Source organism: Pinus tabuliformis, chromosome 7 (genome assembly GCF_031772625.1).
Source record: "Pinus tabuliformis cultivar Carrire ecotype Pingquan chromosome 7, CPIR1, whole genome shotgun sequence".
Classification (NCBI taxonomy): domain Eukaryota; kingdom Viridiplantae; phylum Streptophyta; class Pinopsida; order Pinales; family Pinaceae; genus Pinus; species Pinus tabuliformis.
The window spans coordinates 381148983-381293161 of NC_142293.1; the positions used below are offsets into that span (position 1 = coordinate 381148983).

At 38.7% G+C, this 144179-nt stretch overlaps 2 protein-coding genes across 2 annotated transcripts; both read right to left on the minus strand.

The window, feature by feature from the left end:
- Positions 1-31326: 31326 nt before the first annotated feature.
- On the minus strand, positions 31327-90826 carry LOC149247579 (uncharacterized). Its single transcript, XM_089444647.1, has 4 exons — positions 90327-90826; positions 70607-70837; positions 49189-49326; positions 31327-32139 (listed from the first exon to the last, which is right to left on the minus strand). The coding sequence occupies exons 1-4, from the start codon at positions 90714-90716 to the stop codon at positions 31732-31734; spliced, it is 1167 nt and encodes a 388-aa protein (XP_089300773.1). The 5' UTR covers positions 90717-90826; the 3' UTR covers positions 31327-31731.
- Positions 90827-134035: 43209 nt separating this feature from the next.
- On the minus strand, positions 134036-134956 carry LOC149247580 (uncharacterized). Its single transcript, XM_089458249.1, has one exon. The coding sequence runs from the start codon at positions 134849-134851 to the stop codon at positions 134459-134461; it is 393 nt and encodes a 130-aa protein (XP_089314375.1). The 5' UTR covers positions 134852-134956; the 3' UTR covers positions 134036-134458.
- Positions 134957-144179: the final 9223 nt, after the last annotated feature.

Below are 144179 nucleotides of genomic sequence, written 5' to 3' on the forward strand. Positions count from 1 at the left end.
AAGAATACACAGTGCTTGATGGGATCATCGAAAACTAATGGTGCATGAAAATTATAATGATCAACGACCACAACAACAACAAGAACCATAATGACAAGAGACACCTCAAACACCTAAGAGTGGTGTTAGAAGATCTATCAAGATAAGTAGACCCCCTGAATGATACTCTCCTTCATTATATTATGTATTATTGATTGATTCTAGTGAACCGGAAATATATGAAGAAGTAATGTAGGTAGAAACTAGGAAGAAGTGGGAGCAAGCTGTTAGGGTCCAACTCTAACCCCCTTATTTATGTAATAGGGTCGAGTCATAGTTATAGTTAGTTAAAGAGTCAATAAAACCCATATTAATAATTGTAAGTGGTTGACCCGCATTTAAAGAAGGGACCACAGTTAGTTGCAAATGGGCCATGGTATTAGATAGATGGTATTAACAAGAACCATGGTACTGGCCCATGGTATTGCATGTATGAATCCTATATAAAGGATAGAGATTCCCCTTGAGGAGCGTCATGTCTTATTTTGTAATTGAGCCCTGCTCTATTGGAGGTTGCCCCCTTGAAGAGGCAAGTGAACATTGCTTTCCTTTATGAATAATAAAATACATGCTGTTATTTCTTATTGTTCTGTGTTTTGGGTATATTTCTTCACATATTTGGTATTCTGGAATCTTCTCACAGGTCAAGAGCATAACAAGTGGTATTAGAGCACTTTCGAGGGCCGGTGGGATCTCCATTTTTAGCAGTTTTTTTTTTGGCTAGAGACACATTCCGGCGTCTTTAAACCATGGGATCTGTCATTGAGTGCATAAACCTGCGGATTTAGGGAGGCATGCACGCAGGAAATACAAGAGGTGGTCACGCTTGTTGGACTCCCTTGTAACCGCTATGGGTACCCCTTCGAGTAGTAGCGCATTAGATAGAACTGCGCACAGACTGTCTTCCAAGTACCCTCTGGGTATATCGGAAGCCCCATAGGCTCTCTTGAAACCTTGCCATATATAAACTGTCGGCCGTCTTGCTACTATAATACACCGAGAACAACACGCGGGGAGATTACTCGCGCGTATGATAGTGTAGTCGGGTTGTACGGCTAAGGGTACGGTTGATCCTCCTTGGTTAGTGCGCTGAAAGATTGGGCTGAGTACTACTGTCGGACCCTTATGTATATTGCGATCTATAGCACCTAGCACTCCTTGAGACCATAGTTCCCTTTACTCTCTCTAGATCATGCATCATCTTTGCCAGATCAGATCTAGCAGGTTGGGTTCTGTCGTAGCCACAACAATCAATTTCGTCATTCAGATCTCTCAGATCCGCCATTCAGATCTATTAGATCCGCCATTCAGATCGAGCAGTTTGGGCTCTGTAGCAGTTGCAACAATCAGATTCGCCATTCAAATCTAGCAGCAAGGTCCTTTCGAATTAAAAAAAAAGAAGTCTGAGACCCTCCTGGGACGCTTATAGGAGACTTAGCCCATAAGAATCAGGTCGATGGGTTGAGCAAGGTGGTGCCATTCACTTGTCAATGTCAAAATTTTGGGTGGTCTCAATTTTTTTTCACAGTAACAACAAGTGCACTGAATCAGTGCATGGTACAAACCAAAGCTCAAGCTATGGCCAATGAGAAGATCGACACCCTTGAACAAAATTTGGATGCATTAACGAAGCAGATCCAGACCTTAGCTGACTCACTCACAAAGGGCAAGTCGGGGGAACAATCGGAGGCATATGCTTTTAATGAAAACCTTGAGGGTGAATCTAACCATTCTCTTCACTTCTATGGAAACCACCAATAGTCATGGCTTCGACCACCCAAGCTGGATATGTATAAAATTGATGGCTCTCATTCAGCCATATGGCTAGCACAAATGGAGCAATATTTCACATTGAATCACATCAGAGATGATGTGACGAAGTTAAATGTGGGAAGCCTGTACTTGGACCAAGAAAGATGGCAATGGTGGCAGTGGCATCAACGCTGTTATGCAATTCCATTGACTTGGCAGATACTCTTAAAATCCCTTTCTGATCGCTTTGACCATGAATCTAACTTTTTGGCTCGTCTTACTAAGCTCCAATAGACAGGCACAGTGCAAGAATATATTAAAGCCTTTGAAGCATTAACCTTCCGCACAGGAGGTCTAGCAGATGAATTCTACTTGGAATGTTTTATCAGTGGTCTCAAAGACGCCATACAAGCCCACGTCTGACTACAACACCCAGTCTCATGGCTGGCATCTTGCAAGATAGCTCATGAAGTAGAACGCGCGTTAGCGGCCCAATCGACTCATCCAAAGTTCATAGCCAAGGGACGCCCCACCCAGGCTCTGAGCACTACCCAAACACTTATGGTTTAGAAGGTGTCAGCAGTGCAAATGGTGGAAAGAAGAAAGTAAGGATTGTGTTACTACTGTGATGAGAAATACTCCCCGGGGCATAAATGCAAGGAACCCAAATTCTTTCAAATTGATGCTACTGATCACAGTTCATCTGAGGAAGCCCCACCATTTGAGGGACCAGAGGAGGAAGATGAGGACAACCAGCCAGACAATGAGCTCCCAGCTACACTGGAAGAACCAATTATCTCGCTTCATGCTTTGGCAGGAATTTCTTCTCCCCAAACTCTCAAAATCAGAGGTTTTATTAAGCATCGCCCTATAGTAGTCTTGATTGATAGTGGCAGTATGCATAACTTTATACATCAAAGCGTCACGGAAGTAGTACATTGTTTTGTCAGAGCAGTCTCTAATTTCCAGGTCCAGATTGTTGATGGGGGGACAATGAAATGTGAAGGCCGCTGTGAAAATGTCAAACTTCAAATGGGGGAGTATCACCTAAAGACCCACATGTTTGCCATCAACATGGGTGGGTGTGACATTGTCTTGGGTGTTGAATGGCTCCGCACACTCGGCCCAATCACAATGGATTTCCAAGAGTTATATATGAGCTTCAAGTAGAATAACCACACACATACCCTCCGTGGACTCCAGGCAGGTGCTCCTTCTATCATCAGCTCGCATAGGATGGAAAAATTGTTAAAAAAGGGCCACCATGGAGTTATAGCCCAATTTAATGCCATCCAAGCCTTTGAACCCACTTCTCTTCATATTCATCCTGAGATGCAACAGGTATTAAACAACCATTTGCAGGTCTTTGACAAGCTTCATGATCTTCCACCCTCGAGAGGGGAACATGATCATAACATTACTTTGGTCCCAGAGGCACAAACACCAAATGTTCTCCCATATAGATATCCTTTTGCCCAAAAGAATGAAATTGAAAAAATCATCAAGGAACTCCTGGAAGTCAGTGTCATTCGTCCTAGTATTAGTCCTTATTCATCGCCTGTGGTCATGGTGCTCAAGAAAGATGGGGAATGGCGTATGTGTCCAAAATTCAGGGCCCTCAACAAGTTGATGGTCAAAGATAAATTTCCCATCCCAGTTGTTGATGATTTGCTGGATGAACTAAATGGGGCTCAATTCTTTACTAAGCTCAACCTTCGCTCGGGCTATCACCAAATTCACATGAAAGAAGTAGACATTCCAAAGACTGCTTTCTGAACTCATGAAGGCCATTATGAATTCCTGGTCATGCCATTTGGTCTCTGTAATGCCCCATCCACTTTTCAAAGCCTTATGAATCACCTGCTCAAACCATATCTTAGAAAATTTGTCCTTATTTTCTTTTATGACATCCTCATCTATAGCCTCACCTGGGAAAAACATCTTCAGCATGTAGATCTGCTCTTGCAACTGCTCTGGAAGCATAAATTATTTGTCAAATTGTCCAAGTTCTCTTTTGGCATGGAAGAAGTTGAGTATTTGGGCCACATTGTGGGGTGTGAAGGTGTTAGGGTGGATCCCAAAAAGATCTAGGCAATGCAAGATTGGCCTCAACCAAAGACCTTGAAGAGCTTGAGAGGATTTTTGGGTCTCACCAGCTACTATTGCAAATTTTTCTGCAATTATGGTCGCATTGCTAGACCCCTCACTGACCTTCTCAAGAAAAATTCGTTCCTTTGGAATGATGAAGCACAACAAGCATTTATAGCTCTCAGACATGCCATGTGTTCCACTCCTATATTGGCACCACCCGACTTCACCAAATCTTTTGTGATTGAATGTGATGCTTCAGGTACAGGTATTGGGGCTGTCTTAATGTAGGAAGGTCGACCCTTGGCCTTCACTAGCCAACAACTAAGTGGGAAAAATCTGGGACAAAATACCTATGAGAAGGAGATGATGGCCATATTACATGCAGTCGATACTTGGTGACCATACTTATTGGGGCGGCATTTCCAAATCCACACAAACCAGCAAATCATTAAATATTTTTTGGAGCAACACTTATCCTCGCCACAACAAAATAAATGGCTAGCCAAAATGTTGGGATATGATTATGAGATAATTTACAAGAAAGGGAGATAAAATGTCGTAGCAGATGCTTTATCAGGCCAATTTGAGGAGGAAATCACCCTGCTAGCAATATCTCTTCCCATTCCAAAGTGGATTGAAGAGGTTCGCAAGGAATGGTTTTCACATCCTTTGCTCTCCCAACTCATTAATAAATTGCAGTCAGATCCAAATTCCACAACGGGCTACTCTTGGCAGGATGAGATTCTTTGCTACAAGGACAAAGTAGTGATATCACCAACATCCACCCTTAAAAGTCGCATTTTGGTAGATTGGCACTCATCTCCCATTGCAGGCCATTCAGGCTTTTAGAAGACTAATGCTTGCACTCGACGTTCATTCTTTTGGATAGGCATGAAAAAGGACATTCTTACTTTTGTAGCTGAGTGTGATGTGTGTCAGCACCACAAAGGAGAAATAGTCAAATCCTCGGGCACATTACAACCATTGCCCATCCCTGCCTCAATCTGGACGGAAGTTTCTATGGATTTCATTACGGGTCTTCCGAAGTTAGGCAACAAGTCAGTCATCATGGTGGTTGTGGACACACTTTCTAAGTATGCTCATTTTTGCGCCCTACCCCACCCTTTTACACCATCTTTGGTGGCTCAATCTTTCATGGACCAGATCTTCAAATTGCATGGCATGCCCACTTCCATTGTGTCTGATTGTGACTTGATCTTCACCAGTAACTTTTGGCAAGAACTCTTTAGGCTACAAGGTACCCAACTACAACTCGGTACTTCCTATCATCCCCAAACTGATGGTCAAACTGCAGTAGTCAAAAAATGTATGGAGACCTACCTCAGGTGTTTCACTTCAGAAAAGCAACATCTATGGGTACAGTGGTTACCTCTAGCCGAATGGTGGTATAATACTAACTATCATGCCACCACCAAAATGACTCCATATGAAGCAGTTTATGGTCAACTCGCTCCTTCACCTACTTCCTATATCCAGGGATGCTCAAGGGTACAAGCAGTGGATCAACTCCTACAAAACCATGCAACCATGTTGGCCCACCTCAAAGAGAATCTCCATCAAGCTCAAAATCGCACGAAGCAACAGGAAGATCAACATCGTTTAGAGCGCAAATTTCAAGAAGGGGATCAGGTATTCTTGAGGCTGCAACCATATAAGATAAGATCACTCAAAGACAAGGGTTGTTAGAAATTATCTCAAAAATTCTACGGACCGTATCAAATACTTCAGTGCATCGGAGAAAGTAGCCTACAAGCTAGCCTTGCCACCCACTGCAAAAATCCATCCCGTCTTCCATGTCTCATGCCTCAAGAAAGTGGTTGGGAACCATTACAGAATTCAAACCAATCTACCAGAATTCGATGAAGAAGGTTCAATCTGGCTCCAACCTGAACAGGTTCTTAACACGTGAGAATGACACCTGCGCGACCGCATGATCAAGGAAGTCCTCGTCAAGTGGAAAGACACCTCTCCAAAAGATACGACCTGGGAAGCAACCACCGTTCTTCAGCAGTTTCTGCAACTTCATCCTTGAGGACAAGGCTATTTTTATGGGGGATGGCATGTTAGGGTCCAACCCTAACCCCCTTATTTATGTAATAGGGTCGAGTCATAGTTATAGTTAGTTAAAGAGTCAATAAATCCAATATTAATAATTGTAAGTGGTTGACCCGCATTTAAAGAAGGGACCACAATTAGTTGAAAATGGGCCATGGTCTTAGATAGATGGTATTAATAAGAACCATGGTACTGAACCATGGTATTACATGTATGAATCCTATAGAAAGGATAGAGACTCCCCTTGAGGAGCATCATGTCTTATTTTGTAATTGAGCCCAGCGCTATTGGAGGTGGCCCCCTCGAAGAGGCAAGTGAACATTGCTTTCCTTTCTGAATAATAAAATACATGCTGTTATTTCTTATTGTTCTACGTTATGGGTATATTTCTTCGCATATTTGGTATTCTGGTATCTTCTCGCAGGTCAAGAGCATAACACAAGCCATGGAAGAAGTGATGGACTCCTTGATGGATAACCAGACTTGGGACTTAGATAAGTTGCCTGCAGGTAAAACAACATTGTAGAATAAAAGAGTTTACAGGTTGAAGGAAGAAGATGGAGGTAAACAGAGGTATAATGCTAGATTTGTGGTGAATGCGTTTACACAAAAAGAAAGGTATAGACTTTGATGATTTTTTTTCTCCTGATGATAAAATGACTTCAATCAGAACTATTTTAAGTCTAGTGACAGTAGAAGATTTTCATCTTGAACTTTTAGATGTAAAGACATCCTTTCTCCATGGGGATTTGGATGAAGAAATATATATGAAATAATCACAAGGGTACGAGATCAAAGGGAAGGAGAAGTTAGTGTGGAAATTGAAGAAGAGCTTGTATGGCTTAAAACAAGCTCCAAGGCGTGGTATCTAAAATTTGACAGGTTTATGTTTGAACAAGGTTATACTAGATGTCACTCTGACCATTGTGTTTATCTTAAAAATAAAAATGATGGAAACTATATTATATTGTTATTATATGTAGATGACTTGCAGGAAATAAATATGCTCAAAGGAAAATTGGAAAATTCATTTGCAATGAAGGATTTGGGTGCTACAAAACAAATCCTTGGTATGAGAATAACTAGAGGCATGAACAATCACAAATTAACATTGTCTCAAAGTGAGTACATAGAAAAGTTGTTGGAAAGATTGAATATGCAGAATGCAAAACCAGTTAGTACACCTTTGACTAGCCATTTCAAACTAAGTAAGGAGATGTGTCCCTAGACTAAGGAAGAGATGGATTATATGTGTAAAGTTCCATACATCAACATTTGGAAGTTTCATGTATGCAATGGTATGCATAAGCCCCGATATTGCACATGCAATGGGATTTGTAAGCAGGTATATGAAAAATCTAGGAAAAGAGCATTTGATGGTAGTAAAGTGGATTCTTGGGTATTTGAGAGGTACCAAAAATCAATCAGTATTCTTTGGTGGTTCAAACATTTCTCTACAAGGATATTTTGATGTATATATGGCAGGTGACAGAGATAATTGAAGGAGCATCATAGGGTATGTGTTTACTATAGCTAGAACAATTGTCAGTTCGGTTTTAAAATTGCAAAACATTGTTGCACTTTCAACAATGAAAGCAGAGTATGTTGTTGCTATAGAGGCTAGTAAAGAAATGATTTGGTTACAAAGGTTTATGGATGAATTGGGAAAAAAGAAAGAGGGGGTCAGGTTATACAATGAAAACCAGAGTGTCATTCATCTTGCAAAGAACCCAACATTTCATTCCAAGACTAAACATATACATCTTAGGTACCATTTCATACGGTCAATATTGGAAGATGGACAATTGAAGCTGGAAGAGTAATACACTAGCCGGAATCCTCTAGATATGTTAACAAAAGTTGTAACCAGGGAGAAACTGAGATTTTTCTCAATTTCAATTGGTCTTCAATTATGATGATGTAGGTGAGAAACAACCAGGTCCAAAGTGGAAGAGTTATCCAGCAAATGAAGTAGTGGTGGAGTTTTTATAATTAGTCTCCAAGTGGGAGATTGTTAGGTGTGGAGCCTAATTATCTTCCTGATTCAGATGTCTTGTTTCAGTCAGGTGTATACCCTAGGAGGACTGTACACCACTACATGCGAGGGGGGGGGGGACATTCCGCCCCCCCCCACGGGGGTCCGGGGGGGACCTTCCCCCCCGGCTAGGGGGTCTAAGGGATAGTAGGCACCCAACGGGGGTTCAGGGGTAGCACCCTCAAAGCTAAAAATGGATGTAAAATTGTCTTGTAAAATAGTGAAATTTTGTAGTCAATCTAGGCCATTCATTATGTGAATTATATGACGGTAGAAGTTGTGTTAATTTATGTTTTTTCCCTAGAAGGAAACCCTCGGTTTATATGAAGGAATTGTATTGCAACTGTGTATCATTATTCTTAGTGAGAGAGAGAGGGCAGGATGTGTAAGAGTGAAGAGGAAATTACAGTGGATCTATTTTAGGTTTTATCTCTTCATTTTGATGGATAATATAAAAGGAAGGATTGGATGTTTCTCCATGAATGTGGCCCAAATTGGTTGAACCACGTATATCTGTGTCTCTCTTGTTTTATGCATTTCTGTGTTTGTGTTTCTGAAATATTTCATGTATTTCATGGCTCCGTTAATTAATTTCTAACACTAAAGAGGGATATGACCTTTGTGGATTTTAGAAGAATACATTTCTTTTCATTGTTGAAAATAACCTTGTTTCTTAGTATCCATATACCCCATGCTACAAAAATAGGCAGGGATCTAATGTGTTTGAATATATTTACCTACAAAAATAACAAATCTTAAAAGGAGGTCTTTTTCAAGTCTACTTTGATACTCAAGATCTATAAGACTGACTTCTAGACATTCTAGGCATCAAGGCAATGTATTAGTAAATGGTCTACTAATTCTTCTTGAAGTCTGCAGAAAACACATCCATTTGGAACCACAAAGCCCCTTTTTAGAAGGTTATCCCATGTAAAAATCTTGTTGTGAAGCATTTTGATTTAATGGGTATATGCCATTTCCATATAAGCATATTCCATTATCTATCATTTGTTGTTATCTCAATATGGGATATTTCTTCATAGGCAGAACAAGATTTGATCATCCCTGCAGAGAATTCAAATCTCCAGACCAGAGAATATTCGGAATTGATAAGCCTCACCCCATTGATTTTACACTCTTTAGTGAAAGAAATCCATTCAGTAACAAGTGCGCTAGACAACCTAATTTCAACTGAGGATAACCAATAGTTGTTGGAGGGCTGGGATGATGTTGCTTTCCTAATGTTGTAGAGGTAGTATAGTCCTTTGGAATATAAATATTGTGTTAGTTCAATGGACAACTTGTAGATTCTTCCACCACCTATAAATGGGTCCTTGCTAAAGATGAATTTCTTTCCATCTCCCACTTTCTATACTAGCCATTTGCAGAGTGTGGGAACAACAACCATGAGCACTTTGCAGACTATGGGGCCTATTTTGATAGGTTCAAAAGCCTAACCTCTAATCCATACCACCACTGACAAACTTCTTAAATACTTTTTCTTGATGATCTGACTCCAAAGTCCCTCTCCAAATAGACTTCTCCATAGGTGTTTTAAGGCAAGAGCTTTGGCAAACCATGTCAGAGTTTTAATACGTCAATGTCCCAAAATTTTAGGAATAGATAGAGAGTACCAGTTTTCCAAATGTATACCTTATTTATTTTCCAATCCACATGAAGTTGAAGATCAATTGTCTAATGGTTTTGAGGACATTAGAGGGGATTTTAGCTAAAGACAACCAATATACTGGAATGCTTTCCAATACAAACTTATCTAGGATCAAACTTCCCCCAAGAGACAAGAAGTTGTTGAACCACAAATTAATATACTACACTCTTCTTGTCATCCACTTCTAGTCATCTTTATGGTACTTGTTTGGTTTAAAAAAGAAGCCAAGATACTTGATACCATTTTCTAGTGGGATAGTCTGCAATGGTAAGAAGGATTGAATATCCATGAGAGTATCTACACTGAATGCATAATGATGAAAGAATGATTTATTAAGGTTGATCTCCATTCCAGTGGCACTGCAAAAGAGGTTTATGATTCTATGTATTTCCCTCCATTCAGCAACAGTGCCCAAACCCAGAAGGAGTACATCATCCACAAAGAGCAGATGGGTAATGAATTTATTTTTGGAGACTCTTATGCCCTTTATATTTCCATCATGTTTTTCTTTTAGTAGAAGGTGGATTGTACCTTCCATCACAATTAAAAACAACAATGCAGACAAATGGAATCCTTGCCTGAGTCCCTGGGAGCTAGTGAATTTGATGGAAGGAGAGTCATTAATAAGGACAGAGAAGGTGGCTAAGGAAACACAACTCAAGATCCAATTTGTAACCTGTAGACTCAAACCAATTTGAAGGAGAAAAAGTCTAAGGAAAGTCCAATTGAATTTATCATAAGCTTTATTAAGGTCCATTTTAAAAACAAGAGATTTATGTTTTTTGGTCTTAATAGAATGGATGGCTTCTTGAGCAATGCTTATGGCATCATGAATATACCTATCAGCTAGGATGCCGAATTGGTTTAGAGACAATTTTTCTGCTAGCATCCTCTTAATCCTATTTTAGATTACCTTGGAGATAATTTTATATACCAGGTTGCACAGGGAAATGGGGCTAAAGTCAGAAAAGGGCTTAGGATTTGAGCATTTTGGAATCAAGGTTATATATGTAGCTTTGGTGTCTCGTGACACTTTCCTTGATCTTCTAGATTCCTCTACTATCATGCAGAGATCTGATCCCATAATATCAAAAAAGGAGATGAGTAACATTGTTCAACCATCTAGTCCTGGGATTTTTTATTTAGAAAACGTTTTTATAGCTCCTTCAATTTCCTATAGAGTGACGGGGCTACCGATCAAAGTTGATTCCTCTTGTGTGAAGAAGAACATGTAATGTTGGATTAGTTGCAACTATGAGCTGATGTTTGAGGACCCAAAATCTTTGAAGAGAGAGGAGAAATAGGAGGAGGTTGCAGTTTTTAATTCTTTAGTGGAAGACACCATTTTTCCATCTTCTTCATCCAGCTCCCATGTAGTATTTATGTTTCTTCTATGGTTTGCATAGCTATGGAAAAATTTAGTATTGACATCTCCATTTTTTATCCATGTAGCCCTACTTTTAGTCTCCATGCCCCTTCCTCCATCTTTAGGATTTGATATTTCCTAGCTTCTAGAGAGGTCATTTTCTGGGTTATTTCTACCAAGAAGGGTGAGGAGAAAGTCTGAGAAAAGTGATCATATTTAGATTCTATTTATGTGAGCTCTTTTTGTAGTTTTGTTGATCCAAGGGATCTTGAAAATGATAAAAAATCAAAATTCTCAAAATTTCCTGAAACCAACGCCAAATGGTAGAGCCTTTTGTTTTGATTCTAGCGACGCTTCAATCACCTCAATCTGACACCACATGAGCAAGTTATCATGTTTTGAAGTTTTGGACAAATAGGCCAAAAGTCAACTTATAGGGTATGGATGCTGATGTGGTAGTTTGTACGCTCATGTAGCAAGTTTTACTAGGTTGTACGAATGGTAGGTGGACAAATCAAGTAAGGGCAAGTGGTGTTGACATCATTTGTCAACTAGGAATATGGTTTTTTTGGTGGACCAACTTAGGTCGCCATGTGTGCCAATCAGAGGGTGCCACATGGCCCTATGAGAGGCCACCAAATGGCCCTAGATTCGGTGCCAAAAATTTGTTAAGTCGACCGACATCTTCTACAAGAATTGAACTGTCGACCTCTAACTAGCGAAACCAACAACCTACCAGTGCGCCATGCATATCTCTTGTTTAACATAGGTGGCCCGTTTATATTTAATGTGAATGGGTTCTATAGTTGGGGAGGCCATTGGTTTTATTAGTTACATATGACCTTCACATCAACAAAGGTGGGGGAATCGGGTGAGGTCGAGATCTCGAGCCCATTATACCACATGACCGCCGCATAAGTGGAGGGTGGGTGTGTGGCTTTTCGCCTATGACCCACATTTTATTATTTACATATGACCGACAACGGGGAGTAGCAATGGGTGCATGGAATATGACCCATGGCCCATGGCCCTATGTGGTCATATGACTAGTGGGAGTAGTGGATTTAGAGGGCCAACGACCTGCTAAATTTTTTTAATGCAAAACAAAATTAACGCAAATAATGCCTATTTCGTTGTATTGAACCTGGGACCTCTGGGGTTCTAGTACAACACACCACCATTGGGCCAAAGGCCATGTTGTTGAAAATTTTCCAGGGCCGAGAGCTAATGAGGATAATAGTTTGTTGACGGTTTAGAATGACGAGCATATTTTTCTTAATTATGAGCCTTTTTTAGCTCAAGAAGAGCCCAAATGGGGGTTTTTGAGCATTCTAAGTAGCGTGGAAGTGTCATATTTTCAGTTTGAAGCTTGTAAACTGATGTAATGAAAATTTGATAATTTTAATAAAGCGGTAACCATTGGAAGCTGGACCTAGAGATGTAGCCCAAGATGGGTGAACTTCATTATCATTTGGCTCTTGTCTTATGCTGCGTTTTTGTCCTCTTATTACTGTAAAATTTATGCAATTTAACTTATGTTTGTGTACTTTTACAATTTTGATCTGTTGCCTAAAAGGAAATAAACAAACTTGCAAATTAATCAATGAAACCTTCACTTTCATTTTTGGGTCATTTGTTTTCCTTTTTCTCTCCTAGACTAAAACTTCCTTCTTTAGCTCCATGAGTTTTCTTAACAAATTAGTCATTGCTAATGAGCAGTTTGAGACTGGGTTTCTCTACCACATTTAATTTACCAACAATCTAAAAGACTCTTCTTCCAACCATGAGTGGTTGAATTTAAAGGATATTTATTGTATGATAGGATCAAAGTCTAACTCCAGGAAAATGGGCTTGTGATCCGACAACTTATCTTGTGTTGTCTAGGATCTGAGTCTCCTTACTCTTCTTGCAAATTGGTCGACCATTAAGAACCTATCCATTCTTTTGGCTATCCCTTCCTCACCAATCCTCCCATTTCTCTAGGTAGGGGTTAAGGGGAAGGGAGGTATGTCACAGAGCTTATGATTCTGGAACGTTGTCAAAAAGTAGGATCATAAAGGATTTGGTTGAGCTCGAAGACCATAGGTCTCTCCTACAAAAATAGCGAAGTTTAAGTCTCATTTCATGATGAGGGCTTGATCCAAGAGAATCCCACTGTTTTGTATCTAGTACTAGAAATCCAGTCCATCACTGTATGGTCCATAGCAATTGATCAACTTTATGGTACAAGAACATCCTCTTAGGGATCCTTCTAGAATGATACCTAATGAGGAAGAGTAAGCATGAAGTGATGCGATTTTGGGTCCTATATAGTGATTAGACCGCCTGACAAGCCATTTGAATCCAAAGCACATGAAAACTAACCTGGACAAATATTTCAGTAGTACTCTTTAGATTTTTCTCCTGAGGCCATAGTTTCTTGAAGACAGATGATGGATGGGTGATAGGCATTGATAAGCCTTTTGAGGGAGGTGAATTTGGAGGGACTGCTAACTCCTTGAATGTTGAGAGACAAAATTATGATTATTTAGGAGCTGCAGAGGGTGTTTGTGCTCTAAGGACCCTTGAATTTAAAGCTAATTCATCTGGTGGGGAGAGACTGATTCCACCCTGGATAGGCTCAGGATGATTGCCTTCTCTTGCTAGAGATTTTTTGTTTTTCTTTTTCTTTCTGATAGTGACATTTTGAAAGGAGTAACTAGGCTCTGTTTGAGATTTTTCAACATGAGTAACCCCTTTGAATGTGGAGATGGGGGGAATATTCAGGGCTTCTTTATATGAGGGCACAATTGTAGAGGTAACATGAGTGTTCAAGCTAGAAAGGGAGGTAGGCACACTAGAGTGCTCTGTTGTTGAATCGAAACCCTAGATTTGAATAAGGTATTCGAAGGACGTCCATTAAATTTTAGGGTCAGATTATTATGCGTCAATTATTGATGTGGCTTATCATGGTTTTAGAGAACATGGAGGAGGCTATATGTTTCAAGGAATCTACTATTGTGCTTTGAGGAAAATATTGACTATTAATAGACATAAGGGCATTCAGTTCAATCTGATCTCTAAGAAGGGAATCTTCAACAGACAGATCTTGAATAAGAGAGCTTGGGTCAAGGAGAGATTCACCAACTTGATCAGTATCACAAGAGTAGTCGTACCCTGGAGAAATCTTAGGTGACCAAGTATATGAGATGTCTTCCACCACCTCATTACCGTTCTTTTTAGAGGAAATGACTGCATTGACCTCATGTACCATTCCTTTTATATAGCCTTGTGTAGGATAATATTTCGGAAGGTTCATTCCCCTTGAGTAATCATGGCCCAACTGCTAGTATGGCACCTTATTGAAACTAAAATCCTTTACCTCCTCTGAGGAAAACTTTAACCTTTCTTTTAAGACATGTAGAGTTGTATGTGGAGTCAGATTTTGAGGAACCAACTGTAGAACTGACCTCGTCAGGGTTTTATGATGGATATGGGTACCAAAGCCCTGATGCATAGGAGCCACACAAGAGCTTGTTAGGTGGCCAACATCTCTACAGTTAATACATCTAAAGGGGGTCTTCGAGTAGTCTAGCGACTGGATGATCACCTTCTCACCCCAAATGATTTCTAGAAACCATGGTCATCCTTCTATAGTCTCCATCTCGATCAGGGAAAATGGCATACATTTATCCGTTGCCAGGAGAGAAGCTTCATCCAAGTAAATGAACCTTTCCAGTGAATTTTCCACCTTGATGAGTAACTCCTCTAACCATATCTCGAGAGGGAAGCCTGATAAGAGAACCCAAAAGGTTCTTTTGCAAGTTGTTTTTGGTTCTTGGATAGAACGCAAGATGCCACCATTGCAGCCACAGTGAGCCTCTTCCTATAACCCACGGCTTACAGAGGATTAGTTCAAGATCATCCTCTAACAAAATGTGAAAGTGAATCCATTTGTTAACCAATATACTCACAATCGGAGTATAACCTACTAGTGGTTTCCATGTCACTTTGATCTAGGATAGAAGTTGCTCATGCGTCATTTTGATATAACTAAGTTTGTCGACCAAAGCTCTCCTAGACAGGGATTCCACTCTATCCAAGTTGAAGTCTACCCCTAGGGTTAGTTCTTTCATTTTCGCCAATTCCTTTACATGTTTTTAGATGTGTTTCTGCTTTGCCTTCCCCTTACCATATATTTGGAAAACAACCCTTCTCATTGCGCTCCTAGAACTTGCCAGAAGCCCAGACCGATTTGTTCTTCATTAACAAAGTTAGAGTGATGTTGCTTTTATATTGATCGCTGGGAATCTATCTGAGATAATGAGCAACCCCTTTGACCATTGGGGAAAATCATTCACTGCTTTCTATCATTGTGTGAGGTAGGTATGAAGGATTTTATGTGATTTTTACAATATCTATTCAGATGAAATGTCTACAGATCAGGACTGGTCCAAACCAAAGGTAGATGGTAAGAAGAGAAGGAATCAGGGTTTAGGACGTTGAAATCAAAGCCTTAGCGAAAACCCTAGCCTCCATTAGTTTTTTTTCTGCAACTCCGATGCACAAACCCTAGCCTCCATTGGGACGCACAAACACTCCACCATTGAATGTCTATCTGATCTTTTTCGTCAGATTCTACATGAAATAATAACTTGCATGATCTTGTTAAAAATGAGTTTGTTTGATAAAATTATAGAGATATAAATTAAAAATTTAAATTGATATAAATTGAAATGATTATGTAGTCGAAAAATTGATCGTTGTCGAAGAAATTCAATATATAAATGACTAGCTTGCATGCTATTGTAAACATAGACTTTTACCACACTAGTTGGTTCGAAACACGTTGACCAAAAGTATTTTAAGTGATTTTTACCAAAAGTGTCAGGCCAGGAGGTAACTCCTCAAATGTAATTGTGTTATTTATTTAGGTTGTTCATTATTATATATAGGAGGGAGTGATTGTTCAGTTCATCTCTCGATGACTCTCCATTTCCTCTATTATTTATTTACACTAATTACAATTGTTCACACAATCCATATGATTAGGTGTCAACATTCCCCCCCTTAATCTGAAGGGATGTTGGTGAGTCCAAGAATTGTTCTAAATTTTTCAAGCTTTTCTCTTCCAAGCGCTTTGGTGAATATGTCTGTAATCTGCTCATTAGTGGAACAATGTCAAAGATGGATTGTTTTGGCCTCAATGTGATGTTGAATCAGATGATATTTTGTATTGATGTACTTTGTTCGATCATGGAAATTCGGGTTTTTTTCCAACTTTATCACTGAGGTATTGTCAATCATGAGTGGAGTCGATTATACTTGTTTTACCTACAAATCTTCCAGAATTTTCCTGAGCCGCACAATTTCTTTTGTTGCCTCAGCTACTGCCACATATTCTGCCTCTATTGTGGAATTTGCTGGAATTGATTGTTTGCATGATCTCCAGGAGACAGCTCCCGATCCAAGACTCATAGCATAACCCGAAGTAGATACCCCAGTTTCTTTGTCTCCATCGAAGTCTAAATTAGAGTAGCCAATCAAGCTGAAGTCGCCCACCTGTGTATACTTGATTCCAAAGTCTTGAGTTCCCTTCAAGTACTTTAGAACTCTTTTTGCAGCATACCAATGTCCCTCACAAGGCTTTTGCATAAACTTGGCAAGAATTCCAACAACAAGTGAAATATTTGGTCTAGTAGTAGTTAGGTAGTTGAGACTTCCTACAAGCTGTCTATACTTTGTTGCATCCTCAAATTCTTTTCCTTCAATGGATGTGAGCTTTAAGTTTTGTTCCATTGGAGTAGTTAGAGGATTGCATTCAGTCATGCCAAATCTATTCAACAGATCTCCATTGTACTTCTTTTGAGAAAGGAATATGGACTTTGGATGTTGAGTTACTTCAATACCAAGATAGTAATAAACATAGCCCAAATCAGTCATTTCAAAACCTTTCCTAAATTCCTTTTTTATGGATGAAATGTAGCTCTCATTGTTCCCTGTCATCAAAAGATCATCTACATATACCACAAGATATACAACTGTTTTGCCAACCTTCTTGACAAACAAAGTTGCATCATCAAGATCATAATGTTTGAAATTGAGTTTCAGAAGATGGTCAGTTAGTTTTTCATACCAGTCTCGCGGTGCTTGTTTGAGGCCATACAAGGATTTCACAAGTTTGCATACTTTATGTTCATGTCCTTTTACAGTAAATCCTTTAGGCTGGGACATAAAAACATTCTCTTTTAGATCTCCATTCGATAAATCAATTTTTACATCCATTTGATGGATTTTCCAACCGTTCTGAGCTGCTATGGAAAAGAGTGTCCGAATGGTAGCCCATTTTGCTATGGGTGAAAAAGTCTCCTCATAATTGACCCCTTCCTTCTATGCAAAACCTTTTGCGACAAGCTTGGCTTTGTGCTTGGCAAATGAGCCATCAACTTTATACTTGTTCTTGTAGACCCACTTGCAGCCAATTGGTTTGATTCCCAATGGAGGATCAACCAGCTTCCAAGTGCCATTCTTTATCAAGGCATCATACTCCTTTTGCATTGTTTCTTTCCATTCATCATGAGAAGCAGATTCTTTGAAGGAAGTTGGTTCAAAATCTCTAGACAAATTCAATTCACAATCATAAGAAACATCTATATCAACAGGTGAATTAGAGTCATCTACATCACCTCCATTTTTCCGGGTTGAATTTCTAATTCCTGTCTTTCCAACCTCATCGAGATGAACACTTTCAAGTGTCTTTGTGAGCCACTTTGGGGGACCTTTCTGAGATGGTCCAGGCTACTCTGTTGATTGAGTTGGGACTAAATGAAGATTGAATCTCCTAATTCTGTCAATCACATCACTCAAAGTATCATCCGTTGTTGGAGTTTCATGTGGGGGAGAGAGTGCTTCAAGAGAAGATTCCACAGGTTGATCTAGTATAGGAATCCCCCTTCAAGATGTGGAATATGATTGCTATCACCCCAAGAAACTCTCCTAGGTTGTATATCAGAGATGCTCAGGAACATTACAAACTCAACAAAATCTTGGATAAATGGTGGATGAATGAAAGAAATGTTGCATATTCAAACCATACAACCACTTTTACTGTACTTGACCCTAGACATGGGTGAACACCCCCAGACTACAAGGCTTTAGACCACCAATTACTTACAGTTTTAAGGAAAATGTGATGATGGAGTACACTGATCACACCAGTAGATGCACAGGACCCTGTGATGGCCAGCTGCAACCAGTTAAAAGGTCTGTAATTCTATTTCCTAATGCACAGACAGGATGATAGCTCTCTGGCATTAAAACAACAAAAACCTGCATACATATTTGATAATGCTAACTAGATTCTAGCAGAGAGGTGGGATGACAGCCCCTCTACTGCTAAGCATCAAAAGCAAATGAAAAATGCATACAAACACAGCCTGGAACAAAGAAGAAGTGGAAAGTGAGCAATCAACAACAAAAGAAGATTGTATTAGTTGAAAATGAAGACCAGAAGCTGCAGGTTACACAGTAGTTACAGTCTCCAGAAGTTGAAGTTTACACCAAAATAACATTCATCAACCTCATTACATCTTGTTTTTCAGTATATATGGAGTTTTTCACAAAATTGCTCTGCTGCCCTAAGCATGGAGGCATCATAACTGGCCACCAACCACATTCACAATCAGATATGGGTCTCTGATATAGTTTGATTGTTTTTAATGAACAAAATGGCTCTTTCTGTACTTTGATGTCCTTCCTGAACAGGTGAAATATTAATTGAATAAATTTCCATAACTGTTGCAGTCATTTATCTGCTCAAGGTTGTCCTTCTTGTCCTCGGAGGTACACTGTGTTGAATGCGGTAGCTGAGGGTTTTATGTATAGAGTACCGCATTATCTCTTCCTTCTTCACGCACACAAATAGGCCGAAAACATGGAAAATGCATGAAAATGGGCGATAGCCTACGAATGAGAGCTGATAGTTGGATGGAACAGATCAACAACAGAGACTAGATTATGGAGTCTATCACGTGGGTATGCGAAAAGGAGGATCATGGGCCGTCCGATCATGATCAGGGAGATCCGATGGCTAACGGGCGGCGGAGATGATCAATGGTTAATGAGCGAGGAACAAGCGGTTTCACGAGCGGGTGGTATTCCCTGCACCACTTTCGGGCTGTGGTGATTTACGTATAGGGCGGTGTGATGCAGTAATATGACGATGTGTGGCAGGTAGGTCGGCGGGGGAAACCATTTTCCTGTGGGCTAACGAATGAGCGGTTTACGGGGTGAGGGCTTGCGAACACCATCGGATGATAAGGCGGGATGATCGGACGACCGAGATTTAAAAGCATGCTTTGGCTTCATGTGATAGGTGAGAAGACAGGTAAGGGGCTTGCGAATGGGTTTGAATGTGTGTTATCGAGGTTTTATAAAGGGTAACAGGGTTAAATAGTGTTAAAACACAATATGACCCGGGAGTTAGTAAAAAAGGGTTTAGGTAGGCCTTTATAGTGTTAAAGGACTTAAGCGAGGAAACACCATTTTTACACTGACTTCAGGTGTAAAACAAAGGTGATGAAGTTTAAATGAGTTTTGTGAAGAGATTAAGCAGGAAACGGAGCTATTGGGGGAAAGACAGGGATAGAGGGGGCTTGAAAGAAAATAAAGAGGATTTAAGGAGAAGGAGAAAATGGAGGTGTGGGGAGAATAGGGAGAGACAATGATAACCATTATAAACCATCTCTGAGCCTGCAACCAAGGATCAAACTTATTCCTTCTCCTGGAAAATCAGCAGCATGTAGCAGCGCTAACACTGACTCCTTCTGGGGATGAGATCCTCCCTGCAAGGTCTCAAGAACCTGCATACCAATGCCTTTCCAGCTGAAAAAAAATTAGCCAAAATTCCTAGTGATCCATTGAGCATGGAGTCTACTTTGCCTATACAAAACTGATAAAAACCAAAATATTTACAACTTTTAAGGCCAAAGGCCTTAAACAACATAAACTTTCAAAAACCACCCATTAACTGGGCCATCAAAAACTATCTCTCCTCCCATACTTTTCAGTATGAAGGTTTTGTTCCCTTGAACCTGTGAAATGATGAAAGGCCCTGTCCAGAAAGCATCAAATTTCCCATGATTGCATTTCTTCTCCTTTAGTGCATCCCACTTCAAAACCAAGTCACCAACCTGAAAATTATTTGTTTTTGCCTGTTTGTCAAAGTTTTCCTTGATCTTTTTCTGATGTGCTGCAGCCTTTTCAACCAACTGTTCTCTAATCTAATATATTTCTACTAAATCAGCAATCCTTTTTGCCATTTCCTCTTCTTCATTCTGCTCTCCTTGAAGGAATTTAGCCACAGGGAGAGTTAATTGAATTGGGAATATAGCCTCAGTGCCATATACTAGCTTGAAAGGAGAATTTCCTGTGGATTTTTTAATGGTCACTCTGTCAGCCCACAGTGCATACTTGAGCTTTGAATCCCAATTCTTTTTATTGTCCTCTAACAGTTTTTTAATTATCCTGATTAGACTTTTATTAGAGGATTCTGCCAGACCATTTCCTTGAGGATAATAAGAGGTGGAATGAACAAGTTTAATACCCATTGAATCAAACATTTCCACCAATTATTTTGCCCTGAAGGCCGTTGCATTATCTGTTATTAATTTATGTGGACAACCAAATCTGCTGAAGATATTCTCTGTCAAAAATTTCATGACCACATTATGATCAGCCTTCCTTGTAGGAATTTCTTTAATCCACTTAGTGAAATAATCAATGGCTACTAATATTCATCTATGCTGGCCACTGGAATGTGGATTGTTTTCTATAATAAAATCCAAGCCCCACTGCTAAAAAGGTCCTTTTTCCTGAATTGGTTTTAGGGGTAGGGATTTCAACTGCTGTTTTCCTTCAAATCTTTGGCACCTATCACAAGATTTATTAAAAACAAATACATCAGAAAATAAAGTGGGCCAATAGTACCCAGCTCTGAGAATTTTATTGGCTGTAGTTTTCCAATAATGGTGCCCTCCACACATGCTGTTATGAAACTGCTGCATAACTTCTTTTGACTGTTCTTTGTCCAGACACCTAAAAAATATTCTAGTTGGATCCCTCTAGTAGAGCAAATTTTCCATAATGCAAAATTTTGCTGCTCTAAGTTTTAAAGTTCTGGCTTGACTTTGAGTAAATTCTGAAGGGATTTCTAGCTTCAACAAGAAATTAATTATTGCAGAATACCAACCACATGAAGCTAGATTCTCGACCACTGACTGTTTTTTCTCTGTTTCAACTGTTTTTTCCTCTTCTTCCTGACTATTTTCTGTGATTGTGCATAAGAAATCAATATCTAAAGACCTGTAATTTTCTTCAGCCAATAACTTGGCAAGCCCCTGACCTCAGACTAGCTTGGTGGGCTTCAGCTCAATATTAAATTCTATCATTTTTGCAATCCATTTCACCCTTCTTCCATCAGCATCAGGTTGTGTCAAGAAATGTTTTATTGCAGCAGAGGGTACATATGCAATTATTTTTGAATGCAAGATATAAACTCTGAAAGCTTTTAAGGATTTCATAAGAGCATATGCATGTTTCTCAATGATATCATATCTCAGTTCAACATCCCTCAAATTCTTGCTGAAAAATGTCACCGGATGTTCTGAACCTTCTTCATCTTGCTGCAATAAAACTGCTGCAATGGTTTCTTCAAAGGCAAATGAGAATACATGAAACTCCTTACTATAATCTGGACTTATTAATGTGGGAGCCTCCATTATAGCTTTTTTAATAGACTCAAATGATTTTCTTGTTGTATCAATCCACTTAACCTCTGCTCCTTTCTTCAACATGGAGGTAATATGCTTCACATATTTAGCAAAATTTAGTATAAACCTCCTTACAAAATTTATTTTGCCCAAAAAAGACTGAATATCCTTCTTTGATCTGGGGACAGATAAAGTCTGTATGGCTTTTACTCTTTCTGGGTCAATTCAGACACCTGCAGCAGACACAACATGTCCTAACAACTTGCCTTCCTCTAAAGCAAATTGAGACTTTTTGGGATTGACTGAAATTCCAAACCTTCTGCACTATAGAAACACCTTTTTGAAATGTTGTAAATGATTTTGATGGCTGCTGGAGTAAACTATTATATCATCAAGGTAGATAAGCACAAATTTTTCCTTCTCTCCCATAAATGTTATATCCATAGCTCTCTGAAAGGTGGCTCCAGCATTCATCAATCCAAAAGACATTTTGGCATACATAAAAGTGCCCCAAGGAGTGGTGAATGCAGTCTTTTCTTGATCATCTGAGTGCACAACAATCTGATTAAAGCCTGAAAAACCATCCAAGAAAGACATCACTTTAGCTCCTGAGACCTTTTGCAGCAAATGTTCCATCTTTGGCAGAGAATAGTTGTCTTTCTTGGAGCATTTGTTTAAATGTCTGAAATCAACACACAATCTGATTTCTCCACTCTTCTTCCTTACCACCACCAAATTGCCTACACATTTTGAATACCTAAGAGGGACAATGATCTTGGTAGCCAGCAACTTTTTAATTTCTTTTTCAATTAGAGGAAGAAGCATAGGATTTATTGGTCTCAGCTTCTGTTTGAATGGTATTGTATCCTTCTCCACAGGGATTTTATGCTAAATTATGTTCTTGTCATATGTTTTCAGATCACTATACTCCTAGGCAAACACATCAGCAAATTGCCTCAATAAATTGCAGTATTTAGCACTTTGATCAGCAGATAAATGAGTGGACAGATTTACATATCTAGGTTGACCTGGACTTCCTATATCATGCTTACAGACTGCAGATGGTCTTCTTGATGGGAAACTTTGTAAGGCACATCATTCTAGTCAAACAGACCTTCAAGAGGAATTAGGCCCTTAGGAATATGATTACTAGGAAGCTGGACAATGTTGTTTTTACCAATTTTATTTCTAAACTGGGATTTGGGGTTTTCTTGCAAGGCTTCATTCTCTTGGTCAATTTGCATCTCAAAAAACTCATCAATGACTTGAAGGAACCTATTTATCTCATCATCATCATCAAAAACTTTCCAATGGTGGACATTATCAAGCAAGGAAGGTCTCTACTTCATTTGGACTTCATAAACTAATCTGGGAGGTATGGGAGGTATAAATAAACTAGCAGAAACAACAAGGGAATCAACAAGCTGATTTTGGGCTCTAGGAATGTATGAAATACAGAAATAATCAAAGGAATCTCTGATTCTCCATACCTCATCTATGTATGCCTTCAACCTTGGGTGCTTTGCCTGAAATGTTTTATTTACTTGCTGGATAATTAGATCAACATCTCCAAATACCTTTATACTCTTGATTCATCTGTCCTTTGCTGCATTAAGGCCCAACAACAGTGCTTCATATTCTGCTATATTGTTTGTCACTTGAAAAACAAGCTTAAAAGACAGCTGAATGCTTTCTTTCTTTGGAGATACTTGCACCACCCATGCTCCTGCAGTTTCCTTGGAACATGCTCCATCGAAGAACATCTCCCAAAACTGACTTCCTTGCTCTTCTTTAGCCTGAACTATTGGTTTCCTAATCTGAAATGAGGCCTTTTGAGATTCTTCAATTTGGAGAATACATGCTCCAAAATCAGTGTCCACTGCATAAATGGGATGATTTGTAGGATTCTTCTCATCACTAATGATATATGCCAACTGTGCTTCTCTATATAACCTTTTGATTTCTCCTCCAAAAACTGGGACAGTTGCATAAGAAAGATCATTCTAAAGTGTCCCACCTAGTCTCTTAATCGACCCTCTAGACAGCATCATGCCAAACTTAGGAGGGACATTTGCTACCACAATATCCATCATCATGCTCTTCATGGGCAACTGAGTTAAGGTAATGGCCAGATCCTTAATTAATCCTAGAAATTTCACTTTCCTTGAATCAAAAGAGAATAAATCATGATAGGGTCTGGTGATATCAAGGCCTAACTCTTCCATGATAGCTTTAGGCATTAAATTGTGGCTGGCCCCTGTGTCTAGCAGGCAATTGTGGATGACTTTATCATGAATGGTCAAGGAGACATAAAAAGATGGAGAATTATTATCAGCAGGTTCAATCATAGGACTGAGCACAATGGTAGGCTTGTCATCTTGCAAATTGACAGAGTCAATGGAGATTTGTTTGGTTTCTAGCTCAAGGGCTTCAAGGATAGGCTTCCTAAATACTTCACTTTTCACCAACTCAGCCAGAGGCACAGATATTTTCAATTTTTGAACTTCTGACTCAAAACTGAAAGAAGAAGATGATTTATCATAACTTTTTACCTCTTGAACTGGAGCTTTGAGGATGACTGGATCAACCGCTGGTCTTTTCTGCTTGATATTCTGTGGTTCTGTTTGGACAACAGCTCTTTGGGTAGAATTTTCTTTGACATTATTTGCATTCGACCTCATGTTATATCTTTGTTGCTGCTCAGTTTGTAGAACAACTCCTCTATCCCACTCCTGACTGTTCTGATCTTGCAACAATGATTCTTCATAAGCGGCCAAAGTAAAAAAATGCAACGCTGCCTTTATCCTCAATGCAGTGAATTTCATCCTCATCTTCTTCAAATTTTTCCTCTTCGATGACTACATTTTGAAAAGGAGCCTTAACTTTTTGATCTTCTTTTGAATTTTCACCTCTCTGCATTATTTGTAACTGCTCATTTTCTCTTATGAATGGATTGGGGTTTCTTGGAGCAAATGTGTTATGCTGCCTTGTTTTCCCTGAACTCTGTTCAACTTCCAGCTTAGAAATTTTAGCAGCTAATGACTCTATCATCTTAGTCATTTTGTCCAATTTAAGCTCTGAAGATGAAGCAGAAGAAGTAGAAGCCTGACCTCTCTGCCTCCTTCTGTCAGCTTGACTTTTGAGCTTCTCTGCAGCCATGATATTAGATTCTACTTCTAAGGTTGCATCCTGCATGTCTGATAGAGTAGCACATCTCCTTTCTCTCAACAAAAAGTAGAAATCAGAGTCAAAAGCATTGACATAAGTTAGTTTGGTAGAGGTAGGAGTAGGCTTTTCCTCAGCTGGTATCTTACTATACATTTGATTGAATCTTTTATTAAAATCAGGCAAAGATTCACCATTTTCCCTCTTCAGATTACCAAACTCAATATGATAATACAACAAGTATTTTTTATCTCCCCATTGCTTCAAAAATGTATCATCTAATGCTTCAATATCTATTATTGATCTCTGGGGCAATTCTCTGAACCACTTCCTAGCCTCTCCATCAAGGCTCTGGACAAAAACTCTCATCCACACATCATGTTCACTTATATCTAAATTATCACCATCACTGTAAAAAGCTTCAAGATGTTCTTCTATTGTTACTCCCACTATGCCAGTGAATTTAGGCATATATTTTTTATATTCTCCCACAAGCATAGGATTTAAAGGCACATGAAATACCAATGGTCCATATCTGGCAGCTACAATTCTTTCTATCCTCGTAGGTGCTTGCTGTCCTGCCAAGATTGGAATATTTGGAAGAATACTAGTAGCTTGAATGGTAGGGAGTAATGTGATGGATGGCGGAAATAAAGGCATGTTTTGGACTGAATGGGAAGCTTTCTTTGGACTGAGATTCAAAGGGGAACTAACTGCACAAGGGACTGAACTAATCTCTGAAGATTTTTCCTTACTAACAGTGCTGATTTCTAAATCCTCAATCTATACATCTTCAGCAATAACTTTATCTTTCAGAGATGCATGAGAATTTTTTAAGCTTACCGAATCCTGATTCCCCTTTCTATGAAGCTTTCTTCAATTTAACAGTCCTCTCAGGGTCAGGCACTGGTTCTGCTACTGATTTCTGAGGATTTCTTTGAGTGTGCCTCACAAACTGAGCCAGAACTTCAATGTGGAGTCACCAAAGGATGGTCTTCCTCCAATCGAGTCGCCAATTAATGTTATCACCCCAAGAAAACATTAATTAACGCACACAAATAGGTCGAAAACATGGAAAATGCATGAAAATGGACGATGGCCTACGAATGAGCGCTGACCGTCGGATGGAACAGATCAACAGTGGACACTAGATTATGGAGTCTGTTGGGTAGGTAGGCGAAAAGGAGGATCATGGGCCATCCGATCATGATCAGGGAGATCTGACGGCTGACATGCGGTGGAGATGATCGATGGTTAATGAGAGGGGAACAAGCGGTTTCGCTGGCGGGTGGTATTCCCCGCACCGCTTTCGGGCTGTGGTGGTTTACGCACAGGGTAGTGCGATGAAATAATATGACGATGCATGGCAGGTAGGTCGGCGGGGGAAACCATTTTCCCGCGGGCTAATGAACGAGCGATTTACAAGGTGAGGGCTTGCAAACACCATCGGATGATAAGGCGGGATGATCGGACGACCGAGATTTAAAAGCGTGCTTTGGCTTGATGTGACAGGTGAGAAGACAGGTAAGGGGCTTGCGAATGGGTTTGAACATGTGTTATCGGGGTTTTATAAAGGGTAACGGGGTTAAATAGTGTTAAAACACAATATGACCCGGGAGTTAGTAAAAAAGGGTTTAGGTGGGCCTTTATAGTGTTAAAGGACTTAAGCGGGGAAACACCACTTTTACACTGACTTCAGGTGTAAAACAAAGGTGATGAAGTTTAAATGAGTTTTGTGAAGAGATTAAGCGGGAAACAGAGCTATTGGGAGAAAAACAGGGATAGAGGGGGCTTAAAAGAAAATAAAGAGGATTTAAGGGGAAGGAGAAAATGGAGGTGTGGGGAGAATAGGGAGAGACAATGATAACCATTATAAACCATCTCTGAGCCTACAACCAAGGACCAAACTTATTCCTTCTCCTGGAAAATCAGCAGCATGTAGCAGAGCTAACAATGATTATCAAATTCTTGAAATTATTTTTCATTTGCGAATCTATCCAAGCGATCAAGTTGTCGCTCAACAACATTGTCAGTTTTGGATGATTCAAGAAAGTTCACATCTCTAGATACAACAAACTTTTTATTAACTTCATGATAGAGACGGTATGATTTGGAGGTGTTTGAATATCCTAGGAAGATACACTTGCAACTTCTTGCACCAAGTTTGTTTCTATGTACCTTTGGTATCAATGCATAACATGTGGAACCAAAGACCCTGATATGCTTCATCGAAGGAATGTGCCCATAACACATTTCATAAGGAGTCTTGTTACTAATAGCATTAGATGGACTTCTATTCTTTACATATACATCACATAGAACTGCATCAACCCAAAACATCAATTTTACATTTTTGAAAAACATCATGGAGCGCACCATATTTAAGATTGTCCTATTCATTCTTTCAACAACTCCGTTCTATTGGGGATTATAAGGCATAATTGTTTGATGTTTGATCCCATGTTGGCGAAGATAGTTTTCAAATTCATTTGAAGTGTATTCTTTTCCATTATTAGTGTGAATAGAGCCAATATGAGATTGTGCATCATTTTCAATCCATGTTTGAAAGTTCTTTAATGTTTGAAAAACATCATATGTGTTCTTTAATAAATAAACCTAACACATTCTGGTGTAGTCATCAATAAATGTCATCATATATTTATTTCCATTTGCAGAAGGAACAAGCATTGGACCACATAAATCTGAATGAATGAGTTCAAGTTTTATATGTGCTCTGGAATGTGAATCATCAAAAGACTGTTTGCTATGGTTTCCTAGAATGCAAGCATCACATTGCTTAAGTTTCCTAGGAATTGTAGGTAAACCAGTAACACCATTTTTCTTCAACAAGCAGAGGTTGTCATAGTTTAAGTGTCCAAATCTAGCATGCCATAATAAATTTGATGGAAATGTACCTTATTCATAATGAGAATTGTATGAGAAATTTTTTTTCACGAGCAGAGGTACCCTGCAGCTTGAGAAGCCTTTCTTCTTCTATCCTTGTCATGACAAGTGAGTGGTCTGATGCTTTTCTCACCTCAATCTTGCCATCAAACATATGAATGGAGTGTCCTTGCTGGCGGATGTGGACCAAGGACAACAAGTTTCTCCTCAGTTATGGGAGATAAAACATGATGCAGAAGAAAGTCTGGAAGACCAGGCAATTTAAGCCTAATTCTGCCAAGCCCTGATGGCTTGAGTTTTGATTTGCTACAAAGTATACTGCTCCATCAACATTGTCAATAAATTCTTCAAAAAAACCTTTTCGAAAAGTCATGTGGCAAGTTGCTCCTGAATCAAGCAACCATTCATTTTTCCAGGAAGCAAGTGAAGCATTAAATAAGTCTTCATTTACTCCAATATTACAGTGTGCCACAACATAGTGAGAAGATTCAAGTGCTTTACCTTTCTCTTTGTCATTAGTTTTACCTTTGGGTTGGTATCTTTCCTACTCAATTCTGTCCCAAGGCAACTTGCATGTGGATGCATCATGTGATCCATCTCTTTTGCAGTGTATGCAATGCAAATCTAACTTTTCTCCTTGAGAGTGTCTGTCCCTCCCCCACCTATGAAATTTCTTCCTCTTCCTCTTCGACCACCTCTTCCTCTGCAAGAATCTTGAGCAATATTCTTCTCTCTATGTGCAAGGCACACAACGTCTTTTAGAAGACTGAGGAGCTATCTTCTACACAAAAGCTTTCTCTCTTTCCGCAATTTTTTTCACAAGGGAGTCAAAGGTAATATCTTTGAGGTTTCCATTTTCTTGCAATGACTCAAGATAATTTTAATAAGTGGGATAAAGTGCCTTGAGAAAAGCTATCAGAGGAATGTCCAATTCAACATTAGTGACTTTGATATCATGCATAATAGATTTTATTTCTGACGCAAAAGCAAGAGGATCATCATTTTGTAATTAAAGGGTGAGCAATTTAATCATGAGTTGAACAACTTTAAGTGCAGAGTGTGAGTCATAGAGTTCCTTCAGTTTTTGTAAGCCTTCGAAAGCATTTGAAAATGATGAAATATGGCGACTCACCTCTTCATTTACTGATGCTACAATCAGTGCATAAGCCTTGCTATTCTTATTTTCCCAAACGGTGAATTCCTTCTGTAAGGTAGGTTGTTTTGGCTCTTTGTCTCCGTTTCCAACACACTCATTTCCACAGCACATTAAAAATGAGATTGTGTTTGATTTTCCGTGACCATTCTGGATAGTTCTCCTTCTCGGTAAGAACCACTCCCACAACAAATATTAGTGAATGCATTTAAAAAAAAAAATTACCCTGCTGCCAAAAAAATGCACTTTAGGTGGTTAAAAATTGCACTCTGATATATTAAAAACATAGGTATTATTTTGGGGAGGTAATATATGGGGGAGGGAATATTTAGGGAAGGTGGTATATGGGGAGCCAAACTAGTCAAATGCAAGGGCGTTAACTATGTTAGCGACTTTGAAAACAACGTTTTGAAAACAACATTATGGGAGCCCAACAATGTGGTATATTAGGATAGCGTATATATGAAAACAACGTTAGCGTGGAGACAACATTATATATACCAGCGTATATATGAAAAAACATTAGCGTGGAGACAACATTATATATGTGGAACAACACTTATATATACCATATATATATATATATATATATATATATATATATATATGGAACAACGTATAGAGGTCAGCGTAATATGGAGCAATGTTTATGAATACAGGAAGCAATATTCCATGTAGAAGATTTAAAAGTCCACCTCTATGTTTGCAAAAAACGACCTTCAATATAAGGTCACGGGCTCGTGGGTCTCAACATGTAACCACAGTCGTGTCACGCCAAATCTCAAGCGATAACCTTCCAGAAAGTAATCTCTCCACCAACGCCATAAGGCTCCATCAAGCTTTCGCTGTGCTAGAGGGCTCCATCGAGGCATTTCAATGTCAATCAAAGAGTGAACCAGAAGAAGTTCAGCTTGCAAAACTGTATTTTTTTTCATCAGCGTAATATTCAGCTGGGAGAGGTATGGGAGAGCAGCGCTTATAGACCACACCAATGCAATATTCAGAGAAAAAACGCGGCATAGCATGAAAGTGGAGGAGCGTAGGAGACAATACCATGTCAGGAATAGAAAAGCATATGACAGTGCACCATTCAGGCTTCTGGAGCATGACAAAGGTGTCAGTTCTGCAGAATAGGTAGAATATAGGCCAGGAGGGAGTTACAAAGGCACACTGTAATGCCAAAGATAGAGCTGGCTCTGATACCATCTTAGGCCAGGAGGTAACTCCTCAAATATAATTGTGTTATTCATTTAAGTTGTTCATTATTATATACAAGAGGGAGTGACGATTCAGTTCATCTCCCGATGACTCTCCATTTCCTCTATTATTTATTTACACTAATTACAATTGTTCACCCACAATCCCTATGATTAAGTGTCAACAGAAAGATTTCTCATTGTTCATGGATCATAGAAGTCTAAATTCTAATATAACATGGACACGAAATTATAGAGATATAAATTAATAATTTGCATACTTTGAAATATAGTACGAATTTAATATATTGCGCAATTTAAATATAGCAATGATTTTTTAAGATGTTGAATTTATGTTACAAGATGAAACTTATTTTGAAAGTGACTAAAATATGACATTTAGGAAAGACAAAATATTGCTCGTTCCTATGGTAATTTTACACTCATTTATTTTATAAATGTTATGGTTATGAAACACATACACACACACATGATTAAATATTTAAAATTTAAAATTTATATTTTGTGGTGTTAAAATTAAATTTTAAAATATATTATAAATAGTGTAGTTATATAAATTAAATGGTTGATAAAGGTAAATAAACATTAATTATCATAAACATTAAAATACTTTAAAATTTAAAAAAAAATAAAAAAATTATAGTTTAAATTATTATTATTAATTATAAAAAGAGTAAATATATGAGCTTAACATAAATACATTTAAAAAAAATTCCAATTAGAGTTGTCTCGATTGGTTGATTGGGTAGAATGATTGAACTATCTTTCCAATCTAGATTCAAATTCATGGTAGTGATCTCATGAGTTAATAATGTTTTGGTAAATATTATTGGTGACATGGTGAATCAATAATGCTTTGATAAATATTATTCTTGTGATGTCATTGTAATTGTAAATATTGTTATATTAACTTAGAACCTTATAAAAAATCTATTTAATTATAAAATATATACTTCAGAATACAAAAGAACATACAATCCCACATCTTCTTTATGGTACTCTTGTCTTAAAAATTTGATAAACAAAAATAAAATCAAACATAAGTTACTTTGAACATACAATCCCACATCTTCTTTATGGTACTCTCTCTCAAAAATTTGATAAACAAAAATAAAATCAAACATAAGTTACTTTGCTATTATCAAATTACCAAAACATTTTGAAATCTATAAATTACAGATGGACATGTATAACTTTTAGCTATTCTAACATGATAACCAACCCATATTTATTGTGCTATTGCCCATTAATGTGCTGCAGCCTGCCCATTATGAAATGGGATTTAAGCAAGTACATTATCCAGCAATAGACATTATCCCACAATAAACATATACATCCAACCCCACTAATAGATCAATAACACCAAGCAAACTAGCAAACTATTCATGTCAAAGATACTGATTGTATGTCAATTCGCAACAGAAAAGCTTCAGGGAGGGATAGCCGGAGGCCTTATTTTTTAGGTTAACATCAATGCACATGCTTCTGCTATTCCTCTCGCGCTTCACCTTCCCCATTACTTGCTCTGCCCTCCGGGAATCTTCGCTTTGATTTTATCCACCAGCCCCGGCTTCTGATTTGGATTGTAATTACCAGTTTGAGTCTGTTTTCCGGGCAGCATGTCTTTGAACTTATCCACGAGACCCGGCTTCTGAGATGAACTAGAATGAGCAGTCTGAGTCTGGCCTCCGGGAATCTTCGCTTGGATTTGATCCACCAGCCCCGGCTTCTGATTCGGATTCGAATGAGCAGTTTGAGTCTGGCCTCCGGGAAGAGATGCTTTGATTTTATGCAGCAGCCCTGCTTTCTGATTGGGATTAGGCTGACCTGCCTGAGTGTAACTATGGGTGTGGCTACGGTCCTGGTGCTCAGGAGCACCAGCCCGAACAGATGGTAGATTTTGAGCCATGATAGAGCACTTATTCTAAAACTAGATAGATCTCAATTGAAGGAATTGAGAGATGAGAATGTAGTAAAAACTCCAGATGAAATGAGATGAGATAGTGAAAGTAAATAACAGGGAGTGTATATTTATAGGTTTGGTGGTGCCGCTCACTTATCTGCGGTGCAAGCGGTGCGGTGCGGTGCCGTGTGGAGAATAGCTTTAATTATCTTCTTTAACCGACAACGTTAAATATGCTACTTTGCATCTTCGACTGTAGCTTTAGCCGCACGCTATTGGGATGGGATGGGATTTCATGAGCAAATTGTTAGTGATTAGAGTAGCAGAAATTGAGGGTGTTTTATTGTAAATTTTCATTTTATTCTGGTAATTTAGTTAGTTCTTAATTTAGCGATATAATTCAGAAATTTTTTGAAATAAAAAATTTTAATTATATAATTTTTAGAATATATATATGGAGTTGTTTTTAGTGAGATTTTTGGAAGTTTTTTCTGTGGGTTTTTCAACGGTTTAATTTTTCTAAAATCTGGTTAGAATTTATTGAAATCACAAGTTTGATGGTAACCCTTGCATAATCGAAATGGCCTAGAAATTTTTCATGACGCTGAATCTATATATACAGTGAAAAAACTAGTTTAAATAACACAAATCAATATTTAACCTCAACCAAATTCCGACGCTAAACACATCTCTTACCAAATTCAGTAGAATTGGCCAAATTAATAAGGAAATTCGAAACTTCGATTCGATGGCGAATTATCTGGTTTTTGTTTGATTCGATATGTTTCAAGCGGCGCGTTTGGTTGATAGAGGTAGGGAAGAAAGATTGACTATTGCTTGATGTTTTTTTTTTCTAAATGAGAAAAACATGGGTTTATAAATGTATTGGTATATCTTTAAAAATATTTAAAATAGATTCCAAATCAGTAAGAGAGTATGTTTCTTTCTATTAAAAAAAAACACAAGTTTTTGAGAAATATGTATTGTTCTTAAATAAATTGTTTATTTATTACTAATATAAATCAATATTAGCAATATCAAAATGTTTCTACAAATTACATCATTATATAAACAATGAACTAAAAAACTAACGGAGTTGGATTGTGTCTTTTTTTTAGAGTATTTTCTTCTAGATACCTGTAATGCATATCCTTTTTGATAGTGAATCAACAACAAAATTCGACTCCCGGTAGATGTGTTTGAAGGAAATGTGTTAAAAGGACATCTTGAGAATGATGATGTGTTTGATCCAACCTCCAAGATTAGGAGGAGTGAGATAAGTGTGCCCCAATACACCCTCAATGAGGGTCTTAGAATCTCCATATACATGACTAGAATCCAAGCCCTGTTTCTTGGCAAACCAAAGAAGCCCCCATAGGGCCAAAATCTCCGCTCTCATGTTTGTACCATATCCACTGTGCCATGATAATTTGTAGTGAGTCCTATTACATATCCTAAACCAAACTCCACAACCACATACACCTCCATGTGCAACTCCATCAAAATAACCAGCTGGAAATTCAATACAAGGAGGAATGAAAAGAAACATTAAATCTTTATCCACTTGTATGTTGTATGTCTATGTATCCATCCAAAACCCAATGTTTATACATATCTTGTGTATGTTTATGGGGATACCTTCAAATAGGCATCCATTCCTAGCACGCTAGATCTCCCAAAAAATGAAGAGAGGAATGGTCTAATATCCCCCCCCCCCTTTCGATCCACCAATGAAGACACTGATCTAATGAGAGAAAATTTCTAAAAGGAATATGAAAAAAATGAAGGATCCTTTGCCATACCTATGTAGAAGTCAAGCATTCCAAGAAAAGATGTTGATTTGTCTTGATTGAATCCCAGCAAAGTGTGCACCATCCTGGACCTTGGACAACCCGCTTATGGAGGTTTTCCCAAGTCAATGTTTTGTTGTTCTATACCAACCAGGTGAAGAGAATAATCTTCACGGGGACATCCCATTTCCAAATCTTTTGGAACTAGCATGTATCATTTAAAGTAAATTTAGTGCACATAATGTACCTGTAGATGTCTTCCACCTCCATAGAATCCTTACGGAGCGTCCCTTCCGAGGTGATGAAGTCCCCCCTCTCTGTTCTGCAAAGTCCCGCCTATTTAAGATCTTGAATGTATCCATTCCATACATTAGCTCGACGCCTTACCAGACCAATATCTGCAACTTTTCTCCAAACTGGAAACAGTCTGCACCAACACCGAATGACCTGATCCAAATATATATATCCCCTGGCATGTAGTCTTTAAATTATTTCCTCCGTGAGGGGTGTGGCTATTTTAACTCCCTATATTTGATCTATCCCAATTAAAATGCAGTTTCCTTCATCGAAAGACCACCTGAGCCTCTCAATAAACCAACTTTTTACCTTGTGGAAACTAGACCAAATGTAACATCCAATTTTTTTGCTGATGTTGCCTTCCCTTATCCAATTACTAGCACTCATTATTGTAAGGTACTTTGTAAATATGATGTCCCTCCAAATTCCTTCTTGAAATAGAGCCCACCATAGAAATTTGATTAACATAGCCCATCTGAAAACTCTCAAATCTAGTATTCACCAACCACCATATTTCTTCGAGAGGGCAATATTTTCCCATTTGATTAGGTGGTATAATTTAGTCCCCCATGTGCCTGCCTAAATGAAATGTGTTAATATACTTTGAATTCTAGAGATAATTGTCAAGGGGAGAATGAAAAAATGTGCCCATTATACTGAGATCTGTTGGAGAACCTCCTGTGTAAGGGTGTATCTTCCTCCTAGTGTAAGCCAACTATTTGTCCATCCTTGGTGTTTGTGACAAAATTTATCCAGAAGCCAATTCCAATCCACTAGCCTATAATTGTTTGGCTTTAGATGATATCCAGGGTAAGTGAAGCCTTCGCTCAGTGGCTTGGTATTAACACCAAAAATTCCTACGATAAATTCGATCACCTCCTGAACACCATTTGAAAACAAGAGTAATTACTTACTACCTGTTGATGGTGCTGGACCTGCCAACATGTCAAGGGGATCTCCCCGGTAAGAAGTCCCAATTAGACCTCAGACTATTTGGTGTAGGAGTCCCAGCAGTGGGTAGTAAGGTAATGCCTTGACCGCGATTTGACACAGAGGCAAGTAAGATAACTATGTCGTTAGCAAGGCTGTGACCAATGCAGTGAGTCAAGGAAGGTGTATGAGAGGTTATAACACTTCAAAGGGAGATGAAGGTGAAGGTGAGTTCCAGGTTGAAAGGGATCAATCCCAACTTGGCTAGGAACACACAACACAAAAGGACATGCACATTTTCCGGTGAAGTAGTCCATTCAGATGCAGCAATCACATCATACAAGGTAAGATAACACGTACAACACTCATGGATCAGTCTGAGACGAGTGCGACGGTTGTTACAAAAAGGTTCATGTGAAAGGTCTGTCTGATGTCCAGCAGAGAAGTCGACACGGACGGTGACATCATTAACAGCATATGTAACACATTAACAACATGATTCATATAATTGCATACAAATCAGTTCATACACAAGTACGTAAGTTAAACAACATATATCATTAAGGCAACCGAAGTAGTCCAACTACAATAACAACATATCCATGAAAAAGTGTTGGCTCTTATTATATAAAGAAGTTAGATTTTAAGTTTTTGTGGCTGTCATTGAGGGATTTTTTATTCGGATTATCCACATTATTGTGTGCCTCTTGTTGTCAATGTTTCGAATCCCAACATGGATCCATCTTCAGGACATAAGTGATATATTGAAAGAGAAGCTTACCAACCAGAACAAATAAATTTCAAGTCAGCCACTCTTCTTTCAATCTTAATCTTTGAATTTTCGAGAAAACAGATCTCATTCCATATATTGCCTCTGTACAGGGAAATTATTAGATTTTAAGCTTCTGTGGCTGTCATTTTTATCCACAGTATTGTGTGCTTCTTGTTGTCGATGTTTTGAATCCCAATGTGGATCCATATTCACGACATAAGTGATCGAATTAAAGTTAATCTTACCAACCAGAACAAATAAATTTCAGGTCAGCCGCTCTTATTTCAATCTTAATCCTTGAATTTTCAAGAAAATAGATCTCATTCCATATATCCCCTCAGTACAGTGAAATTATGTTAGATTTTAAGCTTCTGTGGTTGTCATTTTTATCCACAATATTGTGTTCCTCTTGTTGTCGACGTTTCAAATCCCAACGTGGATCCATCTTTCGAATAGAAGTGAGATTGAAAGAAGAGCGACTAACCTGAAATTTATTTGTTCTAGTTGGTAAGATTCTCTTTCAATCTATCACTTATGTCATGAAGATGGATCCACGTTGGGATTCGAAACGTCGACAACAAGAGGCACACAATACTATGGATAAAAATGACAGCCACAAAATCTTAAAATCTAACATAATTTCCCCATACGGAGGGGATATATGGAATGAGATCTGTTTTCTCAAAAATTCAAGGATTAAGATTGAAAGAAGAGTGGCTGACTTGAAATTTATTTGTTCTAGTTGGTAAGCTTCTCTTTCAATCTATCACTTCCGTCCTTAAGATGGATCCACATTGGGATTCGAAACGTTGACAACAAGAGGCACACAATGCCGTGGATAAAAATGACAGCCATAGAAGCTTAAAATCTAAAATAATTTCCCTGTACGAAGGGGATATATTGAATGAGATCTATTTTCTCAAAAATTCAAGGATTAAGATTGAAAGGAGAGTAGCTGACCTAAAATTTATTTTTTCTAGTTGGTAAGCGTCTCTTTCAATCTATCACTTTTGTCCTAAAGATGGATCCACATTGGGATTCGAAACGCGACAACAAGAGGCACACAATACTATGGATATTCTAAATAAAAAATCCCTATATAAATAAGTGTAAGTCACAATCATACAATACACCATGTAAACCTGCTAGCCCCAATAGTGGAATGTTACAGCCACATCCGCCTGCTCCTCCAAAGAGATGAACTAGCTCTGTGCAATGGAGAAGCCAAGGCGCATTACAATATTGTCCAAGCTTTATCAAGGATAATCTTATCATAAGCTTGGTCGACCAAAAGCCTATACAATGAGTTATGAGGGACTATTAATAGCAAAGAGTGGGGTGACCCTTGACATCCCCTTTGTGACTATTCAACTAACCTCATGAATCTTCACCTACTCTATGACTGTTGCATCCACTATTGAGACTTGAATTACACTTGGCATGACTCAACATTACAATGCACATGTACCCATGTGAACAATGGCTTGAACAAGCCAAACTAGACATCATTCGGACTTAGACAATGATAGAAGTCCAATTGGCTGACATCATGATGCTGATCAATAGTGACATATTGATGCCAATATTGGTAGTCCTTGATAGTGTCTGTGTGTTCTACTGTGATGTCCATCTAAAACCTGAACCTTGCCTCCATAGAATTTAGGTACACTGCTCGGGCTCCTTTGTCCAACTCTTCTAAAAGCATGAACATCATTGTCCTCAATGTGGTCGGACGAGTGACATACTTGCGCATGATGTCTGCACTGATAGGCAAGTCTAGGTTGGTGGTGGTGCACATCAACTCGTCGAAGTACGAGTCAAGCTCCTATCAGACCTGCTTCTTTGTCTTCACGTGGGTGAGATTCCTAAGTGATGGGATCGCATGAGTGTGCACTATAACATCCATGCTTTTTAATACTCGTGCATAGGAAGCCTGTATGCTAGTGATGAGTTGCAGTAAGTCTTTATAGTTCTGGATCTGACTCCGAATACGTGCTTGTAGCTCAATTGCATTGGCCTTCATCATCTTTGGCAAGTGAAGTGGGGCTCCCTTGTACTTCATCATCCATGCTTGCATGTTATCAACAACAGCATGTATGTTCTTCAGGATGCATACTCTTCTCGCACATCGCTGCTGCCATCCGTGGAGATGGATGACTGCTTGGTGCACGGTACCAAACTTGGCATACGATGCTCGAATAATTGTATCAAGGGACAATACTTCATCTAGTATTTCCTTCTTCAGTTCATCTCGAGCAGACATTGTCACCAAGTCCCCTCCCTTCTTAGCCACCTGTAGTTCCTTCGCCATTTGCTCATTCTCAGCTATGAGGAAACGAACACTTGAGCTAGTGGCTTTGGCATACACCCTAGTTGCATCGGCCAAAGCAGTTGGATGCTTGTGCACATCTGTCACGATCACTTGTTCTTCAACTTGCGTAGGGGATGTTTGGTCCTCTGGAGTCGGTACTCTCTGAGATTTCACAACTCTATGATGAGATTCGTCAAAAGAGATGTTGTGCATTTCTGCTTCCCGCTAACCACCAAGGATATCAGTGCCTCCTTGGTCATTTGAGACTTGCTCATCATCAGGATGCAATGAAGCGGGTGAGTCAACCTCTTTGTGGTGAGGCATGAGGTCAGTGTCCTGTTCCAACTCCTTCTCCTCCATGTCTGCATCCAACTGTTCAAGTGCCTATTCAATCTCATGAGCAAAGTCTTTCCCCTGTGATGGTTCACCCTGTTCGCCTGATGCTAGCTGTTCAGATGAATCAACTATTTGTACGAGGGCTGCTTTGTCTGTCTGCATGTGATGCGCCCCCTGTTGTATCTGTTGCTGCTGCGCTTCCTTCTCCTATTGGCATAGCTCTTGTTCTTTCCGTAGTTTCTCCCTTAGCTCATGCAACTCCTTCTTTGGTTCTTCCATTCTCTTCTTATCCCTCTTCCTTCGTGCGATTCGCTTGTCGCGTTGTTGCCTCTTTTCTTGAATAGCCATAGCTGCTTGTTCTACAAGTGGATCTGCTCGAAACTTGTAGCTTTGCTCCTCCTCCATGCGGTCGACAATCTTCCTCTTCCCTTTATCGTGCACAGGTATGCTTGCCTCTGCTGCTATAGCTTGTGCTCTCCGTGATGATGCTTCATGCTACTGTGCTAACCACTCTACAGTGAAACCGACCTGTTCATTGGGTCTGGAGGAATCGTAGAAATACATCCATGAGTCTTCCTCGGCTCAATGAAATGCCCCATGGATCCAATTGAATTGAACTCTCATGCAGTGATCCTTCACAATGCAATTTGGGTCATACGAGTTGAAGCTTCGGAGGTCAAATGGGTACTTCTTCATCTATTCTGCTTTGACATCTGCTTACTTGATACTCTGGATATCATATAACCCAATCTGCAAAGGAAGAGCGGGCCAAGGTGCCTTCTTCTTCTGCTACAGTCTAGTTGTCAATCTTGTTGAGATATGATATGCTACTTCCTGCATGACAAGCATGTCCAAAGAAAACTTTGGCAAAACATGCGGAGGCTTCTCCACATTGAACACTCGAATGAAAGTGTCAGATGGTGAGGCATACCAATCTGCAATGCTTAACAATGCCTTCATCGCTTCCTCTGACATACAGGGTGGATCCTGTTCGAATATCAAACTGTACACTGGGGTGACAAAATGGTCAGATAGTCGTATGATTACTCCTTTGAAGCTGCATTCGGACCACAAATTGAAATACGTATTCATAATAGTTTCCATTGGTGACCATGCCCACTCCAAGCCCGGTAACTCATGTCAGGCACAGACTGCATCTAGGATGTAAGCGGATATATAAATCTCTGCATGCATACCCTTGGGTGACAGTCAAGCCTTCGTGACTTGTTCCCTCAGTTGGTGAGCCAGAATGCTGGACTAGTTGCATGGTCTTCCTTTTCTAGCCAGTTGGTCCAATGTGATCACCCAACTCTGAGGAAAGGTTTTAGTGCTTGTTTGGCCACTCAGTCGACATGCGAATATGACCAAGTATTGGTACGCCTTCCTCGATATCTTTGTCTTGTAGATATGGTTGGGTGTCATCCTGAAACGAGTTGGCTCCTTTACCAGATCCTCCATAATGTCTTTGGAGTTACCTCTGCTGCCGGGTAAGATGAATGGAGGAATCATGACAGTCGCAAGCTCTAACATCTAATACATCTCATCATAACCTCGTGCCCAGAAGGTTGCAAGGTTCGTCCCACTGACACTACTCAAGGTTATTGTCTCGGAGTCAGTGTGAGAAACGATCCAGTGAATCATGTCCATGCATGGGAACACGGGGTATCTGCATGCAATCTGTTATGAAACCAGCTCAAGAAAAGATAGAAAAGATAGATCAACGCCTTAGAATTCAGCCTCTTCGAGGGGGCAACCTCCTTTACATTACATAAATGAACAATTCTTGGATGATACAAATGACAAAACCTCCTTTCTATATATAGGAGTCTAAGGAGTCACAATATAATCCAGCCGACCTAACAATAATAATATAAAGCCACAAAAATAACAATAGAGGGATTCTATGGGGCACAGAAATAACAATATGGGGGTAATAGGGGCACAACAATATAAATAAGGGGTATAACTACAATAGTAATGGGGTAATCACTAGTATTATAGGGACCCAACATGCCCCTCTCCTTCAAAAAAGTGTTGTCCTCAACGCTTGAGTAGTTCTGGATACTTCTGCATAAAATTCTCATCCTCCCATGTGGAATCTTCAGCGGATAAGTTCTTCCACTTGATAAGATACTCTGAAATTGATCGATTTCGTAGCTGTCGAGTTCTTGTTTCTGTGACTGCTTCCGGTTCCAATATAATTTTTCCTTCCTCGTCAAGTTCTGGCAATATTGTTTGAACTGGGAGCTTGTCGCCTATAACCTTCTTTAAACATGAAACATGGAAAACTGGGTGCAATCGAGAAGCTGCAGGAAGCTCCAATTTGTATGCCATAGTACCAATCTTTTGCAACACCTTGTACGGACCATAATACTTTGGTGATAATTTATTATCCTTCTTAGCTTGCTTTAGGGACATTTGCTTATATGGTTGTAGCCGTAGGAATACCCAATCACCTACATCAAAACTTCTTTCACTGCGATGTTGATCTGCCTGTTGTTTCATTCTATTTTGTGCCAACACGAGGTTATCCTTTAAGAGTTGGAGGACTTGTTGTTGATGTTCGATGTGATGTTCCACTGCCTGAACCTTAGAATTTTCTCTTAAATATGATGTGATGGATGGTGGTTGATACCCATAAAGTGCCATAAATGGGGTCATTTTTGTTGCTGTATGGAAGGAAGTGTTATACCACCATTCAGCCAGAGGCAACCATTTGACCCATTGTGTCTGTTTATCAGATACAAAGCAACGAAGATATCCTTCCAAACATTTGTTTACTATCTCAGTTTGCCCATCAGATTGAGGATGATAAGATGAGCTATGAGCTAACTGAGTACCAAGACAAGAAAATAATTCTGTCCAAAAATTTCCAGTGAAAATGGGATCTCTGTCACTTACAATAATCTTTGGGTTTCCATGTAGCTTTTGAACTGTTTCCATAAATGCAGTAGAAACTGTACTGGCTTTAAATGGATGTGATAATGCACAAAAGTGTGCATACTTGGTAAGTCTGTCAACTACCACCATGATGACACTCTTTCCCTCAGACTTGGGTAAACCTGTGATAAAATCCATTGAAACCTCCTCCCAACGTTGGCTTGGAATGGATAAAGGTTGTAATAGACCCGGTGTCTTAATTGTTTCAACTTTATTTTGTTGGCAAACCAAACATTCCGCCACAAACTTTTGAATATCTGATTTAAGGCCATCCCAAAAAAATTCCTTCTTAACCCTGTGGTAAGTTTTTAAAAATCCTGAGTGCCCTCCTAAGGGAGAAGTGTGCAATTCCATAAGAATCTTTTGTTTTAGCTGGGAATTCTTACAGAGGTATAAGCGATCTTTGTACCATAACGAATCATTTTTCCAGCTAAATGTATCAGAAGTACTGGAATCTTGTTGTAGCTTTCGAATAAGTGCCCACACTTCTTCGTCATTCTTCCATTCCTCCTTTGCTTCGTTTATCCAATCTGGTTGGATAATAGAAATGGCACACAACAATGCTTCCACATCCTCATCCTTTCTTGAGAGTGCATCTGCCACCACATTTTGCTTCCCTTTTTTGTAGATGATTTCAAAGTCATAACCCAACATCTTTGTGACCCACTTTTGTTGCTCTTCAGAGGATAATCTTTGTTCTAAAAAGTATTTAAGGCTATCATGATCCGTTTTTACCTTGAAGTGTCTTCCCATTAGGTAGGGTCGCCATTTCTTAAGTGCATGGAGTATTGCCAACATTTCCTTCTCATAAATAGCTTTGCTTAAAAACTTTCCCTTGATTGGACGACTTTCAAAAGCAATGGGTCTTTCATCTTGCATTAGAACAGCACCAATTCCATTTCCTGAAGCATCACATTCCACAATAAAGGTTTTTGTGAAGTCCGGTGTAGCTAAGACCGGTGCTTGGCACATTGCCTCTTTAAGATGTTCAAAGGCCTTTGTTGCTTCCGGAGTCCATGAAAATGAATCTTTCTTCAATAATGTTGTTAGAGGTGCTGCTATTCTCCCATAATTCTTAACAAACTTGCGATAATACCCTGTCAACCCAAGAAATCCTCGCATATGCTTTATGGATGTGGGGATTTTCCATTCCTTAATGGCTTTAATTTTGCTAGGGTCTACCTTAACTCCTTCATGAGATACAATATGACCCAAGACTTGCTGTAGATTAGTATATCATCAAAAAATACCAACACAAATTTTCTAAGGAATGGTTTGAAAATTGAATTCATCAAACCTTGAAATGTTGAAGGTGCATTGGTAAGGCCAAAAGGCATGACCAAAAATTCATAATGACCCTCATGAGTTCTAAATGCCGTTTTCGGAATGTCTTCAATCTTCATTCTGATTTGATGATATCCCGAACGAAGATCCAACTTGGTGAAGTAAATTGATCCATGCAATTCATCCAGTAATTCATCAATGACAGGAATGGGGAACTTATCTTTAATAGTGAGCTTGTTGAGCTCCCTATAATCTGGACACATGCGCCATGATCCATCCTTCTTGTGCACCAATACTACTGGAGCTGAGAAAGAACTTTGACTCGGTTGAATTATACCAGCCTCTAGCATTTCTGCAACCATACGTTCAATTTCACTTTTTTGGACATAGGGATATCTGTACGGCCTGATGTTTGGAGGAACACTTCCTGGAATCAGATGAATAGCATGATCATGATCACGCATAGGTGGGAGACCTTTGGGAGTCTCAAATACCTTGGAATGATTGTCCAGGACTTTTTGGAGATCTGGAGAAATAGATGATTCCAATGTGGAAACATCTAGCGAACATAATTGTGCAATTACACCTCTTTGCTCCTTTTTTAGAAGCTTTGTCATGCCATTAGAGCTGATTATCTTTCCTGGTTTCCCTGCAATACCCCTTAATTCAACTTCCTTTCCTTCCACAGAAAATTTCATGAAAAGTTCTTGAAAATTAAAAGCTATTGTACCCAAGGATTGTAGCCATTGGACTCCTAGTACAACATCAGCACCTCCCATTGGAATGGAAAGCATTGGGCTAGTCAATACATATTCTCCCATGGATAGCTTGATATTATGGCACTTTCCAGAACAATTTATTGTTCCTCCATTTGCAATCATCACTTGACACTCTGGTGCTGGATATAGGAAGCAATTCAATTCTTTTGCTACCCTACAATGAATAAAATTGTGGGTGCTTCCTGAATCAATCAACACTATTACCTTTTTCTTCTTGATTTGTCCTTCTATCTTGATGGTTTGAGGAGTGGTAATTCCCGCCAATGCATTACAAGATATGGTCGGATTTATTTGTTCTTCATCTAGGCTTTGTTCCTGGAATATATCCTCTTCTTTTGACCTTTCTTGCTCCTTTTCTTCTTCCTCTTCACAATCTATGTAGAATAATTTCTTCTCAGCACACTTATGACCTTTGTGTATTTGCTATCACAATTGTAACAAAGCCCTTTTGCTCTTTTTTCTTCCAATTGTTGTGGTGTCAACCTTGTAGGTTGTGGAAGACTATGGGCAACAACACTTCCGTCTTTATAGTTGTGAATGGTATGCTTCCTAGTTGCCATAATTTTGCTTTCCATTTTTCTTGCTAACCTGAATGCCTTCTCTAATGAATCAGGTTCCCAAAGGCGCACATCATGTTGGATATTATCCTTTAAAGACCCTATGAACACATCAATCCTATGCTCCTCTGGAATATCTTTTACCCTTATGTTCAATTTTTGGAACTCCTCAATGTGCTCCATTATTGAACCCTTTTGTTTGAGACTTATCAATTGGCTAAAAAAAGTGTTGCTTTTTGTATCCTCATAATGTGCTATCAATTCTTCCGTAAAAATTGCCCAAGTGATAAATTGTTTACGAGAACAAAGCCATTGATACCATACAAACTGATTTGGTTCCAAATATAAAGTTGCCATACGTACCTTTTGTGTGTTTTGCACATTATTGAGATCGAAGAATTGCTCCATCTGTAATATCCATGTGGCGGGATCCTTGCCATCAAACTTCCTCATATCGATTTTTGGAATATGGTGATTCTTCGATCCAACATTAGCGTCTATGGAATCATGATTAACATTTCTTTTGTTCTCATCATGAGTTTCCTTTACTACCTTTTCACCATTAGTAAGTATTTCTTGTAGAAAATTAGTCAAATCTGTCTTCAAATCTGCCATGCCTGTCTTCAAATTTGTGTTCAAATCTATCTTCAAATTGTCCATCTTAGCTTCCATGCCATTCATCTTAGCTTCCACGCCATTTATCTTAGCTTCCATGCCATTTATCTTAGCATCTGTTAACTTTTGTGAGCGTGACATTTGTTGCACTTGTTCTTGTAATTTTGATATATCATGTAGCATTTCTTCCTCTTCTTCATGAGTCATGCTAGAGCTTTCAGGTTCCTTACTAGGTGTTTGCATTTTCTTTCCTCGGGGCATCAGTTACCGATAATAATGCTCTACTATGCCCTTTGAATTCCTTCAAAATAAATTTTCAAACCAAGCTTAAGCAAAAATTTAAAAAAAATCTACACACCTTTTTTCACTTTGTAGGAGCTCGATATTGCCTCTGATGTATCTCTGTACTTTCCAATCATCTAGTTCTAAACTTGTGACCTGTAGTAGCTCTCTGTGTCCTCTTTCCAATGCCACAAGTCTGACCCAAATTGGATTCTCCAAGGAAGAGTTATGCGAAATCTCCCACAGTGACTTGATTATAGACTAGTTCAGTAGAGCGAACTTGTACGACGTGCCACGAGTCACTGTTTCGACCTTTGGATCTGAAAAACACCCACAAGAAACTATAGTCTGTCCTCTTTCTGTACCTTCTTACGAAATTTAATCCGATCCCCAGAGAGAAAGTTATGACGATTTTCCCCAGGTCACCTGTTTTGAATGTAATTCAGGAGTCTGCAAAAAGACCAACTTCCTCAGATCATATCTCCGTAAATATCGCGCGAAAAGATCTAAAATTCGGACCCAAGGTTCAGCACAATTTCTTCTCAAATGGGTTTTTTTTGCGACTTCTGAAACGTCACAGAAAAAAGTTATAGCAAAAATTCCACGATGACCTGTTTGGAGCAGCGAAACCCTAGAATCCAAAGCTCTGATACCAAATGTTATGAAACCAGCTCAAGAAAAGATAGAAAAGATAGATCAACGCCTTAGAATTCAGCCTCTTCGAGGGGGCAACCTCCTTTACATTACATAAATGAACAATTCTTGGATGATACAAATGACAAAACCTCCTTTCTATATATAGGAGTCTAAGGAGTCACAATATAATCCAGCCGACCTAACAATAATAATATAAAGCCACAAAAATAACAATAGAGGGATTCTATGGGGCACAGAATAACAATATTCATAATAGTTTCCATTGGTGACCATGCCCACTCCAAGCCCGGTAACTCATGTCAGGCACAGACTACATCTAGGATGTAATCGGATATATAAATCTCTGCATGCATACCCTTGGGTGACAGTCGAGCCTTCATGACTTGTTCCCTCAGTTGGTGAGCTAGTATGCTGGACTAGTTGCATGGTCTTCCTTTTCTAGCCAGTTGGTCCAATGTGATCACCCAACTCTGAGGAAAGGTTTTAGTGCTTTCTTGGCCACTCAGTCGACATGTGAATATGACCAAGTATTGGTACACCTTCCTCGATATCTTTTTCTTGTATATATGGTTGGGTGTCATCCTGAAACGAGTTGGCTCCTTTACCCAATCTTCCATAATGTCTTTGGAGTTACCTCTACTGTTGGGTGAGATGAATGGAGGAATCATGATAGTCATGGGCTCTGACATCTAATACATCTCATCATAACCTCGTGCCCACAAGGTTGCAAGATTCGTCCCACTGACACTGCTCAAGGTTATCGTCTCGGGGTCAGTGTGAGAAACAATCCCATGAATCATATCCACGCATGGAACATGGGGTATCTACATGCAATCCAGTACAATCCAAACTTGTGAATGTTCACATGGACCTGAAGGTCTTCAAGGCCTTCCCTAAAAGTGCTTGTGAATGCTTCACTAACCTCTTGCCACTTCAGTTTGATGTCCTTGTCTAGATACAACTTCATATCTTCATATATCGGCAGACTAGAGGACACCTGCTCAACTGCTGCTCCAGCTGCAACTCCATCAGTGCCCTGCGATCCTGTTCTCCTAGAATCCATTGAGTCAGATGAACACCTCAAATATTTGGAAACAAGAAGCATGCATGGCAGGAAATATGTCAGTGGAAACAAAGCAAATCTGGGGAAGGACACAACACATACCTGGGAAACTGATGAGAAAGATTGTGAAAATTTTACTGGGAGGCTGGGTGACTGGTAGTCAGAACTGCACAAAAGGCAGTCTGGGTTGTTTGGGAGGTAGGACTGGCTACTGGATCTGCGAAATACACAATCCAGTCAGGCAGCTGGCTGCTGGGATTGTGCAATGCACAATTCCAGCTGGGAAGGACTGCTAGCCTCAGGACAGATTTTCTCAATTTCTTAGGCCAAGCAGCCACTGTCCTCCAGAAAAGTGCAAAATAGTCCTGGAGGCCAGTGCTAGGAAAGAATGCACAAATCTGGAGAGGAAGGTGAGCCTTCCTTCCCCATATTACATAATGCAGCCTTGGTGAAGGCAGAGCCCGGGCCAAGGTTGGCCCGACTCACCGATAGGCAGCTGAAAGAAAGTAAGACAATGAATGCATGGCAACACTAAGTGATAGTAGAAGTGATTAATAGTGCATGCAAAACATGAATGAAAGGTTCGGCAAATATATCAACATGCATGTGGGCGAGGTCGTTCGTTGGTTGGGCGAGGTCGTTCATGCATGCAACAACAGTGAGATAGCCAAAAAAACTGAAATAGATCTAGAACAAGATAGAATGCTTGTAAAATACAGCAGGTGTTCAAAGAAATCAAGAAAACAACACCCACACAAGCGAAAACACAAAAAGCAACAGAAATGTTGAAAAAGACAAGTTGAGGCCACTTACCTGTAGCCGGATGTGTCGAAGAGTCCTGGATGTGTTGTGGGATTTCAAAGCTCCAAGATCGATGTGAATGAATGAGCTCTGATGCGTAGAATAAATAAGTTTGGTCTCATGGCGCACATGCCACAAATCTAGGAAAAAGCAACATTTGGAGGGAAACTTCTAAAAAAACTTTGCATGTAAACACCAGCTGCTAAAAATATCTCCCTAAATCATGGGATGCATTTTGCATGTTTCCTCTTGCTATTCCGGGAAGAATTAGTCTTGCATGCATGCAAGTCAAGTTTCCTCGATCTTGGGTGGAACTAGTCAACCATATTGTTCATGCATGCAATTTATCAACTGCTTGGGAAAAATGCACATTCCTGGCTGGGAGCTAGGCTGACTGCCCAGGAGGATTGCACAATTTCTGGGCAGAGCAACTGACTGTTGCCTAGATTAGCGCAAATCTTGGGCTGAACAACCTACTGTTGGGAAAATTTGTGCAAATCCTGCTGGGAGGGTTGGCTAGCAAGATTGAGCAATCCTAGAGCCCAACGGGCTGTCAAAGAGGATTGTGCAATTTCTAGAGGGATGGATGGTTGCCCTCCAAAAATGCGGAATTTTTAAGGGGAATCTGCTCAGCCTGCAGCTGGACCAAGTCCTGGTGAGCAGCTTGTGAGGGGAATGGATCAAATGTGATCGACAGGCTAACTTTGTTCGAGGAAAACACTTGAATCTTGAGTACTTGATGAAGCAAGACAAAGTGTTGTGTAAGGTTGGTAGGGAGGCTCCAAAATAAGCTAAGGAAAAATTTTGGAGGGTGGTTATAGCTGCTACAACACTACCATTGACCATCAGCCGAGAAGCCTCACCATATCTCATAAAATAATAATATAATGCCACTCATTGTGATATGGAAACCATCCCAAAGGTGAGGATGTCATCGACGAAAAAACTATGGGAGATATCTACCTCGTGCCTCAATCTAAGACCACGAAAAAGACCATTAAACAAAATTCATATGTTTATGCTCTATTTTGATTAAACTCTCATATTTTTGTTACATTTTCCTCTGATAAATGAATTCATGAAACTCATGCTCATTTTGAAACCTTACTTTTCTACTCTATACACAATTACAAATCAAGAATGTTAACTGAGCCTGCCTACCTCGCCCCATTATATCTCTGCAAAATAATCTTTTAGAACCTTGACCCATCCCCCTAGACCTAGATCATCATCCAGCAAAAACCCTAAAATCAAAAACCCCAAATTGAGTTGAACTATCTAGCCTAAAATCCATTCTTGCACTAGTCAAATCCTTGGTTGTGACCATAGAGAGAGCCCTCCCTAGTTTGGTAGGGCTAGTTGCCAAATCAAAAGGTTGGTTTGAAGTTACCTCTGTCAGTGTCCTTTCTTAGATTTGGGACACTGAGGAGTGCTAACAGATTCTATTATATAAGATGAACCAAATGAAACTTTTTAACTTCCCTGGAGCTTCCCTTCTCCACATGATAGCTAACCAGATAGTACCCAGAGTCTAGAGGGAGGATAGTACCAAATGTATTTGATTTTATCCATAAGCCCTAGATTTTGAGATGATTTAGAATGAGTCATTTAAGTCTGGACTCTAAGAATCCTCTATTTGATTTTATCCAAAAACACAGTGTTTTGATTCAGATTAGAATGATTAGTTTGAGTCTGGTCTCTGGGAAGAATCCCTTTGATTTTATCTAGTAGCCCTGCCTTTTGATCTAGATTAGGATGACCTACCCGAGTTTGAGAATGGGTGTGGTTGCAGTCCTAGTACTCAAGAGCACTAGCTCGAACAGATGCTACATTTTGACCCATGATAAAGCACTTATTATAAAAGTAGATAGATATAAATCGACAAATTGAGAGATGAGAATATAGTAAAAACTCCAGATGAAATGAGATTAGACAATGAAACCAAATGGAAATATAAAAGAACGTGTATATTTATAGCTTTGGTGGTGACATGATGAGCTGTCTAGCTTTTCTGTAGTGCAGGCAGTGCGGTGCCCTATGGATGATAACTTTAATTATCTTATTTAACAGACAAAGTTAAATATGCTACTTTACATTTTGGATTGCGGCCTTAGTTATGCTTTTTTGTTTCCTCATGGGACGACTGAGTGGTTAGCACAATGGGATGTCATCCCCTCCACCCATTTTCAATTCCTTGGGGGGTCATTTTTGGTCCATTGTGATAAAGCTCAAGGTGTATGCTTCCCCACCCTCATGGAGTCTTAGCCCTTGCTAAATCATGAAATCTTGGTATATCTAGCTTATACTCTTGGTTTTATAATGACTACTAAATTTGATCTTAGACTTGGCCATATTACTACAACAAATAATCGATTCATGGATGTGTATTAAATTCAAAATTGAGATAGAGAATAAGTATAGAAATCAATGAGATTACCAAAATAACAATAAATAAAAATAATTAAATGTACATGGTGTGCGATGAAGATTTTATTAGGTATAACCAAAGGATGAGAAACCAGTTGTTAGAGGTCATGGCCACACGTAATATAAATGGTTGTTTTTTTTTTTTTTAATTTAGTTAAAAATTGAAAAATATATATAATTTTAAATAGATAAAATTATAATATTTAAAATGTTTTGCCAAATTTTAACATTAAAATATATAATTTTAAATATAAAATATTTAATATAATTAATAATAATAGAAATCAATTAAAAAAAAATTAAATGAAGGTGATATGTGTCTATGGGATTGGAGTATGTCTTAAAAGTGTGTTTTGTTAGCTAAGAGTTCATCTTCCTCTGACATAAGGAAATAAGTTAACAACTCAAGACCTAGAGGCATCTCGCAAGAGATTTCCCCCTTATGAGCCACCAACAAGTCATTCTAGGTGGCTTGGTTTTCCTTGAATAATGGTGATGAGTCACCCTGCATTGGCGGATAACAGAAAGAAATGACCGTTCTCACTACTAGTTTGACAACCGAGTTAAGATCAATTTTCCCACTATTAAAAGGGAAATTTGATATGTGTCTCTGGGTTAGGATTTTGATGAACCAAGAGAAATGTTGATTAGGGTTTTGATAAAGAAAGGGAAATGATGGTGCTCTGGCACAGGTGCAATTGATTGTTCAATAGCATCGTACATGTAGAAAATGATAAGGCTGAATCGACTGAAGCAAGATCCATGAGCAAAGAGGACAACATTAAACGTTTTGCACTTTTACGTACAATTTAATGGAATTTAGTCGACCACGTCGGCAACATTAAACTTACATTTATGTAAAATTCAATCAAATTTAATTTTGGTAGAAATGATGAGATTTAAAAAAAGGGTTTATTATGAGTAATTATAATATGATATAATTAATTATATAAATTAAATGGATAATAAATATTAATATACATGAATTCATGATAAACATCAAAACACTTATATTATTACACATTTTAAATCATTAAAAAAAATAATACCTAAATTATAATTTTATTTTAAATTATTATTATTGTTATTAAGAGAATTAATATATAGGTTAAAAATATATAATTTTTAAAAACTATACACATTTAAAAAAAACATGTAACAAGATTTTTAGCCATGAGATTCATCCCCACTTTACCATAAACATTCTTAATCTATAAATAAGCTTTGTTACAATATCATGGCTTATCAATATTACATGCTCAAAAAAACATAACTGATGCCCAAAAAAACATAACTCATTTTATATGACACTTGTTTGTATAGCATTTTTTTTTAATTAATCAATTTAATTAAAAGGGTTAAAAAGAATATTACTTTGAAAATAATTTTCAATCTTTAATTTGTAAATATTATAGAATATTTAATGGAGGTTAAATCCCTAACATCCACCTAATAATTGATAATTAATTAAAACTTTCAAAACTCTATTGTTTTTTGTAAGCTTGGCATCAAGGAGTGTCTTAAAAGATCATCTGTTCACGTTTATCTAAGACCCCGTGGACTTCAAAACTCTATTTTAAAATAAACACACTTATCCATATAAATATTTTATATAAAAAAGTTATTTTTAAATTATTCTTTTCGAAATTACATCACTTAAAAAAATTGATTTTCACTTATATTGAATTGATATAAAGTGAAACGAGTATATAGTCCAACAAAAATTGATCTCTTTCGAAGAAATTTGATATATGAATGAATAACTTTTTTTCACTGTTAATTTTTTTTTGTTACTGCGGAAAATAAAAAATATATATATAGAGCTAAGTGTTCGAAGAAACTCTTTCCTAGCATATCACTAAAGAGCTGAAATCCTGAATTACAATATGATTGAAAAAAAAAAAAAAAAACCAACATTAATACTAATCCAGTTGCCTGATACATATAAAAATGAAACAACAAACTGAGTGATTTGAAAAATTGTGAACAAGGAAAAAATTGAACAACAACAGAGCAAAAAATAACAAGGAGATTCAAACTGTGAGGTGAATCTTCATAAATGATTTATGAATTGCTGGCTAGCTGCCACTGCAATTGTTGAAGCTCAATTTAATTCATGTGTGCATTGGGGATGGATTTGATGCTCTGAATTTTGTTTTCTATGTATTTTTCATATATAATGTTGCCCTGATCCAAATATAAAGGGATTTTGGATAACTTGTTTGTTGTTCTATTGTACTCCCTGTATATATGTTGGTATCTGATAGATTGAAAAATGGATTTTGTTTCTTCAATTTGAAGTTTCCAGGATTCAAGATTCAAAACCTCTAAATGAGAATAACTTGTCAACCAATTTAAGACACATTTAGAATCTCCAAGATTTGAATGTTTTTTATATTGTACATCTTAGCAAGTGTCATGAGGGCCCATACTACAATCAACATGACTTTAGTATTTGTATCAGTGCCAAGGCCTATTTTGAAGTGGATAAATATGTTAGCATTTATTTTTATCATACCCCCTCCACCATAGAAATTCCCATGAGCAACCTCATCAAAGAAACCAATAGGGAGCTCCTGCGAGATAATGGGAAATTTGGCTCTGCTCTGAGTTTTTAATCTTTGTTGTGGAAGATATTCCCTAAATGTTGGTTGTGGAGCCTTATTATCTTCATGATTTAGAGTTATTATTTCAGTTGGGTGTACACCCCAGGAGGACTGTACACCCCTCCATGCGGGGAGGTGCGGGGGGGACTTTTCCCCCTGTGGGGGTTCGGGAGGGGGTCATCCCCCCTGCCTCAGGGTTCCGAGAGCTAGCGGGTCCCCAACGGGGTTTCGGGAGCAATGCCCTCAAAGCTAAAAATAGATGTAAACTTTCCTTGTAAAATATTGTAATTTCATAGTCAATCTGGGATGTTCATTAGGCGAATGATATGACGGTATAAATCATATTAATTTAGGGATTTTTCCCCTAGAAGGAAACCCTCGGTTTATGTGAGGGAATTGTATCGTGATTGTGTATCATTATTCTGATCGGGAGAGAGACAGAGGAGGTTATGTGAGAGCGAAGAGGAAATTACAATGGATCTGTTGTAGATTGCATCTCTTCATTTTGTTAGATAATATAAAAGGTAGGACTAGTTGTTTCTCTGTAGACATAGCCCAAATTAGGTGAACCATGTATATCTGTGTCTCTCTTGTTTTATGCATTTATGTAACTGTGTTTGGAAATATTTTATGTATTTAATTGATTCGTTAATTAATTTCTAACAACTCGTATCAGAGCCGAAGATTTATTTGGCTCATAAACGCGCAGGAGATAATGGTTCCTAGTTTGAGTGGGAGCAATGGCAGAAGATGGTAGGTTTAGGGTCAATAAATTTAACGACCAAAATTACCAGTTGGGGAAGATGCAGATGGAAGATTATCTGTATCATAAATATCTGTACCTACCATTGAGTGGAAAATCAAAGAAGCCGACAAGTATGACAAACGAAGAATGGGATCTTCTCGACAAAAAATCACTAGGAACAATATGGTTATGCCTGACAGCGTCGGTGGCATTCAACATTTCAAAGGAAGTGACAACAGAAGGTTTAATGATGGAATTGGTAAAACTATATGAAAAACCCTCAACCTCAAATAAGGTATTTCTTATGAAACATGTTTTTAATATGAAGATGTTAGAAGGTGGATCTGTTGTTGATCATTTAAATGAATTTAACATGGTTACGAGTCAGTTAAGTTCTGCAGGGGTAAATTTTGATGATGAAGTTAAGGCTTTGTTATTTCTATGCTCATTTCTAGAAAGTTGGAATGGATTAGTTATGGCTATTAGTAACTTTGTCTCTAGATCTAGTGCTTTGAAGTTTGATGATGTTGTTGGTACCATCCTTAGCGAGGAAATGCTACAGAAAAGCTCCAGTGAGACATCAGGTAATGGTTTGACTACAGAAACTAGAGGAATAAAAATGGAAAGTGGAAGGAGCCGAGGAAATCACAGTAAATCAAGAAAAGGTAGATCCAAATCCATACCAAGGATAGGGTACTAGAAATGCTTGAAGAAATGACACCTGAAGAAAGACTGCAAATATTGAAAGGGAAAAGAAGGAGAAGGACAACAAGAGAACAATCATGAAGTGAATGTGATAGGTGATCTGTTGCACGATGCTTCGATTATTTCATTAAAGAATATTATTGATGATTGGGTGGTATATTCAGGGGCCTCATTCCATGGCACACCTGATAGGAAACATTTTCATGACTATGTCAAGGATATCTTGGACAGGTTTGTTTGGGTGATGATAAACCCTGTAGAATCATTGGAATGGGTAAGGTTTTTATAAAGCAACAAAATGGAAACCAATGGCTATTGATGGAGGTAACGCATGTTCTAGATATGAAGAAAAATATAATTTCAATAGGGTAGTTAGGTGGTGAAGCTTGTGTAACTACATTCATAGAAAAAACTTGGAAGGTCACTAAAGGAGGCCTAGTAATAACAAAAGGAAAAAAGGTTGGTACGTTGTATTTATGCAATAATATTTATAATTTTGTTAATGCTTTAACCTCCATAGAAGCAGACACGAAATTGTGGCATCACAGGCTTGGGCACATGAGTCAGAAAGGGATGCAAATTCTTCGCTCAAGAAATTTTTTGCCAGGTTTGAAGCATGTTGATTTGGATTTATGTGAGAATTGTGTTTATGGAAAGCAAAAGAGAGTCAAATTTATTAGAGTTAGGAAAGAAAAGAAGAGTGAAAAATTAGAGCTTGTGTATACAGCTGTATTGGGACTAGCTTAAGTAGCATCTCTCGGTGGCTCTCACTATTATGTTACTTTTATTGATGACGCAACTAGGAAAACCTGCATTTATTGTATTCATAATAAATATAATGCATTTGATAATTTCAAGAAATCAAAATATTTGGTTGAGAATGAGATAGGAAAGAAGTTGGAGTGTCTCAGATAAAAAAATGGAGGTGAACACAGCAACAAAGAGTTTGATAACTACTATTCAGAGCATGGAATTCATAGAGAGAAGACAATTCCAGGAACAACACAATAAAATGGTGTGTCAAAAAGGGTGAACATGACAATCATGGAGTGTGCAAGGTGCATGAGATTGCATGCATGATTGCCCTTACAATTTTGAGAATATGTTGTAGATACTATTGTTTCTCTATTAAAAAAGGACTTCAAGTTCCTCGGATGGTGGTATTCTTGAGGAGGCATGGATATGTAAAATGGTAAACTACTCATTTTTAAAGTCTTTCGATTGTGAAGCTTTTGTCCACATTAATAAAGAAAATAGATCAAAGCTTGAGGCAAAATCAAAGAAATGTTCCTTTATTGGATATGGTGTAAATGATAATGGTTATCACTTATATGATTATGAAAATCACAAAATCATTAGGATCCGAGAGAGTCATATTTAATGAAAAGGTCTTATATAAAGATCAGATACAAGAAAATAAACAAGAAAAGGAAAACAAAGAATACACAGTGCTTGATGAGATCATAGAAAAACTAAAGGTGCACCACAAACGACAACGACAAGAGATGCCTCAAACACCTAAGAGTGGTGTTAGAAGATATACTAGGATAAGTAGACCCCCTGAATGATACTCTCCTTCATTATATTATGTATTATTGATTGATTCTAATGAACTAGAAATATATGAAGAAGTAATGTAGGTAGAAACTAGGAATAAGTGGGAGCAAGCCATGGAAGAAGTGATGGACTCCTTGATGCATAACCAAACTTGGGACAAAGACAAGTTGCCTGCAGGTAAAACAACATTGTAGAATAAATGGGTTTACAGGTTGAAGGAAGAAGATGGAGGTAAATAGAGGTATAATGCTAGATTTGTGGTGAATGGGTTTACACAAAAGAAAGGTATAGACTTTGATGATTTTTTTCTCCTGATGTTAAAATGACTTCAATCAGAACTATTTTAAGTCTAGTGGCAATAGAAGATTTACATCTTGAGATTTTAGATGTAAAGACATCCTTTATCCATGGGGATTTGGAGGAAGAAATATATATGAAATAGCCACAAGAGTATGAGGTGAAAGGGAAGGAGAAGTTGGTGTGAAAATTGAAGAAGAGCTTGTATGGATTAAAACAAGCTTCAAGGCAGTGGTATCTAAAATTTGACAGATTTATGTTTGAACAAGGTTATACTAGATGTCACTTTGACCATTGTGTTTATCTTAAAAAGAAAAATGATGGAAACTATATTATATTGTTATTGTATGTAGATGACTTGCAGGAAATAAATATGCTCAAAGGAAAATTGGAAAATTCATTTGCAATGAAGGATTTGGGTGCTACAAAACAAATCCTTGATATGAGAATAACTAGAGGTTGGAACAATCGCAAATTAACATTGTCTCAGAGTGAGTACATAGAAAAGGTGTTGGAAAGATTTAATATGCAGAATGCAAAACCAGGTAGTACACCTTTGGCTAGCCATTTCAAACTAAGTAAGGAGATGTGTCCCTAGATTAAGGAAGAGATGGATTATATGTGTAAAGTTCCATATGCATCAACATTTGGAAGCTTAATGTATGAAATGGTCTACATAAGGCCCAATATTGCACATGCAATGGGATTTGTAAGCAGGTATATGAAAAATCCAGGAAAAGAGCATTTCATGGTAGTAAAGTGGATTCTTGGGTATTTGAGAGGTACCAAAAATCAATCATTATTCTTTGGTGGTTCAAACATTTCTCTACAGGGATATGTTGATGCAGATATGGAGATAATAGGAGGAGCACCATAGGGTATGTGTTTATTATAGCTAGAACAATTGTCAGTTGGGTTTCAAAATTGCAAAACATTTTTTCACGTTCAACAATTGAAGCAGAGTATGTTGTTTCTATAGAGGCTAGTAAAGAAATGATTTGGTTACAAAGGTTGATGGATGAATTGGGAAAAATCAAGAGGGGGTCAGGTTATACAGTGACAACGAGAGTGTCATTCATCTTACAAAGAACTCAACATTTCATTCCAAGACTAAACATATACATCTTAGGTACCATTTCATATGGTCAGTATTGGAAGATGGACAATTGAAGCTAGAAAAGTAACACACTAGCCGTAATCCTCCAGATATGTTAACAAAAGTTGTAACGAGGTAGAAACTGAGATTTTTCTCAATTTCAATTGGTCTTAAAGTATGATGATGCAGGTGAGAAACAACCAAGTCCAAAATGTAAGCATTGTCCAGAAAATGAAGTAGTGGTGGAGTTTTTAGAATTAGTCTCCAAGTGGGAGATTGTTGGGTGTGGAGCCTGATTATCTTCCTGATTCAGATGTCATGTTTCAGTCGGGTGTTTACCCTAGGAGGATTGTACACCGCTACATGCAGGGGGGACTTTTCTCCCCATGGGGGTTCGAGGGGGACCATCCCCCCCGGCTAGGGTGTCTGAGGGATAGTAGGCACCCAACGGGGGTTCGAGGGTAGCGCCTTCAAAGCTAAAAGTGGATGTAAAATTGTTTTGTAAAATATTGTAATTTCGTATTCAATCTAGGCCATTCAATATGCAAATTATATGATGGTAGAAATTGTGTTAATTTATGTTCTTCCCCTAGAAGGAAACCCTCGGTTTATATGAGGGAATTGTATTGCAACTGTGTATCATTATTTATAGTGAGAGAGAGAGAGAGGGGAGGATGTGTAAGAGTGAAGAGGAAATTACAGTGGATCTGCTGTAGGTTGTATCTCTTCATTTTGATGGATAATATAAAAGGAAGGACTGGATGTTTCTCCATGAATGTAGCCCAAATTGGTTGAACCACGTATATCTGTGTCTCTCTTGTTTTATGCATTTCTGTATTTGTGTTTCTGAAATATTTTATGTATTTCATGGCTCTGTTAATTAATTTCTAACACTAAAGAGGGATATGACCTTTGTGGATTTTAGAAGAATACATTTCTTTTCATTGTTGAAAATAATCTTGTTTCTTAGTAGCCATATACCCCATGCTACAAAAATAGGTAGCGATCTAATGTGTTTGAATTTATTTACCTAAAAAAATAACAAATCTTAAAAGGAAGTCTTGTTCAAGTCTACTTTGATACTCAGGATCTATAAGGCTCACTTCCAGACATTCTAGGAAGCAAGGCAATGTATTAGTAAATGGTCTACAGATTCTTCTTGAATTCTGCAGAAAGAAAATTCATTTGGACCCACAAAGCCCCTTTTTAGAAGGTTGTCCCATGTGAAGGACCAACCAAACGAAGCATTTTAATTTAATGGGTATAGGCCATTTCCATATAAGCCTATTCCACTATCTATCATTTGTTGTTATCTCAATATGGGATATTGCTTCATACACAAAACGAGCTTTGATCATCCCTACAAAGAATTCAAATCTCTAGACCAGAGAATATTTGCAATTGATAAGCCTCACCCCATTGAGTTTACACTCTTTAGTGAAAGAAATCCATTCAGTAACAATTGCACTAGACAACCTAAGTTCAACTGAGGATAACCAATAGTTGTTCGAGGGTTGGGATGATGTTGCTTTCCTAATGTTGTATAGGTAGTATAGTCCTTTGGAATATAAATATTGTGTTAGTTCAATGGACAACTTGTAGATTCTTCCACCACCTATAAATGGATCCTTGCTAAAGATGAATTGCTTTCCATCTCCCACTTTCCATACTAGCCATTTGTAGAGTGTGGGAACAACGACCATGAGCACTTCCCAGACTATGGGGCCTATTTTGGTAGGTTCAAAAGCCTAACCTCTAATCCAATCCACCACTGAAAAACGTCTTAAATATTTTTCTTTGATGATATAACTCCAAAGTCCTTCTCCAAATAGACTTCTCCATAGGTGTTTTAAGGCAAGAGCTTTGGCAAACCATGTCAAAGTTTTAATACCTCAACGTCCCAAAATTTTTGGAATAGATAGAGAGTACGAGTTTTCTAGATGTATACCTTATTTATTGGATTTTCCAATCCACATGAAGTTGAAGATAATTTTTCTGATGGTTTTGAGGACATTAGAGGGGATTTTAGCTAAAGACAATCAATATACTGGAATGCTTTCCAATACAAATTTAGCCAGGATCAAACTTCCGCCAAGAGACAACAAGTTGTTGAACCAAAAATTAATTTACTACTCCACTCTTCTTGTCATCCACTTCCAGTCATCTTTATGGTACTTGTTTGGTTTAAGAAAGAAGCCAAGATCCTTGATACCATTTTCTAGTGGGATAGTCTGCAATGGTAAGAAGGATTGAATCTCCATGAGAGTATCTGCACTGACTGCAGATTGATGAAAGGAGGATTTATTAAGGTTGATCTCCATTCCAGTGGCACTGCAAAAGAGGTTTATGATTCTATGGATATCCCTCCATTCAGCAACAGTGCCCAAACCTAGAAGGAGTACATCATCCACAAAGAGCAAATGGGTAATGAATTTATTTTTGGAGACTTTTATGCCCTTTATATTTCCATCATGTTTTTATTTTAGTAGGAGGTGGCTTAGACCTTCCATCACAATTAAAAACAACAACGCAGACAAAGGGCATCCTTGCTTAAGTCCCTAGGAGATGGTGAATTTGATGGAAGGAAAGTCATTAATAAGGACGGAGAAGGTGGCTGAGGCAACACAACTTATGATCCAATTTTTAACTTGTAGACTCAAACCGATTTGAAGGAGAACAATTCTAAGGAAAGTCCAATTGAATTTATCAAAAGCTTTATTAAGGTCCATTTTAAAAACAAGATATTTATGTTTTTTGGTCTTAATAGAATGGATGGCTTCTTGAGCGATGCTTATGGCATCATGAATCTACCTATTAGCTAGGATGCCAAACTGGTTTGGAGACAATTTTTCTGCTAGCATCCTCTTAATCCAGTTTGAAATTACCTTGGAGATAATTTTATATACTAGGTTGGACAGGGAAATGGGGCTAAAGTCCAAAAAGGGCTTAGGATTTGAGCATTTTCGAATCAAGGTTATATATGTAGCATTGATGTCTCCTGAAACTTTCCCTGATCTTCTAGATTCCTCTACCATCATGCAAAGATCTGATCCAATAATATCAAAAAAGGAGATGAGTAACATTGTTCAACCATCTAGTCCTGGACTTTTGTCTTTAGAAAACATTTTTATAACTCCTTCAATTTCCTCTAGAGTGACGGGGCTACCGATCAAAATTGATTCCTCTTGTGTGAAGAAGAACATGTAATGTTGGATTAGTTGCAACTATGAGTTGATGTTCGAGGACCCAAAATGTTTGAAGAGAGAGGAGAAATAGGAGGAGGTTGCAATTTTTAATTCTTTAGTGGAAGACATCATTTTTCCATCTTCTTCCTCTAGCTCCCATATATCTTTTATGTTTCTTCTATGGTTTTCATAGCTATGGAAAAATTTAGTATTGACATCTCCATTTTTTATCCATGTAGCCCTGCTTTTAGTCTCCATTCCTCTTCCTCCATCTTTAGATCTGATATTTCCTAGCTGCTAGAGAGGTCATTTTCTAGGTTATTCCTACCGAGAAGGATGAGGAGAAAGTATGAGAAAAGTGATCATGTTTAGATTCTATTTATGCAAGCTGTTTTTTTAGTTTTGTTGATCCAAGGGATCTTGAAAATGATCAAAAATCAAAATGCCAAAATCTCCTGAAACCAACGCCAAATGGTAGAGCCTTTTGTTTTGATTCCAGCGATGCTTGAATCACCTCAATCTGACACCACATGAGCAAGTTATCATGTTTTTAAGTTTTGGCCAAATAGGCCAAAAGTAAACTTATTGGGTATGGATGCTGATGTGGTAGCATGTACGCTCATGTAGCAGGTCTTACTACGTTGTATGAATGGTATGTGGACCAATCACGTGAGGGCAAGTGGCGCTGACATCATTTGTCGACCAGGCATATGGTCGTTTTGGTGTACCAACTTAGGTCGCCATGTGGGCCAATCAGAGGCTGCCACATGGCCCTATGAGAGGCCTCCAAATGGCCCTAGATTTGGTGCCAAAATTTTGTTAAGTCGACCGACATCCTCCACAAGAATTGAACTGTCGACCTCCAACTAATGAAACCAACAACCTACCAGTGCGCCATGAATATCTCTTGTTTAACATAGGTGGCCCGTTTATATTTAATGTGAATGGGTTCTACAGTTGGGGAGGCCATTGGATTTATTGGTTACATGACCTTCACATCAACAAAGGTGGGGGCATCGGTTGAGGCCGAGACCTCGGTCCCATTATACCACATGACCGTCGCACAAGTGGAGGGTGGGTGTGTGGCCTTCCGCCTACGACCCACATTTTATTGTTTACATACGACCGATGATGGGGAGTAGTGGTGGGCGCATGGGATATGGCCCATGGCCTGTGGCCCTATGTGGTCATATGACTAGCGGGAGCAACGGATTCAAAGGGCCAACGACCTGTTAAATTTTTTTAATACAAAACAAAATCAACGCAAATAATGCCTATTTCGTTGGATCGAACCTGGGACCTCTGGGGTTCTAGTACAACACACCACCATTGGGCCAAAGGCCATGTTGTTAAAAAATTTCCAGCACTAAGAGCTAATGAGGAGAACAGTTTGTTGACAGTTTAGAATAGCAGGCATATTTTTCTTAATTATGAGCCTTTTTTAGCTCAAGAAGAGCCTAAATGGGGGTTTTTGAGCATTCTGAGCAGCGTGGAAGTGTCAAATTTTCAGTTTGAAGCTTTTAAACTGATGTAATGAAAATTTGATCATTTTAATAAAGCGATAACCATTGGAAGCTGGACCCAGAGACGTAGCCCAAGATGGGTGAACTCCATTATCAATTTGCTCTTGTCATATGCTGCATTTTTGTCCTCTTATTACTATAAAATTTATGCAAATAAAATTATGTTTATGTACCTTTCCAATTTTGCTCTATTGCATAAAAGGAAATAAACAAACCTGCAAATTAATCAATGAAACTTTCACTTTCATTTTTGGGTCATTTGTTTTCCTTTTTCTCTCCTAGACTAAAACTTCCTTCTTTAGATCCATGACTTTTCTTAACAAATTAGTCATTGCTAATGAGCAGTTTGAGACTGGGTTTCTCTGCCAGATTTACTTTACCAACAATCTAAAAGACTCTTCTTCCAACCATGAGTGGTTGAATTTAAAGTGATATTTATTGTATGATAGGATCAAAGTCTAACTCCTGGAAAGTGGGCTTGTGATCTGACAACTTATCTTGTGTTGTCCAGGATTTGTGTCTCCTTACTCTTCCTGCCAATTGGTCGGCCATTAAGAACCTATCCATTCTTTTGGCTATCCCTTCCTCACCAATCCTCCCATTTCTCTAGGTAGGGGTTAAGGGGAAGGGAGCTATGTCACGGAGCTTATGATTCTGCAACGTTGTCGAAAAGTAGGATCATAGAGGATCTGGTTGAGCTCGAAGACCATAGGTCTCTCCTGCAAAAATAGTGAAGTTTAAGTCTCCTTTCATGATGAGGGCTTGATCCAAGAGAATGCCACTGGTTTGTATCTAGTCCCAGAAATCTAGTCTGTCACTGTATGGTCCATAGCAGTCGATCAATTTTATGGTACAAGAACATCTTCTTAGGGATCCTTCTAGAATGATACCTAATGAGGAAGAGTAAGCATGAAGTGATGCAATTTTAGGTCCTATATAGTGATTAGACCACCTAACAAGCCATTTGAATCCAAAGCACATGAAAACTAACCTGGACAAATATTTTAGAAGTACTCTTTGGATTTTTCTCCTGAGGCCATAGTTTCTTGAAGACATATGATGGATGGGCGATAGGTACTGATAAGCCTTTTGAGGGAGGTGAATTTGGAGGGACCCGTAACCCCTTGAATGTTGAGAGACAAAATTATGATTATTTAGGAGGAGGAGAGGGTGTCTGTGCTCTAAGGACCCTTGAATATAAAGCCAATTCATTTGGTGGGGAGAGACTAATTCCACCTTGGATAGGCTTCAGATGATTGCCTTCTCTTGCTAGAGATTTTTTGTTGTTCTTTTTCTTTCTGATAGTGACATTTTGAAAGGAGTAACTAGGCTCTGTCTGAGATTTGTCAACATGAGTAACCCCTGTGAATGTGGAGATGGGGGGAATGTTTAGGGCTTCTTTATATGAGGGCACAATTATAGAGGTAATATGAGTGTTCAAACTAGAAAGGGAGGTAGGCACACCAGAGTGCTCTGTTGTTGAATAAAAAACCCTAGAGTTGAATAAGGTATTCAAAGGAAATCCATTAAATTTTAGGGTCGGATTAATATGTGTCAATTATTGATGTGGCTTGTCGTGGTTTTTCAGAGAACATGGAGGAGGTTATATGTTTCAAGGAATCTACTATTGTGCTTTGAGGAAAATATTGACTATTAATAGACTTAAGGGCATTCAATTCAATTTGATCTATAAGAAGGGAACCTTCAACAGACAAATCTTGAATAAGAGAGCTTAAGTCAAGGAGAGACTTACCGACTTGATCCGTATCACAAAAGTAGTCGTACGTGTTATCACCCCAAGAAACTCTCCTAAGTTGTATCTCAAAGATGCTCGGGAACATTAAAAACTCAACAAAAATGTTGGAAATAGGTGGATGAATGGAAGGAATGATGCATATTCAAGCCAGATAACCACTTCTACTATGCTTAACCCCAGACATGGGTGAATACCCCCAGACTACAAGGCTTTAGACCACCAATTACTCACAGTTTGAGGATTAAGTGAGCATGGAGAATACTGACCACACTAGCAGATGCACAAGAGCATGTGATGGCCAGCTGCAACCAGTAAAGAGGCCTACAAATCTATTTCCTAATGCACAGACAGGATGACAACTCTCTAGCATTAAAATAACAGAAACCTGCATAACACATTCAATGATACATATTGATTCTAACACAGAGGTGGGATGACAACCCCTATAATGCTAAATATCAAGAGCACATGAAAAATGCATAACACGCACAGCCTAGAACAGAGAAGAAGTGGAAAGTGAGAAATTAACAGCAAAAGAAGCTTGTATTAGTTGAAAATGAAGACCAGACGCTGCAGGTATCACAGTAGTTACAGTCTCTAGAAGTTGAACCTTACATCAAAACAATATCCATCAACCACATTACATTGTCTTTTTTGGTATATATAGAATTTGATTACAAAATTGCTCTGCTACTCTATGCATGGAGGGGTCATAATGGACCACCAACCACATTAACTATCTAAAATGGGCCTCTGATACGATCTGATGCTTCCATGAATAAATTTTGACCTTCTCTAGTACTTTGTTGTCCTTCTCAAACAGGTGGAATGTCGTATGGAAAAAGTTCCATAACTGGTAAATGTGTTTATCTGCTCAAGGTTGTCCTTCCCGTCCTTCAGGTGTACAATGTGTTAAATGAAGTAGTTGAAGCTTAACTGCGCAGAGAGCTGGTAGATGATCGCCTTCATCCTTCGGAACCACAGCTCAGTCAAAGGTGGCATAGACTTCATGGCGGAGGCGTGAGTATGACGGGAACAATTATTGGTCGTCGGATCGCGCGGATGAATGGCTAAGATTGGCTTACAGGGGGTATCAGGAGAAAATGTGGATGGAGAAACATGGACTGTTAGATCGCGGTCGGGCAGATCCAACGGCCATCGAGTGGTAGAGATGTGTGAATGTTAATGAGCGTGGAACTTACGTGAGGGCGGTAAGCGGTATTCCCTGCATCGCTTACGGGGGATGGAAGAATTCGTACACAGGGGGAGCAATGCGAGTCAGCGAGTGACGCGTGTTGGATGTGACGGGTAGGAAACCACTTTCCCCACGTGTTAACGAGTGGTCAACTTGAAGGAGCGGGGGCTACGATTGTCGTTGGATCGTGCGGCAGGAACGATCGAACGATGGAAAGAGCTACCTGGTTAACGAGTGGGAGAAGCACATACACCGTTAGATCGGGATGCGCGATCGATGGTGGGAATTAAGGCAGAGGGTTATATGGGCGTGGTTTCGTAGGTTAAGTGTCTGGGGTTAAGGAAAAGGGGCTAAAAAGGACTTTGTTGGACTTAGGGGGAATCTAAGGGAAAGCGGGTTTATCCGGGGCTTTAGAGGTAAAACGGAGGTAGCGGGGTTTATGCGAGTGTAAGCAGAGTGAAGGAAAATGAGAAAGATTGCTGATGCGAGTCCCTTTTTAAGCACGAACCACGCAGATAGACTTGAATTTGACCTTCACCTGTTGAAGCTTGTAGCAGAGCTAACACTGGCTCCTTTTGGGGATGAGATCCTCCCTGTGAGGTCTCAAGAACTTGCAGATCAATGCCTTCCTGATGAAAACAAATTAGCAAAATTTCCTATTGTTCCATTGGGCATGGAGTCTGACTTATCCTACACTAAAATGATAAAGTGAAATATTTACAACTTTAAGGCCAAAAGACCTTAAATCACATAAATTTTCAGAAAACGCCCATTAATTAGGCCATCAAAAACTGCTTCTCCTCCCATGCTTTTTAGCATGAAGGTGTTGTGTCTAGTCAATTTAACGTCTTAAATTGCTCTACATAAATTATCAATCCGGGTATCGTAAACTGATGAAGTGTGGTGCACCATATGTGCTTAGTTAACCTTTTTCTTACTTCGTTGTTTTATAGATTTTATTTTGTTTTGGGTTTTTGTTTTTGTTGGTTTCCTAAAGTGTCTAATGCAAATAGAAATCTTATTCTAAGGTCTTAAGAATACTTTTAAAGGAAAAGTATGGATAGAAATTTCAAGACAAGGCCTATGTCCCTAATGGCAACTTCCAAAACTTAGCACTTCAAAAGATCTTAAAACATATTATTGATGGAATTAGTACTTAAACAAAAGTGTAAATATGCAGCTACTTCAATCAAAATAGAATGGAATAACCAATCAATGAGCTAGTGACTATGAAACCCAGTATCCTTGCTGCTGTATAAAAATAAAACTGAAGAAAGTAAAAACTGAACTTAAAGCAACTCAAAGACTGAAAGCAAAGCAACTAATTCACACTACTTCAACTCTTCTGATCCTTTACCCTTCAGCTCAATCTACCTTATGGGAAGCAATCATGAACAAGTTAAGCAATATGATATCTAAATTGCATAAAGGAAACTAATCACACTACTTCAACTCTTCTGATCCTTTACCCTTCAGCTCAATCTACCTTATGGGAAGCAATCATGAACAAGTTAAGCAATATGATATCTGAATTGCATAAAGGAAACTAATCACACTACTTCAACTCTTCTGATCCTTTACCCTTCAGCTCAATCTACCTTATGGGAAGCAATCATGAACAAGTTGAGTAATATGATATCTAAATTGCATGAAAGTAAATGAGCAAAACAAAACTGAAAGAAATAACAATGCTGAAATTAGAACTCAAAAAAAATAAATCAGCAGAAGGACAAGATGATTCCGTCATGTCATTAGTCATTAAAAAGATATGTGCATTATTAACCTACAATCAAAATAGAATGCAACAACCAAACAATGAGCTAGTGACTATGAGACCCAGTATTCTTGCTGCTTCAGCAGAAGGACAAGATGATTCTATCATGTCATTAGTCATTAAAAGGCTATGTGCATCACTAATCTACAATCAACCGGTTGAACACACTTGCATGAATTAAAATTGCATGAATGAAAAATCTAATCTATCAAACTTGAAAGCAATCAAATAACATAATGAAATCAAAGCAAAATTGAACACACTTGCACGAATTAAAATTGCATGAATGAAAAATCTAATCTATCAAACTTGAAAGCAATATTTACAAAATGAAATCTACTCTACCTTACATTCTAATATGCTCCATGACATCTACTTCACATCTCCTTCCATGTTGAGAACATCAAATCTTTATTCAAATTCTTCAAAATTACAAAGTACAACAAAGCTCTCCAAAGCTTTCAAAAGCCATGAAGGAAGAACTACAAACTCACAAGCTAAAAGGACTTAAGAACTCCAAACTCTAAGCTAAAGAGGACTAGCTAATGAAGGAGAGAGATCTCCTATTTATACAAAATGATGAGAGCCATCTCATTAATGAGAATCCATGAATCTCTCCCTCTACCTCTAGATTCCTAATCAAAATAGGAACTGATAAGACACATGTCTTCTTAGAGTTACAATACAATTAGGAGATGTGACACATATCCTCATGATCCCATGATTCTTTCCACTCAAATTCGAATTTGGCCTTGGGGTGCCACATAAGGGTCTTCTAGAAGCCTCCTTTCAACCTACACATGTCAACAATCTCAACCCATTTGTTAGGTATAAGCATATGCACATTATTTTCTAATGTTTAACCACAAATTCACTTAAAAGGCTTAGAAATAATAAAGATTGGAAAAACATAAAGGTGGCCCAATGATAATGAAAGTGGGATGAATGTGGTGACATAGTAGTGAAATGGAGGTGATATAATGGACATAATAGTGAAAGTGTAATGGAAATGAATGACATTTTCAAGACTCAACATACTCCCCAACTGAAGCTATTGCATGTCCTCATGCAATATATATTACATTAACTCTTTTGATCCTTGAGCTTTGGCTTAACTTTGCATGATATCATTTGATAACTTCATATTTCTGAAAAGTGTTTTACTTGAACTGCAACATGGTTGGTTCTTGTGTTACAACCATTTTTTTTTGTTGCCTTCTATTTTGATCTTTGAACTTTGCATAATGATATTTTGATTATTGTTGCAAAGTATATCTTTATTGGATTGCATGATGGTTGGTTCTTGTGTGACAACCATGATTTTGTTTGTATCCAATTTATCCTTTAAGCACTTTTTCAAAAAGCCATTGTATGTTCATAATAGCAATGTAATAATTAATATATGTTGGAAGTATGTGAGCTTTTGAATATGATATGGACATGGAAAGATATGAATATGAATGTATTCCCCCCCCAACTGATGGTATTGGCAATTTTATGAAATGAGGAAGAGAAATGTTTTTCCAACAATTATCATTCTAGCTTTTTATGGAATTCTATGGTCAAAAGTTAGAAAATGACGTACCTTCACTTACCCTTTGGAATGGATGAGTTGTATGTGTGGTGGCTGAAAATTTCTGATCATATTCTTCTTCAGGTGGCTGAACAAGTGGAGTCATGGATAGAGAGATAAGATGACTTTTTATTGCTTCTACTAAAACTCGCTGAATCTGCTCCAAAATGCTGAAAATAATAGTCTTCATGTCTTCAAAACTCATTGGCACAATTCCTACTATGTGAAAAGATGTTTTGATGTCGAACATAGTAGAAAATTGTTGGCTTAGTGGCCATTAATGGATGCCACTAGTCAACACGAGAACTCTCACCATTGATGACAATGAGAGTCAAGATGCCCAAACACATCTTGCTAGGTACGAATGAATTTGCTGAAGTCGAGTCACCTAGAAGATCTGACGAACAAGGGACATTAATGTATTCCCATTGTTTGTCAGCATGAGGACTTGCCATTAAGGCATGCAAGCCTCAAGGTGTTTTTACAAAGAACTTAGACTCAAAGGACTATGGACTCAATAATTTGCATTGAAGCAGGGCTTATTTGCGGAATGAAAATGACAAGGAATGGAAAATAAAAATGGAAAATGGCAATGGAGAACAGAAATGGCAATGGCAATAAGCATGTGAATGAGCCTCTTGCTTTTATTTGTGGGTTATGAATGGACAAAAAGAGATGGAAAGTGTATGTGAATGTAAATGGAAAGTATGGAGTGGAATGAGGTGAATGGTTTATTATGAAGTATGGATGTGATGGAGACAATAGTATCTGAAAGTTTTTCAAGTGTTTGGATCTGATTTTGCATTAGCATATTTCCTCTTTGTTGCTGATCATCCTCTTATGAAACAAATTGGTCTCTTAGAGAGACACTATTCTCTTGTAGTCATTTGTCCTTCCTCCTGGAACCTGCAAAAAAAACCAATACTTCTTCTGTAATGGAATGTAAGATTATCAAAGGAGAGAGATGGCCAATCTCTCTAGTTATGATATTTACACAAAAAACTAAGAATTTGTATTAGTGAAACAAGTTCTCAAAGGAAAAATCAAAAAAATTTATACCTGATTTGGAATTAGTGCCTCAAGTTGATGTTGCTTCTTTTCAGCAATTTATTTCATTATTTGCCATTTCAAACCCAAATGATGGATTTCTCATTGTGTAGATCTTGTTGAGATCTTTCCAATGGTACTTAAATCATCAAAATCTGATTTTGTATGAGAAAGATAGGCTGATTTGAACAATGAGGTTTTTCTGGCTGCGGAATTAGACTTTAGCTGCGGAATGTGCACGGTTCTGTAGCTAAAAATCTTGGATACAAAGTTAGCCATTCATTTTTCATAATCACTCCAAAATTAATCAATACCTTCAGAAAAGTGAGCAAATAACTTGTTCATTTCATTGATTCAAAATTATTATTTTTTTTTGACATGCAGCGACTCAATGTGGCGACTCAGTGTGGCGACTTAGTGAAAACACTCAACTTGACTTCCCTTTGACCGGGGTCTTTTTCATCAAATTTGATCGAATGAATAGGACACCATCCATGTACTGACATTTCCCCAACTACCCATGTGGCTTGTTTTGCTTGATGACACCTGCAACCTAGAGTTTAACAAAACAGCTGCGGAAAGTTGAGCCAGCTGCGGAAAGTGGGGCCAGCTGCGGAAAGTGGCTAAAACAGTCGATCATCAATTTTGAAAAAAAAAAAAAAAATCATTGTCTGCATGTAGGAACTCTCTGAGTGGAGCAAAACAATTTTATTGATGGACTTATAGTTTGATAAACAGCCTATAACCATAACCATCCGGCCCTTCCACAAACTTGGGCTCTTCCGGTTCTGCCCTCAACAACGGACCCATTCTTTCCTTCTTGTTCTAACAATTCATCTGCGTGAATGATGGATGAAGAAGATTCATTATGTGTTAGCGGGGAATTGACATGGTTTTATGGAAAAAAATACAGTGATGGTAAATGGAGAAACAGAGAACAAGTGGCAGGAATGGAGCGGAGTAGTGAAATTAGATAGAAATTGCCAGATCAGTTTGGACTGGTTCACGTAATGGAGAGTTGTCTTCAATTGGATTGATGTTAACATATGTTTTGTTTAATTGGAACTGTTATTAATCGAGAGGTGGCAGAGCAAGTGCTTAGACGGGTGGCAAAATCAACAAACGGTTTTTTTTAATGACAGAGAGTCGTCTTGGATTGGAACTGCTGTTTAACGGGTTTTAATAAATTACAACGAGTGGCATATGGGCAGAGGACGTGGTGGCAAAGGGTGGAAGACGTGGTAGAGGCAGAGTAGGTGCCAGCACATAACCAAATTGGAATTCCCCTTCTTCAGGCACGCCGAATTCAATCACACTAGTTAATTAACTCAAATTCCGTTTTTCTTCACGCGGCGGCAAAAAAGAGGCTCTAAAGAACCGAGGATTTCTCCCAGACCGCCACAAATTTCTTCAAACGGTTTCTGGGTTATCTAATTAACCCACCTGGAAAAAAAACCCATGTTTTATTTTCTTGAAATTCGTCTCTGTTTGGGCAAATCGAATGTTTGAAGTTAGACATTTTTTTCAGCTATTACGTTTTTCTGAGTTTTACTGTTCTGCAGGTGTATTACACAGGTTCAATAATTACAAGAAGCTCAAAATCATCATCAATTATTGCTTCCTGAATCTCAGGTTCAGCCACAACATATTGTTTCAATAACCGATTGCCAAATGCCCTAGATACATCAAGAATACCTCCTACTCTCCATGTTCCAACCCACATAACATTGCCCCCGGCTTGCTCAATACGCTCTCGTTCATCAACCCTGTTAGGCTTGTGATCTTTAGACAGAGGGACAGAGTTGAAGAATTGGGGCGACTGATAGTCACAGGTTTGTTATCTGAAACGTTTCCAAACAATTGCTGTAGTGGTTGTTTTTAATAATGATACCTTGCATTTTTAAAACAACGACTTAAGAATTTTGTTGAACTTACAACTCAGGTCATTTATATCACAGGTTTTGTAGGTGGCGGAAATCTAAGTGGCAACAATTGAGCTTATTGATTCATTCTAACTCAGATCAATCTCCAAATAATTATGGTGAATGCTGAACTCATCCCATGAAGTAGACCTGCAATCTGATGGATATAATGGCAAAGGAAATTGGCTCCAACAGTAAGAGGATTTGACCCCTGAAATAAGATAAAATTCAGCTAACAAATTTGTCCTTTTGTCAGCAAATGTAATCAGCTTACATGCTCTCGCCCTTGGAGAAAAATGACTACTCTGCCCTTAATAATTTAATGGATCACCAGAAGCTACCTTCAAGAATTCAACCCTCTGTTTCTAATCGATAATGTAGCTATCCAAAGGTGAAATCAACTCAGAAATCTGCCACTAAATGATGAATGCCTCCTACAGGAATCAACCTCTAAAAATGCACGATTCGGTCCTCAAACAAGGAGCTCAATCCACCTTAACAATAATAAATTTCAGCCTCTAAAAAGAAATGTCGAGGCTCCTTGATGGAGTTATCATGGATTCTTCAAATTTGTATTCACCTCCTCATTGTTACCTAATCGTTTTAACATTCGATCCCTCTTTTTTTTTCACATATACAATGCAATTTTTTTTATGTTGCAGGTTTATTTCAAGTCAAAGCTTAAACAGGGAGGCATATTTCTTGTTAAGCCCATAGTGGAAGCTAGGATTGTTTTTCTCTTTTCTTCTTCTCTGAAATTGTAAAATTTTATAAAAAGGATTATTGATTTTCAATTTCAGGCAGCAAATACTTCAAGAAAAACATGTTAAAAACAGGACTTTGACTGAGGTCTTATGCTGGTTTTTCATCGATCTGAGCTGGGTGACTAGGATAGGATCCATGTCGGGAAAATTCTAAAGATGCCCATGTGGTCGGTTTTTTCATTGGATGCCTGTAACCTGATAAACCTTGAAACAGCGGCGGAATTCTCAACTAGCTGCGGAATCGGGGCAGTTTCCGCAACTAAGTTGCAAAACCTTATTAAAACAGGATACAATGTTTTGAAAACCACTACAAACCATAACCAGACAATTTTGGACAATTTGAACCTATCAAAGCAGTTGAGTTTCATTTTTTTTCATTTTTTTTTTTTTTTTGAATCAATTGAAATGATGAAGTTTATTTTGTCTCCTCTTTATTTTTATTTTTTCTTTTTTTTACATAACAATTCTTTTTCTGATCCTCCAGATCACACAAAGTGCAAGAGGAGAGCATACTCAAGAATTATTAATTTTTTTTTTTTTTACATAACAATCCTTTTTCTGATCCTCCAGATCACACAAAGTGCAGGAGGAGAGCATACTCAAGAATTGTTATTTTTTTTTTTTAGATGTAAGAAGTAAGGTCTCCTAATTACACTTCCCCGGCAACGGTGCCAAAATGTCTAGTCAATTTAACGTCTTAAATTGATCTACATAAATTATCAATCCGGGTATCGTAAACTGATGAAGTATGGTGCACCATATGTGCTTAGTTAACCTTTTTCTTACTTCGTTGTTTTATAGATTTTATTTTGTTTTGGGTTTTTGTTTTTGTTGGTTTCCTAAAGTGTCTAATGAAAATGGAAATCCTATTCTAAGGTCTTAAGAATACTTTTAAATGACAAGTATGGATAGAGATTTCAAGACAAGGCCTATGTCCCTAATGGTAACTTCCAAAACTTAGCACTTCAAAAGATCTTAAAACATGTTATTGATGGAATTAGTACTTAAACAAAAGTGTAAATATGCAGCTACTTTAATCAAAATAGAATGCAATAACCAATCAATGAGCTAGTGACTATGAAACCCAGTATACTTGCTGCTTTATAAAAAGAAAACTGAAGAAAGTAAAAACTAAACTTAAAGCAACTCAAAGACTGAAAGCAAAGCAACTAATTCACACTACTTCAACTCTTCTGATCCTTTACCCTTCAGCTCAATCTACCTTATGGGAAGCAATCATGAACAAGTTAAGCAATATGATATCTAAATTGCATAAAGGAAACTAATCACACTACTTCAACTCTTCTGATCCTTTACCCTTCAGCTCAATCTACCTTATGGGAAGCAATCATGAACAAGTTAAGCAATATGATATCTAAATTGCATAAAGGAAACTAATCACACTACTTCAACTCTTCTGATCCTTTACCCTTCAGCTCAATCTACCTTATGGGAAGCAATCATGAACAAGTTGAGTAATATGATATCTAAATTGCATGAAAGTAAATGAGCAAAACAAAACTGAAAGAAATAACAATGCTGAAATTAGAACTCAAAAAAAATAAATCAGCAGAAGGACAAGATGATTCCGTCATGTCATTAGTCATTAAAAAGCTATGTGCATTATTAACCTACAATCAAAATAGAATGCAATAACCAAACAATAAGCTAGTGACTATGAGACCCAGTATCCTTGCTGCTTCAGCAGAAGGACAAGATGATTCTATCATGTCATTAGTCATTAAAATGCTATGTACATCACTAATCTACAATCAACCGGTTGAACATACTTGCATGAATTAAAATTGCATGAATGAAAAATCTAATTTATCAAACTTGAAAGCAATCAAATAACATAATGAAATCAAAGCAAAATTGAACACACTTGCACGAATTAAAATTGCATGAATGAAAAATCTAATCTATCAAACTTGAAAGCAATATTTACAAAATGAAATCTACTCTACCTTACATTCTAATATGCTCCATGACATCTACTTCACACCTCCTTCCATGTTGAGAACATCAAAGCTTTATTCAAATTCTTCAAAATTACAAAGTACAACAAAGCTCTCCAAAGCTTTCAAAAGCCATCAAGGAAGAACTACAAACTCACAAGCTAAAAAGACTTAAGAACTCCAAACTCTAAGCTAAAGAGGACTAGCTAATGAAGGAGAGAGATCTCCTATTTATACAAAATGATGAGAGCCATCTCATTAATGCGAATCCATGAATCTCTCCCTCTACCTCTAGAGTCATAATCAAAATAGGAACTGATAAGACACATGTCTTCTTAGAGTTACAATACAATTAGGAGATGTGACACATATCCTCATGATCCCATGATTCTTTCCACTCAAATTCGAATTTGGCCTTGGGGTGCCACATAAGGGTCTTCTAGAAGCCTCCTTTCAACCTACACATGTCAAAAATCTCAACCCATTTGTTAGGTATAAGCATATGCACATTATTTTCTAATGTTTAACCACAAATTCACTTAAAAGGCTTAGAAATAATAAAGATTGGAAAAACATAAAGGTGGCCCAATGATAATGAAAGTGGGATGAATGTGGTGACATAGTAGTGAAATGGAGGTGAAATAGGGGTGATATAATGGACATAATAGTGAAAGTGTAATGGAAATGAATGACATTTTCAAGACTCAACATATTGTTCCCTTGAATCTGAGCAATGACAAAATGTCCTGTCCAAAAAGAGTCAAACTTCCCATGGTTGCCTCTTTTCTCTTTCAGTGCATCCCACTTCAGAACCAAGTCTCCAACCTGAAAATTATATGTCTTTGTCTTCCTGTCAAAAGCATTCTTGATCTTTTTCTGATGTACTGCAGCCTTTTCAACCAGCTGTTCTCTGATCTGATGTATCTCTGCCAAATCAGTGATCCTTCTTGCCATGTCTTCTTCCTCGTTCTGCTCTTCTTGAAGGAATTTTGCCACAGGGAGAGTTAACTGAATTGGAAATACAGCTTCAATGCCATACACAAACTTGAATGGAGAATTACCTGTGGATTTCTTCATAGTCACTCTGTCAGCCCACAGTGCATATTTGAGTTTGGAATCCCAATTCTTTTTGTTATCCTCCAACAGCTTTTTGATTATCCTTATCAGGCTTTTATTTGAAGATTCTGCTAGACCATTGCCTTGGGGATAATATGAGGTGGAATGAACCAGTTTAATACCCATTGAATCACACAAATCCACCAATTCTTTTGCTCTGAAGGTTGTTGCATTGTCTGTGATTAATTTATGTGGACAACCAAATCTGGTAAAGATATGCTCTGTTAAAACTTGTTAACCACATTATGATCAGCCTTCCTGGTAGGAATTGCTTCAATCCACTTAGTAAAATAATCAGTGGCTACTAATATCCATCTGTGTTGGCCACTGGAATGTGGATTGATTTCTCCAATGAAATCCAAGCCCCAGTGCTGAAAAGGTCCTTTTGCATGTATTGGTTTTAAGGGCAAGGACTTCAACTGTTGTTTTCCTTCAAATCTTTGGCACCTGTCACAAGATTTAACAAATAAAAATACATCAGAAAATAAGGAGGACCAGTAATATCCAGCTCTGAGGATCTTATGGGTTGTGGTCTTCCAATAATGGTGTCCTCCACACATGCTATAATGAAACTATTGCATGACTCCTATTGACTATTCTTTGTCCAGACACCTCAAAAGCATTCCAGATGAATCCCTCCAATAGAGAAGATTTTTATTAATGCAATATTTAGCTGCCCTAAGCTTTACCATTCTAGCTTGACTTGTGCTTAAGCCTAGAGAGATTTCTAACTTCAGCAAGAATTTAACTATTGCAGAATACCAATCACAAGCAGCTAGATTTTTGGCCCGTGTCTGATTCTTTTTTGGTTCAGCCGCTCCCTCTTCTTCTGTTTGTCCATTTTCTTCAATTGTGCACAGGAAATCAATATCCAATGATCTGCAATTTTCTTCAGCCAATAACTTGGAAAGACCCTAACCTCTGACAAGATTGGTGGGCTTTAATTCTATATTAAATTCAATCAACCTTGCAATCCATTTAGCCCTTCTTCCATCAGCATCAGGTTGAGTTAAGACATCTTTTATTGCAGCAGAGGGTACATATGTAATTATCTTGGAATGCAGAACGTAAACTCTGAAAGCTTTCAAGGATTTGATAAGAGCATATGGTTGTTTTTCAATAATGTCATACCTCAGTTCAGCATCCCTTAAGTTTTTGCTGAAAAATTCCACCGGATGCTCTGAACCTACTTCATCTGCTTGCAATAAAACTGTTGCAATGGTGTCTTCAGAGGCAAATGAAAATATATGGAACTCCTTGTTGTAATCTGGACTTATTAAAGTGGGAGTCTCCATGCTTTTTTAATAGACTCAAAAGATCCTCTTGCTATATCAGTCCATTTGATCTCTGACCCCTTCTTCAACATGGAGGTAATATGCTTTACTAATTCTGCAAAATTTGGTATAAACCTCCTCACAAAATTAATCTTGCCCAGAAAAGACTGAATATCCTTCTTTGATCTTGGGATAGACAAAGTCTGTATTGCTTTTACTCTTTCTGGGTCAATTTGGACACCTATAGAAGAAACAACATGTCCCAAATTGTGATTTTTTAGGATTGACTAAAATCCCAAACCTCCTGCACTTCAAGAACACCTTCCTCAAATGTTGCAAATGATCTTGATGGCTACTGGAGTATATTGTTATATCATCAAGGTAGATAAGGACAAATTTATCCTTCTCTCCCACAAATGCTATATCCATAGCTCTTTGAAAGGTTGCTCCAGCATTCATCAATCCAAAAAGCATCTTAGCATACATAAAAGTGCCCCAAGGAGTGGTGAATGTAGTCTTCTCTTGGTCATCTTGATGCACAACAATTTGATTAAACCCTGAAAATCCATCCAGGAAAGACATCACTTTGGCTCCTGAGACTTCCTGCAGCAAATGCTCCATCTTCGGTAGAGGATAGTTGTCTTTCTTAGAGCATTTGTTTAAGTTTCTGAAATCAACACACAGTCTGATTTCTCCACTTTTCTTCCTCACCACTACTAGGTTGGCTACCCACCTGGAATATCTAAAAGGGACTATGATCTTGCAGCCAACAACTTTTTAATTTCTCTCTCAATCAGAGGAAGAAGCATAGGATTTATTGGTCTCAGCTTCTGTTTGAAAGGTATGGTGTCTTTTTCCAGAGGGATTTTATGCTGAATAATCTTTTTATCATAGGTTTTCAGATCACTATATTCCCAGGCAAACACATCAACAAATTGCTTCATTAGTTTGCAGTATTCAGCACTTTGGTCAGCAGAAAGGTGAGTGGACAGATTTATGTATCTAGGCTGACCTGGACTCCCTATATCATGCTTACAGACTGCAGATTGATCTTCTTTCTGGGCAGCCTTGTAAGGCACATCATTCTGGTCAAACAACCTTTCTAGAGGAATTAAACCCTTAGGAATATGATTGCTGGGAAGCTGGACAATGCTATTTTTGCCAATTCTATTCCTAAGTTGGGATTTGAGGCTTTCTTCCAAGGCTTCATTTTCTTGGTCAATTTTCATTTCAGAAAATTCATCAATGACTTGCAAAAGCCTATTTATCTCATCATCATCATCAAAAACTTTCCAATGCTGGACATTATCAAGCAAGGATGGTCTGTACTTCATTTGGACTTCATAAACTAGTCTGGGAGGCATAGGAGGGATAAACAAACTAGCATACATGGCCAGAGAATCAACAAGCTGATTTTTGGCTCTAGGGATATATGAAATACAGAAATTATCAAAAGAATCTCTAATTCTCCATACCTCATCTCTGTATGCTTTTAGCCTTGGGTGCTTTGCTTGAAATGTTCTGTTTACTTGTTGAATGATCAAATCAGCATCTCCAAACACCTTTATGTTCCTGATTCCTCTGTCTTTTGCTGTATTAAGGCCCAATAACAGAGCCTCATACTCTGCTATATTGTTTGTGACTTGAAAAGACAGCTTAAAAGATAGCTGTGTGCTTTTTTGTTTTGGAGATATCAGCACCACCCCTGCTCCTGCAGTCTCCCTAGAACATGCTCCATCAAAGAACATCTCCCAAACTTGACTTCCTTGTTCTTCCTCAGCCTGAACTATTGGTTTCTTAAGCTGCATTGAGGCCTTCTGAGATTCTTCTATTTGGAGGATACATGCTCCAAAATCGGTGTCCACAGCATAAATGGGATGATTAGTAGGATTCTTCTCATCACTGATGATGTATGCCAGTTGTGCTTCTCTGTATAACCTCCTGCTCTCTCCTCCAAACACTGGGATAGTGGCATAAGATAGATCATTCTGTAATGTCCCACCTAATCTCTTAATCCATCCTCTAGACAGCAGGATGCCAAATTTAGGAGGGACATCTGCTACCACAATATCCATCATCATACTCTTCATGGTCAGCTGAGTTAGGGTAATGGCTAAGTCTTTTATCAACCCTAGACATTTCACCTTTCTTGAATCAAATGAGAATAAATCATGATATGGTCTGGTGATATCAAGGCCTAACTCTTCCATGACAGCTTTAGGCATCAAATTGTGGCTGGCCCCTGTATCTAGCAGGCAGTTGTGGAGGATTTTGTCATGAATAGTCAAGGAGACATAAAAAGATGGAGAATTATTATCAGCAGGTTCAACCATGGGGCTAAGCACAATGACAGGCTTATCATCTTGCAAATTGATAGAGTCAGTGGAGGTTTGTGTAGTTTCCAGCTCAAGAGCTTCAAGGATAGGCTTTCTAAATACTTCACTCTTTACCAACTCTACCAGAGGTACAGATATTTTTAATTTCTGGACTTCTGCCTCAAAGCTGAAAGAGGGAGGTAACTTATCAGAACCTCTTACCTCTTGAACTGGAGCTTTGAGGAGGACTGGGTCAGCTGCTGGTCTTCTTTGCCTGATGTTCTGTGACTCTGTTTGGACAGTGGCTCTTTGGGCAGGATTCTCCTTGACATTTTTTGCATTTGACCTCAGATTGTATCTTTGCTATTCACCAGTCTGTAGAATAGCAGTATGCAGCTAATGTCAAAAAGGCAACGCTGCCTTTATCTTCCATGCAGTGAATTTCATCCTCATATTCAAATTGTTCCTCCTCCATGACTACATTTTGGAAGGGGGCTTTAATTCTCTGTTCTTCATTTGGTTCTTTTCCCCTCTGAATTATTTGTAATTGCTCATTTTCTCTTCTGAAAGGATTTGGGTTTCTTGGAGCAAATGTGTTTTGCTGCCTTGTCTTTCCTGAGTTCTTCTCAACCTTCAGCTTAGATAATTCAGCATCCAATGACTCTATCATCTTAGTCATTTTTTCTAATTTGGGTTCTAAAGATGAGGCAGAGGAAGTAGAAACCTAACCTCTATGCCTCCTCCTGTCAGCTTGACTTTTGAGCTTTTCTGCAGCCATAATATTAGACTCTACTTCTAGGGCTGCATCGTGCATGTCGGCTGGAGTGGCACATCTCCTTTCTCTCAATAATAAGGAGAAATCACAGTCAAAATCATTGGCATAAGTTAGTTTTGCAGAGGTAGGGGTAGGCTTTACCTCAGCTGGTATCTTACTATACATACGATTGAATCTTTTATTAAAATCAGGCAATGATTCCCCATTTTCCCTCTTCAGGTTACCAAACTTAGTATGGTAATATAGCAAGTATTTTTTATCTCCCCAGTGTTTCAAAAATGCATCATCTAAGGCTTCAATATCAACAATAGATCTAGGGGATAATTCTCTGAACCACTTTCTGGCCTCTCCATCAAGGCTCTGGACAAAAACTCTCATCCACACATCATTTTCACTTATATCTAAGTTATCAGCATAACTGTAAAAAGCCTCAAGGTGTTCTTCTGTTGTTACTCCCTCTGTCCCAGTAAACTTGGGCATATATTTTTGATATTCTCCCATAGGCATGGGATTCAAAGGAACAGGCAGGACCAAAGGTCCATATCTAGCAGCAATAATTCTTTCTATTTTCGTGGGTGCTTGCTGGCCTGCCATGACTGAGGTATGTGGAAGAATACTGGCAGATTGAATGGTAGGAAGTAATGTGATGGATGGCAGAGACAAAGGGATGTTATGGACTGTATGGGAAGCTTTCTTTGGACTGAGATTCAAAGGGGAACCAAATGGATAAGGGGCTTTATGAATCTCTACAGGTATTTGTTTACTAGCAATACAGGGCTCTATATCTTCAAATTGTGTATTCTCAACTAAAAACTCCTCATGCAGAGATAAATAAGATTTCTTGGGCTTACCTGATCCTGATGCTCCTTTCTGTGACCTTGTCTATCATCAAAATCTAGAACTATGTCGTCTCCCAGGGAAGTTGAGCTTCAATCTCCTCTCCTCGGTAACGGTGCCAATTTATGTTATCACCCCAAGAAACTCTCCTAGGTTGTATCTCAGAGATGCTCGAGAACATTACAAACTCAACAAAAATGTTGGAAATAGGTGGATGAATGGAAGGAATGATGCATATTCAAGCCAGATAACCACTTCTACTATGCTTAACCCCAGACATGGGTGAACATCCCTAGACTACAAGGCCTTAGACCACCAATTACTCACAGTTTGAGGATTAAGTGAGCATGGAGAATACTGACCACACCAGCGGATGCATAAGACCATATGATGGCTAGCGGCAACCAGTAAAGAGGCCTGCAAATCTATTTCCTAATGCACAGACAGGATGACAACTCTCTGCAATTAAAATAACAGAAACATGAATACCACATTCAATGATACATACTGATTCTAACACAGAGGTGGGATGACATCCCCTTTAATGCTAAATATCAAGAGCACATGAAAAATGCATAACAGGCACAACCTAGAGGAGAGAAGAAGTGGAAAGTGAGCAATTAACAGCAAAAGAAGCTTGTATTAGCTGAAAATGAAGACTAGACACTGCAGGTATCGCAGTAGTTACAGTCTCCAGAAGTTGAACCTTACATCAAAACAATATCCATCAACCCCATTACATTGTCTTTTTGGGTATATATAGAATTTGATTACAAAATTGCTCTACTACTCTATGTGTGGAGGGGTCATAATGGACCACCAACCACATTAACTATCTAAAATGGGCCTCTGCTACAATCTGTTGCTTCCATGAATAAATTTTGACCTTCTATGGTACTTTGTTGTCCTTCTCAAACAGGTGGAATGTCGTATGGAAAAAGTTCCATAACTGGTAAATGTGTTTATCTGCTCAAGGTTGTCCTTCTCATCCTTCGGGTGTACAATGTGTTAAATGAAGTAGTTGAAGCTTAACTGCGCAGAGAGCTGGTAGATGATCGCCTTCATCCTTCGGAACCACAACTCAGTCAAAGGTGGCATAGACTTCATGGCAGAGGCGTGAGTATGACGGGAACAATTATTGGCCGTTGAATCGCGCAGATGAACGGCTAAGATCGGCTTACAGGGGGTATCGGGAGAAAACGTGGATGGAGAAACGTGGGCGGTCAGATCACGGTCAGTCAGATCCGACGGCCATCAGGTGGCAGAGATGTGCGAATGTTAATGAGCGGGGAACGTACGAGAGGGCGGTAAGCGGTATTCCCTGCACCGCTTATGAGGGATGGCAGAATTCGTACACAGGGGGAGCGATGCGAGTCAGCGAGTGACGCGTGTCGGATGTGACGAGTGGGAAACTGCTTTACCCGTGCATTAACGAGTGGGCAACTCGAAGGAGTCGGGGCTGCGACTGTCATTGGATCGTGTGGCGGGAATGATTGGACGATGGAAAGAGCTACCAGGTTAACAAGCAGTAGAAGCACAAAGACTGTTAGATCGGGATGCGCGATCGCCGGTGGGGATTAAGGTGGAGGGTTATATGGGTGCAGCTTCATAGGTTAAGTGACCGGGGCTAAGGAAAAGGGGCTAAAAAGGACATTGTTGGACTTAGGGGGAATCTAAGGGAAAGCGGGTTTATCCGGGGCTTTAGAGGTAAAACGAAGGTAGAGGGGTTTATGCGAGTGTAAGTAGAGTGAAGGAAAATGAGAAAGATGGCTGATGCGAGTCCCTTTTTAAGCACGAACCACACAGACAGACTAGAATTTGACCTTCACCTGTTGAAGCTTGTAGTAGAGCTAACAGTACTCAGGAGAAATCTTAGGTGACCAACTATATGAGATGTCTTCCACCACTTTATTACTATTCTTTTCAGAGGAAATGACTGCATTGACCTCATGTATCATTCCTTTTATAAAGCCTTGTGTAGGATAATCTTTCGGAAGGTTCATTCCCCTTGAGTAATTAGGTCCCAACTGCTAATATGACACCTTGTTGAAACTAAAATCCTTTACCTCCTCCAAGGAAAAATTTAACCTTTCTTTTGAGACCCATAGAGGTGTATGTGGAGTCGGATTTTGAGGAACCAATTGTAGAACCAACCTTGTCAGGGTTTTATGATGGATATGGGTACGGAAGCCCTGATGCATAGGAGCCACACAAGATCTTGTTAGGTGGCCAACATCTCTATAGTTCATACATCTAGAGGGCGTCTTCGACTAGTCTAGTGACTGGATGATCACCTTCTCGCCCCAAAGAATTTCTAGAAACCCTGGTCATCCTTATGTAGTCTCCATCTCGATCAGGACCCATGCCATACATTTATCTGATGGTAGGAGAGAAGCTTCATCCAAGTAAATGAACCTTCCTAGTGAATTTTCCACCTTGATGAGTACCTCCTTTAACCATATCTCGAGAGGGAAGCCTGATAATAGAACCCAAAAGGTGCTTTCGCGACTATTTGGTCCATGGAAAGAATGCAAGATGCCACCATGCTAGCCACAGTGAGCCTTTGCCTATAACCCAAGGCTTACATAGGATTAGTTCAAGATCATCCTCTGGCAGAATGTGAAAGTGGATCCATTCGTTAACCAATATACTCACAATCGGAGTATAACCTACTAGTGGTTTCCATGTCACTTTGATCTAGGAAAGAAGTTTCTCATGTGTCATTTTGATGCAACTAATTTTGTCGACCAAAGCTCTCCTAGACAGGGATTCCACTCTATCCAAGTTGAAGTCTACCCCTAGGGTTAGTTCTTTCATTTCCACCAATTCCCTTACATGTTTTTTGACGTGTTTCTGCTTTGCCTTCCCATTAGCATATAGTTGGGAAAAAACCCTTCTCATCGCGCTCCTAGAACTTGCCAGAAACCCAAACCGATTTGTTCTTCATTGACAAAGTCAGAGTGATGTTGCTTTTCTATTGATCGGTGGGAATCTCTCTGAGATAATGAGCAACCCATTTGACCATTAGGGAAAATCATTCACTACTTTCTATCATTGTGTGAGGTAGGTATGAATGATTCTATGTGCTTTTTACAGTATCTATTTAGATGAAATGTCTGCAAATCAGGACTGGTCCAGACCAAAGGTAGATGGTAAGAAGAGAAGGAATCACGGTTTAGGACATGGAAATCAAAGCCTTATGGAAAACCCTAGCCTCCATTGGGACACGCAAACCCTCCGCCATTGAATTTCTATCTGATTTTTTTTGTCAGATTCTATATGAAAGAATAGCTTGCATGATCTTGTTAAAAATGAGTTTGTTTGATAAAATTATAGAGATATAAATTAACAATTTAAATTGATATAAATTGAAATGATTATGTAGTCCAAAAATTGATTGTTGTCGAAGAAATTCAATATATAAATGACTAGTTTGCATGCTATTGTAAACATAGACTTTTACCACACTAGTTGGTTCGAAACACGTTGACTAAAAGTCTTTTAAGTGATTTTTACCGAAAGTGTGAGGCCAGGAGGTAACTCCTCAAATGTAATTGTGTTATTCATTTAGGTTGTTCATTATTATATACAGGAGGGAGTGATTGTTCAGTTCATTTCCCGATGACTCTCCATTTCCTCCATTATTTATTTACACTAATTACAGTTGTTCACCCAATCCCTATGATTAGGTGTCAACATTCCCCCCCTTAATCTAAAGCGATGTTGGTGAGTCCAAGCATTGTTCTGAATATTTCAAGCTTTTCTCTTCCAAGTGCTTTGGTGAATATGTCTGCAATCTGCTCATTAGTGGAACAATGTTGAAGATGGATTGTTTTGGCCTCAAAGTGATGTCGAATTAGATGATATTTTGTATTGATGTGCTTTGTTCGAGCATGGAACTTTGGGTTTTTGGCCAACTTTATCACCGAGGTATCGTCAATCATGAGTGGAGTCGATTGTACTTATTTTACCTGCAAATATTCCATAATTTTCCTGAGCCATACAATTTCTTTTGTTGCCTCAGCTGCTGCCACATATTTTGCCTCTGTTGTGGAATTTGTTGGAACTGATTGTTTGCGTGATCTCCAGGAGACAACTCCCTATCCAAGACTCATAGCATAACCCAAATTAGATACCCCAGTTTCTTTGTCTCCATCGATGTCTGAATCAGAGTATCCAATCAAGCTGAAGTCGCCCACCTGTGTATACTTGATTCCAAAGTCTTGAGTTCCCTTCAAGCACTTTAGAACTCTTTTTTCAGCATACCAATGTCCCTCACAAGGCTTTTGCATAAACCTGGAGAGGATTCCAACAACAAACAAAATGTTTGGTCTGGTAGTAGTTAGGTAGTTGAGACTTCCTACAAGCTGTCTATACTTTATTGCATCCTCAAATTCTTTTCCTTCAATGGATGTGAGCTTTAAGTTTTGTTCCATTGGAGTAGTCAGAAGATCGCATTCAGTCATGCCAAATCTATTCAATAGATCTCCAAAGTACTTCTTTTGAGAAAGAAATATGGACTTTGGATGTTGAGTTACTTCAATACCAAGATAGTAATGAACATAGCCCAAATCAGTCATTTCAAAACCTTTCCTCAATTCCTTCTTTATGGATGAAATGTAGCTCTCATTGTTCCCTGCCATCAAAAGATCATCTACATATACCACAAGATATACAACTGTTTTGTCAACCTTCTTTACAAAAAAAGTTGCATCATTAAGATCATAATGTTTGAAATTGAGTTTCAGAAGATGCTCAGTTAGTTTTTCATACCAGGCTCATGGTGCTTGTTTGAGGCCAAACAAGGATTTCACAAGTTTTCATACTTTATGTTCATGTCGTTTTACAGTAAAACCTTTAGGTTGGGACATAAAAACATTCTCTTTTAGATCTCAATTCAAGAAATCAATTTTTACATCTATTTGATGGACTTTCCAACCGTTATGAGCTGCTAGGGAAAAGAGTGTCCGGATGGTAGCCCATTTTGCTGTCGGGGAAAAATTCTCCTCATAATCGACCCCTTCCTTCTGTGCAAAATATTTTGCCACAAGCATAGCTTTGTGCTTGGAAAGTGAGCCATCAACTTTATACTTGTTCTTGTAGACCCACTTGCAGCCAATTGGTTTGGTTCCCAATGGAGGATCAACTAGCTTCCAAGTGCCATTCTTTATCAAGGCATCATACTCCTTTTGCATTGTTTCTTTCCATTCATCATGAGAAGCAACTTCTTTGAAGCAAGTTGGTTCAAAATTTGTAGACAAATTCAATTCACAATCATAAGAAACATCCATATCAACAAGTGAATCAGAGTCATCTACATCACCTCCATTTTGCCGGGTTGAATTTCTAATTCCTTTCTTTCCAACCTCATCGCGACGAACACTTTCAAGTGTCTTTGTGAGCAACTTTGGGGGACCTTTCTGAGATGGTCCAGGCTACTCTGTTGATTGAGTTGGGACTGAATCAAGATTGAGTCTCCCAATTCTGTCAATCACATCACTCAAAGTATCATCCGTTGTTGGAGTTTCATGCGGGGGAGAGAGTGCTTCAGGAGAAGATTCCATATGTTGATCTAGTATGGGAATCCTTCAAGATGTGGAATATGATTATCAAATTCTTGAAATGATTTTTCGTTTGTGAATCTATCCAAGCGATCAAGTTGCCGCTCAACAACATTGTCAGTTTTGGATGATTCAAGAAAGATTACATCTCTAGATACAACAAAATTTTTATTAACTTCATCATAGAGACGATATGCTTTGGAGGTGTTTGAATATCCCAGGAAGATACACTTACGACTTCTTGCACCAAGTTTGTTTCTATGTACCTTTGGTATCAAGGCATAACATGTGGAACCAAAGACCCTGAGATGCTTTACCGAAGGAATGCACCCATACCACATTTCATAAGGAGTCTTGTTACTAATAGCATTAGATGGACATCTATTCTTTACATATACAACACATAGAACTGCATCAACCCAAAACATCAATTTTACATTTTTGAAAAACATCATGGAGCGCACCATATTTAAGATTGTCCTATTCATTCTTTCAGCTACTCCGTTCTATTGGCGATTATAAGGCACAGTTGTTTGATGTTTGATCCCATGTTGGCGAAGATAGTTTTCAAATTCATTTGAAGTGTATTCTTTTCCATTATTAGTGTGAATAGAGCCAATATGAGATTATGCATCATTTTCAATCCATGTTTGAAAGTTCTTGAATGTTTGAAAAGCATCAGATTTGTTCTTCAATAAATAAACCCAACACATTCTGGTGTAGTCATCAATAAATGTCATCATATATTTATTTCCATTTGCAAAAGGAACAGGAATTGGACCACATAAAAATGAATGAATGAGTTCAAGTTTTCTATGTGCTTTGGAATGTGAATTATCAAAAGACTGTTTTCTATGATTTCCTAGAATGCAAGCATCACATTTCTTAAGTTTCCTAGGAATTGTAGGAAAACCAGTAACACCATTTTTCTTCAACAAGCAGTGGCTGTCATAGTTTAAGTGTCCAAATCTAGCATGCCATAATACACTTGATGGAAATGTACCTTCTTTATAATGAGAATTGTATGAGAAATTTTGTGCATGAGCAGAGGTACCCTGCAACTTGAGAAGCCTTTCTTCTTCTATCCTCGTCATGACAAGTGAGTGTTCTGATGCTTTTCTCACCTCAAGCTTGCCATCAAACATGTGAATGGAGTATCCTTGCTGGCGGATGTGGACCAAGGACAACAAGTTTCTCCTCAGTTGTGGGAGATATAAAACATGATGCAGAAGAAAGTCTAGAAGACCAGGCAATTTGAGCCTGATTGTGCCAAGCCCTGATGGCTTGAGTTTTGATTTGTCTACAAAGTATACTGCTCCATCAACATTGTCAGTAAATTCTTCAAAAAAATCTTTTCTAAAAGTCATGTGGCAAGTTGCTCCTGAATCATTTTTCCAGGAAGCAAGTGAAGCATTAAATAAGTCTTCATTTACTCCAATATTACAGTGTGCCACAACATAGTGAGCAGATTCAGGTGCTTTACCTTTCTCTTTGTCATTAGTTTTACCTTTGGGTTGGTTTCTTTCCTGCTCAATTCTGTCCCAAGGAAACTTGCATGTGGATGCATCATGTGATCCATGTCTTTCGCAGCGTATGCAATGCAAATCTGACTTTTCTCCTTGAGAGTGTCTGCCCCCCCTGCTTATGAAATTTCTTCCTCTTCCTCTTCGACCACCTCTTCCTCTGGAAGAATCTTGAGCAAGATTCTTCTCTCTATATGCAAGGCACACAGCCTCTTCAGAAGACTGAGGAGCTATCTTCTTCCCAAAAGCTTTCTCTCTTTCCGCAATTTTTTTCACAAGGGAGTCAAAGGTAATATCTTTGAGGTTTCCATTTTCTTGCAATGACTCAAGATAATTTTCATAAGTGGGATAAATTGCCTTGAGAAAAGCTATCAGAGGAATGTCCAATTCAACATTAGTGACTTTGATATCATGTATAATAGATTTTACTTCTGATGCAAGAGCAAGAGGATCATCATTTTGTAATTCAAGGGTGAACAATTTAATCATGAGTTGAACAACTTCAATTGCAGAGTGTGAGTCATAGAGTTCCTTCAATTTTTGTAAACCTTCGAAAGCATTTGAAAATGACGAAATATGGCGACTCACCTCTTCATTTACTAATGCTACAATCAGTGCATAAACCTTGCTATTCTTATTTTCCCAAATGGCGAATTCCTTGTTTGAGGTAGGTTGTTTTGGCTCCTTGTCTCCGTTTCCAACACACTCATTTCCATAGCGCATTAAAAATGAGAGTGTGTTTGATTTTCTGTGACCATTCTGGATAGTTCTCCTTCCCAACAAGAACCACTCCCACAACAAATATCAGTGAATGCATTTAAAAAAAAAAAAATATTACCCTGCTGCCAAAAAAATGCACTTCTGGTGGTTAGATATTGCACTTTGATATATTAAAAACATAGGTATTATTTTGCGGAGGTAATATATGGGGGAGGGAATATTTAGGGAAGGTGGTATATGGGGAGCCAAACCAGTCAAATGCAGGAGCGTTAACTATGTCATCCACTTTGAAAACAACGTTTTGGAAACAACATTATGGGAGCCCAACTACGTGGTATATTAGGATAGCGTATATATGAAAACGTTAGCATGGAGACAACGTTATATATATCAGCGTATATATGAAAAAACATTAGTGTGGAGACAAAGTTATATATACCAGCGTATATATGAAAAAACATTAGCGTGGAGACAACGTTATATATGTGGAACAACGCTTATATATACTAGCTTTATATATATATGGAACAACGTATAGAGGTCAGTGTAATATGGAGCAATGTTTATGAATACAGGAAGCAATATTCCATGTAGAAGATTTAAAAGTCTACCTCTATGTTTGCAAAAAACGACCTTCAATATAAGGTCACGGGCTCATGGGTCTCAACATTTAACCACAATCGTGTCACGCCAAATCTCAAGCGATAACCTTCCAGAAAGTAATCTCTCCACCAACGCCATAAGGCTCCATCAAGTTTTCGCTGCGCTAGAGGGCTCCATCGAGGCATTTCAATGTCAATCAAAGCGCGAACCAGAAGAATTTCAACTTGCAAAACTGTATTTTTTTTTCATCACTGTATACTCTGCTAGGAGAGGTATGGGAGAGCAGCGCTTATAGACCATACCAATGCAATATTCAAAGAAAAAAACGCGGCATAGCATGAAAGTGGAGGAGCGTGGGAGACGATACCATGTCAGGAATAGAAAAGCATATGACAATGCACCATTCAGGCTTCTGGAGCATGACAAAGGTGTCAATTCTGCAGAACAGGCAGAACATAGGCCAGGAGGGAGTTACAAAGGCACACTGTAATGCCAAAGATAGAGCTGGCTCTGATACCATCTCAGGCCAGGAGGTAACTCCTCAAATATAATTGTGTTATTCATTTAGGTTGTTCATTATTATATACAAGAGGGAGTGACTATTCAGTTCATCTCCCGATGACTCTCCATTTCCTCTATTATTTATTTACACTAATTACAGTTGTTCACCCAATCCCTATGATTAGGTGTCAACAGAAAGATTTCTCAGTATTCATGGATCATAGAAGTCTAAATTCTAATATAACATGGACATGAAATTCTAGAGATATAAATTAATAATTTGCATAATTTGAAATATAGTACGAATTTAATATATTGCACAATTTAAATATACCAATGATTTTTTAAGATGTTGAATTTATGTTACAAGATGAAACTTATTTTGAAAGTGAGTAAAATATGACATTTAGGAAAGACAAATGGCAATTTTACACTCATTTATTTTATAGATGTTATGGTTATGAAACATACACACACATATATGATTAAATATTTAAAATTTATATTTTATGGTGTTAAAATTAAATTTAAAATATATTATAAATAGTGTAGTTATATAAATTAAATGATTGATAAAAGTAAATAAACATAAAGTATCATAAACATTAAAATACTTTAAAATTTAAAAAATTATAAAAATTAACTAAATTATAGTTTAAATTATTATTATTATTATTATTATTAATTATAAAAAGAGTAAATATATGAGCTTAACATAAATACATTTTTAAAAAATGCCAATTAGAGTCGTCTCAATTGGTTGGTTGGATAGAATGATTGAATTATCTTTCCAATCTAGATTCAAATTCATGGTTAGTGATATGGTGAATTAATAATGCTTTGATAAATATTATTCTTGTAATGTCATTGTAATTGTAAATATTGTTATATTAACTTAGAGTCTTATAAAAAATCTATTTAATTATAAAATAAAATCAAACATAAGTTACTTTGAACATACAATCCCACATCTTCTCTATGGTACTCTATTTCAAAAATTTGATAAACAAAAATAAAATCAAACATAAGTTACTTTGCTATTATCAAATTACCAAAACATTTTGAAATCTATAAATTACAAATGGACATGTATAACTTTTAACTATTCTAACATAACAACCAACCCATATTTATTGTGCTATTGCCCATTAATATGTAGCATGCCCACTATGAAATGGGGTTTAAGCAAGTACATTATCCAGCAATAAACATTATCCCACAATAAACATATACATCCAACCCCACTAATAGATCAATAACACCATAAATATTGATAGGCTTCACCAGCCAACTAGCAAACTATTCATATCAAGATACTGATTGTATGTCAATTCGCAACAGAAAAGCTTCAGGGAGGGATAGCCAGAGGCCTTATTTTTTTAGGTTAACATCAATGCACATGCTTCTGCTATTCCTCTCGCGCTTCACCTTCCCCATTACTTGCTCTGCCCTCCGGGAATCTTCGCTTTGATTTTATCCACCATCCCGGGCTTCTGATTTCGATTGTAATTACCAGTTTGAGTCTGTTTTCCGGGCAGCATGTCTTTGAACTTGTCCACGAGACCCGGCTTCTGAGATGAACTAGAATGAGCAGTCTGAGTCTGGCCTCCGGGAATCTTCGCTTGGATTTGATCCACCAGCCCCGGCTTCTGATTCGGATTCGAATGAGCAATTTGAGTCTGGCCTCCGGGAAGAGATGCTTTGATTTTATCCAGCAGCCCTGCCTTCTGATTGGGATTAGGCTGACCTGCCTGAGGGTAACTATGGGTGTGGCTACGGTCCTGGTGCTCAGGAGCAACAGCCCGAACAGATGGTAGATTTTGCGCCATGATACAGCACTTATTCTAAAACCAGATAGATTTCAATTGAAGAAATTGAGAGATGAGAATGTAGTAAAAACTCCAGATGAAATGAGATGAGATAGTGAAAGTAAATAACAGGGAGTGTATATTTATAGGTTTGGTGGTGTCGCTCACTTATCTGCAGTGCAAGCGGTGCGGTGCCGTGCCGTGTGGAGAATAGCTTTAATTATCTTCTTTAACCGACAACGTTAAAGATGCTACTTTGCATCTTCGACTGTAGCTTTAGCCTTACGCTATTGGGATGGGATGGGATTTCATGAGCAAATTGTTAGTGATTAGAGTTGCAGAAATTGAGGATGTTTTATTTTAAATTCTCATTTTATTCTGGTAATTTAGTTAGTTCTTAATTTAGCGATATAATTTTCAGAAATTTTTTGAAATAAAAAATTTTAATTATATAATTTTTAGAATATATATATGGAGTTGTTTTTAGTGAGATTTTTGGAAGTTTTTCTGTGGGTTTTTCAACGGTTTAATTTCTCTAAAATCTCGTCAGAATTGATTGAAATCACAAGTTTGATGGTAACCCTTGCATAATTTTTCAAGACGCTGAATTTATATATACAATCAAAAAACCAGTTTAAATAACACAAATCAATATTTAACCTCAACCAAATTCCGACACTAAAAACATCTAGTATATATATTCAACAGTAATGACTTCGTAGTTACCAAATTCTATAGAATTGGCCAAATTAGTAAAGAAATTCGAAACTTCGATTCGATGGCGAATTATCTGGTTTTTGTTCGATTCAATGTTCCATATTGAAAATTCGATCCGATGGCGAATTATCTGGTTTTTGTTTGATTCGATATGTTTCAAGCGGCGCGTTTGGTTGATAGAGGTAGGGAAGAAAGATTGACTATTGTTTGATGTTTTTTTTTCCTAAATGAAAAAAACATGGGTTTATAAATGTATTGGTATATCTTCAAAAATATTTAAAATAGATTCTAAATCAGTAAGAGAGTATGTTTCTTTCTATTCAAAATAAAACACAAGTTTTTGAGAAATATGTATGGTTCTTAAATAAATTGCTTATTTACTATTAATATAAATCGATATAACAATATCAAAATGTTTCTACAAATTACATTATTATATAAATATCAAAATGTTTTTACAAATTACATTATTATATAAATAGTGAACTAAAAAACTACGGAGATGGATTGTGTCTTTCTTTTTTAGAGTATTTTCTTCTAGATACATGTAATGCATATCTTTTTTGATAGTAATCAACAACAAAATTCGACTCCCGGTAGATGTGTTCGAAGGAAATGTGTTGAAAGGACATCTTGAGAATGATGATGTGTTTGATCCAACCTCCAAGATTAGGAGGAGTGAGATAAGTGTTCCCCAATACACCCTCAATGAGGGTCTTAGAATCTCCATATACATGACTAGAATTCAAGCCCTGTTTCTTGGCAAACCAAAGAAGCCCCCATAGGGCCAAAATCTCCGCTCTCATGTTTGTACCATATCCACCGTGCCATGATAATTTGTAGTGAGTCCTATTACATATCCTAAACCAAACTCCACAACCACATACACCTCCATGTGCAACTCCATCAAAATAACCAGCTGGAAATTCAATACGAGGAACGAAAAGAAACATTAAATCTTTATCCACTTGTATGTTGTATGTCTATGTATCCATCCAAAACCCAATGTTTATACATATCTTGTGTATGTTTATGGGGATACCTTCAAATAGGCATCCATTCCTAGCACGCTAGATCTCCCAAAAAATGAAGAGAGGAATGGTCTAATATCCCCCCCCCCCCCCCCCCCCTTTCGATCCACCAATGAAGACACTGATCTAATGAGAGAAAATTTCTAAAAGGAATATGAAAAAAATGAAGGATCCTTTGCCATACCTATGTAGAAGTCAAGCATTCCAAGAAAAGATGTTGAATTGTCTTGATTGAATCCCAGAAAAGTGTGCACCATCCTGGACCTTGGACAACCCACTTATGGAGGTTTTCCCAAGTCAATGTTTTGTTGTTCTATACCAACCAAGTGAAGAGAATAATCTTCATGGGGACATCCCATTTCCAAATCTTTTGAAACTAGCATGTATCATTTAAAGTAAATTTAGTGCACATAATTTACCTGTTGATGTCTTCCACCTCCATAGAATCCTTACGGAGCGTCCCTTCCGAGATGATGAAGTCCCCCCTCTCTGTTCTACAAAGTCCCGCCTATTTAAGATCTTGAATGTATCCATTCCATACATTAGCTCGACGCCTTACCAGACCAATATCTGCAACTTTTCTACAAACTGGAAAGAGTCTGCACCAACACCGAATGACCTAATCCAAATATATATATCCCTTGGCATGTAGTCTTTAAATTATTTCCTCCGTGAGGGGTGTGGGTATTTTAACTCCCTATATTTGATCTATCCCAATTAAAATGCAGTTTCCTTCATCGAAAGACCACCCGAGCCTCTCAATAAACGAACTTTTTACCTTGTGGAAACTAGACCAAATGTAACATCCAATTTTTTTGCTGATGTTTCCTTCCCTTATCCAATTACTGGCGCTCATTATTGTAAGGTACTTTGTAAATATGATGTCCCTCCAAATTCCTTCTTGAAATAGAGCCCGCCATAGAAATTTGATTAACATAGCCCATCTGAAAACTCTCAAATCTAGTATTCACCAACCACCATATTTCTTCGAGAGGGCAATATTTTCCCATTTGATTAGGTGGTATAATTTAGTCCCCCATGTGCCTGCCTAAATGAAATGTGTTAATATACTTTGAATTCTAGAGATAATTGTCAAGGGGAGAATGAAAAGATTTTCCCATTATACTGAGATCTGTTGGAGAACCTCCTGTGTAAGGGTGTATCTTCCTCCTAGTGTAAGCCAACTATTTGTCCATCCTTGGAGTTTGTGACAAAATTTATCCAGAAGCCAATTCCAATCCACTAGCCTATAATTGTTTGGCTTTAGATGATATCCAGGGTAAGTGAAGCCTTCGCTCAGTGGCTTGGTACTAACACCAAAAATTCCTATGATAAATTCGATCACCTCCTGAACACCATTTGAAAACAAGAGTAATTACTTACTACCTGTTGACGGTGCTGGACCCGCCAACATGTCAAGGGGATCTCCCCGGTAAGAAGTCCCAATTAGACCTCAGACTATTTGGTGTAGGAGTCCCAACAGTGGGTAGTAAGGTAATGCCTTGACCGCGATGTGACACAGAGGCAAGTAAGATAACTATGTCGTTAGCAAGGGTGTGACTAATGTAGTGAGTCAAGGAAGGTGTATGAGAGGTTCTAACACTTCAAAGGGAGATGAAGGTGAAGGTGAGTTCCAGGTTGAAAGGGATCAATCCCAACTTGGCTAGGAACACACAACACAAAAGGACATGCACATTTTCCGGTGAAGTAGTCCACTCGGATGCAGCAATCACATCATACAAGGTAAGATAACACGTACAACACTCATGGATCAGTCCGAGACGAGTGCGACGATTGTTACAGCAAGGTTCATGTGAAAGGTCTGTCTGATGTCCAGCAGAGAAGTCGACATGGACGGTGACATCATTAACAGCATATGCAACACATTAACAACAAGATTCATATAATTGCATACAAATCAGTTCATACACAAGTACGTAAGTTAAACAACATATATCATTAAGGCAACCGAAGTAGTCCAACTACAATAACAACATATCCATGAAAAAGTGTTGGCTCTTATTATATAAAGAAGTTAGATTTTAAGTTTTTGTGGCTGTCATTTAGGGATTTTTTATTCAGATTATCCACAGTATTGTGTGCCTCTTGTTGTCAACGTTTTGAATCCCAACATGGATCCATCTTCAGGACATAAGTGATATATTGAAAGAGAAGCTTACCAACCAGAACAAATAAATTTCAGGTCAGCCGCTCTTCTTTCAATCTTAATCCTTGAATTTTCGAGAAAACAGATCTCATTCCATATATCCCCTCTGTACAGGGAAATTATGTTAGATTTTAAGCTTCTGTGGCTGTCATTTTTATCCACAGTATTGTGTGCCTCTTGTTGTCGATGTTTTGAATCCAAACGTGGATCCATCTTCACGACATAAGTGATAGATTTAAAGTGAATCTTACCAACCAAAACAAACAAATTTCAGGTCAGCCGCTCTTATTTCAATCTTAATCCTTGAATTTTCAAGAAAGCAGATCTCATTCCATATATCCCCTCAGTACAGGGAAATTATGTTAGATTTTAAGCTTCTATGGTTGTCATTTTTATCCACGGTATTGTGTTCCTCTTGTTGTCAACGTTTCAAATCCCAACGTGGATCCATCTTCCAAATAGAAGTGAGATTGAAAGAAGAGAAACTAACCTAAAACTTATTTGTTCTAGTTGGTAAGATTCTCTTTCAATATATCACTTCTGTCATGAATATGGATCCACGTTGGGATTCGAAACGTCGACAACAAGAGGCACACAATACTATGGATAAAAATGACAACCACAAAATCTTAAAATCTAACATAATTTCCCCATACGGAGGGGATATATGGAATGAGATCTGTTTTCTCAAAAATTCAAGGTTTAAGATTGAAAGAAAAGTGGCTGACTTGAAATTTATTTGTTCTAGTTGGTAAGCTTCTCTTTCAATATATCACTTCCGTCCTTAAGATGGATCCACATTGGGATTCGAAACATCGACAACAAGAGGCACACAATACTGTGGATAAAAATGACAGCCATAGAAGCTTAAAATCTAACATAATTTCCCTGTACGAAGGGGATATATTGAATGAGATCTATTTTCTCAAAAATTCAAGGATTAAGATTGAAAGAAGAGTAGCTGACCTAAAATTTATTTTTCTAGTTGGTAAGCATCTCTTTCAATCTATCACTTTTGTCCTAAAGATGGATCCACATTGGGATTCGAAACGCGACAACAAGAGGCACACAATACTATGGATAATCTAAACAAAAAATCCCTATATAAAGAAGTGTAAGTCACAATCATACAATACACCATGTAAACCTGCTAGCCCCAATAGTGGAATGTTGCAACCACATCCGCCTGCTCCTCCAAAGAGATGAACTAGCTCTGTGAAATGGAGAAGCCAAGGCGCATTACAATATTGTCCAAGCTTTATCAAGGATAATCTTATCATAAGCTAGGCTGAACAAAAGCCTATACAATGAGTTCTAAGGGACTATTTATAGCAAAGAGTGGGGTGACCCTTGACATCCCCTTTTTGACTATTCAACTACCCTCATGAATCTTCACATACTCTATGACTGTTACATCCACTATTGAGACTTGACTTACACTTGGCATGACTCAACATTACAATGCACATGTACCCATGTGCACAATGGCTTGAACAAGCCAAACTAGACATCATTCGGACTTAGACAACAATAGAAGTCCAACTGGCTGACATCCTCATGCTAATCAACAGTGACATATTGATGCCAATATTGGTAGTCCTTGATAGTGTCTGTGTGTTCTATTGTGATGTCTGTCTAAAACCCGAACCTTGCCTCCATAGAATTTAGGTACACTACTCGAGCTCCTTTTCCAACTCTTCTAAAAGCATGCGCATCATTGTCCTCAATGTGGCTGGATGAGCGACATACTTGCGCATGATGTCTGCACTGATAGGCGAGTCTGGGCTGGTGGCGGTGCCCATCAACTTGTCGAAGTACGAATCAAGTTCCTATCGGACCTGCTTCTTTGTCTTCGCCTAGATGAGAGTCCCAAGTGATGGGATCGCATGAGTGTGCACTATAACATCCATGCTTTTTAATACTTGTGCATAGGAAGCTTGTATGCTAGTGATGAGTTGCAGTAAGTCTTTATAGTTCTGGATCTGACTCCGGATACGTGCTTGTAGCTCAATTGCATTGGCCTTCATCATCTTTGGCAAGTGAAGTGGGGCTCCCTTGTACTTCATCATCCATGCCTGCATGCTATCAACAACTGCATGTATGTTCTTCAGGATGCATACTCTTCTCGCACATTATTGTTGCCATCCGTGGAGATGGACGACTGCTTGGTGCATGGTACCAAACTTGGCGTACGATGCTTGAATAACTATATCAAGGGATAATACTTCATCTAGTATTTCCTTCTTCAGTTCATCACAAGCAGACATTGTCACCAAGTCCCCTCCCTTCTTAGCCACCTGTAGTTCCTTCGCCATTCGCTCATTCTCAGCTATGAGGAAACGAACACTTGAGCTAGTGGCTTTGGCATACACTCTAGTTGCATCGGCCAAAGCAGTTGGATGCTTGTGCACATCTATCACGATCACTTGTTCTTCAACTTGTGTAGGGGATGTTTGGTCCTCTGGAGTCGGTACTCTCGGAGATTTCACAAATCTATGATGAGATTCGTCAAAAGAGATGTTGTGCATTTCTGCTTCCGGCTAACCACCAAGGATCTCAGTGCCTCCTTGGTCATTTGAGACTTGCTCATCATCAGGATGCAATGAAGCGGGTGAGTCGACCTCTTTGTGGTGAGGCATGAGGTCAGTGTCCTGTTCCAACTCCTGTTGCTCCATGTCTGCATCCAACTGTTCAAGTGCCTGTTCTATCTCATGAGCAAAGTCTTTCCCCTGTGATGGTTCACCCTGTTCACCTGATGCTAGTTGTTTAGATGAATCAACTACTTGTACGGGCGCTACTTTGTCTGTCTGCACGTGATGCGCCCCCTGTTGTATCTGTTGTTGTTGCGCTTCCTTCTCCTATTGGCATAGCTCTTGTTCTTTCCGTAGTTTCTCCCTCAGCTCATGCAACTCCTTCTCTGGTTCTTCCATTCTCTTCTTATCCCTCTGCCTTCGTGCGATTCGCTTATTGCGTTGCTACCTCTTTTCCTGAATATCCATAGCTGCTTTTTCTACAAGTGGATATACTCAAAACTTGCAGCTTTTCTCCTCCTCCATGCGGTTGACAATCTTCCTCTTCCCTTTATCTTGCACAGGTATGCTTGCCTCTGCTGCTATAGCTTGTGCTCTCCATGATGATGCTTCATGCTACTGTGCTAACCACTCTACAGTGAAACCGACCTGTTCATTGGGTCTGGAGGAATCGTAGAAATACATCCATGAGTCTTCCTCGGCTCAATGAAATGCCCCATGGATCCAATTGAACTGAAATCTCATGCAGTGATCCTTCACAATGCAATTTGGGTCATACGAGTTGAAGCTTTGGAGGTCGAACGGGTACTTCTTCATCTGTTCTGCTTCGACATCTGCTTGCTTGATACTCCAGATATCATATAACCCAATCCGCAAAGGAAGAGCGGGCCAAGGTGCCTTCTTCTTATACTACAGTCTAGTTGTCAATCTTGCTGAGATATGATATGCTATTTCCTGCATGACAAGCACGTCCAAAGAAAACTTTGGCAAAACAAGCAGAGGCTTCTCCATGTTGAACACTCGGATGAAAGTGTCGGATGGTGAGGCATACCAATCTGCAATGCTCAACAATGCCTTCATCGCTTCCTCTGACATGCAGGGTGGATCCTGTTCAAATATCAACCTGTACACTAGGGTGACAAAATGGTCAGATAGTCGTATGATTACTCCTTTGAAGCTGCATTCGGACCACAACTTGAAATACGTATTCATAATAGTTTCCATCGGTGACCATGCCCACTCCAAGCCCGGTAACTCATGTCAAGCACAGACTGCATCTAGGATGTAAGCGGATATATAAATCTCTGCATGCATACCCTTGGGTGACAGTTGAGCCTTCGTGACTTGTTCCCTCAATTGGTGAGCCAGTATGCTGGACTAGTTGCATGGTCTTCCTTTTCTAGCCAGTTGGTCCAATGCGATCACCCAACTCTGAGGAAAGGTTTTAGTGCTTGCTTGGCCACTCAGTCGACATGCGAATATGACCAAGTATTGGTACGCCTTCCTCGATATCTTTGTCTTGTAGATATGGTTGGGTGTCATCCTAAAACGAGTTGGCTCCTTAACCCAATCCTCCATAATGTCTCTGGAGTTACCTCTGCTGCTGGGTAAGATGAATGGAGGAATCATGATAGTCGCGGGCTCTGACATCTAATACATCTCATCATAACCTCGTGCCCAGAAGGTTGCAAGATTCGTCCCACTGACACTGCTTAAGGTTATCGTCTCGGGGTCAGTGTGAGAAACGATCCAGTGAATCATGTCCACGCATGGGAACACGGGGTATCTGCATGCAATCCGGTACAATCCGAACTTGTGAATGTTCACGGGCACCTGACGGTCTTCGAGGCCTTCCCTAAAAGTTCTTGCGAATGCTTCATTAACCTCTTGCCACTTCAGTTTGATGTCCTTGTCTAGATACAACTTCATAACTTCATAGATCGACAGACTAGAGGACACTTGCTCAACGACTACTCCAGCTGCACCTCCATCAGTGCCCCGCGATCCTGTTCTCTTAGAATCCATTGAGACAGATGAACACCTGAATGATCTAGAAACAAGAAGAATTCATGGCAAGAAATATGTCAGTGGAAACAAAGCAAATCCAGGGAAAGACACAACACATACTGGGAAACTGATGAGCAAGATTGTGCAAATTTTACTGAGAGGCTGGGTGACTAGTAGTCAGAACTACACAAAAGGCAGTCTGGGCTGTCTGGGAGGCAGGACTGGCTACTGGATCTGCGAAATACACAATCCAGTCAGACAGCTGGCTGTTGGGATTGTGCAATGCGTAATTCCAGCTGGGAAGGACTGCTAGCTTTAGGACAAATTTGCTCAATTTCTTAGGCCAAGCAGCCACTGTCCTCCAGAAAAGTGCAAAACAGTCCTGGAGGCCAGTGCTAGGAAAGAATGCACAAATCTGGAGAGGAAGGTGAGCCTTCCTTCCCCATATTGCGTAATGCAGCCTTGGTGAAGGCAGAGCCCAGGCCAAGGTTGGCCCGACTCACCGATGGGCAACTGAAAGCAAGTAAGACAATGAATGCATGGCAACACTAAGTGAAAGTAGAAGTGATTAATAATGCATGCAAAACATGAATGAAAGGTTCAACAAACAGATCAACATGCATGTGGGCGAGGTCATTCGTTTGTTGGGCGAACGTCCATGCAAAATAGTTTCATGCATGCGACAACATTGAGATAGCAAAAAAAACTGAAATAGAGCTAGAACAAGATAGAATGCTTGTAAAAGACAGCAGGTGTTCAAAGAAATCAAGAAAAAAACACCCACACAAGCGAAAACACAAAAACCGACAGAAATGCTGAAAAAGACAAGTTGAGGCCACTTACCTGTGAATAGTTGAGCCGGATATGTCGAAGAGTCCTGGATGTGTTGTGGGATTTCAAAGCTCCAAGATTGATGTGAATGAATGAGCTCTGATGCGTAGAATAAATAAGTTTGGTCTCATGGCGCACGTGCCACAAATCTAGGAAAAAGAAACACTTGGAGGGAAACTTCTAAAACAACTTTGCATGTAACCCCCAGCTGCTAAAAATATCTCCCTGAATCATGGGATGCCTTTTGCATGTTGCCTCTTGCTATTCCGGGAAGAATTAGTCTTGCATGCATGCAAGTCAAGTTTCCTCGATCCTGGGTGGAACTGGTCAACCAGATTGTTCATGCATGCAGTTTCTCAACTGCTTGGGAAAAATGCACATTCCTGGCTGGGAGCTGGGCTGACTGCCCAGGAGGATTGCACAATTTCTGGGTAGAGCAACTGACTATTGCCCAGATTAGCGAAAATCCTAGGCTGAACAACCTGCTGCTGGGAAAATTTGTGCAAATCCTGCTGGGAGGGTTGGCTGGCAGGATTGCACAATCCTAGAGCCCAGCAGGCTGTCAAAGAGGATTGTGCAATTTCTAGAGGGACGGCTGGTTGCCCTCCAAAAATGCGCAATTTTCAAGGGGAATCTGCTCAGCCTGCAGCTGGACCAAGTCCTGGTGAGCAGCCTATGAGGGGAATGGATCAAATGTGATCAACAAGCTAACTTTGTTCGAGGAAAACACTTGAATCTTGAGTACTTGACGAAGCAAGACAAAGTGTTGTGTAAGGTTGGTAGGGAGGCTCCAAAATAGGCTAAGGAAAAATTTTGGAGGGTGGTTATAGCCGCTACAACACTACCATTGACCATCAGCCTAGAAGCCTCACCATATCTCATAAAATAATAATGCAATGCCACTCATTGTGATCTGGAAACCATCCCAAAAGTGAGGATGTCATCGACGAAAAAACTATGGGAGATATCTACGTCGTGCCTCAATCTAAGACCACAAAAAAGACTATTAAACAGAATTCATATGTTTATGCTCTATTTTGATTAAACTCTCATATTTTTGTTACATTTTCCTCTGATAAATGAATTCATGAAACTCATGCTCATTTTGAAACCTTACTTTTCTACCCTATACACAATGACAAATCAAGAATGTTAACTGAGCCTGCCTACCTCGCCCCATTATATCTCTGCAAAATAATCTTTTAGAAACCTTGACCTATCCCCCTAGACGTAGATCATCATCCAGCAAAAACCCTAGAATCAAAAACCCCAAATTGAGATGAACTATCTAGCCTAAAATCCATTCTTGCACTAGTCAAATCCTTGGTTGTGACCATAGAGAGAGCCCTCCCTGGTTTGGTAGGGCTAGCTGCCAAATCAAAAGGTTGGTTTGAGGTTACCTCTGTCAGTGTCCTTTCTTAGATTTGGGACACTGAGGAGTGCTAACAGATTCTATTATAGAAGATGAACCAAATGAAACTTTTTAACTTCCCTGGAGCTTCCCTTCTCCACATGATAGCTAACCGAATAGTACCCAGAGTCTAGAGGGAGGATAGTACCAAATGTATTTGATTTTATCCATGAACCCTAGATTTTGAGATGATTTAGAATGAGTCATTTAAGTCTGGACTTTGAGAATCCTCTATTTGATTTTATCCAAAAACATAGTGTTTTGATTCAGATTAGAATGATTAGTTTGAGTCTAGTATCTGGGAAGGATATCTTTGATTTTATCTAGTAGCCCTGCCTTTTGATCTAGATTAGGAGGACCTACCCGAGTTTGAGAATGGGTTTGGTTGTAGTCCTAGTACTCGGGAGCACCAGCTCAAACAGATGCTACATTTTGAGCCATGATAAAGCACTTATTCTAAAACTAGATAGATATAAATCAACAAATTGAGAGATGAGAATATAGTAAAAACTCCAGATGAAATGAGATTAGATAATGAAACCAAATGGAAATATAAAAGAGTGTGTATATTTATAGCTTTGGTGGTGACATGATGAGTTGTCTAGCTTTTCTGTAGTGTAAGCAGTGTGGTGCCCTATGGATGATAACTTTAATTATCTTATTTAACCGACAAAGTTAAATATGCTACTTTACATTTTGGATTGTGGCCTTAGTTATGCTTTTTTGTTTCCTCGTGGGACGACTGAGTGGTTAGCACAATGGGATGTCATCCCCTCCACCCATTTTCAATTCCTAGGGGGGTTCATTTTTGGTCCATTGTGATAAAGCTCAAGGTGTATGATTCCCCACCCTCATGGAGTCTTAGCCCTTGCTAAATCATAAAATCTTGGTATATCTAGCTTATACTCTTGGTTTTATAATGACTACTAAATTTGATCTTAGACCTGGCCATATTACTACAACAAATAATCGATTCATGGATGTGTATTAAATTCGAAATTGAGATAGAGAATAAGTATAGATATCAATGAGATTACCAAAATAACAATAAATAAAAATAATTAAATGTACGTGGTGTGCGATGAAGATTTTATTAGGTATAACCAAAGGATGAGAAACCGGTTGTTAGAGGTCATGGCCACACGTAATATAAATGGTTTTTTTTTTTAATTTAGTTAAAAATTGGAAAATATATATATTTTTAAATAGATAAAATTAAATATTTAAAATGTTTTGCCAAATTTTAACATTAAAATATATAATTTTAAATACAAAATATTTAATATAATTAATAATAATAGAAATCAATTAAAAAAAATTAAATGAAGATGATATGTGTCTATGGGATTGGAGTATGTCTTAAAAGTGTGTTTTGTTAGCTAAGACTCTGTCTTCCTCTGACATAAGGAAATAAGTTAACAACTCAAGACCTAGAGGCATCTGGCAAGAGATTTCCCCCTTATGAGCCACCAACAAGTCATTCTAGGTGGCTTGGTTTTCCTTGAATAATGGTGATGAGTCACCCTGCATTGGCGGATAACAGCAAGAAATGACCGTTCTCACTACTAGTTTGACAACCGAGTTAAGATAAGTTTCCCACTATTAAAAGGGAAAGCTGATATGTGTCTCTGGGTTAGGATTTTGATGAACCAAGAGAAATGTTGATTAGGGTTTTGATAAAGAAAGGGAAATGATGGTGGTCTGGCACAGGTGCAATTGATTGTTCAATAACATCGTACATGTAGAAAATGATAAGGTCGAATCGACTGAAGCAAGATCCATGAGAAAAGAGGACAACATTAAACGTTTTGCACTTTTACATACAATTTAATGGAATTTAATCGACCACATCGGCAACGTTAAACTCACATTTATGTAAAATTCAATCAAATTTAATTTTGGTATAAATGATGAGATTTAAAAAAAATGGGTTTATTATGAGTAATTATAACATGGTATAATTAATTATATAAATTAAACGGATAATAAATATTAATATACATGAATTCATGATAAACATCAAAACACTTATATTATTACACATTTTAAATCATTAAAAATAAAAAATAAAATACCTAAATTATAATTTTTTTTAAAATTATTATTATTGTTATTAAGAGAATTAATATATAAGTTAAAAATATATACATTTTAAAAAACTATACACATTTAAAAAAACATGTAACAAGATTTTTAGCCATGAGATAATGGTTCCTAGTTTGAGTGGGAGCAATGGGAGAAGATGGTAGGTTTAGGGTCGACAAATTTAACGACCAAAATTACCAGTTGGGGAAGATGCAGATGGAAGATTATCTGTATCATAAAGATCTGTACCTACCATTGAGTGGAAAATCAAAGAAGCCGACAAGTATGACAAACGAAGAATGGGATCTTCTCGACAAAAAATCACTAGGAACAATATGGCTATGCCTGACAGCGTCGGTGGCATTCAACATTTCAAAGGAAGTGACAACAGAAGGTTTAATGACGGAATTGGTAAAACTATATGAAAAACCCTCAGCCTCAAATAAGGTATTTCTTATGAAACATCTTTTTAATATGAAGATGTCAGAAGGTGGATCTGTTGTTGATCATTTAAATGAATTTAACATGGTTACGAGTCAGTTAAGTTCTGCAGGGGTAAATTTTGATGATGAAGTTAAGGATCTGTTATTTCTATGCTCATTTCTAGAAAGTTGGAATGGATTAGTTATGGCTATTAGTAACTTTGTCTCTAGATCTAGTGCTTTAAAGTTTGATGATGTTGTTGGTACCATCCTTAGTGAGGAAATGCTACAGAAAAGCTCCAGTGAGACATCAGGTAATGGTTTGACTGCAGAAACTAGGGGAAGAAAAATGGAAAGTGGAAGGAGCCCAGGAAATCACAGTAAATCAAGAAAAGGTAGATCCAAATCTAGATCAAGGATAGGGTACTAGAAATGCTTGAAGAAATGACACCTGAAGAAAGACTGCAAATGTTGAAAGGGAAAAGAAGGAGATGGACAACAAGAGAACAATCATGAAGCGAATGTGATAGGTGATGTGTTGCATGATGCTTTGATTCTTTCATTAAAGAATATTATTGATGATTGGGTGGTATATTCAGGGGCCTCATTCCATGGCACACCTAGTAGGAAACATTTTCATGACTATGTTCAAGGAGATTTTGAATAGGTTTGTTTGGGTGATGATAAACCCTGTAGAATCATTGGAATGGGTAAGGTTTTTATAAAGTAACAAAATGGAAACCAATGGCTATTGAAGGAGGTAAGGCATGTTCCAGATATGAAGAAAAATATAATTTCAATAGGGTAGATAGGTGGTGAAGCTTGTGTAACTACATTCATAGAAAAAACTTGGAAGGTCACTAAAGGAGGCCTGGTAATAACAAAAGGAAAAAAGGTTGGTACATTGTATTTATGCAATAATATTTATAATTTTGTTAATGATTTAACCTCCATAGCAGCAGACACAAAATTGTGGCATCATAGGCTTGGGCACATGAGTCAGAAAGGGATGCAAATTCTTCGCTCAAGAATTTTTTTTCCAGGTTTGAAGCATGTTGATTTGGATTTATGTGAGAATTGTGTTTATGGAAAGCAAAAGAGAGTCAAATTTATTAGAGTTGGGAAAGAAAAGAAGAGTGAAAAATTAGAGCTTGTGCATACAGATGTATTGGGACCAGCTTAAGTATCATCTCTCGGTGGCTCTCACTATTATGTTACTTTTATTGATGATGAAACTAGGAAAACCTGGATTTGTTGTATTCATAATAAATATAATTTATTTGATACTTTCAAGAAATGGAAATATTTGGTTTAGAATGAGATAGGAAAGAATTGGAGTGTCTCAGATAAAAAATGGAGGTGAACATAGCAACAAAGAGTTTGATAAGTACTATTCAGAGCATGGAATTCATAGAGAGAAGACAAATCCAGGAACAACACAATAAAATGGTGTGTCAAAAAGGGTGAACATGACAATCATGGAGTGTGCAAGGTGCATGAGATTGCATGCATGATTGCCCTTACAATTTTGAGCATATGTTGTAGATACTATCGTTTCTCTATTAAACAAAGGGACTTCAAGTTCCTCAAATGGTGGTATTCGTGAGGAGGCATGGATATGTAAAATGGTAAACTACTCATTTTTAAAGTCTTTCGATTGTGAAGCTTTTGTCCACATTAATAAAGAAAATGCATCAAACCTTGAGGCAAAATCAAAGAAATGTTCCTTTATTGGATATGGTGTAAATGATAATGGTTATCACTTATATGATTATGAAAATCACAAAATCATTAGGATCCGAGAGAGTCATATTTAATGAAAAGTTCTTATATAAGGATCAAATACAAGAAAATAAACAAGAAAAGGAAAACAAGGAATACACAGTGCTGGATGGGATCATAGAAAAACTAAAGGTACATGAAAATTATAATGATCAACAACCAAAAAAAAAAAACCACAACGAAAAGAGACACCTCAAACACCTAAGAGTGGTGTTAGAAGATATACCAAGATAAGTAGTCCCCCTGAATGATACTCTCCTTCATTATATTATGTATTATTGATTGATTCTAATGAACTAGAAATATATGAAGAAGTAATGTAGGTAGAAACTAGGAAGAAGTGGGAGCAAGCCATGGAAGAAGTGATGGACTCCTTGATGCATAACCAGACTTGGGACTTAGACAAGTTGCCTGCAGGTAAAACAACATTGTAGAATAAATGGGTTTACATGTTGAAGGAAGAAGATGGAGGTAAATAGAGGTATAATGCTAGATTTGTGGTGAATGGGTTTACACAAAAGAAAGGTATAGACTTTGATGATTTTTTTTTCTCCTGATGTTAAAATGACTTCAATCAGAACTATTTTAAGTCTAGTGGCAGTAGAAGATTTGCATCTTGAGCTTTTAGATGTAAAGACATCCTTTATCCATGGGGATTTGGAGGAATAAATATATATGAAATAGCCACAAGAGTACGAGATCAAAGGGAAGGAGAAGTTGGTGTGAAAATTGAAGAAGAGCTTGTATGGCTTAAAACAAGCTTCAAGGCAGTGGTATCTAAAATTTGACAGATTTATGTTTGAACAAGGTTATACTAGATGTCACTTTGACCATTCTGTTTATCTTAAAAAGAAAAATGATGGAAACTATATTATATTGTTATTGTATGTAGATGACTTGCAGGAAATAAATATGCTCAAAGGAAAATTGGAAAATTCATTTGCAATGAAGGATTTGGGTGCTACAAAACAAATCATTGATATGAGAATAACTAGAGGTTGGAACAATTACAAATTGACATTGTCTCAGAGTTAGTACATAGAAAATGTGTTGGAAAGATTTAATATGCAGAATGCAAAACCAGTTAGTACACCTTTGGCTAGTCATTTCAAACTAAGTAAGGAGATGTGTCCCTAGATTAAGGAAGAGATGGATTATATGTGTAAAGTTCCATATGCATCAACATTTGGAAGCTTAATGTATGAAATGGTCTGCATAAGGCCCGATATTGCACATGCAATGGGATTTGTAAGCAGGTATATGAAAAATCAAGGAAAAGAGCATTTCATGGTAGTAAAGTGGATTCTTGGGTATTTGAGAGGTACCAAAAATCAATCATTATTCTTTGGTGGTTCAAACATTTCTCTACAGGGATATGTTGATGCAGATATGGAGATAATAGGAGGAGCACCATAGGGTATGTGTTTACTATAGCTAGAAAAATTGTCAGTTGGATTTCAAAATTGCAAAACATTGTTTCACTTTCAACAACGGAAGCAGAGTATGTTGTTTCTATAGAGGCTAGTAAAGAAATGATTTGGTTACAAAGGCTTATGGATGAATTCGGAAAAATCAAGAGGGGGTCAGGTTATACAGTGACAATGAGAGTGTCATTCATCTTGTAAAGAACTCAATATTTCATTCTAAGACTGAACATATACATCTTAGGTACCATTTCATACGGTCAGTATTGGAAGATGGACAATTGAAGCTGGAAAAGTAACACACTAGCTGGAATCCTCCAGATATGTTAACAAAAGTTGTAACAAGGGAGAAACTGAGATTTTTCTCAATTTCAATTGGTCTTAAAGTATGATGATGCAGGTGAGAAACAACCAGGTCCAAAATGGAAGCATTATCCCGAAAATGAAGTAGTGGTGGAGTTTTTAGAATTAGTCTCCAAGTGGGAGATTGTTGGGTGTGGAGCCTGATTATCTTCCTGATTCAGAGGTCATGTTTCAGTCGGGTGTTTACCCTAGGAGGACTGTACACCGCTACATGCAGGGGGGACTTTTCTCCCCATGGGGGTTCAAGGGGGACCATCCCCCCTGGCTAGGGTGTCTGAGGGATAGTAGGCACCCAACGGGGGTTCGAGGGTAGCGCCCTCGAAGCTACAAATGGATGTAAAATTGTTTTGTAAAATATTGTAATTTCGTATTCAATCTAGGCCATTCATTATGCGAATTATATGACGGTAGAAGTTGTGTTAATTTATGTTTTTCCCCTAGAAGGAAACCCTCGGTTTATATGAGGGAATTGTATTGCGACTGTGTATCATTATTTTTAGAGAGAGAGAGAGAGGGGAGGATGTGTAAGAGCGAAGAGGAAATTACAGTGGATCTGCTGTAGGTTGTATCTCTTCATTTTGATGGATAATATAAAAGGAAGGACTGGATGTTTCTCCATGAATGTAGCCCAAATTGGTTGAACCACGTATATCTGTGTCTCTCTTGTTTTATGCATTTCTATATTTGTGTTTCCGAAATATTTTACGTATTTCATGGCTCTATTAATTAATTTCTAACACTAAATAGGGATATGACCTTTGTGGATTTTAGAAGAATACATTTCTTTTCATTGCTGAAAATAATCTTGTTTCTTAGTAGCCATATAACCCATGTTACAAAAATATGTAGGGATCTAATGTGTTTGAATTTATTTACCTAAAAAAATAACAAATCTTAAAAGGAAGTCTTGTTCAAGTCTACTTTGATACTCAGGATCTATAAGACTGACTTCCAAACATTCTAGGCAACAAGGCAATGTATTAGTAAATGGTCTACAAATTCTTCTTGAAGTCTGCAGAAAGAAAATTCATTTGGACCCACAAAGCCCCTTTTTAGAAGGTTGTCCCATGTGAAGCATCAACCAAACAAAACATTTTAATTTAATGGGTATAGGCCATTTCCATATAAGCCTATTCCACTATCTATCATTTGTTGTTATCTCAATATGGGATATTGCTTCATAGGAATAACAAGCTTTGATCATCCCTACAGAGAATTCAAATCTCCAGACTAGAGAATATTTGCAATTGATAAGCCTCACCCCATTTAGTTTACACTCTTTAGTGAAATAAATCCATTTAGTAACAAGTGCACTAGACAACCTAAGTTCAACTGAGGATAACCAATAGTTGTTGGAGGGATGGGATGATGTTGCTTTCCTAATGTTGTATAGGTAGTATAGTCCTTTGGAATATAAATATTGTATTAGTTGAATGGACAACTTGTAGATTCGTCCACCACCTATAAATGGATCCTTGCTAAAGATGAATTGCTTTCCATCTCCCACCTTCCATACTAGCCATTTGTAGAGTGTGGGAACAACAACCATGAGCACTTTCCAGACTATGGGGCCCATTTTGGTAGGTTCAAAAGCCTAACCTCTAACCCAGTCCACCACTGAAAAACTTCTTAAATATTTTTCTTTGATGATCTAACTCCAAAGTCCTCTCCAAATAGACTTCTCCATAGGTGTTTTAAGGCAAGAGCTTTGGCAAACCATGTCAAAGTTTTAATACCTCAATGTCCCAAAATTTTTGGAATAGATAGAGAGTACCAGTTTTCTAGATGTATACCTTATTTATTGGATTTTCCAATCCACATGAAGTTGAAGATAAATTTTCTGATGGTTTTAAGGACATTAGAGGGGATTTTAGCTAAAGACAATCAATATACTGGAATGCTTTCCAATACAGATTTAGCCAGGATCAAATTTCCGCCAAGAAACCACAAGTTGTTGAACCACAAATTAATTTACTACTCCACTCTTCTTGTCATCCACTACCAGTCATCTTTATGGTACTTGTTTGGTTTAAGAAAGAAGCCAAGATCCTTGATACCATTTTCTAGTGGGATAGTCTGCAATGGTAAGAAGGATTGAATCTCCATGAGAGTATCTGCACTGACTGCAGATTGATGAAAGGAGGACTTATTAAGGTTGATCTCCATTCCAGTGGCACTGCAAAAGAGGTTTATGATTCAATGGATATCCCTCCATTCAGCAACGGTGCCCAAACCTAGAAGGAGTACATCATCCACAAAGAGCAGATGGGTAATGAATTTATTTTTGGAGACTTTTATGCCCTTTATATTTCCATCATGTTTTTATTTTAGTAGGAGGTGGCTTAGACCTTCCATCACAATTAAAAACAACAACGCAGACAAAGGGCATCCTTGCCTGAGTCCCTAGGAGCTGGTGAATTTGATGGAAGGAGAGTCATTAATAAGGACAGAGAAGGTGGCTGAGGCAACACAACTCATGATCCAATTTGTAACTTGTAGACTCAAACCGATTTGAAGGAGAACAAGTCTAAGGAAAGTCCAATTGAATTTATCAAAAGCTTTATTAAGGTCCATTTTAAAAACAAGATATTTATGTTTTTTGGTCCTAATAGAATGTATGGCTTCTTCAGCGATGCTTATGGCATCATGAATCTACCTATTAGTTAGGACGCCAAACTGGTTTGGAGACAGTTTTTCTGCTAGCATCCTCTTAATCCAGTTTGAAATTACCTTGGAGATAATTTTATATACTAGGTTGCACAGGGAAATGGGGCTAAAGTCCAAAAAGGGCTTAGGATTTGAGCATTTTCGAATCAAGGTTATATATGTAGCATTGATGTCTCCTGACACTTTCCCTGATCTTCTAGATTCCTCTACCATCATGCAAAGATCTGATCTAATAATATCAAAAAAGGAGATGAGTAACATTGTTCAACCATCTAGTCCTGGACTTTTGTCTTTAGAAAACATTTTTATAACTCCTTCAATTTCCTCTAGAGTGACGGGGCTACCGATCAAAATTTATTCCTCTTGTGTGAAGAAGAACAGGTAATGTTGGATTACTTGCAACTATGAGTAGATGTTTGAGGACCCAAAATATTTGAAGAGAGAGGAGAAATAGGAGAAGGTTGCAATTTTTAATTCTTTAGTGGAAGACACCATTTTTCCATCTTCTTCCTCTAGCTCCCATATAGCTTTTATGTTTCTTCTATGGTTTTCATAGATATGGAAAAATTTAGTATTGACATCTCCATTTTTTATCCATGTAGCCCTGCTTTTAGTCTCCATTCCTCTTCCTCTATCTTTAGGATCTGATATTTCCTAGCTGCTAGAGAGGTCATTTTCTAGGTTATTTCTACTGAGAAGGATGATGAGAAAGTATGAGAAAAGTGATCATATGTAGATTCTATTTATGCAAGCTGTTTTTTTAGTTTTGTTGATCCAAGGGATCTTGAAAATGATCAAAAATCAGAATGCTCAAAATCTCCTGAAACCAGCGCCAAATGGTAGAGCCTTTTGTTTTGATTCCAACGATGCTTGAATCACCTCAATCTGACACCGCATGAGCAAGTTATCATGTTTTTAAGTTTTGGCCAAATAGGCAAAAAGTAAACTTATAGGGTATGGATGCTGATGTGGTAGCCTGTACGCTCATGTAGCAGGTTTTACTACGTTGTACGAATGGTAGGTGGACCAATCACGTGAGGGCAAGTGGCGTTGACATCATTTGTCAACTAGGCATATGGTTGTTTTGGTGGACCAACTTAGGTCACCATGTGGGCCAATCAGAGGGTGCCACATGGCCCTATGAGAGGCCTCCAAATGGCCCTATATTTGGTGCCAAAATTTTGTTAAGTTGACTGACATCCTCCACAAGAATTGAACTGTCGACCTCTAACTAGTGAAACCAACAACCTACCAGTGCACCATGCATATCTCTTGTTTAACACAGGTGGCCCATTTATATTTAATGTGAATGGGTTCTACAGTTGAGGAGGCCATTGGTTTTATTGGTTACATGACCTTCACATCAACAAAGGTGGGGGCATCGGTTGAGGCCGAGACCTCGGTCACATTATACCACATGACCGTCGCACAAGTGGACGGTGGGTGTGTAGCCTTCCGCCTACGACCCACATTTTATTGTTTACATACGACCGATGATGGGGAGTAGTGGTGGGCGCATGGGATATGACCCATGGCTTGTGGCCCTATGTGGTCATATGACTACCGGGAGCAGTGGATTCAAAGGGCCAACGACCTGTTAAATTTTTTTAATAGAAAAAAAATCAACGCAAATAATGCCTATTTCGTTGGATCGAACTTGGGACATCTGGGGTTCTAGTACAACACACCACCATTGGGCCAAAGGCCATGTTGTTAAAAATTTTCCAGCACTGAGAGCTAATGAGGAGAACAGTTTGTTGACGGTTTAGAATAACGGGCATATTTTTCTTAATTATGAGCCTTTTTTAGCTCAAGAAGAGCCTAAATGGGGGTTTTTGAGCATTCTGAGCAGCGTGGAAGTGTCAAATTTTCAATTTGAAGCTTGTAAACTGATATAATGAAAATTTGATCAATTTATTAAAGCGATAAGCTTTGGAAGTTGGACCCAAAGACGTAGCCTAAGATGAGTGAACTCCATTATCAATTTGCTCTTGTCTTATGCTACATTTTTGTCCTCTTATTACTATAAAATTCATGCAAATTAACTTATGTTTGTGTACCTTTCCAATTTTGCTTTGTTGCCTAAAAGGAAATAAACAAACCTGCAAATTAATCAATGAAACCTTCACTTTCATTTTTGGGTCATTTGTTTTCCTTTTTCTCTCCTAGACTAAAACTTCCTTCTTTAGATCCATGACTTTTCTTAACAAATTAGTCATTGCTAATGAGCAGTTTGAGACTGGGTTTCTCTGCCAGATTTACTTTACCAACAATCAAAAGACTCTTCTTCCAACCATGAGTGGTTGAATTTAAAGTGATATTTATTGTATGATAGGATCAAAGTCGAACTCCTGGAAAATGGGCTTGTGATCCAACAACTTATCTTGTGTTGTCCAAGATCTGAGTCTCCTTACTCTTCCTGCCAATTGATTGGCCATTAAGAACCTATCCATTCTTTTGGCTATCCCTTCCTCACCAATCCTCCCATTTCTCTAGGTAGGGGTTAAGGGGAAGGGAGCTATGTCACGAAGCTTATGATTCTACAACGTTGTCAAAAAGTAGGATCATAGAGGATCTGGTTGAGCTCGAAGACCATAGGTCTCTCCTACAAAAATAGTGAAGTTTAAGTCTCCTTTCATGATGGGGCGTTGATCCAAGAGAATTCCACTCGTTTGTATCTAGTCCCAGAAATCTAGTCTGTCACTGTATGGTCCATAGCAGTCGATCAATTTCATGGTACAAGAACATCTTCTTAGGGATCCTTCTAGAATGATACCTAATGAGGAAGAGTAAGCATGAAGTGATGCAATTTTAGGTCCTATATAGTTATTATACCACCTAACAAGCCATTTGAATCCAAAGCACATGAAAACTAACCTGGACAAATATTTTAGAAGTACTCTTTGGATTTTTCTTCTGAGGCCATAGTTTCTTGAAGACATATGATGGATGGAAGATAGGTACTGATAAGCCTTTTGAGGGAGGTGAATTTGGAGGGACCCCTAACCCCTTGAATGTTGAGAGACAAAATTGTGATTATTTAGGAGGAGGAGGGGCTGTCTTTGATTTGAAGACCTTGAATATAAAGCCAATTCATTTGGTGGGGAGAGACTAATTGCACCCTGGATAGGCTTAGGATGATTTCCTTCTCTTGCTAGAGATTTTTTGTTGTTCTTTTTCTTTCTGATAGTGACGTTTTGAAAGGAGTAACTAGGCTCTGTCTAAGATTTGTCAACATGAGTAACCCCTGTGAATGTGGAGATGGGGGGAATGTTCAGGGCTTCTTTATATGAGGGCACAATTGTAGAGGTAATATGAGTGTTCAAGCTAGAAAGGGAGGTAGGCGCACCAGAGTGCTCTATTGTTGAATAAAAAACCCTAGAGTTGAATAAGGTATTCGAAGGACATCCATTAAATTTTAGGGTCAGATTAATATGTGTCGATTATTAATGTGGCTTGTCGTGGTTTTCAGAGAACATGGAGGAGGTTATATGTTTCAAGGAATCTACTATTGTTCTTTGAGGAAAATATTGACTATTAATAGACTTAAGGGAATTCAATTCAATTTGATCTATAAGAAGGGAGCCTTTAATAGAAAAATCTTGAATAAGAGAGCTTAATTCAAGGAGAGACTTGCCGACTTGATCCGTATCACAAAAGTAGTTGTACGTGTTATCACCCCAAGAAACTCTCCTAAGATGTATCTCAGAGATGCTCGGCAACATTAAAAACTCAACAAAAATGTTGGAAATAGGTGGATGAATGGAAGGAATGATGCATATACAAGCTAGATAACCACTTCTACTATGCTTAACCCCAGACATGGGTGAACACCCCCATACTACAAGGCTTTAGACCAATAATTACTCACAGTTTGAGGATTAAGTGAGCATGGAGAATACTGACCACACTAGTAGATGCACAAGACCATGTGATGGCCAACTACAACTAGTAAAGAGGCCTGCAAATCTATTTCCTAATGCACAGACAGGATGACAGCTCTCTGGCATTAAAATAACATAAACCTGCATAACAAATTCAATGATACATATTGATTCTAACACAGAGGTGGGATGACAGCCCCTCTAATGCTAAATATCAAGAGCACATGAAAAATGCATAACGAGCACAACCCAGAACAGAGAAGAAGTGGAAAGTGAGAAATTAACAGCAAAAGAAGCTTGTATTAGCTGAAAATGAATACTAGATGCTGCAGGTATCACAGTAGTTACAGTCTCCAGAAGTTGAACCTTACATCAAAAAAATATCCATCAACCACATTATATTGTCTTTTTGGGTATATATAGAATTTGATTACAAAATTGCTCGGCTACTCTATGCGTGGAGGGGTCATAATGGACCACCAACCACATTAACTATCTAAAATGGGCCTCTGATACGATCTGATGTTCCCATGAATAAATTTTGACCTTCTCTGGTACTTTTTTGTCCTTCTCAAATAGGTGGAATGCCGTATGGAAAAAGTTCCATAACTCGTAAATGTGTTTATTTGCTCAAGGTTGTCCTTCTCGTCCTTCGGGTGTACAATGTGTTAAATGAAGTAGTTGAATCTTAACTGCGCAGAGAGCTAGTAGATGATCGCCTTCATCCTTCGCAACCACAGCTCAGTCAAAGGTGGCATAGACTTCATGGCGGAGGCATGAGTATGACAGGAACAATTATTGGCCGTCGGATCGCGCAGATGAACGACTAAGATCGGCTTATAGGGGATATGAGGAGAAAATGTGGATGGAGAAACGTGGGCCGTCGGATCGCGCGGATGAATGGCTAAGATCGGCTTATAGGGGGTATGAGGAGAAAACGTGGATGGAGAAACGTGGGCCGTCAGATCACGGTCGGGCAGATCCGACAGCCATCCGGTGGCAGAGATGTGCGAATGTTAATGAGCAGGGAGCGTACGAGAGGGCAGTAAGCGGTATTCCCCTCACCCCTTACGGGGGATGGTGGAATTTGTACACAGGGGGAGCGATGCGAGTCAGCGAGTGATGCGTGTTGGATGTGACGAGCGGGAAACCACTTTCCCCGCGCGTTAACGAGTGGGAAACTCGAAGGAACGGGGCTACGACTGCTGTTGGATTGTGTGGCAGGAACGATTGGACGGTGGAAAGAGCTACCAGGTTAATGAGCAGGAGAAGCACAGAGACCGTTAGATCGGGATGCGCGATCGATGGTGGGGATTAAGGCGGAGGGTTATATGGGCACGGCTTCGTAGGTTAAGCGCCTGGGGCTAAGGAAAAGGGGCTAAAAAGGACTTTGTTGGACTTAGGGGGAATCTAAGGGAAAGCAGGTTTATCCGGGCTTTAGAGGTAAAACGGAGGTAGCGGGGTTCATGCGAGTGTAAGCAGAGTGAAGGAAAATGAGAAAGATGGCTGAAGCGAGTCCCTTTTTAAGCACGAACCAGTTTAATACCCATTGAATCACACAAATCCACCAATTCTTTTGCTCTAAAGGCTGTTACATTTTCTGTGACTAATTTATGTGGACAACCAAATCTGGTAAAGATATGCTCTGTTAAAAACTTGATAACCACATTATGATCAGCCTTCCTGGTAGGAATTTCTTCAATCCACTTAGTAAATAATCAGTGGCTACTAATATCCATCTGTGTTGGCCACTAGAATGTGGATTGATTTCTCCAATGAAATCCAAGCCCCAGTGCTGAAAAGGTCCTTTTGCATGTACTGGTTTTAAGGGCAGGGACTTCAACTGTTGTTTTCCTTCAAATATTTGGCACCTATCACAAGGTTTAACAAATAAAAATACATCAAAAAATAAGGAGGGCCAGTAATATCCAACTCTGAGGATCTTATGGGTTGTATTCTTCCAATAATGCCCTCCACACATGCTGGAATGAAACTACTGCATGACTTCTATTGACTGTTCTTTGTCCAGACACCTCAAAAGCATTCCAGATGAATCCCTCCAATAGAGCAGATTTCTATTAATGCAGTATTTAGATGCCCTAAGCTTTACTGTTCTGGCTTGACTTGTGCTTAAGCCTAGAGAGATTTCTAGCTTCAGCAAGAATTTAACTATTGTAGAATACCAATCACAAGAAGCTAGATTTTCAGCCAGTGTCTAATTCTTTTCTGGTTCAGCCACTCCCTCTTCTTCTGTTTGTCCATTTTCTGCAATTGTGCACAGGAAATCAATATCCAATGATCTGCAATTTTCTTCAGCCAATAACTTGGCAAGACCCTGACCTCTGACCAACTTGGTGGGCTTTAATTCTATATTAAATTCAATCAACTTTGCAATCCATTTAGCCCTTCTTCCATCAACATCAGGTTGAGTTAAGATATATTTTATTGCCGCAGAGGGTACATATGCAATTATCTTGGAATGCAGAATGTAAACTCTAAAAGCTTTCAAGGATTTGATAATAGCATATGCTTTTTTTTCAATAATTTCATACCTCAATTCAGCATCCCTTAAGTTTTTGTTGAAAAATGCCACCGAATGCTCTGAACCTTCTTCATCTGCTTGCAATAAAACTGCTGCAATGGTGTCTTCAGAGGCAAATGAAAATATATGGAACTCCTTGCTGTAAAGTGGGAGCCTCCATAATAGCTTTTTTAATAGACTTAAAAGATCCTCTTGCTATATCAGTCCATTTGATCTCTGACCCCTTCTTCAACATGGAGGTAATATGCTTTACTAATTCTGCAAAATTTGGTATAAACCTCCTCACAAAATTAATCTTGCCCAGAAAGGACTGAATATCCTTCTTTGATCTTGGGACAGACAAAGTCTGTATTGCTTTTACTCTTTCTGGGTCAATTTGGACACCTGTAGCAGAAACAACATGTCCCAACAACTTGCCTTCTTTTAAAGCAAATTGTGATTTTTTAGGATTGACTGAAATCCCAAACCTCCTGCACTTTAGGAACACTTTCCTCAAATGTTGCAAATGATCTTGATGGCTGCTGGAGTATACTGTTATATCATCAAGGTAGATAAGGACAAATTTATCCTTCTCTCCCACAAATGCTATATCCATAGCTCTCTGAAAGGTTGCTCCAGCATTCATCAATCCAAAATGCATCTTAGCATACATAAAAGTGCCCCAAGGAGTGGTGAATGCAGTCTTCTCTTGGTCATCTGGATGCACAACAATCTGATTAAACCCTGAAAATCCATCCAGGAAAGACATCACTTTGGCTCCTGAGACTTTCTGCAGCAAATGCACCATCTTCGGTAGAGGATAGTTGTCTTTTTTAGAGCATTTGTTTAAGTTTCTAAAATCAACACACAGTCTGATTTCTCCATTTTTCTTCCTCACCACTGCTAGGTTGGCTACCCACCTAGAATATCTAAGAGGGACTATGATCTTGTAACTAGCAACTTTTTATTTTTTTTCTCAATCAAAGGAAGAAGCATAGGATTTATTGGTCTTAGCTTCTGTTTGAAAGGTATGGTGTCTTTCTCCAGAGTGATTTTATGTTGAATAATATTTTTGTCATAGGTTTCCAGATCACTATATTCCCAGGCAAACACATCGGCAAATTGCTTCATTAGTTTGTAGTATTCAGCACTTTGGTTAGCAGAAAGGTGAGTGGACAGATTTATGTATCTAGTCTGACCTGGACTCCCTATATCATGCTTACAAACTGAAGATTGATCTTCTTTCTGGGCAGCCTTGTAAGGCACATCATTCTGGTCAAACAACCTTTCTAGAGGAATTAAATCCTTAGGAATATGATTGCTGAGAAGCTATACAATGCTATTTTTGCCAATTATATTCCTAAGCTAGGATTTGAGGCTTTCTTCCAAGGCTTCATTTTCTTGGTCAATTTGCATTTCAGAAAATTCATCAATGACTTGCAAAAACCTATTTATCTCATCATCATCATCAAAAACTTTCCAATGCTGGACATTATCACGCAAGGATGGTCTGTACTTCATTTGGACTTCATAAACTAGTCTGGGAGGCATAGGAGGGATAAACAGACTAGAAGACACGTCCAGGGAATCAGCAAGCTGATTTTTGGCTCTAGGGATATATGAAATACATAAATTATCAAAAGAATCTTTGATTCTCCATACCTCATCTCTGTATGCTTTCAGCCTTGGGTGCTTTGCTTGAAATGTTCTGTTTACTTGCTAAATGATCAAATCAGCATCTCCAAACACCTTTATGTTCCTGATTCCTCTGTCTTTTGCTGCATTAAGGCTCAATAGCAGAGCCTCATACTCTGCTATATTATTTGTGACTTGAAAAGCCAGCTTAAAAGACAGTTGTGTGCTTTTTTTTTCTGGAGATATCAGCACCACCCCTGCTCCTGCAGTCTCCCTAGAACATGCTCCATCAAAGAACATCTCCCAAACTTGACTTCCTTGCTCTTCCTCAGCCTAAACTATTGGTTTCTTAAGCTGCATTGAGGCCTTCTGAGATTCTTCTATTTGGAGGATACATGCTCCAAAATCGGTGTCCATAGCATAAATGGGATGATTAGTAGGATTCTTCTCATCACTGATGATGTATGCCAGTTGTGCTTCTCTGTATAACCTCCTACTCTCTCCTCCAAACACTGGGATAGTGGCATAAGATAGATCATTCTGTAATGTCCCACCTAATCTCTTAATCCATCCTCTAGACAGCAGGATGCCAAACTTAGGAGGGACATCTGCTACCACAATATCCATCATCATACTCTTCATGGGCAGCTGAGTTAGGGTAATGGCTAAGTCTTTAATCAACCCTAGACATTTCACCTTTCTTGAATCAAATGAGAATAAATCATGATATGGTCTGGTGATGTCAAGGCCTAACTCTTCCATGACAACCTTAGGCATCAAATTGTGGCTGGCCCCTGTATCTTGCAGGAAGTTGTGGAGGATTTTGTCATGAATAGTCAAGGAGACATAAAAAGATGGAGAATTATTATCAGCAGGTTCAACCATGGGGCTAAGCACAACGACAGGCTTATCATCTTGCAAATTGACAGAGTCAGTGGAGGTTTGTGTAGTTTCCAGCTCAAGAGCTTCAAGGATAGGCTTTCTAAATACTTCACTCTTTACCAACTCTACCAGAGGCACATATATTTTTAATTTCTGGACTTTTGACTCAAAGCTGAAAGAGGGAGGTAACTTATCAAAACCTCTTACCTCTTGAATTGGAACTTTGAGGAGGACTGGGTCAGTTGCTGGTCTTCTCTGCCTGATGTCCTATGACTCTGTTTGGACAGTGGCTCTTTGGGCAGGATTCTCCTTGACATTTTTTGCATTTGACCTCAGATTGTATCTTTGATATTCACCAATCTGCATAACAACCTCTCTGTCCCATTCCTGAATGTCTTGGTCCTGCAGCAATGATTCTTCGTATGCAGCTAATGTCAAAAAGGCAGCACTGCCTTTATGTTCCATGCAATGAATTTCATCCTTATATTCAAATTGTTCCTCCTCCATGACTGCATTTTGGAAGGGGGCTTTAACTTTCTATTCTTCATTTGGTTCTTTTCCCCTCTGAATTATTTGTAATTTCTCATTTTCTCTTCTGAAAGGATTTGGGTTTCTTGGAGAAAATGTGTTTTGCTGCCTTGTCTTTCCCGAGTTCTGCTCAACCTTCAACTTAGATATTTCAGTAGCCAATGACTCTATCATCTGAGTCATTTTGTCTAATTTGGGTTCTTAAGATGAGGCAGAGGAAGTAGAAACCTGACTTCTCTGCCTCCTCCTGTCAGCTTGACTTTTGAGCTTTTCTGCAGCCATAATATTAGACTCTACTTCTAGGGCTGCATCCTGCATGTTGGCTAGAGTGGCACATCTCCTTTCTCTCAATAATAGGCAGAAATCAGAGTCAAAAGCATTGGCATAAGTTAGTTTTGCAGAGGTAGGGGTAGGCTTTACCTCAGCTGGTATCTTACTATACATACGATTGAATCTTTTATTAAAATCAGGCAATGATTCCCCATTTTCCCTCTTCAAGTTACCAAACTCAGTATGGTAATATAGCAAGTCTTTTTTATCTCCCCAGTGCTTCAAAAATGCATCATCTAAGGCTTCAATATCAACAATAGATCTAGGGGATAATTCTCTGAACCACTTTCTAGCCTCTCCATCAAGGCTCTGGACAAAAACTCTCATCCACACATCATTTTCACTTATATCTAAGTTATCAGCATAACTGTAAAAAGCCTCAAGGTGTTCTTCTGCTGTTACTCCCTCTGTGCCAGTAAACTTAGCCATATATTTTTGATATTCTCCCACAGGCATGGGATTCAAAGGAACAGGCAGGATCAAAGGTCCACATCTAGTAGCAATAATTCTTTCTATTTTCATGGGTGCTTGCTGGCCTGCCATGACTAAGGTATGTGGAAGAAAACTAGCAGATTAAATGGTAGGAAGTAATGTGATGGATGGTAGAGACAAAGGAATGTTATGGACTATATGGGAAGCTTTATTTGGACTAAGATTCAAAGGGGAACCAAACGGATAAGGGGCTTTATGAATCTCTGCAGGTATTTGTTTACTAGTAATACAGGGCTCTATATCTTCAAATTGTGTATTCTCAACTAAAAACTCCTCATGCAGAGATAAATAAGATTTCTTGGGCTTACCTGATCCTGATGCTCCTTTTTGTGATGTTTTCTTCAGTTTAACAATACTGTCAGGGTTAGGCACTGGTTCAGCTGGTGATTTCTGAGGATTTCTTCGAGTATGTCTCACAAACTGAGCCAGAACTTCAATGTGGAGTCGCCAAAGGTTGGTCTTCCTCCAGTAGAATCGCCAGATAGATGCTTACAACCAGAATATGTGCCCAAACCTTGTCTATCATCAAAATCTGGAACTGTGTCGTCTCCCAGGGAAGCTGAGCTTCAATCTCCTCTCCCCGGCAACAGCGCCAATTTATGTTATCACCCCAAGAAACTCTCCTAGGTTGTATCTCAGAGATGCTCGGGAACATTACAAACTCAACAAAAATGTTGGAAATAGGTGGATGAATGGAAGGAATGATGCATATTCAAGCCATATAACCACTTCTACTATGCTTAACCCCAGACATGGGTGAACACCCATAGACTACAAGGCTTTAGACCACCAATTACTCACAGTTTGAGGATTAAGTGAGCATGGAGAATACTGACCACACCAGTAGATGCACATGACCATATGATGGCCGGATGCAACCAGTAAAGAGGCCTGCAAATCTATTTCCTAATGCACAGACAAGATGATAGCTCTCTGGCATTAAAATAACAGAAACTTGAATAACACATTCAATGATACATACTGATTCTAACACAGAGGTGGGATGACAGCCCCTCTAATGCTAAATATCAAGAGCACATGAAAAATGCATAACAGGCACAACCTAGAACAAAGAAGAAGTGGAAAGTAAGCAATTAACAGCAAAAGAAGCTTGTATTAGCTGAAAATGAAGACCAGACACTGCAGGTATCACAATAGTTACAGTCTCCAGAAGTTGAACCTTACATCAAAACAATATCCATCAACCCCATTACATTGTCTTTTTGGGTATATATAGAATTTGATTACAAAATTGCTTTGCTACTCTATGCGTGGAGGGGTCATAATGGACCACCAACCACATTAACTATCTAAAATGGGCCTCTACTACGATCTGTTCCTTCCATGAATAAATTTTGACCTTCTCTAATACTTTGTTGTCCTTCTCAAACAGGTGGAATGCCATATGGAAAAAGTTCCATAACTGGTAAATGTGTTTATCTGCTCAAGGTTGTCCTTCTCGTCCTTCGGGTGTACAATGTGTTAAATGAAGTAGTTGAAGCTTAACTGCGTAGAGAGATGGTAGATGATCACCTTCATCCTTTGCAACCACAGCTCAGTCAAAGGTGGCATAGACTTCATGGCGGAGTTGTGAGTATGACGGGAACAACTATTGGTCGTCGAATTGCGTAGATGAATGGCTAAGATTGGCTTACAGGGGGTATCGAGAGAAAACGTGGATGGAGAAACGTGGGTCATCGGATCACGGTCGGGCAGATCCGACGGCCATCGGGCGGCAGAGATGTGCGAATGTTAATGAGCAGGGAACGTATGAGAGGGCGGTAAGCGGTATTCCCCGCACCGCTTACGGGGGATGGCAGAATTCATACACAGGGGGAGCGATGCGAGTCAGCGAGTGACGTGTGTCAGATGTGACGGGCGGGAAACCGCTTTCCCCGCGCATTAACGAGTGGGCAACTTGAAGGAGCGGGGGCTGCGACTGCCGTTGGATCATGCGGCAGGAACGATCGGACGGTGGAAAGAGCTACCAGGTTAACGAGCAGGAGAAGCACAGAGACCGTTAGATCGGGATGCGTGATCGACGGTGGGGATTAAGGCAGAGGGTTATATGGGCGTAGCTTCATAGGTTAAGCACTCGAGGCTAAGGAAAAGGGGCTAAAAAGGACTTTGTTGGACTTAGGGGGAATCTAAGGGAAAGCGGGTTTATCTGGGGCTTTAGAGGTAAAACGGAGGTAGAGGGGTTTATGCGAGTGTAAGCAGAGTGAAGGAAAATGAGAAATATGGCTGATGCGAGTCCCTTTTTAAGCATGAACCATGTAGACGGACTAGAATTTGACCTTCACCTGTTGAAGCTTGTAGCAGAGCTAACCGTACCCAGGAGAAATCTTAGGTGACCAACTATTTGAGATGTCTTCCACCACTTTATTACTGTTCTTTTTAGAGGAAATGACTACATTGACCTCATGTATGATTCCTTTTATAAAGCCTTATGTAGGATAATCTTTTGAAAGGTTAATTCCCCTTGAGTAATCAGGGCCCAACTACTAGTATGACACCTTGTTGAAACTAAAATCCTTTACCTCCTCTGAGGAAAAATTTAACCTTTCTTTTGAGACCCATAGAGGTGTATGTGGAGTCGGATTTTGAGGAACAAATTGTAGAACCGACCTTTTCAGGGTTTTATGATGGATATGGGTACGGAAGCCCTGATGCATAGGAGCCACACAAGAGCTTGTTAGGTGGCCAACATCTCTATAGTTAATACATCTAAAGGGGGTCTTCGAGTAGTCTAGCGACTGGATGATCACCTTCTTGCCCCAAAGGATTTCTAGAAACCCTGGTCATCCTTGTGTAGTCTCCATCTCGATCAGGACCCATGCCATACATTTATCTGATGGCAGGAGAGAAGCTTCATCCAAGTAAATGAACCTTCCCAATGAATTTTCCACCTTGATGAGTACCTCCTTTAACCATATCTCGAGAGGGAAGCCTGATAATAGAACCCAAAAGGTGCTTTTGTGACTATTTGGTCCTTGGACAGAATGCAAGATGCCACCGTGCCAGCCACAGTGAGCCTTTGCCTATAACCCAAGGCTTACAGAGGATTAGTTCAAGATCATCCTCTGACAGAATGTGAAGGTTGATCCATTTGTTAACCAATATACTCACAATCGGAGTATAACCTACTAGTGGTTTCCATGTTACTTTGATCTAGGATAGAAGTTTCTCATGCATCATTTTTATGCAACTAAGTTTGTCGACCAAAGCTCTCCTAGACAGGGATTCCACTCTATCCAAGTTGAAGTCTACCCCTAGGGTTAGTTATTTCATTTCCGCCAATGCATTTACATGTTTTTGGACGTGTTTCCGCTTTGCCTTCCCATTACCATATAGTTGGAAAACAACCCTTCTCATCGCGCTCCTAGAACTTGCTAGAAACCCAGACCGATTTGTTCTTCATTGACAAATTCAGAGTGATGTTGCTTTTCTATTGATTGGTGGGAATCTCTCTGAGATAATGAGCAACCCATTTGACCATTAGGGAAAATCATTCACTACTTTCTGTCATTGTGTCAGGTAGGTATGAAGGATTCTATGTGCTTTTTACAGTATGTATTCAGATGAAATGTCTGCAGATCAGGACTGGTCCAGACCAAAGGTAGATGGTAAGAAGAGAAGGAATCAGGGTTTAGGACGTTGAAATCAAAGCCTTAGGGAAAACCCTAGCCTCCATTAGGTTTTTTTCTGCAACTCCGACGCACAAACCCTAGCCTCCATTGGGACGCGCAAACCCTCCGCCATTGAATGTCTATCTGATTTTTTTCGTCAGATTCTACATGAAAGAATAGCTTGCATGATCTTGTTAAAAATGAGTTTGTTTGATAAAATTATAGAGATATAAATTAACAATTTAAATTGATATAAATTGAAATGATTATGTAGTCCAAAAATTGATCGTTGTCGAAGAAATTCAATATATAAATGACTAGCTTGCATGCTATTGTAAACATAGACTTTTACCACACTAGTTGGTTCAAAACACGTTGACCAAAAGTCTTTTAAGTGATTTTTACTGAAAGTGTCAAACCAGGAGGTAACTCCTCAAATGTAATTGTGTTATTCATTTAATTTGTTCATTATTATATACAGGAGGGAGTGATTGTTCAGTTCTTTTCCCGATGACTCTCCATTTCCTTTATTATTTATTTACACTAATTAAAGTTGTTCACCCAATTCCTATGATTAGGTGTCAACATTCCCCCCCTTAATCTGAAGGGATGTTGGTGAGTCCAAGCATTGTTCTGAATATTTCAAGCTTTTCTCTTCCAAGCGCTTTGGTGAATATGTCTGCAATCTGCTCATTAGTGGAACAATGTCGAAGATGGATTGTTTTGGCCTCAACGTGATGTCGACTCAGATGATATTTTGTATTGATGTGCTTTGTTCGATCATGGAACTTTGGGTTTTTGGCCAAATTTATCGCCTGGGTATTGTCAATCATGAGTGGAGTCGATTGTACTTGTTTTACCTGCAAATCTTCCAGAATTTTCCTGAGCCACAAGTAGTTGAAGATTAACTATGCAGAGAGCTGGTAGATGATCACCTTCATCCTTCGGAACCATAGCTCAGTCAAAGGTGGCATAGACTTCATGGCGGAGGTGTGAGTATGATGGGAACAATTATTGGACGTCAGATCGCGCAAATGAATGGCTAAGATCGGCTTACAAGGGGTATTGGGAGAAAACGTGGATGGAGAAACGTGGGCCGTCAGATCTCGGTCGGGCAGATCCGATAGCCATTGGGTGGCAAAGATGCGTGAATGTTAATGAGCGGGGAATGTACGAGGGTGGTAAGCGGTATTGCCTGTACTGCTTAGGAGGGATGGCGGAATTCGTACAGAGGGGGAGTGATGCGAGTCACCGAGTGACGCGTGTCGGATGTGACAGGTGGGAAACCACTTTCCCCGCTCGTTAACAAGTGGGAAACTCGAAGGAGCGAGGGCTGCGACTGCCATTGGATTGTGCGGCAGGAACGATCGGATGGTGGAAAGAGCTACCAGGTTAACGAGCAGGAGAAGCACAGAGACCGTTAGATCGGGATGCGCGATCGACGGTGGGGATTAAGGCGGAGGGTTATATGGGTGCGGCTTCATAGGTTAAGCGCCCGGGGCTAAGGAAAAGGGGCTAAAAAGGACTTTGTTGGACTTAGGGGGAATCTAAGGGAAAGCGGGCTTATCCAGGGCTTTAGAGGTAAAACGGAGGTAGAGGGGTTTATGCGAGTGTAAGCAGAGTGAAGGAGAATAAGAAAGATGGCTGATGTGAGTCCCTTTTTAAGCACGAACCACGCAGACAGACCAGAATTTGACATTCACCTGTTGAAGCTTGTAGTAGAGCTAACAGTACCCAGGAGAAATCTTAGGTGACCAACTATATGAGATGTCTTCCACCACTTTATTTCTGTTCTTTTTAGAGGAAATGACTGCATTGACCTCATGTATCATTCCTTTTATAAAGCCTTGTGTAGGATAATATTTCAGAAGGTTCATTCCCCTTGAGTAATCAGGGCCCAACTGCTAGTATGATACCTTGTTGAAACTAAAATCCTTTACCTCCTTCGAGGAAAAATTTAACCTTTCTTTTGAGACCCGTAGAGGTGTATGTGGAGTCAGATTTTGAGGAACCAATTGTAGAACCAACCTTGTCAAGGTTTTATGATGGATATGTGTACAGAAGCCCTGATGCATAGGAGCCACACAAGATCTTGTTAGGTGGCCAAAATCTCTATACTTAATACATCTAAAGGGGGTCTTCGAGTAGTCGAGCGACTAGATGATCACCTTCTCACCCCAAAGGATTTCTAGAAACCCTGGTCATCCTTGTGTAGTCTCCATCTCGATCAGGACCCATGCCATACATTTATCTGATGGCAGGAGAGAAGCTTCATCCAAGTAAATCAACCTTCCCAGTGAATTTTCCACCTTGATGAGTACCTCCTTTAACCATATCTCGAGATGGAAGCCTGATAATAGAACAAGGTTCTTTCGCGACTATTTGGTCCTTGGACAGAATGCAAGATGCCACCGTGCCAGCAACAGTGAGCCTTTGCCTATAACCCAAGGCTTACAGAGGATTAGTTCAAGATCATCCTCTGACAGAATGTGAAAGTGGATCCATTTGTTAACCAATATACTCACAATCAGAGTATAACCTACTAGTTGTTTCCATGTCACCTTGATCTAGGGTAGAAGTTTCTCATGCGTCATTTTGATGCAACTAAGTTTATCGGCCAAAGCTCTCCTAGACAGGAATTCCACTCTATCCAAGTTGAAGTCTACCCCTAGGGTTAGTTCTTTCATTTCCGCCAATGCCTTTACATGTTTTTGGACGTGTTTCTACTTTTCCTTCCCATTACCATATAGTTGGAAAACAACCCTTCTCATCGCACTCCTAGAACTTGCCAGAAACCCAGACTGATTTGCTCTTCATTGAGAAAGTCAGAGTGATGTTGCTTTTCTATTGATCGGTGGGAATCTGTCTGAGATAATGAGCAACCCATTTGACCATTAGGGAAAATCATTCACTACTTTCTGTCATTGTGTGAGGCAGGTATGAAGGATTCTATGTGCTTTTTACAGTATCTATTCAAATGAAATTTCTGCAGATCAGGACTGGTCCAGACCAAAGGTAGATGGTAAGAAGAGAAGGAATTAGGGTTTAGGATGTTGAAATCAAAGCCTTAGGGAAAACCCTAGCCTCCATTAGGTTTTTTTATGCAACTCCGACGCACAAACCCTAGCCTCCATTGGGAAGCGCAAACCCTCCACCATTGAATGTCTGTCTGATTTTTTTCGTCAGATTCTACATGAAAGAATAGCTTGCATGATCTTATTAAAAATGAGTTTGTTTGATAAAAATATAGAGATATAAATTAACAATTTAAATTGATATAAATTGAAATGATTATGTAGTCCAAAAATTGATCGTTTTCGAAGGAATTCAATATATAAATGGCTAGCTTGCATGTTATTGTAAACATAGACTTTTACCACACTAGTTGGTTCGAAACATGTTGACCAAAAGTCTTTTAAGTGATTTTTACCGAAAGTGTCAGGCTAGGAGGTAACTCCTCAAATGTAATTGTGTTATTCAGTTAGGTTGTTCATTATTATATATAGGAGGGAGTGATTGTTCAATTCATCTCTCGATGACTCTCCATTTCCTCTATTATTTATTTACACTAATTACAGTTGTTCACCCAATCCCTATGATTAGGTGTCAACATTCCCCCCCTTAATCTGAAGCGATGTTGGTGAGTCCAAGCATTGTTCTGAATATTTCAAGCTTTTCTCTTCCAAGCGCTTTGCTGAATATGTCTGCAATCAGATCATTAGTGGAACAATGTCGAAGATGGATTGTTTTGGCCTCAACGTGATGTCGAATCAGATGATATTTTGTATTGATGTGCTTTGTTCGATCATGGAACTTTGGGTTTTTGGCCAACTTTATCGCTGAGGTATTGTCAATCATGAGTGGAGTCGACTGTACTTGTTTTACCTGAAGATCTTCCAGAATTTTCCTGAGCCAGACAATTTCTTTTGTTGCCTCAGCTGCTGCCACATATTCTGCCTCTATTGTGGAATCTGCTAGAACTGATTGTTTGCGTGATCTCCAGGAGACAGCTCCCGATCCAAGACTCATAGCATAACCCAAAGTAGATATCCCAGTTTCTTTGTCTCCATCGATGTCTGAATCAGAGTATCCAATCAAGCTGAAGTCGCCCACCTATGTATACTTGATTTTGAAGTCTTGAGTTCCCTTCAAGAACTTTAGAACTCTTTTTGCAGCATACAATGTCCCTCACAAGGATTTTGCATAAACCTGGAGAGGATTCCAACAACAAACGAAATGTCTGGTCTGGTAGTAGTTAGGTAGTTGAGACTTCCTACAAGTTGTTTATACTTTGTTGCATCCTCAAATTCTTTTCCTTCAATGGATGTGAGCTTTAAGTTTTGTTCCATTGGAGTAGTCAGAAGATTGCATTCAGTCATGCCAAATCTATTCAACGGATCTCCAATGTACTTCTTTTGAGAAAGGAATATGGACTTTGGATGTTGAGTTACTTCAATACCAAGATAGTAATGAACATAGCCCAAATCAGTCATTTCAAAACCTTTCCTCAATTCCTTCTTTATGGATGAAATGTAGCTCTCATTGTTCCTTGTCATCAAAAGATCATCTACATATACCGCAAGATATACAACTGTTTTTCCAACCTTCTTTACAAACAAAGTTGCATCATCAAGATCATAATGTTTGAAATTGAGTTTGAGAAGATGCTCAGTTAGTTTTCCATACCAGGCTCGCGATGCTTGTTTGAGGCCATACAAGGATTTCACAAGTTTGCATACTTTATGTTCATGTCCTTTTACAGTAAATCCTTGAGGCTGGGACATAAAAACATTTTCTTTTAGATCTCCATTCAAGAAATCAATTTTTACATCCATTTGATGGACTTTTCAACCATTCTGAGCTACTAGGGAAAAGAGTGTCCGAATGGTAGCCCATTTTGCTGTGGGGGAAAAAGTCTCCTCATAATCGACCCCTTCTTTCTGTGCAAAACCTTTTGCCACAACCCTGGCTTTGTGCTTGGCAAGTGAACCATCAACTTTATACTTGTTCTTGTAGACCCACTTGCAGCCAATTGGTTTGGTTCCCAATGGAGGATCAACCAGCTTCCAAGTGCCATTCTTTATCAAGGCATCATACTCCTTTTGCATTGTTTCTTTCCATTCATCATGAGAAGCAACTTCTTTGAAGCAAGTTGATTCAAAATCTGTAGACAAATTCAATTCACAATCATAAGAAACATCCATATCAATAGGTGATCAGAGTCATCTACATCACCTCCATTTTGACGGGTTGAATTTCTAATTCCTGTCTTTCCAACCTCATCGGGATGAACACTTTCAAGTGTCTTTGTGAGCCACTTTGGGGGACCTTTCTAAGATGGTCCAGGCTGCTCTGTTATTTGAGTTGGGACTGAATCAAGATTGAGTCTCCCAATTCTGTCAATCACATCACTCAAAGTGTCATCCGTTGTTGGAGTTTCAAGCGGGGGAGAGAGTGCTTCAGGAGAATCCCATAGGTTGATCTAGTATAGGAATCCACCCTTCAATATGTGGAATATGATTATCAAATTCTTGAAATGATTTTTCATTTGCGAATCTATCTAAGCGATCAAGTTCCCGCTCAACAACATTGTCAGTTTTGGATGATTCAAGAAAGATTACATCTCTAGATACAACAAACCTTTTATTAACTTCATCATAGGGATGGTATGCTTTGGAGGTGTTTGAATATCCTAGGAAGATACACTTACAACTTCTTACACCAAGTTTGTTTCTATGTACCTTTGGTATCAAGGCATAACATGTGGAACCAAAGACCCTGAGATGCTTTACCGAAGGAATGTTCCCATACCACATTTCATAAGGAGTCTTGTTACTAACAACATTAGATGGACATCTATTCTTTACATATACAACACACAGAACTGCATCAACCCAAAACATCAATTTTATAATTTTGAAAAACATCATGGAACACACCATATTTAACATTGTCCTATTCATTCTTTCAACTACTATGTTCTATTGGGGATTATAAGGCACAGTTGTTTGATGTTTGATGCCATGTTGGAGAAGATAGTTTTCAAATTCATTTGAAGTGTATTCTTTTCCATTATTAGTGCGAGTAGAGCCAATATGAGATTGTGCATCATTTTCAATCCATGTTTGAAAGTTCTTGAATGTTTGAAAAGCATCAGATTTGTTCTTTAATAAATAAACCCAACGCATTCTGGTGTATCCATCAATAAATTCCATCATATATTTATTTCCATTTGCAAAAGGAACAGGCATTGGACCACATAAATCTGAATGAATGAGTTCAAGTTTTCTATCTGCTCTGGAATGTGAATCATCAAAACACTGTTTGCTATGATTTCCTAGAATGCAAGCATCACATTGCTTAAGTTTCCTAGGAATTGTAGGCAAACCAGTAACACCATTTTTCTTCAACAAGCAGAGGCCATCATAGTTTAAGTGTCCAAATCTAGCATTGCATAATAAACTTGATGGAAATGTACCTTCTTCATAATGAGAATTGTATGAGAAGTTTTGTGCACGAGCAGAGGTACCCTGCAGCTTGAGAAGCCTTTCTTCTTCTATCCTCGTCATGACAAGTGAGTGGTCTGATGCTTTTCTCACCTCAAGCTTGCCATCAAACATATGAATGGAGTGTCCTTGCTGGCGGATGTGGAACAAGGACAACAAGTTTCTCCTCAGTTGTGGGAGATATAAAACATGATGCAGAAGAAAGTCTAGAAGACTACGCAATTTAAGCCTGATTGTGCTAAGCCCTGATGGCTTGAGTTTTGATTTGTCTACAAAGTATACTGCTCCATCAACATTGTCAGTAAATTATTCAAAAAAATCTTTTCTAAAATTCATGTGGCAAGTTGCTCTTGAATCAAGCAACCAATCATTTTTCTAGGAAGCAAGTGAAGCATTAAATAAGTCTTCATTTACTCCAATATTACAGTGTGCCACAACATAGTGAGCAGATTCAGGTGCTTTACCTTTCTCTTTGTCATTAGTTTTACCTTTGGGTTGGTTTCTTTCCTGCTCAATTCTGTCCCAAGGCAACTTGCATGTGGATGCATCATGTGATCCATCTCTTTTGCAGCGTATGCAGTGCAAATCTAACTTTTCTCCTTGAGAGTGTCTGCCCCCCCTGCCTATGAAATTTCTTCCTCTTCCTCTTCGACCACCTCTTCCTCTGGAAGAATCTTGAGCAAGATTCTTCTCTCTATGTGCAAGGCACACAGCCTCTTCAGAAGACTGAGGAGTTATCTTCTTCCCAAAAGCTTTCTCTCTTTCCGCAATTTTTTTCACAAGGGAGTCAAAGGTAATATCTTTGAGGTTTCCATTTTCTTGCAATGACTCAAGATAATTTTAATAAGTGGGATAAAGTGCCTTGAGAAAAGCTATCAGAGGAATGTCCAATTCAACATTAGTGACTTTGATATCATGCATAATAGATTTTACTTCTGATGCAAGAGCAAGAGGATCATCATTTTGTAATTCAAGGGTGAACAATTTAATCATGAGATGAACAACTTCAAGTGCAGAGTGTGAGTCATAGAGTTCCTTCAGTTTTTGTAAGCCTTCGAAAGCATTTGAAAATGACGAAATATGGCGACTCACCTCTTCATTTACTGATGCTACAATCAGTGCATAAGCCTTGCTATTCTTATTTTCCCAAATGGCGAATTCCTTGTCTGAGGTAGGTTGTTTTGGCTCTTTGTCTCCATTTCCAACACACTCATTTCCACAGCGCATTAAAAATGAGAGTGTGTTTGATTTTCCGTGACCATTCTAGATAGTTCTCCTTCCCGGTGAGAACCACTCCCACAACAAATATCAGTGAATGCATTTAAAAAAAAATAATTACCCTGGTGCCAAAAAATGCACTTCTTGTGGTTAAAAATTGCACTTTGATATATTAAAAACATAGGTATTATTTTGGGGAGGTAATATATGGGGGAGGGAATATTCAGGGAAGGTGGTATATGGGGAGCCAAACCAGTCAAATGCAGGAGCATTAACTATGTCGGCCACTTTGAAAAAAACTTTTTGAAAACAACATTATGGGAGCCCAACAACGTGGTATATTAGGATAGCGTATATATGAAAAAAACACTAGCGTGGAGACAACGTTATATATACCAGCGTATATATGAAAAAACATTAGCGTGGAGACAACGTTATATATTTTGAACAAAGCTTATATATACCAGCTTTATATATATATGGAACAATGTATAGAGGTCAGCGTAATATAGAGCAATGTTTATGAATATAGGAAGCAATATTCCATGTAGAAGATTTAAAAGTCCACCTTTATGTTTGCAAAAAATGACCTTCAATATAAGGTCATGGACTCATGGGTCTCAACATGTAACCACAGTCGTGTCACGCCAAATCTCAAGTGATAACCTTCCAAAAAGTAATCTCTCCACCAACGCCATAAGGCTCCATCAAGATTTTGCTGCGCCAGAGGGCTCCATCGAGGCATTTCAATGTCAATCAAAGCGTGAAACAGAAGAAGTTCAGCTTGCAAAACTGTATTCTTTTTTTTCATCAGCGTAATATTCAGCTGGGAGAGGTATGGGAGAGCAGCGCTTATAGACCACACCAATGCAATATTCAGAGAAAAAACATGACATAGCATGAAAGTGGAGGAGCGTGGGAGACGATACCATGTCAGGAATAGAAAAGCATATGACAATGCACCATTCAAGCTTCTGGAGCATGACAAAGGTGTCAGTTTTGCAGAATAGGCAGAACATAGGCTAGGAGGGAGTTACAAAGGCACACTGTAATGCCAAAGATAGAGCTGGCCCTGATACCATCTCAGGCCAGGAGGTAACTCCTCAAATATAATTGTGTTATTCATTTAGATTGTTCATTATTATATACAAGAGGGAGTGATTATTCATTTCATATCTCGATGACTCTCCATTTCCTCTATTATTTATTTACATTAATTACAGTTGTTCACCCACAATCCCTATGATTAAGTGTCAACAGAAAGATTTCTCAGTATTCATGGATCATAGAAGTCTAAATTCTAATATAACATGGACATGAAATTATAGAGATATAAATTAATAATTTGCATAATTTGAAATATAGTATGAATTTAATATATTGCACAATTTAAATATAACAATGATTTTTTAAGATGTTGAATTTATGTTACAAGATGAAACTTATTTTGAAAGTGACTAAAATATGACATTTAGGAAAGATAAAATATTACTCGTTCCTATGGCAATTTTACACTCATTTATTTTATAAATGTCATGGTTATGAAACACATACACACATATGATTAAATATTTAAAATTTAAAAATTGTATTTTGTGGTGTTAAAAATAAATTTTAAAATATATTATAAATAGTGTAGTTATATAAATTAAATGGTTGATAAAAGTAAATAAACATTAATTATCATAAACCTTAAAATACTTATAAAATTTAAAAAATTAACTAAATTATAGTTTAAATTATTATTATTATTATTAATTATAAAAAGAGTAAATATATGAGCTTAACATAAATACATTTTAAAAAAATGCCAATTAGAGTTGTCTCGATTGGTTGGTTGGGTAGAATGATTGAACTATCTTTCCAATCTAGATTCAAATTCATGGTAGTGATCTCATGAGTTAATAATGTTTTGATAAATATTATTAGTGACATGGTGAATTAATAATGCTTTGATAAATATTATTCTTGTGATGTCATTGTAACTGTAAATATTGTTATATTAACTTAGAGCCTTATAAAAAATCTATTTAATTATAAAATATATACTTCAGAATACAGAAGAACATACAATCCCACATCTTCTTTATGGTATTCTTATCTTAAAAATTTGATAAACAAAAATAAAATCAACCATAAGTTACTTTGAACATACAATCCCACATCTTCTCTATGGTACTCTATCTCAAAAATTTGATAAACAAAAATAAAATCAAACCTAAGTTACTTTGCTATTATCAAATTATCAAAACATTTTGAAATCTATAAATTTCAAATAGACATGTATAACTTTTAGCTATTCTAACATGACAACCAACCCATATTTATTGTGCTATTGCCCATTAATGTGCAACCTGCCCATTATGAAATAGGATTTAAGCAAGTACATTATCCAGCAATAAACATTATCCCACAATAAACATATACATCCAACCCCAATAATAGATCAATAACATCAATATACCAGCAATAAACATTATCCCACAATAAACATATACATCCAGCCCCAATAATAGATCAATAACACCATAAATATTGATAGGCTTCACAAGTAAACTAGCAAACTATTCATATCAAGATACTGATTGTATGTCAATTCGCAACAGAAAAGCTTCAGGGAGGGATAGCCGGAGGCCTTATTTTTTAGGTTAACATCAATGCACATGCTTCTGCTATTCCTCTCGCGCTTCACCTTCCCCATTACTTGCTCTGCCCTCCGGGAATCTTCGCTTTGATTTTATCCACCAGCCCGGGCTTCTGATTTCGATTGTAATTACCAGTTTGAGTCTGTTTTCCGGGCAGCATGTCTTTGAATTTATCCACGAGACCCGGCTTTTGAGATGAACTAGAATGAGCAGTCTGAGTCTGGCCTCCGGGAATCTTCGCTTGGATTTTATCCACCAGCCCCGGCTTCTGATTCGGATTCGAATGAGCAGTTTGAGTCTGGCCTCCGGGAAGAGATGCTTTGATTTTATCCAGCAGCCCTGCTTTCTGATTGGGATTAGGCTGACCTGCCTGAGTGTAACTATGGGTGTGGCTACGGTCCTGGTGCTCAGGAGCACCAGCCCGAACAGATGGTAGATTTTGAGCCATGATAGAGCACTTATTCTAAAACTAGATAGATCTCAATTGAAGGAATTGAGAGATGAGAATGTAGTAAAAACTCCAGATGAAATGAGATGAGATAGTGAAAGTAAATAACAGGGAGTGTATATTTATAGGTTTGGTGGTGCCGCTCACTTATCTGCGGTGCAAGCGGTGCGGTGCGGTGCCGTGTGGAGAATAGCTTTAATTATCATCTTTAACCGACAACGTTAAAGATGCTACTTTGCATCTTCGACTGTAGCTTTAGCTGCACGCCTTGAGATTATAGTAATAAATTTTATGCTTATCGCGAGTGTCCTTCGTTCCCTTGCCTGTATCCTCCTTGTGTGGAAAAGACCGTAGAGAGTAAATGCTTAGGGCAGCGTGGCAGGTTGGGTTGGGATGGGATGGGATGGAATTTCACGAGCAAATTGTTAGTGATTTGTTTGTCAAATATGGTTAAAATGGGTATTAGAGTTGCAGAAATTGAGGATGTTTTATTTTAAATTCTCACTTTATTTTGGTAATTTTGTTAGTTTTTAATTTAGTGATATAATTTTCAGAAATTTTTTGAAATAAAAAATTTTAATTATAAAATTTTTAGAATATATATATGGAGTTGTTTTTAATGAGATTTTTTGGAAGTTTTTTGTGGGTTTTTCAACGGTTTAATTGCCAGAATTTATTGAAATCACAAGTTTGATGGTAACCCTTGTACAATAGAAATGACTTAGAGGTTTTTCAGGGCGCTGAATCTATATACAGTCAAAAAACCAATTTAAATAACACAAATCAATATTTAACCTCAACCAAATTCCGGCATTAAAAACAACTCTCATATATATATATATATATTCAAAATTCATCTTAAACCATTAAAATTTATCATTTTATAAAATATTATATAACCTAGAAAAAACAGCAAACAAACAAAACATCAAATGCCTTCTTTAACCCTACCAATTTGAAAAAAAAATACTTTCTTTAACTCTAGCCATTTATACCCATTTATAGTAATGACTTCGTAGTTACCAAATTCGGTAGAATTGGCCAAATTAATAAAGAAATTCGAAACTTCGATTCGATGGCGAATTATCTGGTTTTGTTTGATTCAATGTTCCGTATTGAAAATTCGATTCGATGGGTGAATTATTTGGTCTAATTTGATTCGATGTGTTTCAAGCGGCGCGTTTGGTTGATAGAGGTAGGGAAGAAAGATTGACTATTGTTTAATGTGTTTTTTTTTTCAAATGAAAAAAACATGGGTTTATAAATGTATTGGTATATCTTCAAAAACATTTAAAATAGATTCCAAATCAGTAAGAGAATATGTTTCTTCTTATTCAAAATAAAACACAAGTTTTTGAGAAATATGTATTGTTTTTAAATAAATTGCTTATTTACTACTAATATAAATGGATATAGCAATATTAAAATGTTTCTACAAATTACATTATTATATAAATATCAAAATGTTTCTACAAATTACATCATTATATAAACAGTGAACTAAAAAACTAACGGAGTTGGATTGTGTCTTTCTTTTTTAGAGTATTTTCTTTTAGATACCTGTAATGCATATAACCAACACCCTCATTTAGACTCCTTTTTGACAGTGAATCAACAACAAAATTTGACTCCCGGTAGATGTGTTAGAAGGAAATGTGTTGAAAGGACATCTTGAGAATGATGATGTGTTTGATCCAACCTCCAAGATTAGGAGGAGTGAGATAAGTGTGCCCCAATACCCAATGTTTATACATATCTTGTGTATGTTTATGGGGATACCTTCAAATAGGCATCCATTCCTAGCACGCTAGATCTCCCGAAAAGTGAAGAGAGGAATGGTCTAATATCCCCCCCCCCCCCCACTTTTCGATCCACCAATGAAGCCACTAACCTGAAATTTATTTGTTCTAGTTGGTAAGATTCTCTTTCAATCTATCACTTCTGTCACGAATATGGATCCACATTGGGATTTGAAACATCGACAACAAGAGGCACATAATACTATGGATAAAAATTACAGCCACAAAATCCTAAAATCTAACATAATTTCCCTGTACGGAGGGGATATATGGAATGAGATCTATTTTCTCGAAAATTCAAGGATTAAGATTGAAAGAAGAGTGGCTAACCTAAAATTTATTTGTTCTAGTTGGTAAGCTTCTCTTTCAATCTATCACTTCTGTCCTTAAGATGGATCCATGTTGGGATTTGAAACGTCGACAACAAGAGGCGCACAATACTGTGGATAAAAATGACAGCCATAGAAGATTAAAATCTAACATAATTTCCCTGTACGAAGGGGATATATGGAATGAGATCTGTTTTCTCAAAAATTCAAGGATTAAGATTGAAAGAAGAGTAGCTGACCTAAAATTTATTTGTTCTAGTTGGTAAGCATCTCTTTCAATCTATCACTTTTGTCCTAAAGATGGATCCACATTGGGATTCGAAACGTTGACAACAAGAGGCACACAATACTGTGTATAATCTAAATAAAAAATCCCTATATGAAGAAGTGTAAGTCACAATCATACAATACACCATGTAAACCTGCTAGCCCCAACAATGGAATGCTACAGCCACATCCGCCTGCTCCTCCAAAGAGATGAACTAGCTCTGTGCAGTGGAGAAGCCAAGGCGCATTACAATATTGTCCAAGCTTTATCCAAGATAGTCTTATCAGAAGCTTGGCTGACCAAAAGCCTATACAATGAGTTATGAGGGACTATTTATAGCAAAGAGTGGGGTGACCCTTGACATCCCCTTTGTGACCATTCAACTATCCTCATGACTCTTCACCTACTCTATGACTGTTACATCCACTATTGAGACTTGACTTACACTTGGCATGACTCAACATTACAATGCACATGTACCCATGTGAACAATGGCTTGAACAAGCCAAACTAGACATCATTCGGATTTAGACAACGATAGAAGTCCAACTGGCTGACATCCTCATGTTGATCAACAATGACATATTGATGCCAATATTGGTAGTCCTTGATAGTGTCCGTGTGTTCTACTGTGACGTCCATCTAAAACCTGAACCTTGCCTCCATAGAATTTAGGTACACTACTCGGGCTCCTTTGTCCAACTCTTCTAAAACCATGCGCATCATTGTCCTCAATGTGTCCGGACGAGTGTACGATGCTCGAATAACTGTATCAAGGGACAATACTTCATCTAGTATTTCCTTCTTCAGTTCATCTCGAGTGGACATTGTCACCAAGTCCCCTCCTTGCTTGGCCACCTATAGTTCCTTTGCCATTCGCTCATTCTCAGTTATGAGGAAATGAACAATTGAGCTAGTGACTTCGGCATACACTCTAGTTGCATCAGCCAAAGCAGTTGGATGCTTGTGCACATATGTCATGATCACTTGTTCTTCAACTTGCGCAGGGGATGTTTGGTCCTCCGGAGTCGGTACTCTCTGAGATTGCACAACTCTATGATGAGATTCGTCAAAGGAGATGTTGTGCATTTCTTCTTTCGGCTAACCACCAAGAATCTCAGTGCCTCATTGGTCATTTGAGACTTAATCATCATCAGGATGCAATGAGTGATTCAACTTCTTTGTGGTGAGGCATGAGGTCGATGTCCTGTTCCAACTCCTGCTGCTCCATGTTTGCATCCAAATGTTCAAGTGCCTGTTCAATCTCATGAGCAAAGTCTTTCGCATGTGATGGTTCACACTGTTCACCTGATGCTAGCTATTCAGATGAATCAACTACTTGTACAGGCATTGCTTTGTCTGTCTACACATGAAGTGCCCCCTATTGTATCTGCTGTTGTTGCGCTTCCTTCTCCCGTTGGCGCAACTCTTGTTCTTTCCGTAGTTTCTCCCTCAGCTCATGCAACTCCTTTTCTAGTTCTTCCATTCTCTTCTTATCCCTCTGCCTTCATGCGATTCACTTGTCGCATTGCTGCCTCTTTTCCTGAATAGCCATAGTTGCTTATTCTACAAGTGGATCTGCTCGAAACTTGCAGCTTTGCTCCTCCTCCATGCAGTCGACAATCTTCCTCTTCCCTTTATTGTGCACAGGTATGCTTGGCTCTGCTGCCTCTACTACTATAGCTTGTGCTTTCCATGATGATGCTTCATGCTACTGTGCTAACCACTCTACGGTGAAACTGACCTGTTCATTGGGTTTGGAGGAATCGTAGAAATACATCCATGAGTTTTCCTCGGTCCAATGAAATTCCCCATGGATCCAATTGAACTGAACTCTCATGTAGTGATCCTTCAAAATGAAATGTGGGTCATACGAGTTAATGCTTCGAAGGTTGAACGGGTAATTCTTCATCTGTTCTACTTCGACATCTGCTTGCTTGATACTCCTGATCTCATATAATCCAAACCTTGCAATGAGATCCTAGCTTGTAGCTAAATTTCATTGGCCTTCATCATCTTTGGCAAGTGAAGTGGGACTCCCTTGTACTTCATCATCCATGCTTGCATGTTATCAACAACAGCATGTATGTTCTTTGGGATGCATACTCTTCTCGCACATCGCTGCTACCATCCATGGAGATGGACCACTGCTTGGTGCACGGTACCAAACTTGGCGTACGATGCTCGAATAATTGTATCAAGGGACAATACTTCATCTAGTATTTCCTTCTTCAGTTATCTCGAGCGAACATTGTCACCAAGTCCCCTCCCTTCTTAGCCACCTGTAGTTCCTTCGCCATTCACACATTCTTAGCTTTTAGGAAATGGACACTTGAGCTAGTGGCTTTGGCATACACTCTAGTTGCATCGGCCAAAGCAATTGGATGCTTGTGCACATCTGTCACAATCACTTGTTCTTCAACTTCCGTAGGGGATGTTTGGTCCTCCGGAGTCGGTACTCTATGAGATTTCACAAATCTATGATGAGATTCATCAAAAGAGATGTTGTTCATTTCTGCTTCTAGCTAACCACCAAGGATCTCAGTGCCTCCTTGGTCATTTGAGACTTGCTCATCATCAGGATGCAATGAAGCGGGTGAGTCGACCTCTTTGTGGTGAGGCATGAGGTCGGTGTCCTGTTCCAACTCTTGCTGCTCCATGTCTGCATCCAACTATTCAAGTGCCTGTTCAATCTCATGAGCAAAGTCTTTCCCCTGCGATGGTTCACCCTGTTCGCCTGATGCTAGCTGTTCAGATGAATCAACTACTTGTACGGGTGCTGCTTTGTCTGTCTGCACATGATGCGCCCCCTGTTGTATATGTTGCTGTTGCACTTCCTTGTCCTATTGGCATAGCTCTTGTTCTTTCCGCAGTTTCTCCCTCAGCTCATGCAACTCCTTCTATGGTTCTTCCATTCTCTTCTTACCCCTCCACCTTCGTGCGATTCGCTTGTCGCGTTTCTGCCTCTTTTCTTGAATAGCCATAGCTGCTTGTTCTACAAGTGGATCTGCTCGAAACTTGCAACTTTTCTCCTCCTCCATGCGGTCGAAAATCTTCCTCTTCCCTTTATCGTGCACAAGTATGGTTGGCTCTGTTGCCTCTGCTGCTATAGCTTGTGCTCTCCATGATGATGCTTCATGCTACTGTGCTAACCACTCTACAGTGAAACTAACCTGTTCATTGGGTCTGGAGGAATCGTAGAAATACATCCATGAGTCTTCCTCGGCTCAATGAAATTCCCCATCGATCCAATTGAATTGAACTCTCATGCAGTGATCCTTCACAATGCAATTTGGGTCATACGAGTTGAAGCTTCGGAGGTCGAACAAGTACTTCTTCATCTGTTCTGCTTCGACATCTGCTTGCTTGATACTCGGGATATCATATAACCCAATCCACAAAGGAAGAGCGGGCCAAGGTGCCTTCTTCTTCTGCTACAATATAGTTGTCAATCTTGCTGAGATATGATACACTACTTCCTGCATGACAAGCACGTCCAAAGAAAACTTTGGCAAAACATGCGGAGGCTTCTCCACATTGAACACTTGGATGAAAGTGTTGGATGGTGAGGCATACCAATCTGCAATGCTTAACAATGCCTTCATCGCTTCCTCTGACATGCAGGGTGGATCATGTTCGAATATTAACCTGTACACTGGGGTGACAAAATGGTCAGATAGTCGTATGATTACTCCTTTGAAGCTGCATTCAGACAACAACTTGAAATACGTATTCATAATAGTTTCCATTGGTGACCATGCCCACTCCAAGCCCGGTAACTCATGTCAGGCACAGACTACATCTAGGATGTAATCGGATATATAAATCTCTGCATGCATACCCTTGGGTGACAGTCGAGCCTTCATGACTTGTTCCCTCAGTTGGTGAGCTAGTATGCTGGACTAGTTGCATGGTCTTCCTTTTCTAGCCAGTTGGTCCAATGTGATCACCCAACTCTGAGGAAAGGTTTTAGTGCTTTCTTGGCCACTCAGTCGACATGTGAATATGACCAAGTATTGGTACACCTTCCTCGATATCTTTTTCTTGTATATATGGTTGGGTGTCATCCTGAAACGAGTTGGCTCCTTTACCCAATCTTCCATAATGTCTTTGGAGTTACCTCTACTGTTGGGTGAGATGAATGGAGGAATCATGATAGTCATGGACTCTGACATCTAATACATCTCATCATAACCTCGTGCCCACAAGGTTGCAAGATTCGTCCCACTGACACTGCTCAAGGTTATCGTCTCGGGGTCAGTGTGAGAAACAATCCCGTGAATCATATCCACACATGGAACATGGGGTATCTACATGCAATCCAGTACAATCCAAACTTGTGAATGTTCACATGGACCTGAAGGTCTTCGAGGCCTTCCCTAAAAGTGCTTGCAAATGCTTCATTAACCTCTTGCCACTTCAGTTTGATGTACTTGTCTAGATACAACTTCATATCTTCATAGATCAGCAGACTAGAGGACACCTGCTCAACTACTGCTCCAGCTGCAACTCCATCAGTGCCCTGCGATCCTGTTCTCTTAGAATCCATTGAGACAGATGAACACCTGAAAGATCTGGAAACAAGAAGCATGCATGGCAAGAAATATGTCAGTGGAAACAAAGCAAATCCGAGGAAGGACACAGCACATACCTGGGAAACTGATGAGCAAGATTGTGCAAATTTTACTGGGAGGCTGGGTGACTGGTAGTCAGAACTGCACAAAAGGCAGTTTGGGTTGTCTGGGAGGCAGGATTGGCTATTGGATCTACAAAATACACAATCTAGTCAGGCAGCTAGCTGCTGGGATTGTCCAATGCACAATTCCAGCTCGGAAGGACTGCTAGCCTCAAGACAGATTTGCTCAATTTCTTAGGCCAAGTAGCCACTGCCTCCAAAAAAGTGAAAAAAAGTCCTGGAGGCCAATGCTAGGAAAGAATGCACAAATCTGGAGAGAAAGGTGAGCCTTCCTTCCCTAGATTGCGTAATGCAGCCTTGGTGAAGGCAGAGCCCGGGCCAAGTTTGGCTCGACTCACCAATGGGCAACTGAAAGCAAGTAAGACAGTGAATGCATGGCAACACTAAGTGATAGTAGAAGTGATTAATAGTGCATGCAAAACATGAATGAAAGGTTCGGAAAACAGATCAACATGCATGTGGGCGAGGTCGTTCGTTGGTTGGGTGAACGTCCATGCAAAATAGTTTCATGCATGCGACAACAGTGAGATAGCAAAAAAAAAAAAATAGAGCTAGAACAAGATAGAATACTTGTAAAAGACAGCAGGTGTTCAAAGAAATCAAGCAAACAACACCCACACAAGAGAAAACACAAAAAGCGACAGAAATGCTGAAAAAGACAAGTTGAGGCCACTTACCTGTGAATAGTTGAGCCAGATGTGTCGAAGAGTCTTGGATGTGTTGTGGGATTTCAGAGCTCCAAGATCGATGTGAATGAATGAGCTCTGATGCGTAGAATAAATAAGTTTGGTCTCATGGCGCACGTGCCACAAATCTAGGAAAAAGCAACACTTGGAGGGAAACTTCTAAAACAACTTTGCATGCAACCCCCAGCTGCTAAAAATATCTCCCTGAATAATGGGATTCCTTTTGCATGTTTCCTCTTGCTATTCCGGGAAGAATTAGTCTTGCATGCATGCAAGTCAAGTTTCCTCGATCCTGGGTGGAACTGGGCAACCAGATTGTTCATGCATGCAGTTTCTCAACTGCTTGGGAAAAATGCACATTCCTGGCTGGGAGTTGGGCTAACTGCCCAGGAGGATCGCACAATTTCTGGGCAGAGCAACTAACTGTTGCCCATATTAGCGCAAATCCTGGGCTGAACAACCTGCTGCTGGGGAAATTTGCGCAAATCCTACTGGGAGGGTTGGTTGGCAAGATTGTACAATCCTAGAGCCTAGCAAGCTGTCAAAGAGGATTGCGCAATTTCTAGAGGGATGGCTGGTTGTCCTCCAAAAATGCACAATTTTCAAGGGGAATCTGCGCAGCCTGCAGCTGGACCAAGTCCTGGTGAGCAGCCTGTGAGGGGAATGGATCAAATGTGATCGACAGGCTAACTTTGTGCGAGGAAAACACTTGAATCTTGAGTACTTGATGAAGCAAGACAAAGTGTTGTGTAAGGTTGGTAGAGAGGCTCCAAAATAGGCTAAGGAAAAATTTTGGAGGGTGGTTATAACCGCAACAACACAACCATTGACCATCAGCCTAGAAGCCTCACTATATCTCAAAAAATAATAATGCAATGCCACTCATTGTGATCTGGAAAACATCCCAAATGTGAGGATGTCATCGATGAAAAAACTATGGGAGATATCTACGTCGTGCCTCAATCTATGACCACAAAAAAGACTATTAAACATAATTCATATGTTTATGCTCTATTTTTATTAAACTCTCATATTTTTGTTACATTTTCCTCTGATAAATGAATTCATGAAACTCATGCTCATTTTGAAACCTTACTTTTCTACCCTATACACAATGACAAATCAAGAATGTTAACTGAGCCTGCCTACCTCGCCCCATTATATCTCTGCAAAATAATCTTTTGGAAACCTTGACCTAGCCCCCTAGACCTAGATCATCATCCAACAAAAACCCTAAAATCAAAAACCCCAAATTGAGTTGAACTATCTAGCCTAAAATCCATTCTTGCACTAGTCAAATCCTTGGTTGTGACCATAGAGAGAGGCCTCCCTGGATTGGTAGGGCTAGCTGCCAAATCAAAAGGTTGGTTTGAGGTTACCTCTGTCAGTGTCCTTTCTCAGATTTGGGACACTAAGGAGTGCTAACAGATTCTATTATAGAAGATGAACCAAATGAAACTTTTTAACTTCCCTGGAGCTTCCCTTCTCCACATGATAGCTAACCAGATAGTACCCAGAGTCTAGAGGGAGGATAGTACCAAATGTATTTG

What these genes read in the sequence shown, in the direction of transcription:
- LOC149247579 (XM_089444647.1), bottom strand. Translation starts at nt 90,716, where the DNA reads ATGGCGCAAAATCTACCATCTGTTCGGGCTGTTGCTCCTGAGCACCAG. An exon ending in TTCCCGGAGGGCAGAGCAAG is followed by an intron (nt 70,838 to 90,326) that starts TAATGGGGAAGG and finishes TGTGACTATCAG; the next exon opens with TCGCCCCAATTCTTCAACTC. An exon ending in CTAATCTGAATCAAAACACT is followed by an intron (nt 32,140 to 49,188) that starts GTGTTTTTGGAT and finishes ATCTAGTTTTAG; the next exon opens with AATAAGTGCTCTATCATGGC.
- LOC149247580 (XM_089458249.1), bottom strand. Translation starts at nt 134,851, where the DNA reads ATGGCTCAAAATCTACCATCTGTTCGGGCTGGTGCTCCTGAGCACCAG.